The 140204-nt window shown below is 44.7% G+C and overlaps 1 protein-coding gene and 3 non-coding genes across 4 annotated transcripts; 3 read left to right on the plus strand and 1 right to left on the minus strand.

Moving 5' to 3' along the window:
• The first annotated feature begins 13254 nt into the window (after nt 1-13254).
• LOC126424694 (luciferin sulfotransferase-like) lies at nt 13255-93170 on the plus strand. Its single transcript, XM_050087420.1, has 3 exons — nt 13255-13456; nt 70889-70983; nt 92859-93170. The coding sequence occupies exons 1-3, from the start codon at nt 13255-13257 to the stop codon at nt 93168-93170; spliced, it is 609 nt and encodes a 202-aa protein (XP_049943377.1).
• Trnas-cga (transfer RNA serine (anticodon CGA)) lies at nt 28667-28741 on the plus strand. The gene has a single exon. It is a non-coding gene; the product is annotated as a tRNA-Ser (tRNA).
• Nucleotides 29268-29342, plus strand: Trnas-uga (transfer RNA serine (anticodon UGA)). The gene has a single exon. It is a non-coding gene; the product is annotated as a tRNA-Ser (tRNA).
• Nucleotides 93171-105112: 11942 nt separating the features above from the next.
• On the minus strand, nt 105113-105187 carry Trnat-ugu (transfer RNA threonine (anticodon UGU)). Its single transcript has one exon. It is a non-coding gene; the product is annotated as a tRNA-Thr (tRNA).
• Nucleotides 105188-140204: the final 35017 nt, after the last annotated feature.

Raw genomic sequence — 140204 nt, forward strand, 5'->3', positions numbered from 1 at the left:
GCTCGCCCGGCTAGCCACGCGGTCTAACATGCTGCTTCCCGAGCGGGAAGGCGTGCCGGGCCCTGGGACGAATCCGCCCGGCGGATTAGTGTCGAGGTCCGGTGTGCAGGCCAGCCTGTGGATGGTTTTTAAGGCGGTTTTCGATCTACCTCGGCGAATGCTGGGTGGCTCCCCTTATTCCGCCTCAGTTACACTGTGTCGGCGACTGCTGTGCAAACACTGTTTCCACATGAGCGTACACTACAATTACTCTACCTTGCAAACATTTGGGGTTACACTAATCTGGTATGAGACATTCCCGGGGAGGGATTTACTGGGAGCTGAACCACACAGTAACCCTGCGTCCGGTGTGTGGCGTCGGAGGGGTGGGTGGACTGTTGTGGCCTTTTGTGGGGCAATGAACCACTGAGGGCTACGGCGGGACGAAGCCTCTCTGGCGTTTCTAAGTCCCCAGTTTAATACAATATAACATAACACAAAGGGCGTTCAAAAAGTTTTGCACAGTCATCTCTAATTTTTCTATTTTTTGCAGGAGGAGAATGAAGTTTTTTGTGAACATACTTGGAACATTTAGCTATAGATTGAGCCTACTCAATGTAGCCTCCAGCAGCTGTGACGCATCTGGCCCAACGTCCTTTCCACATTGTAAATGCACTTCGGTAAAATTCTGGGGACTGACTTTTACATCATCGCTCGACACAGGAAATAAGGTCTTTCTCACTATGAAATGTTTTAACGCGCGGGTGGGCCTTCAGACGACCAAAGACGTAAAAATCAGACGGAGCCAAATCCGGACTGTAGGGAGGATGAGGAAAAATTTTCCAACCCATTTACCTGATTTTCTCCTGCGTCATAAGGGCTGTTTGGGGATTGCCATTGTCATGGTGTAGTCTGATGTACTGACCCTGAAGCTGTGGTCTGTGGGTCTTGATGGCACGTCGCAGCTTGTCCAATAACAAACAGTAACAGTCCCGGTTAATTGTGCAGCCAGATTCCAAAAAGTCAATGAAAATGACACCACACTGATCCCAGAAGAAGGAGGCCATCACCATTCGGCCTGCTGTTCGTGAAAGTCTTGGTTTCTTCTTCCGAGGGGAACTCGGGTGACGTCACTCCGTGGATTGTGCGTTGCTCTCAGCTTCGGACAAAAAGAATCATGTTTCATCCTGGGTAATGACGCCGTCAAAACACTGTTTCCACTCTTCAGTAAATGTCTTCACGATATCCTCGCACACATTCTTCCTCATCGTTTTCATTTCTCTTGAAAATAAACTAGGCACCCAACGTGCACAGATTTTTCTGTAAGTTAGTGACTGTACCAGTGATACCACACTACCCAATGACAAACGAGTCATTTCAGCAAGCTGTCGTGTCGTCACACATCTGTCATTCTGGATGATTGAATCAATGGTGTCATTAGTCACATCACTCACTGCTGCCGATGGTCTACCACGTCGTGGTTTGTCCAGTAGAGGGAAATCACCTTCTTTAAACCTCTGCAACCAGCAACCACCGCTGGATACTGCTGCGATCCACTGTGTCCTCCCCATAAACAGGGAGTAGCTTCCTGTGAATCGATGTGGCAGAGACATCACCGGTCTTGAAAGAGGAACTCCTTCACCGACCGTTGTAGCAACCTGACATCTACCACACGGTCCATTATGGCTCAGGTGTAAATAAAAGGTGGTGGTGATTAGTGTTTAACGTCCCGTCGACAACGAGGTCATTAGGGACGGAGCGCAAGCTCGGGTGAGGGAAGGATGGGGAAGGAAATCGGCCGTGCCCTTTCAAAGGAACCATCCCGGCATTTGCCTGAAGCGATTTAGGGAAATCACGGAAAAGCCTAAATCACGATGGCCGGAGACGGGATTGAACCGTCGTCCTCCCGAATGCGAGTCCAGTGTGCTAACCACTGCGCCACCTCGCTCGGTTGTAAATAAAAGAAAATACTTTTACATACCAACTTATAGCTAAATGTTCCAAGTCTGTTCATGAAAATTTCATTCTCATCCTGCAAAAAATAAAAAAATTAGAAACGACTATGCAAAACTTTTTGAACGCCCTTTGTACAACGAGCAAAGTAGCAACAGGGTAGCGGAACGTCGTGCAACCGGCGTGTGACTTTTTTGTGCCCCGTGTTTCCTGTTTCTACGCTACAGCCAAATAGACTATAAATTGACTATATTTTAGAAAATTTGAAGTGAATTTTACTCCCGAGTCGTCACACTGTGAGGAATTTGGGACGCGCGCTTTGTGCCTCTCTGATTGCGCTGTGTCCATGTCCACGTGAAAGCGTGGATACTGGAGGAAACTACTTGGACTCTGCAGCTGGCAGCAGCCGCTAGTCCTTGTAGCGACAGCGGATCACCAAAAATAGTAAGCACGGTTGCCGGCCTCTGTGCCCGAGCGGTTCTAGGCGCTTCAGTCCACAACCGCGCGACTGCTACGGTCGCAGGTTCGAATCCTGCCTTGGGCATGGATGTGTGTGTGATGTCCTTAGATTAGTTAGGTTTAAGTAATTCTAAGTGCTAGAGGACTGATAACCTCAGATGTTAAGTCTCATAGTGCTCAGAGCAATTTGAACCATTTTTTATTAATCACGGTAACTTCAGAAGGAATAAAGAATGGCAGCACACCGAGCAGCAGAAAAACTCATGCTATAAAACGAAGCACGTCTGGTGAAATGGCAGCATCGGTAACATCTTCAGTTGCGTCGACTGCGGAAATTGTCGCCGTAGTCGGCGATATTCTCACGGAACTTCAAAATGAACTGAGGCATAAAAGAACCTTAACAGTAATACCAGCAACAGTGAAATTTGTGTACTCGTCATCACTCAAGCAAAATTAGATGGGCAGAACGAGGAGTTTAGAAAAGAAACTGAGCGTTTACGTAAGGAATTAGGTAACACCAATGCACCAGATGCGCTGGAACGAATTTACTGTCTGGAAACACAATACAGAAAATCAAAGATTAAGAAGAGAAAGTAAGTCAACTCCACTGTACTTTGCGGCAGTTCCAGCCGCAGGCTCAGATTCAAAACCGAAGAGCAATGTAGAATAACGCATACAGCAAGCCAAATCAAAACAGTCGAGCATTCTCTTCTTCAAATCGAAAAACAGTCAAGACGTCAAGACCATACGTGAAACAATCACTAAAACAATTAGTCCCAGACAAGAAAAAATAAAAATAAAAGCAACGAGATACGCAGCAAACATAGTCATCTTAGAAACGGAAACAAGCAGATAAAAGGAAAATCATAGAAAAGACAGCCCAACGAAAAGATATTAGATATGAAGAGCCGAGGAAATTCCGACCAGTCGTTGCGGTGTATCAGGTCACAACTACTCTAACTGATCAGGATTCCTGGAGGAACTACACTGAAGCGCCGAAGAAAGTGGCACAACCATGCGTATTCAAATACAGAGATACGTAAACAGGCAGAATACGGCGCTGCGGTCGGCAACGCCTACATAAGACAACAAGTGTCTGGCGCAGTTGTTAGATCGGTTACTGCTGCTACAATGACAGGCTTTCAAGATTTAAGTGAGTTTGAACGTTGTGTTATAGTCGGCGCACGAGTGATGGGACACAGCATCTCCGAGGGAGCGATGAAGCGGGCATCTTCCCGTACGACTATTTCACGAGTGTACCGTGAATATCAGGAATCTGGTAAAACATCAACTCTCCGACATTGCTGAGGCCGGAAAAATATCCTGCAAGAACGAGATGAGTACAGAGAATCGTTCAGCGTGACAGAAATGCAACTCTCGCGCAAATTGCTGTAGATTTCAGTGCTCGGCCGTCAACAAGTGTCAGCGTGGGAACCATTCAACGAATCATCATTGACATGGGCTTTCGGAGGCGAAGACCCACTCGTGTACCCTTGATGACTACACGACACGAAGCTGTGCGCCTCGCCTGGGCCCGTCTAACCGACATGACTGGAAACATGTTGCCTAGTCAGACGAGTCTCGTTGCAAATTGTATCCAGCGGATGGACGTGTACGGGTATGGAGACAACCTCATGAATCCTTGGATCATGCATGTCAGCAAGGGACTGTTCAAGCTGGTGGAGGCTCTGTAATGGTGTGGGGCTTGTGCAATTGGAGTGATATGGAATCTCTGATATGTCTAGATACGACTCTAACAGGTCCTAGGTATGTAAGCAACCTGTCTGATCACCTGCATCCGCTCATGACCATTGTGCATTCCGACGGACTACACATTCAGTTCACAATTCCAGCTGGACAATGAGACACCCCACACTTCCAGAATTGCTACAGAGTGGCTACAGAAACACTGGCTGACCACCCGACTCCGCAGACATTATTGAGCATGAAACTTACTGGCAGATTAAAACTGTGTGCCGGACCGAGACCCGAGTTCGAGTCTCGATCCGACACACAGTTTTAATCTGCCAGGAAGTTTCAAATCAGCGCACACTCCGCTGTAGAGTCAAAATTTCATTCTAGAAACATCCCCCTGGCTGTGGCTAAGCCATGTCTTGGCAGTGTCCTTTCTTTCAGGAGTGTTAAAGTGCGCGTCATTTACGACGGCGGCCGATTTTAGGTTCGTTCTGCGCATCTGACGTCACAAAACACAGTCAGCCAATGAACAGAGAACGACGTTGCCCGAGCACGACCGCAGTGCAGAGCATGGACGAGTGTTTTCAGTTTTAGAAACGTTCAGTGATAAATAACGTAATTGAACAAAAGCAATGTCTTGATAGCAGACTTTCTTTTATAGAAAGTTTGGAAAAAGCGTTCTTTATACCAATTACTTCATATTCTATTAATTAATTAAACCAAACAAACAATAAGCCTCCTAATTCAGGCGATAGCAAGGAAAGGTGTTTGTATCATTCTCACTAACCGCTTTTTCGCAATAAAGAACAGCGGTAATTGTTTATTTCCTATTGTACTTCGACGAAACGTGAGTCATTCATAATCATACCAACAGTGTTTGTCGGTATTTTGCGTGCTATTTTAAAGTCCTCCGGGAGATATATTGAACGACGAGCTGCGTTAGCGTAATGGTTAAAGCGAAGCGAAAGGTTCTGAGTTCAAACCTTAGCCGGCACGGTAGCTCAGCGTGTTCAGTCAGAGAGCTGGTTGGCCTCTGTAATAAAAAAAACTGAGTGGAAGGATCAGCATGCGAACTTGGCCGGATGTCATGTGACGATCAACAATGAACAAAATGAAAAAAAAAACCCTTGATCGGTGCTTAATATTTTCTTTATTTAAAAACAAAATCGAAGTGTCTTACTTCATGAATTTTATTCGTTTGAATGTAATTTTTTGAAATTTCTGGTGGCAACCAAAATCGACCATACGGAAAGTATACGCTATGGGCTTTTACCTCTGCAAACTCTTCAAAGTTTCGTGCAAAGGTTTAGTACATCTAATGCTGCACAATAACTGCGTTGAATATCGAAACAAAATTAAGTCATTTATGGGGGAAGGTACCAGTGAAGAAGATGTGTAAAAATCAAACTTTTGGGCCAAATAGTTTTTGTGAAATCGAATGATAAAGTGTGTCAAAGCAGTCAAAACACCAAGTGTCTGCACAGGCGAGCAGTGCAGTGATGGCAAAATCGCGCACAGCAAGGAATGCGGGGAGCACGTCTCTATAGCAGCGAAAGGGTTAATGCGGCAGTGGTGGCTTTACTTCATAAACTGCGCGTTCCCCCCCTAAACGTAAGTTTGCAAACTATACTATGGCGCTGCTTCTCTTGGCGCATGCAGTTGGCAACGCAGCAGTCTCCCGCGTCTGGGTGGGCATGCGCGAACCGCCAAGATAAAAGAACTGAACTATAGTTCTGCAAGCTTCGCAGGAGAGCTTCTGTAAAGTTTGGAAGGTAGGAGACGAGGTACTGGCGGGATTAAAGCTATGAGGACTGGCAGAAGTAAAGCTGTGAGTACCGGGCGTGAGTCGTGCTTGGGTAGCTCAGTTGGTAGAGCACTTGCCTGCGAAAGGCAAAGGTTCCGAGTTCCAGTCTCGGTCTGGCACACAGTTTTAATCTGCCACGAAGTTTCATATCAGCGCTGTAGAGTGAAAATTTCATTATGCTATTGAGCATGTCTGAGATGGCCTGCAACATGCTGTTCAGATCCACCCCCTTGTACTCTTACAGATTTATGGACAGCCGTGCAGGATTCATGGTGTGAGTTCCCTCCAGCACTACTTCAGACATTATTCGAGTTCGTACCACGTCGTGTTTCGACACTTCTGCGTGCTCGCAGGGGCCCTACACGATATAGGGCAGGTGCACCAGTTTCTTTGGCTCTTCAGTGTATATGAGATTAACTTTAGTGAACACATGTCTAAGGAAGATTTCCACGAGAAAGTCAAAATAAAGTTCAGAAAAGGCCCAAAAGTTAACCAAAAAGTTAATAACCTGCCGGAAATCACTCCAAGGGTCGTTTTCTGCTGGTGCAAAGGAAAAGAGTTTATACTCAGTTCGATTCCTCATATATTCAAAATTTTGTGGCTGCCCAGAAATGCTGAAATTGCATAAATAAAGTACAAAATCACTGTGTACTGTCTTGCGGAATCAGGATAAATGTAGCACCGTGAACGTATTTCGACCATTCATGCAACAATCTCTTTTATCACAACCACCTGTTTACACGAAACGGCGTAGGAGAGTCGTAAAGTTCGCATACACGTGCCATTGTTTGCCAGAGTTATCAGGAATTCCATTCAAGCGAGGAGAAGGCAAGGCCAGTGCTGTGTGAGGCTGGCTCGATTACACTTCAAGTGCTGGTGCGGTACAACAGACATCTACAACAAATACAGCAGCACCGTAAGTAGAAACGCAGATTTCTTGCAGAATCACGAAGCTCTCTGTCTGTGTAGCCCGCCCTAGTCCGTGCAATTCATTTACATTAATATGAGCTACTTACAGAGAATTAGTTCCTTCTCTAGCAGTTCCACATCTACGAGGTGTGTTCAAAAAGTAAGGTGACTTCATATTTTTATGAAAAAATATTTATTTATTCATCAATATCCGTGTTGTCCCCTTCAAAGTAATCCCCCTCAGATACAATACACTTGTTCCACGCTTCTTCCAATGCTCGAAGCACTTCTCATAAGCACTTTTCGATATGTCCCTGAGTACTTCTAGCGATGCAGTTTTTACACTACTGGCCATTAAAATTGCTACACCACGAATATGACGTGCTACAGACGCGAAATTTAACTGACAGGAAGAAGATCCTGTGATATGCAAATGGTTAGCTTTTCAGAGCATTCACACAAGATTGGCGCCGGTGGCGTCACCTACAAGGTGCTGCATGAGAAAAGTTTCCAACCGATTTCTCATACACAGCCATGCAGGATTCGTGGTGTGAGATCCCTCCAGCAGTACTTCAGCACAGTTGACCGGCGTTGCCTGGTGAAACGTTGTTGTGATGCCTCGTGTAAGGAGGAGAAATGCGTACCATCACGTTCGATAAAGGTCGGACTGTAGCCTATCGCGATGCGGTTTATCGTATCGCGACATTGCTGCTCGCGTTGGTCGACATCCAATGACTGTTCGCAGACTACGGAATCGGTGGATTCAGAAGGGTAATGCGGAACGCCGTGCTGGATCCCAACGGCCTCGTATCACTAGCAGTCGAGATGACAGGCATCTTATCCGCATGGCTGTAACGGATCGTGCAGCCACGTCTCGATCCCTGAGTCAACAGGTGAGGACGTTTGCAAGACAACAACCATCTGCACGAACAGTTCGACGACGTTTACAGCAGCATTGCAGGTCCTGTATGGGCCTTTCTGGATACAGAAAATGTTCGACTGCTGCCCTGGCCAGAACATTCTCCAGATCTCTCACCAATTGAAAACGTCTGGTCAATGGTGGCCGAGCAACTGTCTCCTCACAATACGCCAGTCACTACTCTTGATGAACTGTGGTACCGTGTTGAAGCTGCATGGGCAGCTGTACCTGTAGACGCCATCCAAGCTCTGTTTGACTCAATGCCCAGGCGTATCAAGGCCGTTATTACGGGCAGAGGTGGTTGTTCTGGGTACCGATTTCTCAGGACCTATACACCCAAATTGCGTGAAAATGTAATCACATTGCAGTTCTAGTATAATATATTTGTCCAATGAATACCCGTTTATCATCTGCATTTCTTCTTGTTGTAGCAATTTTAATGGCCAGTAGTGTATATCCCCTATGTTAAGTCACCTGAGCGAAATCTGCACCAGGCTTCACAATGCTGGTGACCTGTCACTCACTCAGCACCACTTCCTGCAACTGCTAGCCAACACTTCTGTCATACGATCTACCTATCAGCAGAACCTCTTTCTTTCTGTGAGAATTTGCAGCTGACATAGGCTCCCTAGCTGCTGAGGACTGCTGCACATTTCCTACGCCTACAGCTACCAGAGGCTCCTCTTCACAAAAACTTTGACAGTCCATCAAATCTATTGGTTATACGCAAAGTACATTTGTCTGAATATCTCCTCATCCTAGTTACGCAGGTTTAAGAGGCTGGGTATTATAACGTGAAGAGCTGGATGAAACCAGTGTTCAGATGCAAGGGTACAACAAGAATTAGACAGCTGATGGGAATCAGTATCGCGTACATTTCATGTTGTCTCCTGACCTTCATTGCTTACATATTCCACCCTCACAATCATATGCCGCACATCAAGACGCTTCATTCGAACCCAAACTCGATAAGATAAAGTCAATGTTGTATGAATTCATGTAAACTATATGCAAATAACTAATAAATCGCAAGTGCGCACCATCGTTGAAATACTCGAAGCTGGCGTACACACATACATTCCAGACGCGACTGTCACAGGAGCTTATAGTTGGAAAGAGGCAACCGCATGCCAGGAGGCCAGTCCCAATCCATCTATGTCGGTCGTTGGCCGCCCGTGGAGCGGACAGCGTTCGCCCGAGGGAAAGGAGGAACGACCTCGTGTTTGGCTTAAAAGCAGATTGTGCGACATTGTGTGGGAGTGGTCAGCCTACACATTCTTTACACATCGCCCACGGTTTCAGAGATATTCACAGGGAGACAGCAAACGCCAAACGCCGATACTACAGATTTCTGGATTGGTCGCCTTAAACGAAACGTCTTTCTCCCGTTTTAGAAGAGCAATGCTGATTAGCAGACGATATTTCTGACGCCTTGAGCAGGAGGAGTAATGGAAGATTCCGAAAGATGTACCCCTTCACGTCTGGCATGGAGAGGGGCCGACCCGTTGTCACTCTTGGAGCGAGGAACAAGTCTCTCCTCAGTACTTCACTGGGAGAGCACCTCTGTCGAGACTGAATCGAAGTGCAACTCTATATTGAGTCCATGCGATTAAACGTTGTTCACTGTGTTGCATGACACGCTTATTGTGCGGTGTAAACAGACAGAGTTATAGTTAAACGCCTGCAAGCTAATTTTTGAGTGGCATTGCGGTGGACTGGTTATCTGACCGGTGTACCACGCCAATAGTTAGACTAGGGGCGAATAGGAATCCTTGACTTCATCAAGGCGTAGAGAGAGTTTGATTGGCGAAGGTCAATCCAGATAGAACGAGAGTTATCTTATTTGTCAGCAGCGAGCGGCGCAGACAGCAGTCATCGCAGCTTACGGTATTGTGCGCTACAGCTATTGCGAGCCCCATATTTCCTCCACAACGGTACACTTCACTGCATTTCACACGCGACAGCCTCAACCGTACCTAGCAACATTCTAACGGATAATTATTCAAGCTGAGTAGGCGTGCCTCTCAGCCATTCTGCCAAGTCAACAACCATCTTAAACTTTGTATAGAAATTTCATTAGCGAATCCTATCCTTGAGAGGTAACTTCACATTCCGAAAAGAACCAGGATGTAACTTGTTCAATTCATATCTAAAAGTGCCATTGTGATTTCTCAGAATTTTTGCAAAATAAATAATAACTTTCGATAGTTTCATGGTTTTCTTACACTAACTAGCACTACTCCAGTACCCAAGTATCCCACTGGTTACATAAGAAATTTTGTGTCATTTCCTTACAGCAGACAACTCCAGAAGATATTTATTGCTGAAAGTTTTTCAGGCATTTCTCTTTAGAACGTTAGGAGCGTCTGTCTGACTTCTATAGTAGTGGGGGGTGGAAAGTGCATCTTGCAGGAGCCACAGGGTAAAGGGTACATCTGAGATTAATCTGTTGCGCAGAATAACAGAATAGCAGATCAACCCCACACACCACACTGGTTATCTTGCGTGGCAGGGCAAAAGGATGACATCCTGTGACACAAAGAAGGCACGTGTTCATGCAGCAACATGCGGTCGTGCATTGTCTTGCTGAAAAATGGCATCTGGGGCATTGTGCCGAAAGGGTATGGCTGCGGGTCGCAGGACGTCACTCGCGTAGGTCACACTGGTCACAGTGCGCCGGACTCGCACCAACTATGATTTGCGGTTGTACCCACACCATAAGACCTTGAGCTGGCGCTGACGTCTTGTGCTAACGCAGTCACTGTGATTCCGCTCACTCTGTCTGTGGCGAACCAAAATACGGTCATCATTTTCAAACAAACAGAACCTCGATTCGTCCGTAAACACTGTCTGATGCCATTCCTGTCCCCAGTGACGTCCTTCCACATACCATTATCGTCTAGCATTTTTCTGCACATTCGTCAATGGTAGGCGGAGCACGTAAGCCATGCCGTGAGAAACAGCGGCGGATATCACCGTTGATAGTGTATGATGTGTTGCACTAATTTCCTATTGCACCAGAGCCATGGAGGACCCAGATCTGTCCTGCATTGCTATTCGGATTAGGTGTCGATCTTCTCGTGGGGGGTGGGGGTTGGTGTGGTGGTCGAGGTGGTGTGCTGTGACCCATCGCATCGTGTCCGATGGCCTTCCGTGATCCATTCTGCACACGCCCGTTGCACTGCCAAAACTCTTCGTCCCACACGAGCAGCAATTTCCTGGATGGATCCATCACAGGCCAATAATGCGCCCTCTTTTATACTCACTGATTTTACGGTACAGTTCGCGCATACAACTGCGAGGCACCCTGCACGTCTTCTCAAATCACGCGGATTCATTACCGTCCGTTTATAACGACAACGATAGCCGCAGGCACATTTTACTGGTAGGTGATGTTATGCAGCGATGTCGATGTTGACCTTGATACCGCGGCCCGACATGATTCAAATGCTAATTATTTCTGCAGAACATACTAATGTACATGTCCTGTGAATATGAACGTCCTGTCTCTAGTCGTTCTAGGTGTTGTTTTCTGACAAGTGTACATTAGTATGTGTAAACATATGTACAGTGGAAACCAATTACCCTAGCGAGAGGTATGTAGACGCAAACTTTGTAAGACTTCCTTTCTGTACAAACTGTGAATATCAACGTCCTGTCTCTAGTCGTTCTAGGTGTTGTTTTCTGACAAGTGTACATTGGTATGTGTAAACATATGTACAGTGGAAACCAATTACCCTAGCGAGAGGTATGTAGACGCAAACTTTGTAAGACTTCCTTTCTGTACAAACTTGACAGAAGACAATGCTGACTTACACAGGAGTTGCTGTAGGTTGTTGATCATCTTAGGCTGCTCGCGCTTTTGAACTTTCGAACTCTGCCTTGCTTGGCGTTTTAAGGGCGCTATATACGAGGTGCATTCAAGTTCTAAGGCCTCCGATTTTTTTTCTAATTAACTACTCACCCGAAATCGATGAAACTGGCGTTACTTCTCGACGTAATCGCCCTGCAGACGTACACATTTTTCACAACGCTGACGCCATGATTCCATGGCAGCGGCGAAGGCTTCTTTAGGAGTCTGTTTTGACCACTGGAAAATCGCTGAGGCAATAGCAGAACGGCTGGTGAATGTGCGGCCACGGAGAGTGTCTTTCATTGTTGCAAAAAGCCAAAAGTCACTAGGAGCCAGGTCAGGTGAGTAGGGAGCATGAGGAATCACTTCAAAGTTGTTATCACGAAGAAACTGATGCGTAACGTTAGCTCGATGTGCGGGTGCGTTGTCTTGGTGAAACAGCACACGGGCAGCCCTTCCCGGACGTTTTTGTTGCCGTGCAGCAAGGAATTTGTTCTTCAAAACATTTTCGTAGGATGCACCTGTTACCGTAGTGCCCTTTGGAACGCAATGGGTAAGGATTACGCCCTCGCTGTCCCAGAACATGGACACCATCATTTTTTCAGCACTGGCGGTTACCCGAAATTTATTTGGTGGCGGTGAATCTGTGTGCTTTCACTGAGGTGACTGGCGCTTTGTTTCTGGATTGAAAAATGGCATCTACATCTCATCCATTGTCATTACCGACGAAAAGAAAGTCCCATTCATGCTGTCGTTGCGCGTCAACATTGCTTGGCAACATGCCACACGGGGAGCCATGTGGTCGTCCGTCAGCATTCGTGGCACCCACCTGGATGACACTTTTCGCATTTTCAGGTCGTCATGCAGGATTGTGTGCACAGAACCTACAGAAATACCAAATCTGGAGGCGATCTGTTCAACAGTCATTCGACGATCCCCCAAAACAATTCTCTCCACTTTCTCGATCATGTCATCAGACCGGCTTGTGCGAGCCCGAAGTTGTTTCGGTTTGTTGTCACACGATGTTCTGCCTTCATTAAACTGTCGCACCCACGAACGCATTTTCGACACATCCATAACTCCGTCACCACATGTCTCCTTCAACTGTCGATGAATTTCAATTGGTTTCACACCACGCAAATTCAGAAAACGAATGATTGCACGCTGTGCAAGTAAGGAAAACGTCGCCATTTTAAGTATTTAAAACAGTTATCATTCTCGCCGCTGGCGGTAAAATTCCATCTTCCGTACAGTGCTGCCATCTCTGGGACGTATTGACAATGAATGCGGCCTCATTTTAAAACAATGCGCATGTTTCTATCTCTTTCCAGTCCGGAGAAAAAATATCGGAGGCCTTAGAACTTGAATGCACCTCGTATTGCGTTTCGACTGTTTTCTTACAGATTGGACATGACTGCATAGGTTTTTACCACCAATTCGCAGTCAGTGAGCGTGAAATGAGCGGTTTCTCAATACGCAAGATCCCTCAATGGGCTGACGAAAGCGGCTTGCTCTATATGTCTCAAGTTAGAGAACGTCTATTAATAACATGAGGAGTTTTCTTTAAAATTGCATCTTGCAGGAGCCACAGGGTAAAGGGTACATCTCAGATTAATCCGTTGCGCAGAATGACAGAATCTCAGATCAACCCCGCGCTCTCAATGTTACAGGTGAGGGTATAAAATGTCCCTGAGGGCGGAGAAGCTGCGTTCGCCGCTGGCGGTGAAGTTCGTCTCGTGTGTACGCGGGCCGCTGAGGGACGATCACGTTCGCGTCCGTCCCCCGGGCTGCGTGATGCCGGCCAGGTACATGCGAGACGCCCGGAGGATCCTCGACCTGGAGGTCCGGCCGGAAGACGTTTGGATCGTCACGCTGCCCAAGTGCGGTGAGTGCCGACAGCACTGCTCTCTTCAGCCCTGCTGTACTTTGTCGGTGACATGAAGAGAGGAAAGGTGAGTCCTCACTCTCTCTCTACCCAACTACTTCACAAGGAGCAACTGCAGGCTGTTTCACAGTGCCACACCAGCCCACCCACAGACCACTTTGTACACTGTACACTCAGATACGGTGACCACCTGTCAAATGCCTGAATAACCTGTAATATCTCTTTATATTCGATGAATTATTCTGATACAATTCTACCCTTGAATGACATTTACTAATTTTCTATCCTCATACTCGCACAATCCATGCGCAAAGTAGTTTCATACAATAGCTATACCATGAGCGCATAATTGTTCTTTGTAGTACTCTCTCTGGTGGTTCTTAGAAAAAAAAAAGCTTCCGAGATTATCTTCGTGCCGATTAGCCTGAGCATTGTTTGAAGAATTGTAATCAGAATATTGAGATTTATGACAAAAGATAACTGAAACGAAATTTTACGATTAAAAGGGAAATATACAGGGTGTTACAAAAAGGTACGGCCAAACTTTCAGGAAACATTCCTCACACACAAAGAAAGAAAATATGTTATGTGGACATGTGTCCGGAAACGCTTACTTTCCATGTTAGAGCTCATTTTATTACTTTTCTTCAAATCACATTAATCATGGAATGGAAACACACAGCAACAGAATGTACCAGCGTGACTTCAAACACTTTGTTACAGGAAATGTTCAAAACGTTCTCCGTTAGCGAGGATACATGCATCCACCCTCCGTCCCATGGAATCCCTGATGCGCTGATGCAGTCCTGGAGAATGGCGTATTGTATCACAGCCGTCCACAGTACGAACACGAAGAGTCTCTACATTTGGTACCGGGGTTGCGTAGACAAGAGCTTTCAAATGCCCCCATAAATGAAAGTCAAGTGGGTTGAGGTCAGGAGAGCGTGGTGGCCATGCAATTGGTCCGCCTCTACCAATCCATCGGTCACCGAATCTGTTGTTGAGAAGCGTACGAACACTTCGACTGAAATGTGCAGGAACCACATGTGGTGTCGTACTTGTAAAGACACATGTTCTAGCAGCACAGGTAGAGTATCCCATATGAAATCATGAGAACGTGCTCCATTGAGCGTAGGTGGAAGAACATGGGGCCCAATCAAGACATCACCAACAATGCCTGCCCAAACGTTCACAGAAAATCTGTGTTGATGACGTGATTGCACAATTGCGTGCGGATTCTCGTCAGCCCACACATGTTGATTGTGAAAATTTACAATTTGATCACGTTGGAATGAATCCTCATCCGTAAAGAGAACATTTGCACTGAAATGAAGATTGACACATTGTTGGATGAACCATTCGCAGAAGTATACCCGTGGAGGCCAATCAGCTGCTGATAGTCACTGCACACGCTGTACATGGTACGGAAACAACTGGTTCTCCCGTAGCACTCTCCATACAGTGACGTGGTCAGCGTTACTTTGTACAGCAGCAACTTCTCTGACGCTGACATTAGGGTTATCGTCAACTGCACGAAGAATTGCCTCGTCCATTGCAGGTGTCCTCGTCGTTCTAGGTCTTCCCTAGTCGTGAGTCATAGGCTGGAATGTTCCGTGCTCCCTAAGACGCCGATCAATTGCTTCGAACGTCTTCCTGTCGGGACACCTTCGTTCTGGAGATCTGTCTCGATACAAACGTACCGCGTCACGGCTATTGCCCCGTGCTAATCCATACATCAAATGGGCATCTGCAAACTCCGCATTTGTAAACATTGCACTGACTGCAAAACCACGTTCGTGATGAACACTAACCTGTTGATCCTACGTACTGATGTGCTTGATGCTAGTACTGTAGCGCAATGAGTCGCATGTCAACACAAGCACCGAAGTCAACATTACCTTCCTTCAATTGGGCCAACTGGCGGTGAATCGAGGAAGTACAGTACATACTGACGAAACTAAAATGAGCTCTAGCATGGAAATTAACCGTTTCCGGACACATGTCCACATAACATATTTTCTTTATTTGTGTGTGAGGAATGTTTCCTGAAAGTTTGGCCGTACCTTTTTGTAACACCTTGTATATATATTGCTCCTTCATACAAAAGGTGTGTATTTGACATTTGAGAATTAATGATATTCATCGATATATTGCGTAGTTGTTAATCAGAAGGGAATTTCCGAAAGACTGGATACGAACCTGCATTTAATAATCCAAGAGCTCCATAACTTCTTCGGAAGGTTAAACGTCATCAAAGCCAAATATCCGCTTGATCTGAGGTTTCCCGACTGATTATACAACACTCCCAAAAATACGAGGCATTTTATTTGCACAGATTAGCAGACTGCCGCAAAGCACGAGCCTGCAGAGAAGAGGAATCATTGCCTGATTTCATTCTAACAAGTAAAATTTCTGAATCATTTTGAGTGACTAAGTTATGATTGTGTCTCCTATTATGAATGATTGATTGCTCGAACGAATTGAGAACTACATAACTACATAATTACATAGATAAGAGGAAAGATTACAAGCCACGTTTCGCAGTGTGGGCCTCTGTGAGATGTGCAAGAAGAGAGTCAGTGAAGTTCTAGAAGGTACCGGGGGGAGTGTGGAGTCATACTGACTCTAGTACTGTGGCCAGCTGTGCCCGGTCTCTTAGTCGAGTACCCACCGCGCTGTAATATATTGATTATTGCTTGCTACTGTAATCTTGAAGCTGTGGGAAAGGAGGACAGGCGTCCTAAGGCGCGGAAACAGAGACGATGCTGAGGGCAGACGAAACTAGGAGAGATATTGTTACATGAAGTAAACAGTAAAGGGAGAGCCTTGCGAAAATGCAGACGCCCTTAGACGCGGCCCCGGCCTCTAAAGCGTGTGTCATTTATGACGGCGGTCGAGTTAAGGTTCGTTCTGCGCATCTGACGTCACTAAACACAGTCAGCCAATGAACAGAGAACGACGTTGCCAGAGCATGACTGCAGCGCAGAGCACGGACGAGTGTTTTCAGTTTTAGAAACGTTCAGTCATAAATAAAGTAATAGAACAAAAGCAATGTCTTGATAGCAGAATTTCTTTTATAGAAAGTTTGGAAAAAGCATTGCCAGCCGCGTTGGTCTCGCGGTTAAGGCGCTCAATCCGGAACCGCGCGACTGCTACGGTCGCAGGTTCGAATCCTGCCTCGGGCATGGATGTGTGTGATGTCCTTAAGTTAGTTAGGTTTAAGTAGTTCTAAGTTCTAGGGGACTGATGACCACAGATGTTAAGCCCCATAGTGCTCAGAGCCATTTGAACCATTTTTTTGAAAAAGCATTCTTTATACCAATTACTTCATATTCTATTAATTAATTAAACCAAACAAACAATAAGCCTCCTAATTCAGGCGATAGCAAGGAAAGGTGTTTGTATCATTCTCACTAACCGCTTTTTCGCAATAAAGAACAGCGGTAATTGTTTATTTCCTATTGTACTTCGACGAAACGTGAGTCATTCATAATCATACCAACAGTGTTTGTCGGTGTTTTGCGTGCTATTTTAAAGTCCTCTGGGAGATATATTGAACGACGAGCTGCGTTAGCGTAATGGTTAAAGCGAAGCGAAAGGTTCTGAGTACAAACCGTAGCCGGCATGGTAGCTCAGCGTGTTCAGTCAGAGAGCTGGTTGGCCTCTGTAATAAAAAAAACTGAGTGGAAGGATCAGCATGCGAACTTGGCCGGATGTCATGTGACGATCAACAATGAACAAAATGAAAAAAAAACCCTTGATCGGTGCTTAATATTTTCTTTATTTAAAAACAAAATCGAAGTGTCTTACTTCATGAATTTTATTCGTTTGAATGTAATTTTTTGAAATTTCTGGTGGCAACCAAAATCGACCATACGGAAAGTATACGCTATGGGCTTTTACCTATGCAAACTCTTCAAAATTTCGTGCAAAGGTTTACTACATCTAATGCTGCACAATAACTGCGTTGAATATCGAAACAAAATTAAGTCATTTATGGGGGAAGGTATCAGTGAAGAAGATGTGTAAAAATCAAACTTTTGGGCCAAATAGTTTTTGTGAAATCGAATGATAAAGTGTGTCAAAGCAGTCAAAACACCAAGTGTCTGCACAGGCGAGCAGTGCAGTGATGGCAAAATCGCGCACAGCAAGGAATGCGGGGAGCACGTCTCTATAGCAGCGAAAGGGTTAATGCGGCAGTGGTGGCTTTACTTCATAAACTGCGCGTTCCCCCCCTAAACTTAAGTTTGCAAACTATACTATGGCGCTGCTTCTCTTGGCGCGTACAACTGGCAACGCAGCAATCTCCCGCGTCTGGGCGGGCATACGCGAACCGCCAAGATAAAAGAATTGAACTATAGTTACTCTTCAAGGAATTAACATGTAACTTCATATGTCTTCTAGACGCTGCGGTAGGTTGCCACTGTAGAACTTTGTAACCGACAGGCACGTATGAGCGTATAAAGCCAGCTTAATACCAGCCCTGAGAACAGCAACGTCAGTAGGCTCACAAGGGTTAGAAAGAGAGCGAAAATGCCAAAAACTGTTGACCTAGCAGTCCCTACTACGGGGAACCCGAGGGGCGGGGCTAAATGAGGTATAACAATAATGTTGCAAGCTTTATTTGGCAGAGCAGTTACGTTTAGCTTTCAGCTGAACAATGTCGATACCAAATAAGGACTTAGTTAGTGCAACCGCATTAACATCCCCACCTTAGGAGCAGTAGAGGGGACCTAACTAAACGGCGATTGGCAGGCGCCTTCAAGAGACCTGCGGGATTGTCTGGGTGGCTTTAAGTGGGAGAAACAGTGCCCCTAGATTCCGCATTTTGGCAGAGTTCTCAGTCAGACGATCTGGGAGTCGAATCCGCGTCTGTCGACTCCAGCCTCGGTCCAGCTCTGCGTAGATCTGCTCACTCACTTGCAGTGCCTGAGTGAACATGGTCACATTCAAATGGCTCTGAGCACTACGGGACTTAACATTTGTAGTCATCAGTCCCATAGAACTTAGAACTACTTAAACCTAACTAACCTGAGGACATCACACACATCCATGCCCGAGGCAGGACTCAGGGGAGTAAGGTAACTCATCCTACTGTTCTTACAAGGGAACCTCCCCATCAAACCCCCCTCAGATTTAGTTATAAGTTGGCACAGTGGATAGGCCTTGAAAAACTGAACACAGATCAATCGAGAAAACAGGAAGAAGTTGTGTGGAACTATGAAAAAAATAAGCAAAATATAGAAACTGAGTAGTCCATGCGTATCATAGGCAACATCAAGGATAGTACGAGCTCAGGAGCGCCATGGTCCCGTGGTTAGCGTGAGCAGCTGCGGAGTGAGAGGTCCTTGGTTCTAGTCTTCGTTGTTGTTGTTGTTGTGGTCTTCAGTCCTGAGATTGGTTTGATGCAGCTCTCAATGCTACTCTATCCTGTGCAAGCTTCTTCATCTCCCAGTACCTACTGCAACCTACATCCTTCTGAATCTGCTTAGTGTATTCATCTCTTGGTCTCCCTCTACGATTTTTACCCTCCACGCTGCCCTCCAATGGTAAATTTGTAATCCCCTGATGCCTCTAGTCTTCCTTCGAGTGAAAAGATTAATTTTTTATTTTTAGACAATTATTATCTGTCCGTTCGTCCGTAGGATGCGAGGTAAACTGCGCCGTAGTATCGGGCAAGGTAGAAGAATCTTTTTACCCATTCGCCAAGTGTACAAGTTAGGTGGGTCGACAACATATTCCTGTCATGTGACGCACATGGCGTAGCCAGTGTCGAATAGAATGTATCAGACGTGTTTTCTTGTTGAGGAATCGGTTGACCTATGACCTTGCGATGAAATGTTTTCGATTCCCATTGGAGATGCACGTCCTTTCGTCTTCTAATCGCACGGTTTTGGGGTGTGGTCGCAAAACATAGACACTAAACTTATTACAGTGAAGAGAGACGTCAATGAACAAACGGGCAGGTAATAACTTTGCGAAAATAAAGAAAAAAAAACTTTTCACTCGAGGGAAGACTTGAACCGAGGACCTCTCGTCCCACAGCTGCACGTGCTAACCACGGGACCACGGCGCTCCTAAGTCTGTGCTCTCCTTGATGTTGCCTATGTTGTACATGGAGTACTCAGTTTCTATATTTTGCTTATTTTTTTCATAGTTCCAGACAATTTCTTCCTGTTTTCTCGATTGATCTGTGTTCAGTTTTTCAAAGCCTATCCACTATGCCAACTTATAACTAAATCTGAGGGGGGTGCGATGAGGAGGTTCCCTTGTTAGTACCGCTTGTGCACACTGCAAGCTATGTGGCACGTTGCATTGTCCTGCTGGTAGACGACATCTTGCCGAGGAAAAGCCAACTGCATGTACATCTACATCTACATGGATACTCTGCAAATCACATTTAAGTGCCTGGCAGAGGGTTCATCGAACCACCTTCACAATTCTCTATTCTTCCAATCTCGTATAGCGGGCGGAAAGAATGAACACGTATACCTTTCCGTACGAGCTCTGATTTCTCTTATTTTATCGTGGTGGTCGTTCCTTCCTATGTAGGTCGGTGTCAACAAAATATTTTCGGACTCGGAGGAGAAAGTTGGTGATTGGAATTTCGTGAGAAGATTCCGTCGCAACGAAAAACGCCTTTCTTTTAACTATGTCCAGCCCAAATCCTGTATCATTTCTGTGACACTCTCTCCCATATTTAGCGATAATACAAAACGTGCAGCGTTTCTTTCAACTTTTTCGATGTACTCCGTTAGTCATGTCTGGTAAGGAACCCACACCGCGCAGCAGTACTCTAAAAGAGGACGGACAAGCGTAGTGTAGGCAGTCTCCTTAATAGATAGATCTGTTACATCTACTAAGTGTCCTGCCAATAAAACGCAGTCTTTGGTTAGCATTCCCCACAACATTTTCTATGTGTTCCTTCCAATTTACGTTGTTCGTAATTGTAATATCTAGGTATTTAGTTGAATTTACTGCTTTTGGATTAGACTTATATATCGTGTAACAAGAAGGGATTGGTTGGTAGGACATGTTCTGAGGCATCAAGGGATCACCAATTTAGTATTGGAGGGCAGCGTGGAGGGTAAAAATCATAGGGGGAGACCAAGAGATGAATACACTAAGCAGATTCAGAAGGATGTAGGTTGCAGTAGGTACTGGGAGATGAAGAAGCTTGCACAGGATAGAGTAGCATGGAGAGCTGCATCAAACCAGTCTCAGGACTGAAGACCACAACAACAACAACAACAAATTCCTTTTAGCAGTCATGTGGATGACCTCACACTTTTCGTTATTTAGGGTCAACTGCCACTTTTCGCACCATTCACATATGTTTTCTAAATCGTTTTGCAATTTGTTTCGATCTTCTGATGACTTTATTAGTCGATAAACAACAGTGTCATCTGCAAATAACCTAAGACGGCTGTTCAGATTGTCTCCCAAATCGATTATGTACGTAAGGGACAGCAAAGGACCTAAGACACTACCTTGAGGAACGCCGGAAATCACTTCTGTTTTACTCGATGACTTTGTGTCAATTACTACGATCTGTGACCACTCTGACAGGAAATCACAATGGTTCTAATGGCTCTGACCACTATGGGACTTAACATCTGAGTTCATCAGTCACCTAGACTTAAAACTACTTAAACCTAACTAAGGCCATCACACAAATCTATGCCCGAGGTAGGATTCGAACCTGCGACCGTAGCAGCACCGCGGTTCCGGACTGAAGCGCCTTGAACCGCTCGACCACAGTGGACGGAGAAATCACAAATCCAGTCACATAACTGAGACGATGTTTCATAAGCACGCAATTTCACTACGAGCCGCTTGTGTGGTACAGTGTCAACAGCCTTCCGGAAATCTACAAACACGGAATCGATCTGAAATTCCTTGTCAATAGCACTCAACACTTCATGTGAATAAAGAACTAGTTATGTTTCACAAGAACGATGTTTTCTAAACCCATGTTGACTGTGTGTCAATAGACAGTTTTCTTCGAGGTATTTCATAATGTTCGAACACAATATATGTTCCAAAATCCTGCTCCATATCGACGTTAACGATATGGGCCTGTAATTTAGTGGATTACTCCTACTACCTTTCTTGTATATTGGTGTGACCTGTGCAACTTTCCAGTCTTTGGGTACGGATCTTTCGTCGAGCGAATGGTTGTATATGATTGTTAAGTATGGAGCTAAGGCATCAGCATACTCCGAAAGGAACCAAACTGGTATACAGTCTGGACCAGAAGAATTCCTTTTATTAAGTGATTTAAGTTGCTTCACTACTCCGAGGATGTTTACTTTTACGTTACTCATCTTGGCAGCTGTTCTCGATTCGAATTCAGGAATATTTACTTCGTCTACTTTTGTGAAGGCGATTCGGAAGGCTGTGTTTAGTAATTCTGCTTTGGCAGCACTGTCTTCGACAGTATCCCCATTGCTATCGCGGAGAGAAGGCACTGATTGTTTCTAGCCACTGACATAGTTCACATACGACCAGAATCTCTGTGGATTTTCTACCATGTAGGGGTGGACATGGTATCCAAGGATTGATGTATACTAATGTTGCCGGCCGGGGTCGCCGAGCGGTTCTAGGCGCTACAGTCTGGAAACGCGACCGCTACGGTCGCAGGTTCGAATCCTGCCTCGGGCATGGACGTTTGTGATGTCCTTAGATTAGTTAGGGGTATGATGACCTTAGAAATTACGTCTATAGTGCTCAGGGCCATTTGAACCACACTAGTGTTCATCCATTGTGCCTTTCACAATGACGAGATCACCCAGCTAATGCTACTAGAAAGTCCTCCGCACTATACCGCTCCCTCCTGCGGCGTGGACCATACCCCTTATTGTTGCAGGGTGATTGCTTTCAGACGTATCTCCCCGCACACGCCAAGGGTCATTTGTCTGATGTAGCATGAACTCGATTCATCTGAAAAGGTCACCTGTTGTCATGCAGTGGTCGTACAGTTGCGATACGTCATGCAGATTCCAGCCCCTCTCGCCGATGGACAGCAGTCAGCATGGGTGAAACTTCCTGGCAGATTAAAACTGTGTGCCCGATCGAGACTCGAACTCGGGACCTTTGCCTTTCGCGGGCAAGTGCTCTACCATCTGAGCTACCCAAGCACGACTCACGCCCGGTACTCACAGCTTTACTTCTGCCAGTATCTCGTCTCCTACCATCCAAACTTTACAGAAGCTCTCCTGCGAACCTTGCAGAACTAGTACTGCTGAAGGAAAGGATATTGCGGAGACATGGCTTAGCCACAGCCTGGGGGAGGTTTCCAGAATGAGATTTTCACTCTGCAGCGGAGTGTGCGCTGATATGAAACTTCCTGGCAGATTAAAACAGTGTGTGTGGTGTCACCGCCAGACACCACAATTGCTAGGTGGTAGCTTTAAATCGGCCGCGGTCCATTAGTACATGTCGGACCCACGTGTCGCCACTGTGTGATCGCAGACCGAGCGCCACCACAAGGCAGGTCTCGAGATACGGACTAGCACTCGCCCCAGTTGTACGGACGACGTAGCTAGCGATGCACACTGAGGAAGCCTCGCTCCTTTGCCGAGCAGATAGTTAGAATAGCCTTCAGCTAAGTCCATGGCTACGACCTAGCAAGGCGCCATTAGTAACATTGCATGTATCTACAGAGTCTCACTTGTATCGCCACAATCTCCAGATGTACCAAAAGGATGGATTAAAGTTAAGTATTCCAGAAGCTACGTACTTTTCTTTATAGCATTCATTACGCCATCCTGCTTTAACTTAGCGCGTGCCTTTCGGCTTCCTCTCATTGTGTCTAGGCTGTCTTGTCTAGACACAACAGTGTGCCCGAACGAGACTCGAACTTGGGACTTTTGTCATTCGCGGGCAAGTGCTCTACCATCTGAACTACCGAAGCACGACTCACGCCCGGTACTCACAGCTTTACTTCTGCCAGTATCTCGTCTCCTACCTTCCAACTTTACAGAAGCTCTCCTGCGAACCTTGGAGAACTAGCACGACTCACGCCTCGTCACCACAGCTTTAATTCCGCCACTGCCTCGTCTCCTATCTTCCAAACTTTACAGAAGCTCTACTGCGAACCTTGCAGAACTGGCACTCCTGCTAAAAGATCATTACCGTTGGTCTGAAAGAGTTAGTTCTGCAAGATTCGCAGGAGAGCTTCTGTAAAGTTTGGAGGGTAGGAGACGAGATACTGGCAGAAGTAAAGCAGTGAGGACCGGGCGTGAGTCGTGCTTCGGTAGCTCAGATGGTAGAGCACTTGCCCGCGAAAGGCAAAGGTCCCGAGTTCGAGTCTCGGTCGGGCACACAGTTTTAATCTGCCAGGAAGTTTCATATCAGCGCACACTCCGCTGCAGAGTGAAAATTTCATTCTACAAACATCCCCGAGGCTGTGGCTAAGCCACGTCTCCTCAATATCCTTTCTTTCAGGAGTACTAGTTCTGCAAGGTTCGCAGGAGAGCTTCTGTAAAGTTTGGAGGGTAGGAGACGAGGTACTGGCAGAAGTAAAGCTGTCAGGACGAGGCGTGAGTCGTGCTTGGGTAGCTCAGTTGGTAGAGCACTTGCCTGCGAAAGGCAAAGGTCCCGAGTTCGAGTCTCGGTCGGGCACACAGTTTTAATCTGCCAGGAAGTTTCATATCAGCGCACACTGCGCTGCAGAGTGAAAATCTCATTCAGGAAACATCCCCCAGGCTGTGGCTAAGCCATGTCTCCGCTATATCCTTTCTTTCAGGAGTGCTAGTTCTGCAAGTTTCGCAGGAGAGCTTCTGTAAAGTTTGGAAGGTAGCAGACGAGATACTGGCAGAAGTAAAGCTGTGAGTACCGGGCGTGAGTCGTGCTTCGGTAGCTCAGATGGTAGAGCACTTGCCCGCGAAAGGCAAAGGACCCGAGTTCGAGTCTCGGTCGGGCAGACAGTTTTAATCTGCCAGGAAGTTTCATATCAGCGCACACTCCGCTGCAGAGTGAAAATCTCATTCAGTCAGCATGGGTTTCAAACATTCGCTGAATGGTCGTTGAGGAGACACTGCTGGTGTTCCCTTGGTTCATCTGGGCGGTCAGTTGCCCAAGACTTACTTGACCTTTCGTCCGTACACGTCTCTGCAGGTGTTGTTCGTCCGTGTCATCAACAGCTGTGGTGTGCGTACTGTAAGACCTTCGGTAGACACACCATCAGATTACTTAACTTGTCGCTCTAACGAAGTAGGCGAGTGTCAGCAATATGTCTCGTGGTCTTATCGTGGCGTGTTTATCTTCTGCCGTTAGGTCAGACGGTAGAAATGCCACTTGCACGCTTAGAGTAGCAGATTGACGGTGACCAATTTTAAACAGAACTTGATTAATTTTGACACACATTTATTAAAATAATAACAAGCATAAACATCACGTAACTTGATTCTGGATGCTATTTACAATTGACAATCTGTAGTTCCTTTGGTCTTGGTATGTTAATCTTAATTTCACATATCTCTGATACTTGACAAAGTGTTTGTACATTTATCTTCATGGCTATGGACAGGAATATGATAACCTTCTTAGGTGCAGACTGAAACTTGACCACAGACTAATGTAGACTGGTACAGACTGGTGCAGACAAATGCAGACTGACTAATCAGAGGTCTGTACACTCGTTATAACATCTCACGCGTTCAGGTATCACTGCGCGAGTGTGATCTGCGAGGAGAAAAGGTTCTACGTCAGCAGCAATCTCATAGGCTGCGTTACATATTAATATGCGGATCGGCGGAAGCAGAATTTGGTCCGTCTCTAAGGCAGCGCCATCTCGTAGTGCGGAGACGGACGAGCGCTGCGTCTGTGCTGTTGTGCTTAGTGGGGCGCGCTCTGGTGGGAAAGTTGTGTACATGATGACTACGCAGAACTATGGACACAACAATGGCCCATGGTGCATCGCAGTTGCCTCGACGCCAACTTTGGATGGCATCACTTTGCCATGAACGATATAGTCTAACCATGGTGGCATGCAAACAGTTTACAGACTTATTCATTTCGGAAATGCTTCCGCCATTGACCCAAAACCAATGATAATGGCGTTTTGGACGTCAGGTAAATTGCTCAGTTTCTGCATTACGTCAGCGACTGCAGTGTTATAGTGTCAGCAGGCGAGACGAGTTGGTTAACGTGGACGTGGTGCTCTACGAGTTGTGTGACGTCACCTCCTGCCATTTCTAGTGGAGAAGCTATTTCGTCACTTGAAACACAAAGTAAATTCTGCGATATTTCGGCAACGTGCCACATAAAATCGAACCAGTAGGAAGCAAGAACGCTCCCTCTGTCACAAGCGGAAAGCAAGACGCCATACTGTATTTGTCATGTTCTGATGAAGCACATATTCCTTGAGTTTTATGTTATAAGAGTACGTTACACGCTAGGAATGTACGCTGTTTCTAAGCACCAGCTCTTTGAATGTCTAGAGGACGAACCGTTATTGCCGGCCGCTGGTGGCCGAGTGGTTCTGGCACTTCAGTCTGGAACCGCGCGACCGCTACGGTCGCAGGTTCGAATCCTGCCTCGGGCATGGATGTGTGTGTTGTCCTTAGGTTAGTTAGGTTTAAGTAGTTCTAAGTTCTAGGGGACTTATGACCTCAGCAGTTGAGTCCCATAGTGCTCAGAGCCATTTGAACGAACCGTTATTGGTACGATTTATTGTGATAAAATAACGGGAAACATCGTATTGGTGGTTAAAGAATTTAGGTATTTAGATATTTAGATATTTTCACGTTATATCTGTCGTGTAATGAGAGCGTGAGCGTGAAATGAGCGGTTTCTCAATGCGTATGATCCCTTAATGGGCTGACGAAAGCGGCTTGCACTGTACGTCTGTAAGTTACAGAACGTCCGTTAATTACGTTAGGGGTTTTCTTTACAATTTGAACCCCCTCGTCCCCCCTTGGTAAAATTTTGTAAGATGTGCTCAAATTGACACCCCCCCCCCCCCCCCACACTCGCTTGCACTACGTGAGTCGAGTAAAAATACGTAAAAAAGACATTTTTTAGATTTGTTTTCAACATTAATTGAAACACCTTAATAAAATCAAGTTTAATTTATAAAGTGTATTAAACAGCGTTTTAACACTGTACTTTAAACACGCTAACTCTAAGTAATATTAGGATGGACGAACAGAGGAAATGGTATTTGAGCAAATCCTGAAAAATTTACCTTTTATTGGTATATTAAATGCATTGAATATGATTGAACGTCTACTTACTTTGCAGATGAAAGAAAACATTATTTGTACCTAGCTTTGAAGCGGATGATTATGTAGCGTTTCTCTCTCTTGTTTAACATGATCAGTACAAGAATTCTTGTTGTTAAACTTCAGCTTAGCTTTCTTCCACAAACGTTTAGCTCGGATGTGTGTTTCAACTTATCGACATTCCGCTTAACATACACATTGTAAGAGTTTTGATGTAAATTCATACTGAATACATTAACATCAGCTCTATATGCTTTGCAGAACACTCAGACTGCCTTAGTGACACTCATTGATTTCGACCAACGTGGCAGAGAACTCCCCAAATCAAATTCAACACTTTTGCGGCACTTGCTTCAAATCTGCCAAGGTTCAGTTCAGAGAAGTCATAAACACCGCTGGGCACTTTAGTATTTTCTATGCTCCGGATTAATTACATAAACAAAACATTATCCGTTATAATAATGTATATTCCTGAAATTAAAATATCTTGACGTGAGATATTCATTGCTCCCTCCTTCTTTAAATGAGATTTGATAATTGTGAGATTTTGCCGGACCACTCCTGCTCACACTACTCCCCCCCCCCCCCCCCCCCGCTTATTCCCTTGTTAAAAAATGGTTCAAATGGCTCTGAGCACTATGGGACTTAACTTCTGAGGTCATCAGTCCCCTAGAACTTAGAACTACTTAAACCTAACTAACCTAAGGACATCACACATATCCATGCCCGACGCAGGATTCGAACCTGCGACCATAGCGGTCGCGCGGTTCCAGACTGAAGCGCCTAGAACCGCTCGGCCACAACGGCCAGCCTATTCCCTTGTTTTGGCGTCTTCGGAGTATCATGTTTTCACATGCCTCAAGGCAAATATGAATGAAATTAAAATTTCGACGTACCAGTAGGCGCAGAAGGAGGTTCTGCAACGGGTGAAGAAGGTGGTGTGCGAGTTCTTCGAGGAGGGCATAAACAAGCTTGTGTCACGTCTCACCACATGCACTGGATGGTGATCATGTGGAAAAAATAGCCAACACGTGTATCAAAAGTAGTCTGGAATTCTGTTCCGATACACTTTTTCTAAAAAAAAAAATATATAAAAATCAATTTGGATGAACAGAGTATAGCTTTCTATACGAAAAACGACTGACATCTACTTAATATTATTACTGAGACGCGGAAGGGTTATTCTTTTTTTCGTTTACACAGCAGATCGTACCAATAGAAAATTGATAGGCACAAAAGAGGAGGAGCAATAAATTACATATCCCATACGCCTTTTCTGTTTGGTTCCTCTACTGTTGCATCTCGTACGTCCTCAGTCGGCAGAAATCAGCAAATATCAGAAACCTATGACCACATAGCGTACGTGGGGCGCCCAAAAAAAAAAAAAACGGAATTATCTTTTAAAAGCTATATATTTTCAAATTGTTTGCAAAACAACAATGTCCCCTTCAAAATCCTCTTCATTACAACTGATACGTTTGTCCCACTGTTCGCAACATTTTTTTTGTAGTCGCCTTTAGAAATTTCTGACGCTGTCTGAGGGAGAGGAAGGGGAGACTGTGAGCGGATTGTTATATTGTCAGGTGACTTGTAAACAATGGCGCCCGAGCGCCTTCTCCTCCTATAACAATGCGGCATCCCTTGAGCCGTCCAATGCAGCTGCGTGTGCAGCAGCCGAGCTCTGCGCCAATACTGATTACGCACTGCTATTTATAGCTTACAAGTAGCCTTATCGGCGCCTTTGTGCAACCGGAAGTGCACAAAATATCCGGCAGCGGTTGAGCACAGCCAGCACCGCTGCTGTTACCACAGCCAGATTCTGAACTGCCGCCATATTTCAAATGGCTCAGAGTTGCGCAGCAAATCATGCGCTGCGACTCACGCAGATGCCCAGAAATACCTCACACAGACACCCATAGCTTTTTTTTGGGGGTGTTCTGAACTTTACATTTTCGAAGAATGATACTTCCTGACAGATTCGTGCTTGGGTAGCTCAGTTGGTAGAGCACTTGCCCACGAAAGGCAAAGGTCCCGAGTTCGAGTCTCGGCCCGGCACACAGTTTTAGTCTGTCAGGAAGTTTCATATCAGCACACATTGCGCTGCAGAGTATCTCATTCTGGAAACATCCCCCAGGCTGTGGCTAAGCCATATCTCCGCAATATCCTTTCTTTCAGGAGTGCTAGTTCTGCAAGGTTCGCAGGAGAACTTCTGTAAAGTTTGGAAGGTAGGAGACGAGGTACTTTCAGAAGTGAAGTGAGGACGGGGCATGAGTCGTGCTTGGGTAGCTCAGTTGGTAGAACACTTGCCCGCGATAGGCAAAGGTCCCGAGTTCGAGTCTCGGCCCGGCACACAGTTTTAATCTGTCAGGAAGTTTCATATCAGCGCACATTGCGCTGCAGAGTATCACATTCTGGAAACATCCCCCAGGCTGTGGCTAAGCCATGGCTCCGCAATATCTTTTCTTCCAGGAGTGCTAGTTCTGCAAGGTATGCAGAAGAGCTTCTGTGAAGTTTGGAAGGTAGGAGACGAGGTACTGGCAGAAGTAAAGCTGTGAGGACCGGTGAGGACCGGGTGTGAGTCGTGCTTGGGTAGCTCAGTTGGTAGAGCACTTGCCCGTGAAAGGCAAAGGTCCCGAGTTCGAGTCTCGGTCCGGCACACAGTTTTAATCTGCTAGGAAGTTTCATATCAGCGCACACTCCGCTGCAGAGTGAAAATCTCATTTTACGGAGAATGATGCTGCGTAACATGGTTGTGGGTGGATAACAGCTACTATAGTACGTTGTGGTGCATTTAAAGATAAGCTTGGCCCTGAATCTTTCAGCACATGTGACGTCATTGCTTACCGCTTTTCTGGTCAACCCAAGGATTTTAATAGCCCTCTTCTTTTTACCTACTTGATTCTCTGCTGCCTTCACTCTTTCGTCTCTCAAAGCTGCCCATTCTTCTTGTATTATATTCTTTCCCCTGTTCTTGTCAATTGTAAAAATTTGGGAATTTGTGGTAAGTTCCTATGGGACCAAACTACTGAGGTCATCGGTCCCTAGGCTTACACACCACTTAATCCAACTTAAACTAAATAACTCTAAGGACAACACACGCACCCATGCCCGAGGGAGGACTCGAACATCCGACAGGGGAAGGCGCGCGAACCGTGGCAACGCGCCCTAGATGATGTGGCTATCCGGCGCTCCATGGACATTGGAACATCTTATTTTAGTTCAAATATGCCTCTAGTTGTAACGTCTCATAATGCAGGTAAGGCGAATGAGACTGAGTCGACAATGTATGGTTTAAAGGTGCTGATGTGTGTAAAAGTCTAAAAATAGTTGCTGATTTCGCAATCCCATTTAAATGCAAAGCAGTCGCACTATGTACGACTTGGTTTTATATTTCACATTTCTCAAGCACATACATCACAAACAACTGCAATTTTCCGTATTAGTTATTCATTTTTGGTCCACTAAAGACACAGAATTTTTATCTGGTCAACTTATCGGTATAAGGACAGATGCAGACAAATTCACAGATTTTCGCAGTAAGGTTGCTGCGTAATCGTGACTTACTTACTTTCATAGTAGAAAAAAAATGTCTTTGACACACAGCTATGGGTCGAAATATAGCAGCACTTTTGCAACCTCAATATGGAGACGTAGAAACTACTTGAACAAAGCAATGTAGACGTCCTGGACAGCTCATGGGCAGGGACGCTTTCAACTGAAACTGCTAACGGTCTCGAAAACTTTTACAAAGTAGATGTAACACTGGCAGTCTCCTCAAAACATTTAGCAAACTGTCCGTGCAATACTTTCGTGGCCAAAATTAATTGTCAAAACTTCCTGTTTTCTGTAACGCCAGTGACCTTTGAGAACTGGACTGTGTTCTTCAGAGCCCACTTCTACAACACAGTTTTCTTTTTAAATGCGTCCCCGTCGAATTAAAGCGAAGTTGTTTCTCACCGTACAATGTCTTCCCGTGAGCAGTGTGTGGTGAAGTCCACTTAAAATACGTGATCTGCAATTCATTCTAGATGTTCTAATTTTCGTTGCTGCACTCATTTCTGCTCCATAAATTCAACAAGCCGGCCGCTGTGGCCGAGCGGTTCTAGGCGATTCAGTCCGGAACCGCGGTGCTGCTTCGGTCGCAGGTTCGAATCCTGCCTCGGGCATGGATGTGTCTGATGTCCGTAGGTTAGTTAGGTTTAAGTAGTTGTAAGTCTAGGGGACTGACAACCTCCGATGTAAAGTCTCTACATCTACATCTACATCCATACTCCGCAAGCCACCTGACGGTGTGTGGCGGAGGGTACCCTGAGTACCTCTATGGGTTCTCCCTTCTATTCCAGTCTCGTATTGTTCGTGGAAAGAAGGATTGTCGGTATGCTTCTGTGTCGGCTCTAATCTCTCTGATTTTATTCTCATGGTCTCTTCGCGAGATACACGTAGGAGGGAGCAATATACTGCTTGACTCTTCGGTGAAGGTATGTTCTCGAAACTTTAACGAAAGCCCATACCGAGCTACTGAGCGTCTCTCCTGCAGAGTCTTCCACTGGAGTTTATCTATCATCTCCGTAACGCTTCCGCGATTACAAAATGATCCTGTAACGAAGCCATTTGAGCCATTTGAAATCCAACAACAGAGAGTTTTAAATCGAAAAATCGTTCCAGGCATGTCCCTTGACATAAGCAGCGTACTTGTCCGTAATACACAGGGTGATTTTGTCCACCGTGTACAAACTATAGGGATCGATCGATGAGAGGATACGGAACTAGAAAGGTCTGATGGACTTATGTCCGGAAATGCATGGTTTCCATGCTGGAGTTCATTTATTCAATCATACGTTGTTACAGAGACAGCGGTCTAATACGCGCTTACCGCGCAGCCACGGTAACAGTATGTGTTGAAAATACGAGGGCCGTTCAGAAAGTAACCTCCGGTTGATTTAAAAAAATACACCAAGTTAAATAAAAATATTTTAATATATACATCTTACAACTACATCTTTGCACTATTTTTCTACATAGTCTCCATAGCGATTGAGGCACTTATCGTATCTCTTCACAAGCTTTGAAATTCCTTCTGCATAAAAATCACCCGCTTGTGCCTGGAGCCAGCCTGTGACCGCATCTTTGAGCTCTTCGTCGTCATCAAACCGCTGTGACCCGAGCCATTTCTTCAAATGCATGAAGAAGTGATAATCACTTGGCGCCAGGTCTGGGCCGTTGTTCTGCGAGCAGAGTGAGGACGGGCGTTATCGTGCAAAAAAACGATACCGGAAGTCAGCATACCACGGCGTTTGTTCTGTATAGCCCGTCGTAACTTTTTTATTGTTTCACAGTACACGTCTTGATTAATGGTCGTACCACGTTCCATGAATTCAACCAACAACAACACCCCTTTGGCATCCCAAAACACCGTTGCCATCAGTTTTCTGGCAGAAAAATCTTGCGAGGCTTTTCTTAGTTTGGTAGGCGAATTTGGATGTGCCCACATCTTTGATTGTTCTTTTGTCTCAGGGTTCACGTACTTAATCCAGGTTTCGTCACCGGTCACGATTCTGTTTGACAATGGTTCTCCTTCGTCCTCATAACGTGACAGAAAGTCTAATGCAGAGGCCATTCTTTGAGTTTTGTGGTGGTCGGTAAGAATTTTGGGCACCCATCGTGCACAGAACTTACGGTAACCCAATCTTGCTGTCACTATCTCGTACAAGAGAGTCTTAGAAATCTGTGGAAAACCAGTAGACAACTCCGACATTGAGAAACGTCGATTTTCACGAACTTTTGCATCAACTGTCTGAACGAGTTCGTCAGTCACCAATGATCGTCTACCACTCCTCTCTTCATCATGAACGTTTTCTCGTCCACTTTTAAATAAACGTACCCATTCACGGACAACTCCTTCACTCATAACTCTTGGTCCGTACATGGCACAAAGCTCACAATGAATAGCTGCTGCAGAATATCCTTTGGCTGTAAAAAACCTTATGACAGCACGCACTTCACATTTGGTGGGGTTTTCTATTGCAGCACACATTTCAAACTGCCACAAAAACTAAACTAGCGCAAGTACGACGTTCACTCGACCACGGCTTGATGCCGACTGACCTGTTGAGTGCGTGAACGCACAGATGGCGTCGCTACTCCCCCCACGACCCGCACTGTGACCAATCGGAGGTTACTTTCTGAACCGCCCTCGTAGTTTCCATGTGTCTCAACACATGCGTGTAACGCCGCAGAATGTTGTGTCTCACACGTCCACATCGGCCAGGCTGCGTCCGAGCAGTGTCCAAGGCAGAGTGAATTTGCTGCTCCAGTGTCTCCACTATTGGAATGGGCTCTGCATACACGATACTTTTGAGATGGCCCCATACCCAGAAGTCGCACGGGTTCAGATCCGGTGAACGAGCAGGCCATGCAATCGGACCCCCTCGTCCGATCCATCGGCCAAAGAAGACACGACTGAGATGCGACCGGACGTTAACGGCGAAGTGGGCTGGAGCACCATCATGTAGCAGCCACGTAATCCTTCGAATCATCGATGGAACTTCTTCCAGCAGGAGAGGCAAAATCACTCGCCAGAAACACCGATAGTTCCGGCCTGTTATGCGACGTGGAAGGAAGACTGGCCGCAAAGTTCGGTCGCCGGTCGGAGTGGCCGAGCGGTTCTAGGCGCTACAGTGTGGAGCCGCGCGACCGCTACGGTCGCAGGTTCGAATCCTGCCTCGGGCATGGATGTATGTGATGTCCTTAGGTTCAAGTAGTTCTAAGTTCTAGGGGACTGATGACCTCAGAAGTTAAGTCCCATAGTGCTCAGAGCCATTTAAAATTCGGTCGCCAATTATCCCAGCCCGCGCATTCCGGCTGCATCGATGCTGATGAATCACTGTCAGCATACCATGGAGGTTCTGCATGCTATCCCACAGATGACTGTTATGAAAGTTGAAGATACTATTCCGCATAAAGGTTGCCTCGTGAATAGGACGCATGATTCAAATCCCGGAATCGTGATTGTCTAGTGAGGAACCCAGTCACAAAACTGCTCCAGACGTGGAAAGTGTGTCGCTAGTAAGCCCTCCACTCGCAGTCAGTGATAAGAGTATTAACAATTGTTGTGGAGAATGTTCCACACTGTCGTCCGGCTTACCCCATACTGGCTAGCCAAATGCCTGGTACTGATACAGCTGTCGCCTTCCACAGTGTTAATCACATTTTCCTCCAAGTCTGGTGTCCGAACATTTCGGGTACGTCCTTCATGATTTCCTGCTTCCTGAAACCACCCCGTCTCAGACAAACGGCGAAACACTGTTGCAGTCAGAATGAGATTTTCACTCTGCAGCGGAGTGTGCGCTGATATGAAACTTCCTGGCAGATTAAAACTGTGTGCCGGACCGAGACTCGAACTCGGGACCTTTGCCTTTCGTGGGCAAGTGCTCTACCATCTGAGCTATCCAAGCACGACTCACGCCCCGTCCTCACAGTTTTAATTCCGCCAGTACCTCGCGAAAGGCAAAGGTCACGAGTTCGAGTCTCGATCTGGCACATAGTTTTCATCTGCCATGAAGTTTCATACCAGCGCTCACTGCGCTGCAGAGTGAAAATCTGATTCTGGAAACATCCCCCAGGCTGTGGCTAAGCCATGTCTCCGCAATATCCTTTCTTTCAGGAGTGCTAGTTCTGCAAGGTTCGCAGGAGAGCTTCTGTAAAGTTTGGAAGGTAGGAGACGAGATACTGGCAGAAGTAAAGCTGTGAGGATGGGGCGTGAGTCGTGCTTCGGTAGCTCAGTGGTAGAGCACCTGCCCGCGAAAGGCAAAGGTCCCGAGTTCGAGTCTCGGTCCGGCACACAGTTTTAATCTGCCAGGAAGTTTCATATCAGCGCACACTCCACTGCAGAGTGGAAATCTCATTCTGGAAACATCCCCCAGGCTGTGGCTAAGCCATGTCTCCGCAATATCCTTTCTTTCAGGAGTACTAGTTCTGCAAGGTTCGCAGGAGAGCTTCTGTAAAGTTTGGAAGGTAGGAGACGAGGTACTTTCAGAAGTGAAGCTGTGAGGACCGGGCGTGAGTCGTGCTTGGGTAGTTCAGATGGTAGAGCACTTGCCCGTGAAAGGCAAAGGTCCCGAGTCCGAGTCTCGGCCCGGCACACAGTTTTAATCTGCCAGGAAGTTTCACTGTTGCAGTTATTAAATGCTGTCGTTGTCGGCGGGTATATGTCTCCTGATACAGCCTCGCTGCCCGCCGCCCATTGCCATTTCCCCTTCCGTTAGTAAACACCATGTCGGCAAGCTCTTGATTCGAATACAGAACCATTGCCTACAACGCAGTATGACACCCCCTACAAGGTTAGTCAGCACGAGAAGTGAATCGGACGGAACATTACCAATTACTGTGGCAGGAGAGAGCGCTAGGGCATGACGTATGAGGAACAGTACCACCCTCTAGGAGGAAAGCATGCATACTGTGACCGTGGCTGCGCGGTACGGCGCGTATTAGACAGTAGTCTCTGTAACAATGTATGGTTGAATAAACGGTCTCTATCATGGAAACCATACACTTTGCACATAAGTTCATTAGACTTTTTTGTTCCTTATCCTCTCATCGATTAATCCGTAGAGTTTGTACACAGTAGAAAAAAATCCCCTTGTATAGAGTGTACGAGGGCAGTTCAATAAGTAATGCAACACATTTTTTTCTCGGCCAATTTTGGTTGAAAAAACCGGAAATTTCTTGTGGAATATTTTCAAACATTCCCGCCTCGTCTCGTATAGTTTCATTGACTTCCGACAGGTGGCAGCGCTGCACGGAGCTGTTAAAATGGCGTCTGTAACGGATGTGCGTTGCAAACAACGGGCAGTGATCGAGTTTCTTTTGGCGGAAAACCAGGGCACCTCAGATATTCATAGGCGCTTGCAGAGTGTCTACGGTGATCTGGCAGTGGACAAAAGGACGGTGAGTCGTTGGGCAAAGCGTGTGTCATCGTCGCCGCAAGGTCAAGCAAGACTGTCTGATCTCCCGCGTGCGGGCCGGCCGTGCACAGCTGTGACTCCTGCAATGGAGGAGCGTGCGAACACACTCGTTCGAGATGATCGACGGATCACCATCAAACAACTCAGTGCTCAACTTGACATCTCTGTTGGTAGTGCTGTCACGATTCTTCACCAGTTGGGATATTCAAAGGTTTGTTCCCGCTGGGTCCCTCGTTGTCTAACCGAACACCATAAAGAGCAAAGGAGAACCATTTGTGCGGAATTGCTTGCTCGTCATGTGGCTGACGGTGACAATTTCTTGTCAAAGATTGTTACAGGCGATGAAACATGGGTTCATCACTTCGAACCTGAAACAAAACGGCAATCAATGGAGTGGCGCCACACCCACTCCCCTACCAAGAAAAAGTTTAAAGCCATACCCTCAGCCGGTAAAGTCATGGTTACAGTCTTCTGGCACACTGAAGGGGTTATTCTGTTCGATGTCCTTCCCCATGGTCAAACGATCAACTCTGAAGTGTATTGTGCTACTCTTCAGAAATTGAAGAAACGACTTCTGCGTGTTCGTAGGCACAAAAATCTGAACGAACTTCTCCTTCTTCATGACAACACAAGACCTCACACAAGTCTTCGCACCCGAGGGGAGCTCACAAAACTTCAGTGGACTGTTCTTCCTCATGCACCCTACAGCCCCGATCTCGCACTGTCGGATTTCCATAGGTTTGGCCCAATGAAGGACGCAATCCGTGGTAGGCACTACGCGGATGATGAAGAAGTTATTGATTCAGTACGAAGTTGGCTCCGACATCGACCAGTGGAATGGTACCGTGCAGGCATACAGGCCCTCATTTCAAGGTGGCGTAAGGCCGTAGCATTGAATGGAGATTACATTGAAAAATAGTGTTGTGTAGCTAAAAGATTGGGGAATAACCTGGTGTATTTCAATGCTGAATAAAACAACCCCTGTTTCAGAAAAAAAATGTGTTGCATTACTTATTGAACTGCCCTCGTACATATTCTTCGTTCAATTCCGTCGAAAATTGTTGCAACTGACAGTGGAATGATGCGCTTGGCTTCAGATATTGTAACCTCCCCACCGTAAATTATGTATAGCAAAGTTAAATAAAAATGGGAGCCACAAAGCAATATCGTCCCCTCAGAAATATTTAAATAAAAATAATAAATGGGAGCCAAGTGTAACCTCCCCACAATGAAATCTACTGGCAATGGCAATTAAATGTAAGAATCGCAATCTGACCCACGTGTAAGCTCCCTACAAAAATGCAAGACATAAAAATATTCCAAAATTCAGATCCCCACAAAAATGAAAGATAATTCAATGATAATGAAATTTCAGTGACAATGAAAACTCAATTAGACCGAAAAGTCGATCTTTGGCCGTGTGCAAAAAAAATCAGAATTAATTTCTTACCTCACTAAAACTGCATCTGCTCTTATTTTTCGCCATAGCTTGGAGGAAATGCATCGCACATATTCTTTGAATTTAACTGAAACTTTTGTTTAAGGGAAAACAAGGGAAATATTTTTTTAATTAAATAGCTCTTTTGTTAAAAATGCTATGAAAACAAAATTATTATTGGGGCACTTCTTGAAAATTAATTCCAATAAATATACATTACATTATCTGATGTGCGCAATGCAGCTTCATTACCTTGTTTAACAATATACCTCATTCAGCATCTTGACCAGAGACCCACGTCGACGCCCGCGGACAGCGTCCCACTCGCGACTCTTCACACAACTGTACAAGACTACTACTGCCGACAGACTGCTCGCAGCTGCTCTCTCGCAACTGAATCATCTCGCACGCGCTGCTACTCTCTGGTCAGAGATTGTCATGGCTCGCCATCGCTGCATACGTGTTTCAATATTTTACTACTCGTGCCACCAATTTTTCACGGGCTTCATGCCTGCAAATTTAACACAAAGTGCTTCTTTATGCACAGAAAAATGAATCCCGCCTATTGACCGCTGTAATTATTTTATCTTTTATGTGAAACTTAATCTTTAAATTCTTTCTGCAGGGTATTGCAATGATTCGTAGGAAATTTGGGCTGCACGTCACTTACGCGACTGCGTAATACGTATCGAGGTTTCTCATCCCTCTCTTCTATCATTCACATTTATTTTTAAAGACTTGTAGACTACCTCTTTTTCTGCAAACAGCCACTGGAGCTGTGGAAGTCTTTTATTTCACGAACAAAAGGCGAACGGTAACAAGCGCTGACACCACGATTCTGCAGAACGGAAGATACACTACTGGCCATTAAATCTGTTACACTAAGAAGAAATGAAGGTGATAAACGGGTATTCATTGGACAAATATATTATTCTAGAACTGACATGTGATTACATTTTCACGCTATCTGGGTGCATAGATCCTGAGAAATCAGTACCCAAAACAACCACCTCTGGCCGTAATAACGGCCTTGATACTCCTGGGCATTGAGTCAAACAGAGCATGGATGGCGTGTACAGGTACAGCTGCCTATGCAGCTTCAACACGATGCCACAGTTCATTAAGAGTAGTGACTGGCCTATTGTGACGAGCCAGTTGCTCGGCCACCATTGACCAGACGTTTTCAGTTGGTGAGAGAGCTTGAGGTTATGCTGACCAGGGCACAGAAAATGTTCAAGGCCCATACAGGACCTGCAACATGCGATCGTGCATTATCCTGCTGAAATGTAGGGTTTCGCAGGGATCAAATGAAGGGTAAAGCCACAGGTCGTAACACATCTGAAATGTAACGTCCACTGTTCAAAGTGCCGTCAATGAGAACAAGAGGTGACCGAGACGTGTAACCAATGGCACCCCGTATCATCACGCCGAGTGATACGCCAGTATGGCGATGACGAATACACGCTTCCAATGTGCGTTCACCGAGATGTCGCCAAACACGGATGTGACCATTATGATGCTGTAAACGGATTCATCCGAATAAATGACGTTTCGCCATTCGTGCACCCAGGTTCGTCGTTGGGTACACCACCGCAGTCGCTCCTGTCTGTGATGCAGCGTCAAGGGTAACCTCAGCCATGGTCTTCGAGCTGATAGTCCCATGCTGCTCCAAACGTCGTCGAACTGTTCGTGCAGATGGTTGTTGTCTTGCAAACGTCCCCATCTGTTGACTCTGGGATCGAGACGTGGGTGCACGATCCGTTACAGCCATGTAGATAAGATGCCTGTCATCTCGACAGCTAGTGATACGAGGCCGTTGGGATCCAGCACGGCGTTCCGTATTACCCTCCTGAACCCACCGATTCCATATTCTGCTAACAGTCATTGGATCTCCACCAACGCGAGCAGCAATGTCGCGATACTATAAACCGTAATCGCGATAGGCTACAATCCGACCTTTATCAAAGTCGGAAACGTGATGGTACGCATTTCTCCTTCTTACACGAGGCATCACAACAACGTTTCACCAGCCAACGCCGGTCAACTGCTGTTTGTGCATGAGAAATCGGTTGGGAACTTTCCTCATGTCAGCACGTTCTAGGTGTCGCCACCGGCGCCAATCTTGTGTGAATGCTCTGAAAAGCTAGTCATTTGCATATCACAGCATCTTCTTCCTGTCGGTTAAATTTCGCGTCTGTAGCACGTCATCTTCGTGGTGTAGCAATCTTAAAGGCGAGTAGTGTAAATACATTGTTGGCTCTGTAATAAAATCTTTCCTTTGCTAACCACATGCCTATTAGTAGTTAAAGTCTACAGTATTTAGAATCTTTTCATTTAGCAGGCTGCATGCTTGCTATACTTGCTGTAGTTCGTGTCATGAAGATTTTCTGTGAGGTAAGTGACTTATGAAATGTATGGGTTATTGTTAGGATTTCTTCTAATCCAGGGTCATTCTTTTGTGTTAATTAATAGTCAGATTGCGTTATCCTTGTATATTGTGGGTAACAAATGAATGAGTTTGAGTTGTATTTGTCAGGAATAAATCTGTAGGTCTGTGTTGAAATGATAAAGCCAAGCAAAGTGTCAGTACGTTCAGTTTTACTCGGCAGTTTTAGATGGGTCAGTTGCATTAAGCAGTTTCACTCAGCAGTTTCAGAACTAAATAAAGAAGTTTCAGCTTCTCAGTTATTCCAGTCCAAGGAAAAATAAATTAAGAAGTTTCAAAATAACTTCCCGGCCAATTTACCATCCAGATTAACAGTTATCATAATTATACACGAATACGTTAAGGCACTTATATTAATTGATCTTGATACAACTCTCTTGGTACCTCTAATTTCCAGGGTTCCTTTCCTATGCATTCCCTCTTCAAATTACGATCAGTTGGAGATGGAAACAAATTCCTTACTGGGAGACGATGGCGTAAGTCTGATTATCTCATCTACAAATTTTTGATCCAATTCCACTGTTTGCTGTGCATCGTCAAGTTGACACTTTGTTTGGAATTTAGTTAGCTTACGTCTCCCAGTTCCGTAGCACTGTTTGGAATTATGCAACCATCCACTGTTTCGCTTGAATTCATAGTAATCTACGTCGCCTTCAATTTCATGTGCATTACATATTAGGCCACTATCATGCACATCCCGTACATTATATCGAACATCCTTGAAACGTGTGAACACCAGTTTTTGCAACAAGTATGCCTTCTGCTATTTTGAATATCTGTAGTTTTTCGAATGCACTACACGGTCATATTGCTGCGGAGTTACTCGAAAGTTGATAACTCTTTTCTTCTTACTATGCTGCGTGTGATATTCCACGTACGGAATTATGTTCAGTACCCGCTCCTTGGACAACGATTGTCCTTTATTATGTTTGTGGCTTTTCCCTCTACAAGAATGATGACGTACGTGGCTCGACATTTGTTTTAATATCAGTTTCACTTGTTAAGCACGTATCGTCATCAGTGTACGACCAAGCGAGGTGGCAGCACACTGGACTCGCATTCGGGAGGAGGACGGTTCAAACCCGCGTCCGGTCACCCTGATTTAGTTTTACGTGATTTCCCAAAATCGCTCCAGACAAATGCCGGGATGGTTCCTTTGAAATGGCACGCCCGACTTCCTTCCCCATTCTTCTTTAATCCGATGACCTCACTGTTTGACCCCCTCCCCCAAATCAACCAACCAACCATCATGAGCTCCTAGTGTACATTGTCTGCACAATCGAGCGTATACGACACCACACATTCGCTCGTCTTGCAGAAACGCTAATATTTCATCTGCCGTCTCTTTCTCACTCTGCGAAATTGCTTCGGTTCGCCGGCCGTTGTGGCCGAGCGGTTCTAGGCCCTTCAGTCTGAAGCCGCGCGACCGCTACAGTCTCAGGCTCGACTCTTGCCTCGGGCATGGACGTGTGTGTGATGTCCTTAGTTAACTTTAAGTAGTTCTAAGTTCTAGGGGACTGATGGCCTCAGATGTTAAGTCCCATAGTGATCAGAGCCATTTGAACCATTTTTGAGCTTCGGTTCCTTTCCGACGAAATGTCAACTTCGGCAACAGTTCCAGATATAATGCGATGTCTGATTTGTTTATCGTTGCCATTGCTCTGCTTTGTATCAAAAACCCTAGCAGTGTTGTGAGTTACTCGTCGACTAAGCAGTTCAACTACGCTCCGTAGCTTCATGGTGTGTTCAGCATTGGATGCCTCCAGTCCTGCCCCCTGTTGCCATTAGCAGCCAACATTGTGGTTTATTTTTATTTATTTATTTATCGTTCCGTGGGACCAAATTAAGGAGAAGTCTCCATGGTCATGGAACGAGTCAATACATGAAATTATAACACGATAGTAGAAACAGATAAAATAAAATATAAGTAACATATTCAGGCGACAGTCGTAAGTTTAAATAAAGAAAATCAACAATGTAACACTGGAATTTGCTTAATTTTTCAGCTCTTCCAGGAGCTCCTCGACAGAATAGGAGTGAGCCATGAGGAAACTCTTCAGTTTAGACTTAAAAGCGTTTGGGCTACTGCTAAGATTTTTGAGTTCTTGTGGTAGCTTATTGAAAATGGATGCAGCAGAATACTGCACTCCTTTCTGCACAACAGTGAAGGAAGTGCATTCCACATGCAGATTTGATTTCTGCCTAGTATTAACTGAGTGAAAGCTGCTAACTCTTGGGAATAAGCTAATATTGCTAACAACAAACGACATTAGAGAAAATATATACTGTGAGGGCAATGTCAGAATTCCCAGACTATTGAATAGGGGTGGACAAGAGGTTCTCGAACTTACACCACACATAGCTCGAACAGCCCGTTTTTGAGCCAAAAATACTCTTTTTGAATCAGAAGAATTACCGCAAAAAATAATACCATATGACATAAATGGCTCTGAGCACTACGGGACTTAACTTCTGAGGTCATCAGTCCCCTAGAACTACTTAAACCTAACTAACCTAAGGACATCACAAACATCCATGCCCGAGGCAGGATTCGAACCTGCGACCGTAGCGGTCGCTCGGTTCCAGACTGTAGCGCCTAGAACCGCTCGGCCACCCAGGCCGGCACCATATGACATAAACGTATGAAAATATGAGAAGTAGACTACTTTCCGTGTTGAACTGTCACTTATTTCAGATACTGTTCTAATGGTAAATAAAGCAGCATTTAGTTTCTGAACAAGATCCTGAACATGGGCTTTCCACAACAGCTTACTATCTATCCGAACGCCTAGGAACTTGAACTGTTCCGTCTCCCTTATAATATGCCCATTCTGTCTGATCAAAATATCGGTTCCATAGTAGACGATATCTGGGGGCATTTTGCAACGTCGCACTCAAGGCATTCTTTGTCAGTCATTCTGTGCGTGTCCGCCCCCGGTAGCTGAGTGGGCAGCGCGACAGAATGTCAACCCTAAGGGTTGTAGGTTCCCGGCGGCTGGGTCGGAGATTTCCCCCGCTCAGGGACTGAGTGTTGTGTTCTCCTAATCATCATCATTTCATCCCCATCGGGTAGATGACATAACTAATGAGGAGGTATTGAATAGGATTGGAGAGAAGAGAAATTTGTGGCACAACTTGACTAGAAGAAGGGATCGGTTCGTAGGGCATATTCTGAGGCATTAATGGATCACCAAATTAGTATTGGAAGGCAGCGTGGAGGGTAAAAATCGTAGAGGGACACCAAGAGATTACTGCACTAAGCAGATTCAGAATGATGTAGGTTGCAGTAGGTACTGGGAGATGGAGAAGCTTGCACAGGATAGAGTAGCATGGAGAGCTGCATCAAACCTGTCTCTGGACTGAAGACCACAACAACAACAACTACTCGCAAGTCGCTGAAGTGGCGTCAAATCGAAAGACTTGCACCCGGTGAACGGTGTACCTGACGGGAGGCCCTAGCCACACATTCTGTGCGGCAGGTACAGCGGTCCTCCGCGCAAGGCCACTTCCCCAGCACAAGCGCTGTTCGTTCTTTACCAACTTCGCCTTTTTTGAGTTTCTACAAAAACAAAGAAATCATTAATTGATAAGAAGTGTTTTATTCAAACTGCCCAGTATATTAAATCTATGTGGTCTACCGGAACTCAAACCAGGGACAATTGCTTTTCCAGCTGAGAGGACGAGTCGTGAGTTGTGATTGTATAGCTGTGTCTGTAGAGTGCTGGCCCACAGACGGTAATGATATCACGTTTGTTTCCTGGCCCCAGTACACAGATTACGTCTATCGCCTTTCTGACAACAAGTATCTTTAGATTATAAGTGTCAGCAGAAAAGTGATTGTTGTTGTTGTTGTGGTCTTCAGTCCTGAGACTGGTTTGATGCAGCTCTCCATGCTACTCTATCCCGCGCAAGCTTCTTCATCTCCCAGTACGTTCTGTAGCCTACGTGCTTCTGAATCTGCTTAGTGTATTCATCTCTTGCTCTCCCTCTAGGATTTTTACCCTCCACGCTGCCCTCCAATGCTAAATTTGTGATCCCTTGATGCCTGAAAACATGTCCTACCAACCGATCCCTTCTTCTAGTCAAGTTGTGCCACAAACTTCTCTTCTCCCCAATCCTATTCAATACCTCCTCATTAGTTACGTGATCTACCCACCTTATTTTCAGCATTCTTCTGTAGCACCACATTTCGAAAGCTTCTATTCTCTTCTTGTCTAAACTGGTTATAGTCCATGTTTCACATCCATACATGGCTACACTCCATACAAATACTTTCAGAAACGACTTCCTGACACTTAAATCTATACTCGATGTTAACAAATTTCTTTTCCTCATAAACGATTTCCTTGCCATTGCCAGTCTACATTTTATATCCTCTCTACTTCGACCATCATCAGTTATTTTGCTCCCTAAATAGCAAAACTCCTTTACTACTTTAAGTGTCTCATTTCCTAATCTAATCCCCTCAGCATCACCAGATTTAATTTGACTACATTCCATTATCCTCGTTTTGCTTTTGTTGATGTTCATCTTATATCCTCCTTTCATGACACTGTCCATTCCGTTCAACTGCTCTTCCAAGTCTTTTGCTGTCTCTGACAGAATTACAATGTCATCGGCGAACCTCAAAGTTTTTACTTCTTCTCCATGAATTTTAATACCTACTCCGAATTTTTCTTTTGTTTCCTTTACTGCCTGCTCAATATACAGATTGAATAACATCGGGGAGAGGCTACAACCCTCTCTCACTCCTTTCCCAACCATTGCTTCCCTGTCATGCCCCTCGACTCTTATAACTGCCATCTGGTTTCTGTACAAATTGTAAATAGCCTTTCGCTCCCTATATTTTACCCCTGCCACCTTCAGAATTTGAAAGAGAGTATTCCAGTTAACGTTGTCAAAAGCTTTCTCTAAGTCTACAAATGCTAGAAACGTAGGTTTGCCTTTTCTTAATCTTTCTTCTAAGATAAGGCGTAAGGTTAGTATTGCCTCATGTGTTGCAACATTTCTACGGAATCCAAACTGATCTTCCCAGAGGTCCGCTTCTACCAGTTTTTCCATTCGTCTGTAAAGAATTCGTGTTAGTATTTTGCAGCTGTGACTTATTAAACTGATTGTTCGGTAATTTTCACATCTGTCACCACCTGCTTTCTTTGGGATTGGAATTATTATATTCTTCTTGAAGTGTGAGGGTATTTTGCCTGTTTCATACATCTTGCTCACCAGATGGTAGAGTTTTGTCAGGACTGGCTCTCCCAAGGCCATCAGTAGTTCTAATGGAATGTTGTCTACTCCCGGGGCCTTGTTTCGACTCAGGTCTTTCAGTGCTCTGTCAAACTCTTCACGCAGTATCTTATCTCCCATTTCATTTTCATTTACATCCTCTTCCATTTCCATAATATTGTCCTCAAGTACATCGCTCTTGTATAAACCCTCTATATACTCCTTTCACCTTTCTGCTTTCCCTTCTTTGCTTAGAACTGGGTTGCCATCTGAGCTCTTGATATTCATACAAGTGGTTCTCTTCTCTCCAAAGGTCTTTTTAATTTTCCTGTAGGCAGTATCTATCTTACCCCTAGTGAGAAAAGCCTCTACATCCTTACATTTGTCCTATAGCCATGCCTGCTTAGCCATTTTGCACTTCCTGTCTATCTCATTTTTGAGACGTTTGTATTCCTTTTTGCCTGCTTCATTTACTGCATTTTTATATTTTCTCCTTTCATCAATTAAATTCAATATTTCTTCTGTTACCCAAGGATTTCTATTAGCCCTCGTCTTTTTACCTACTTGATCCTCTGCTGCCTTCACTACTTCATCCCTCAGAGCTACCCATTCTTCTTCTACTGTATTTCTTTCCCCCATTCCTGTCAATTGTTCCCTTATACTCTCCCTGAAACTCTGTACAAGCTCTGGTTCTTTCAGTTTATCCAGGTCCCATCTCCTTAAATTCCCACCTTTTTGCAGTTTCTTCAGTTTCAATCTGCAGTTCATAACCAATAGATTGTGGTCAGAATCCACATCTGCACCTGGAAATGTCTTACAATTGAAAACCTGGTTCCTAAATCTCTGTCTTACCATTATATAATCTATCTGATACCTTTTAGTATCTCCAGGAATCTTCCAGGTCTACAACCTTCTTTTATCATTCTTGAACCAAGTGTTAGCTATGATTAAGTTATGCTCTGTGCAAAATTCTACAAGGCGGCTTCCTCTTTCATTTCTTCCCCCCAATCCATATTCACCTACTATGTTTCCTTCTCTCCCTTTTCCTACTGACGAATTCCAGTCACCTAGACTATTAATTTTTCGTCTCCCTTCACTACCTGAATAATTTCTTTTATCTCGTCATACATTTCATCAATTTCTTCATCATCTGCAGAGCTAGTTGGCATATAAACTTGTACTACTGTAGTAGGCATGGGCTTTGTGTCCATCTTGGCCACAATAATGCGTTCACTATGCTGTTTGTAGTAGCTAACCCGCACTCCTATTTGTTTATTCGTTATTAAACCTACTCCTGCATTACCCCTATTTGATTTTGTATTTATAACCCTTAATCACCTGACCAAAAGTCTTGTTCCTCCTGCCACCGATCTTCACTAATTCCCACTATATCTAACTTTAACCTATCCATTTCCCTTTTTAAATTTTCTAACCTACCTGCCCGATTAAGGGATCTGACATTCCACGCTCCGATCCGTAGAATGCCAGTTTTCATTCTCCTGATAACGACGTTCTCTTGATTAGTCCCCGCCCGGAGACCCGAATGGGGGACTATTTTACCTCCGGAATATTTTACCCAAGAGGACGCCATCATCATTTAATCATACAGTAAAGCTGCATGTCCTCGGGAAAAATTACGGCTGTAGTTTCCCCTTGCTTTCAGCCGTTCGCAGTACCAGCACAGCAAGGCCGTTTTGGTTAATGTTACAAGGCCAGATCAGTCAATCATCCAGACTGTTGCCCCTGCAACTACTGAAAAGGCTGCTGCCCCTCTTCAGGAACCACATGTTTGTCTGGCCTCTCAACAGATACCCCTCCGTTGTGGTTGCACCTACGGTACGGCCATCTGTATCGCTGAGGCACGCAAGCCTCCCCACCAACGGCAAGGTCCATGGTTCATGGGGGGGGGGGGGGGGGGGGGGGGAAGTGATTGTGGTAAATAAATAAAAGTGACTGAAGCAGAAGATTCGTGATATTTTTGTGCTCAGAGAGAAAAATCTAGTTCTAGCACCATCATACTATTGCGCTTTATCAACGTTTGACTGCGTTTGGCCGGCCGCTGTGGCTGAGCGGTTCTAGGCGCTTCAAAAATGGTTCAAATGGCTCTGACAACTATGGGACTTAACATCTTAGGTTATCAGTCCCCTAGAACTTAGAACTACTTAAACCTAACTAACCTAAGGACATCACACACATCCATGCCCTGGGCAGGATTCGAACCTGCGACCGTAGCAGTCACGTGGTTCCGGACTGAGCGCCTAGAATCGCGAGACCACCGCGGCCGACTAGGCGCTTCAGTCCGGAACCGCGCTGCTGCTACGATCGCAAGTTCAAACCCTGCCTCGGGCATGGATGTGTATGATATCTATAGGTTAGTTAGGTTTAGGTAGTTCTAAGTCTAGGGGACTGATGACTTCAGACGTAAGTCCCATTGCGCTCAGAGCCATTTGAACCATTTGCATTGCGTTTTTTTGCTGCGAAATAGATCTGTTTATCCATATTGTATTTTTTTGCGACAGGAACTACGTGGAGTCAGGAAATGGTCTGGTTACTCATGAATGACTGCTACTTGGAGAAGGCGAAGCAGATACCGCTTAGTGAAAGATTTCCGTTCCTAGAGTAAGTATAACACGTGCAGGGTGTTTGAGGTAAGGTGGTTTTGTCTGTAACTTACAAAGTAGTGAGTGGAGGAAATGTTTATTTAGATAGATTTGTGTAAGTAACGTTACACTTGCAGAGCTGTGAACATGGCTTATTGAGTTATTTTCCTCAAGTTACAGCGACGAGTTATATTTTTTGAAATAGACCTTATATTTACTATCGCATAGATGATGTACGATGGATATTCAGTAAGTAATGCAATACATTTTTGTTCCCGACCAGTTTCGATTGAAAAACTTTGGCGAGACATCGTGGGATATTCCCGCTTCAGCCCCTGTAGTTTCATAAAGTTTAGACAGATTGGGGGGGGGGGGGGCGCTATATGGATCCTTCAATATGGCGTCTGTGACGGAGGTGCGTTCCAAGCAGAGCTTTTTTTAAAGATTCTTTTGGCGCACAACCAGAGCACAACGTCTACAGATAACTGGCAATGAGCAAAAGCACGGTGAGTCGTTGGGCGAGGCGTCTGTATCATCGCGACAAGGTAGCGCAGACCTGCGTCTACATCTACATCTACGTCATTACTCTGCTATTTACAATATAGTGTCTGGCAGAGGGTTCAATGAACCACCTTCGAGCTGTCTCTCTACCGTTCCACGCCCGAACGGCGCGCGGGAAAAAGGAACGCTTAAAGTTTTCTGTGCGAGCCCTGATCACTCTTATTTTATCGTGATGATCATTTCTCCCTATGTAGGTGGGTGCCAACAGAATGTTTTCGCAATCGCATAAGAAAACTGGTGATTGAAATTTCATGAGAAGATCCCGTCGCAACGAAAACCGCCTTTGTTTTAATGATTGCCACTCCACGTATCATGTCTGTGACACTGTCTCCCCTATTTCGCGATAATACAAAACGAGCTGCCCTTCTTTGTACTTTTTCGATGTCATCCGTCAGTCCCACCCGATGCGGATACCACACCGCACAGCAGTACTCTAGAATAGGGCGGACAAGCGTGGTGTAAGCAGTCTCTTTAGTAGACCTGCTGCACCTTCTACGTGTTCTGCCAATGAATCGCAGTCTTTGCTTTGCTCGACCCATAATATTATCTATGTGATCGTTCTAATTCAGGTTATTTGTAATTGTAATCCCTAAGTATTTAGTTGAATTTACAGCCCTCAGATTTGTGTGACTTATCGCGTAATCGAAATTTAGCGGATTTCTGTTAGTACTCATGTGAATAACTTCAACCTTTTGCTTATTCAGGGTCAATTGCCACTTTTCGCACCATACATACATCTTCTCTAAATCATTTTGCAATTGGTTTTGGTCATCTGATGACTTTACAAGATGGTAAATGACAGCGTCGTCTGCAGACAATCTAAGACGGCTGCTGAGATTGTCTCCTATGTCGTTAATATATACCAGTAACGATAGAGGGCCTATAATACTTCCTTGGGGAACGCCGGATATTACTTCTGTTTTACTGAATGACTTTCCGTCTATTACTACGAACTGTGACCTTTATGACAGGAAATCACGAATCCAGTCTTACAACTGAGGTGATACTCCGTAGGCACGCAGTTTGGTTAGAAGACGCTTGTGAGGAACGGTGTCGAAGCCTTCTGGAAATCTAAAAATATGGAATCATTTTGACATCCCCTGTCCAATATCCCGCATGCCGGCCGGCCAGCAGCATACGGTCTTCTGTCACCCCTGGAATGTTGGAACGTGCGGACACTCTCTTTCGCGGTGATCAGTGTATCACAGTTAAACACAATGATACCCATCTCTGTTGGCAGTGCTGACAACCTCGACCACCGGTTCGGGTACTTAGTGGTATTTGACCGCTGGGTTTCTTACCGCCTAACGAAAGATCATAAAGACCAACGAAGAACTATCTGTCCAAAACTGCTTGCGCATTACGAGGCTGATCGTGACAATTTTTTGTCGAACACAACAGGCGATGAAACATTGGTTCATAACTTCAAACCGGAAACAAAACGGCAATCCGTGGAGTGGCGCCATAGCACCACTCCTCCTGAGGACAAGTTTTTAAGTAGGCTGTTTCGGTTCTTATGTTGGTAACGCCACGTAGTTCTCTGTATGAAAATCGCTGACTGCAATGCGTGCAGTCTGTGGCTGGTTGGACATATTATTGGAATATTCGCTTGTGTAGTGTTGGGCAGTTGGATGTGAACAGCGCGTAGCGTTGGGCAGTTGGAGGTGAACCGCCAGCAGTGGTGGATGTGGGGAGAGAGATGCGAGAGTTTTGAGAGCGGACGATCTGGACGTGTGTCCGTCAGAAAAAGGAAAAGTGTAAGACTGGATGTCATGAACTGATGTATATATTATGTCTTTTGAACACTATTATGGTAAATACATTGTTTGTTCTTTATCAAAATCTTTAATTTGCTAACTATGCCTATCAGTAGTTAGTGCTTTCAGCAGTTAGAACCTTTTATTTAGCTGTCAGTATTGGCGCTCGCTGTATTGCAGTAGTTCGAGTAACGAAGTTTTTTTGTGAGGTAAGTGATTCACGAAAGGTATAGGTTACTGTTAGTCATGGCCATTCTTTTACAGGGATTATTGAAAGTCAGACTGCGTTGCGCTAAAAATATTGTGTGTCAGTTTAGTGATGATCAGAATAAGTGAAGAGAGGACTGTCTGAGTACGTTCAGTTTTGCTCAGCTGTTTGAAAATCAAATACAGTAATATTTTTTCCAGCACTGTCATTCATAATTTTTCAAAGGGGACGTTTCAAGTTCAAAGCTACACCCTCAGTTGGTGACGGTCTTGTGGGACTCTGAAGGGATTATTCTGTTCTCCCTTATGGTGCTACGATCATATGTCAGGTATATTGTGCTACCCCCAGGAAACTGAAGGAACGACCTCAGCCTATTCATCGTCACAAAAATACCTCTCCTTCTCCATGACAAGACAAGCCCCACTCAGGTCTGCACTCCCGAGGGAAGCCCACAGTACTTCATTGGACTGTTCCGCCTCATCGATCCTAGAGCCTGAATCTCGCACCTTCCGATTTCCATCTCTTTCACCCAATGAAGGATGCACTCCGCACGCCGGCCGGTGTGGCCGAGCGGTTCTAGGCGCTATAGTCTGGAACTGCACGACCGCTACGTCGCAGGTTCGAATCCTGCCTCGGGCATGGATGTGTGTGATGTCCTTAGGTTAGTTAGGTTGAAGTACTTCTAAGTCTTGGGGACTGATGACCTCAGATGTTAAGTCCCATAGTGGTCAGAGCCATTTGATGCATTCCGCGGGCAGCAGTACGCGGACCATGGGGAGGTTATTGATAGAAGACGTTGACCCCGGCGTCGACCACTAGAGTGGTACCGTGTGGGCACACAGGCGCAAATGTGTTGCATTACTTATTCGATGCCCCTCGTAAATAAATAATGTATTCACATAGCATTTTGCGCATTACACAGTAAAACATCCTATTTGAAACACAGTGCCTATTTAAGCTTACCTGCCTTCTTGCCTATATTACGTATTGGTACATCAGTCCTCTATGTTTTCTGTTGCAGAATAACGTCTGTTATGCCTAACTTAAGCGTAAAACTGCCCCACTCGATAGACCACGTTCAAAATATGAAGTCACCGAGACTGATCAAGAGTCACTTACCATTGGAACTGTTGCCGAGGCAGATCAGAACTGTCAAGCCCAGGGTAAGCAACTCCCTCTTCTCATTCAACATTTTTTTATAATTTTTTCCTGTCTCTCGACTGGCCTAATTCGTACTACCAACTCTAATCTCGCTAGTACAGTGGTTCCTAACAGGTGTTACGCGGACCCGTAGGGGTCCGCGAGCTATGCCAGAGGGGTCCGCAAGATGCTATTAGAATAAAAAATATATTGAATATGTTACGTATGATAACAGCTTTTTCGTTTTGGCCGCTCCCTGCATGAGCAGAGCTTTAGCGAACGCTAACTCCTGCGTGTAGCGTCTTCTTAGCGCCAGCTGACACTAGCACACTCTAGCGCAAAACTAGAATTAGATAGAAGCAAATAGTTCTGCTGTATGTCGTTAGACTGCGCGCGCTGCCTCTTTGCAGCTGACAACTGACAGTCACTTTACACAGAAATTCGCATTTCAGACGACAATCGGCCATTGTTAATTTTTTGCCGGTGCTTTCACAGACCGTGTTGTTCACAGTTTCAGTATTCTGTATTAAACAGTAGTGTTTGTAAAGCGTTGTTTTTCGTGGAAGCTACAGTTCGCGTAGTTAAAAATGGACCGTTGCTTAAAAAGTGGTTCGTTAAAACGAGAAAGGCCTACAGATGGAGAGGAAGATAATGCATTTGATGTTCAAACAAGTAAGTCAATGACCCTCGAACAAAAGTTGTCAGAGCCCATTGAACCTAAATCGTCGGCGTCCCTTGAACATAACCCTTCCAAGATCAGTGTTAAGCTTACTGGAAAAATTAGAAAATATAACTCTGATTATTTGGAAATCGGTTTTACGTTCACTGGGCCTGAGCAACAGCCTCAACCTCAGTGAGTAATTTGCTATGAAAGCCTTTCGAATGAATGTATGAAACCAGCGAAACTCCGGCGCCATCTTGAAACAAAGCACCCAGAGCACAAAACTAACTCATTAGATTTTTTCCAAAATAAATTAGGTGAGTTGAAAACATCTCGTAAAACAATTACCAAACACTGTGGTGCAAATGTAAATGAAAATGTAACTCTTGCGTCTTACAAGGTGGCTCAGCTTGTTGCTAAATGTGGGAATAACGACACAGTTGTTGTGGAACTTATCCTGCCATCAGCAGTGATACTTTGCAAGAGAACGTTAGGTGATGCAGCTGCTAAGGTAATAGGAACTGTCCCGCTCTCAAATAATACTGTTCAAATACGAATTACTGATATGTCAGTTAACATCGAAGAAACATTGCTGGCTAGACTTTGCATGAGTAACATGTACGCTCTACAATTGGATGAAAGCACAGACATATCAAAAAACGCTATAATGTTGGTTTTCCCACGATTATTATCTGATTTTCTTTTTTGATGCGAACTACTGCATACAACAGCAGACGATATTTTTACTGCATTAAATAATTATCTCAATGAACACGATGTCACCTGGAAAAATGTGCAGGCTTGCCGACGGATGGAACAAAGTCAATGGCTGGCAAAAAAACGTATCAAAGCAGTTATTCGTCGTTCCATTGTCGCTTTGTTCTCCTACGTAAAGTATTCGTAGTCTTCATGTCTGACGACTGTAATACGGTACTTATGAAAGTACCGTGATGCACAGTGGTTTTCGCTAAGTCATCGATGATTTCATGTTAGAGTGTCCTGTGATCCACACAAATTTTATCTTCTTTCCGATATATTCGTTTTCGTTGGTAGCTTTCACGGTGTCCATTACCAGTGGTTTAGATTTCTCGAGAATGGCAGGTGTCTACAAGTTTTGGAGCAAGCTTCTGCAGTTCGTTAAAAACAAAATGCTTCTTGCTGTGAGGGTCTGCGAATAATTTAAAGCTGCGAATATAGTTATAGCTTCTGCCCAAAAGCGAGAAGTTTCACTAGGAAGCTCGGGCACAGGAAAGCGCAGACCGCTCTACCATTATCTGACGTTTTGGAGCCGTCTGTATAAGCCTGGAGCTATTCCGGTGAATTATCTGCAATACAGGTTTTTACTAATTGTTCTGCGCCATTATTTGTTGTTACTGGGAAGCAGAAGACACCAGGTACGGAAGTAATTTCGTTATACTGGTATTCTGAATTAGGACAAGTTGGCGATCTCGGCTGAATAGCACCATAAGTCTCCCTTTGTATTGTTGTGAGATCTGCCACGTCTGTGACCAGTCTTAAAGAACTTGTTTCTTTACACAAACAACAAAAATCTTCATGTAGAAGGCAAGTGTAGTAAGGTTGGCCATTAGCCTCATTTTGTTTCGCCAGCTGGTCCGCCAGTTCGTTACAGGAGATAATAGAGTGTCCTTTGGCTTTCGCTCTGGTAGAGTAACTTAATTATATCGAGCACGTAGCGGTTACTGTTGGAGTCCCATTGCTGCTTTTCTAGATTTTCCAGTGCATTACTCGATTCTGTGACAATAAGGGTGTCTTCGAACTGATTTCCTACACATCCAACGACCTCCTTAATTTCAAGAGCTGCGGCAGTGATGCAGTGAAGATGCTAGCTTCAGGAACAACACTTGTTTAACCGTTCAGATTATGCTCCGCGAGAGAAAGCGGAAACAGGGCAGACAGTGGGAGAGAAGCGTTTACACAGGCTCAGCCAAACGAAATGTACTCCACCCTTAATGGACAAATTCGGCCACATCTCGGCCACACTTCGGCGACTACATGCTCCATCAGCGATGTTGCCGAGACATACTGCAGTATCACCGTGTGTTGCATAATTGTTGATGGCAACACCACTGTGGCCACACATTCCCGTAAAATATTGCCCATGAAAATTGAGATTTGTGGTTAGCTTATAAGGGACCAAACTGCTGAGGTTTTCGGTCCCTAGAATTTCACACAACTTAATCTAACTTAAAGAAATTTACGCTAAGGACAACACACACACACCCATGTTAATTTTTATTTTATCAGCAAGAATTTTTCTTTTGTTAGAGCATGATTCTTTCTCTCAGGGATATTGTATTTTCTTATCACTTTTACTTACGTACATAAGTAAATATGAAACGGGTTCAAGAAGGGCCGCTGTTATTCATGTACCAACTTTAGATTTTGAACGTGATGACTAGAATATAGTTGCCGTTAACTGAATTGAATGTAATTTTATTAATTTCTATTTATTGATTGCAAAGCAAGGCTCGAGAGAATTTCGATTATTGCGGCCAAGATAAAACTTACTGAACTTATGGGATCTGTATAATCTAAAAATGAACTTTAACGTAAATTAATTATCTGTTGCAGTTTAGAAAGGTTCTTACAACGAAATCTCTCGCATTTACATTTACTGTTAACACTTTGAAAAATAAATTAATACACTCCTGGAAATTGAAATAAGAACACCGTGAATTCATTGTCCCAGGAAGGGGAAACTTTATTGACACATTCCTGGGGTCAGATACATCACATGATCACACTGACAGAACCACAGGCACATAGACACAGGCAACAGAGCATGCACAATGTCGGCACTAGTACAGTGTATATCCACCTTTCGCAGCAATGCAGGCTGCTATTCTCCCATGGAGACGATCGTAGAGATGCTGGATGTAGTCCTGTGGAACGGCTTGCCATGCCATTTCCGCCTGGCGCCTCAGTTGGACCAGCGTTCGTGCTGGACGTGCAGACCGCGTGAGACGACGCTTCATCCAGTCCCAAACATGCTCAATGGGGGACAGATCCGGAGATCTTGCTGGCCAGGGTAGTTGACTTACACCTTCTAGAGCACGTTGGGTGGCACGGGATACATGCGGACGTGCATTGTCCTGTTGGAACAGCAAGTTCCCTTGCCGGTCTAGGAATGGTAGAACGATGGGTTCGATGACGGTTTGGATGTACCGTGCACTATTCAGTGTCCCCTCGACGATCACCAGTGGTGTACGGCCAGTGTAGGAGATCGCTTCCCACACCATGATGCCGGGTGTTGGCCCTGTGTGCCTCGGTCGTATGCAGTCCTGATTGTGGCGCTCACCTGCACGGCGCCAAACACGCATACGACCATCATTGGCACCAAGGCAGAAGCGACACTCATCGCTGAAGACGACACGTCTCCATTCGTCCCTCCATTCACGCCTGTCGCGACACCACTGGAGGCGGGCTGCACGATGTTGGGGCGTGAGCGGAAGACGGCCTAACGGTGTGCGGGACCGTAGCCCAGCTTCATGGAGACGGTTGCGAATGGTCCTCGCCGATACCCCAGGAGCAACAGTGTCCCTAATTTGCTGGGAAGTGGCGGTGCGGTCCCCTACAGCACTGCGTAGGATCCTACGGTCTTGGCGTGCATCCGCGCGTCGCTGCGGTCCGGTCCCAGGTCGACGGGCACGTGCACCTTCCGCCGACCACTGGCGACAACATCGATGTACTGTGGAGACCTCACGCCCCACGTGTTGAGCAATTCGGCGGTACGTCCAACCGGCCTCCCGCATGCCAACTATATGCCCTCGCTCAAAGTCCGTCAACTGCACATACGGTTCACGTCCACGCTGTCGCGGCATGCTACCAGTGTTAAAGACTGCGATGGAGCTCCGTATGCCACGGCAAACTGGCTGACACTGACGGCGGCGGTGCACAAATGCTGCGCAGCTAGCGCCATTCGACGGCCAACACCGCGGTTCCTGGTGTGTCCGCTGTGCCGTGCGTGTGATCATTGCTTGTACAGCCCTCTCGCAGTGTCCGGAGCAAGTATGGTGGGTCTGACACACCGGTGTCAATGTGTTCTTTTTTCCATTTCCAGAAGTGTACTTCGGCGCGTAATGGCCGACCAGAAGCTGCATCGGAAGATGAGCTTTCCGCAGCGCAAATTACTGAAAAAAAATGCTTATTAAAATTAATTAGCCGCTGCAACCATTTGAGGTGACAACTATTACAAAGAAATTCATTTTGTGGAAACAATAATTAGTTTATTTTAACATAATACCGAATAACTTACATAAAATATGTGTAGCCGCTCAATGGCTGCCTTCCGTATCGTGAAGCAAAACAGCGTGAGTACCATAAAGTACGTCCTTCCTCCTCGGGCGAACAATCGCGTCTGTTTTACGATCCTTTTTTATTTTCATAGACATGTTTTAAATAAAGATGCTACTTTTAAATTATCGCTGCATATCAGTTGTTTCAAGAACATTAACTGTATCTTTTATAGTAATTATGTTCATAAAATATTTAAGCTTTTTACAAATAATTTTTAGTTCACCCTTAACACTTCACAGTATTGTTCACTTTTTACAACCGATAAAAATTTCAATATTTATGTGACGTACCGTCACACTTACAAGGAGATGGCACGACCGTGGGGTCGGGGATTTGTCCGAAATTTTGTGTGGTGAAAGACGACCCTTAACACGTCACGTGGTTAATATATTAGGACGCACTTCCCAGAAAATCCGCGGGAAAAATCGATCCAAAGTTTCTTAGGTGCCTTATGAGTATAAAATCTTAGTCCATTGCCGAGTCGCCGCCTGGCCTACATGTTTAGAGCTCAAATTCTTACGGCGGAGGTCTCGGTTTCGATTCCTCCTCCGGCACTTTCTTTTTTCCTTCTGTTTCATTTTCTTTGGTTATTCCACCAATTATTCAGAAAGTTTCACAAACGTACATTATATTTAACAAATTAGTTACATTATTGAATAAAAAGTATTTTCTTTTTGTCCAACAACAGAATTCATGGCTGTGGGTTTTCCATTTTTCATTGTAAAGTATATGAGGAAAGACATTGGGTTTTTGATCAAAATAACAAAGTCGATTGGGAAACATTCAATTTTTATACATATAATAATTATAAACAAGAACTGCAGTGGTAATTATCGTAAAAACAAACAAAGCAATAATTTTTGCGACATCTTACGCAACATATAAAAGCGGATTTTTTACAATCACAGGACGTTTGCAATAAATCTGTACAAAAACTTGCCCCATTAACATTTACGAAAATGTTTTGAGTTTCTGATAATTTTGAGGCAAACCAGGCATATTGACTCATGTCTCGGAATATTGGTGACGATAATTGGTGGTGAATTATAGAATGAATTTTTATACAGTCTTCCCGGGAATTACTTTCACGGTTCTCCTGTAACAATGCGCTGCAATTTTGCAAGCAACAGAAGAAAAAAAAGTGCCAGAAGAGGAATCGAACTCGAGACCTCTGGCGTAAGGGTCCGAGCGCTATCCATGTTGGCCAGACGGCTGTTCGTCATTATACTAACATTTCATACTCATAAGGCACCTAAGAAACTTTGGATCGATTTTTCTCGGGATTTTCCGAGTAGTGAGGCGTTAGGGGTCCTCTTTCACCACACAAAATTGCGGACAAATCCCCGATCACAAGGTCGTGCCGTCTCCTTGTTAGACCACGCGGCTGCCCCACGTGGCATATTGCTCATGTAAACGCATTTTGAAGTTATGCACCAGCGAGTGCCTACCGGCAACCACATGAGCCGCGCCGGCCCCAGTGGCCGAGCGGTTCTAGGCGCTTCAGTCTGGAGCCGCGCGACCGCTACGGCCGCAGGTTCGAATCCTGGCTCGGGCATGGATGTGTGTGATGTCCTTAGCTTAGTTAGGTTTAAGTAGTTCTATTTTGATTCATATAGTACATTTTGTAGTCTTGAGAAATAGCATGGCCAATGGGCATGCCGCAGTGGTAACACCGGTTCACGTCATATCACCGATGTTCAGAGCTGTACGTCTTGGCTCACGCTGGGATGGGTTACCGTCTGGGTCTGCCGAGTGCTGTGGGCAAGAAGGATATATTCAGCCCTTGTGAGGCCAATTCAGGAGCCACTTGACTGAGAAGTAGCGGCGCCGGTCACGAAAATTGACAATGGTCGAAAGAGCAGTGGGCTGACCACATGCCACTCTGTATCCGCATCTGAAGGGCTGAGGATGACATGGCGGCCGGTCGGTGCCATTGGACCTTGAAGGCCTGTTTGGACGGTGTTTGTTTTTTCGTGAAATAAGCTGATTCCTTTTCGAACACCCTGCGTTAACCCTTTGACCGCTACAGACGCCCTCTCTCCATTCTGTGCTGAGAGCAGCGTTGTTGTCATGGCACTGCCAGCCTGTGCAGAGCGATGGCTTTCCGGTCGCTACGAAATGGTCGTCCCCCTAAACTTAGGAAAACTATTCAGTGAAAAAGTATGATTTTTGCACAGCTTACAGTGTGATATCTCTGCTCGATAACGGACTGAATTTCTCTTCGCCGGCCGGAGTGGCCGAGCGGTTCTAGGCGCTACAGTCTGGAACCGCCTGACCGCTACGGTTGCAGGTTCGAATCTTGCCTTGGGCATGGATGTGTGTGATATCCTTAGGTTAGTTAGGTTTAATTAGTTCTAAGCTATAGGGGACCGATGACCACAGCAGTTAAGTCCCATAGTGCTCAGAGCCATTTGAACCATTTTGATTTTCTCTTCGTTATTCATCATAGTTACTGTGCTGCATCAAATTAAATGAAGCATTGCAAGAGATTATAAAGGGTGTGCCGGGGTAAAAATGCAGTACATAAACTTTATGTATGGTTGATTTTAGCCCATATATTGCTATGTATGAAATGTATGTGGGGGAGTTGGAAAATAAGTTTCCCCGGTCGATTGTGGTCAGATCTTGTGTGTGAAAGGGAAAAAAAGAGAATGAGACATTAAAGATAAGACATATCTTTATTTTTCTACATAATTTCCAAGTACTTTGAGACATTTGTCATACCGCTTTATAAGCTTCAAAAACCTTCCAGGAAGAAATCAGGGCGTTGCATACTGAAGAAGCGTTGAACGGCTTGTTTGACGTCAGCATTGCTGCCAAAGCGCCTTCCGCCGAGAGTCTTCTTCAAAGCAGGAAACAGATGGAAGTCACTCTGTGCGAGATCGGGACTGTAAGGCGGATGGTGTAGGCGCTCCCAACCAAGAATTGCAATATGGTTTTGCGTTGCCGTAGCCGTGTGTGGTCTCGCATTGTCATCCAAGAGCAGAACGCCAGATCTGAGAAGGCCAGGCCACTTTTTCCGAATCACCTCTTTGAATTTCGACAGAGTGGCACAGTACCACGCAGCATTGGTGGTTGCATCCTCCAGAAAGTCCAGCTGCAAAACTCCTTTGGCGTCCCAGAAAACGGTGAGTAACACTTTACCTGCAGACGGAGTGCTTTTGAACTTCTTTCGGACAGGTGATGCTTCCACTCCACGGATGCGGCCTTGGATTCGGGCGTGTGATGGTGGACCCACGTTTCATCCCCCGTCACAATCCGAAACAGAAGGTCATTGCCAGTTTCATGGTAACGCACGAGCTGTTGCAGGCTGAACGCCATGCGTTGTTGCATGTGTGTCGGGGTCAGTTGGCGGGGCACTCATTGTGCCGACACTTTCCTGTACCGAAGAATGTCGTGGATGATCTTGTGAGCTCGATCATGTCCGATTCCGAGTTCTGCCGCTACTCCATCGACGGTGATACGCCGGTTCGCTTGAATCGTGTCATCCACCTGCCTGACATTTGCACCTGTAGTGGCCGTGCGCGTCCTTCCAGGTCTCGGTATGTCCTGCAAGTGCTGACGTCTATCACTGAATTTCTGGCACAATCTCCGCACCATTTGCCTCGACATCACCCGTGACCCATACACCTCAACAAGGCGGTTATGAATTTCTGTGCCTGATACTCCACGTGCCCATTCATGGCGGAAAACAGCTCTCACTTCCGCCTTTGACCACGACTCCAACACGCACCTTCTCTCCATATCTCCGGGAAAAGACTGAGCGGCTGGCCTCCGCTTTGCGCAGGCACTGCGACAGGGCCACCTGCTTGATCGCGGTCGACCTCTACCCAATGGTTATCCGTGTCTTGCACGTGCCCGTTCACCTGCCGTGTCGCCTTTCGCCCATATCACACAACTCTGCCCACAGTCGACAGGGGAAACTTTATTTCCTACTCCCCCTTGTAGATGAGATACCGAAATTTTATTTAAAATTGAGAGCAGAACCATATCTCATTTCGTTTTTGAGCTGTTGGTTTTAATACCCGGTGGACGGCCTCGAACGATGCGCTCATTTCCGTCCCTGTGCATCAGGAATCTTGTGTTCATAACAATCGTATTTCATAAACGGTTCAAAATATCGAAAGGACATTTTTTTGCAGGTTATACCAGGCAAAGAGGAGTGTCTGCTTTATGATAAATACTCGAACTTTTTTCTTCACCGAGATATACACTTCTGGAAATGGAAAAAAGAACACATTGACACCGGTGTGTCAGACCCACCATACTTGCTCCGGACACTGCGAGAGGGCTGTACAAGCAATGATCACACGCACGGCACAGCGGACACACCAGGAACCGCGGTGTTGGCCGTCGAATGGCGCTAGCTGCGCAGCATTTGTGCACCGCCGCCGTCAGTGTCAGCCAGTTTGCCGTGGCATACGGAGCTCCATCGCAGTCTTTAACACTGGTAGCATGCCGCGACAGCGTGGACGTGAACCGTATGTGCAGTTGACGGACTTTGAGCGAGGGCGTATAGTGGGCATGCGGGAGGCCGGGTGGACGTACCGCCGAATTGCTCAACACGTGGGGCGTGAGGTCTCCACAGTACATCGATGTTGTCGCCAGTGGTCGGCGGAAGGTGCACGTGCCCGTCGACCTGGGACCGGACCGCAGTGACGCACGGATGCACGCCAAGACCGTAGGATCCTACGCAGTGCTGTAGGCGACCCCACCGCCACTTCCCAGCAAATTAGGGACACTGTTGCTCCTGGGGTATCGGCGAGGACCATTCGCAACCGTCTCCATGAAGCTGGGCTACGGTCCCGCACACCGTTAGGCCGTCTTCCGCTCACGCCCCAACATCGTGCAGCCCGCCTCCAGTGGTGTCGCGACAGGCGTGAATGGAGGGACGAATGGAGACGTGTCGTCATCAGCGATGAGAGTCGCTTCTGCCTTGGTGCCAATGATGGTCGTATGCGCGTTTGGCGCCGTGCAGGTGAGCGCCACAATCAGGACTGCATACGACCGAGGCACACAGGGCCAACACCCGGCATCATGGTGTGGGGAGCGATCTCCTACACTGGCCGTACACCACTGGTGATCGTCGAGGGGACACTGAATAGTGCATGGTACATCCAAACCGTCATCGAACCCATCGTTCTACCATTCCTAGACCGGCAAGGGAACTTGCTGTTCCAACAGGACAATGCACGTCCGCATGTATCCCGTGCCACCCAACGTGCTCTAGAAGGTGTAAGTCAACTACCCTGGCCAGCAAGATCTCCGGATCTGTCCCCCATTGAGCATGTTTGGGACTGGTTGAAGCGTCGTCTCACGCGGTCTACACGTCCAGCACGAACGCTGGTCCAACTGAGGCGCCAGGTGGAAATGGCATGGCAAGCCGTTCCACAGGACTACATCCAGCATCTCTACGATCGTGTCCATGGGAGAATAGCAGCGTGCATTGCTGCGAAAGGTGGATATACACTGTACTAGTGCCGACATTGTGCATGCTCTGTTGCCTGTGTCTATGTGCCTGTGGTTCTGTCAGTGTGATCATGTGATGTATCTGACCCCAGGAATGTGTCAATAAAGTTTCCCCTTCCTGGGACAATGAATTCACGGTGTTCTTATTTCAATTTCCAGGAGTGTAGAAATAACTCGTCCGCAGCAGTGAGAGGGTCGGTGGAAAGAGACATGTAAACACGTCAACAGCGCTTAAGAAAAACCTGGAGGCCGGAGTTAAAGATACATTCAGCTCTTGGGGAGTGGCGGACAACGACGAGTTAACTCGTCCATAAAACGGCCAAAAGGCTAAATAGTGTGTAATAACACCACGAGCAAACTGCGCTGAAGCACCAAAGAAACGGGTATAGGAATGCGTATTCAAATACAGATATATGTAAGCAGGTAGAATACGGAGCTGCGTCCGCAACGCTTACATACGACAACAAGTGTCTGGCGCAGTTGTTAGATCGATTACTGCTGCTCAAATGGTTCAAATGGCGCTGAGCACTATGGGACTTAACATCTGAGGTCATCAGTCCCCTAGACTTAGAGCTACGTAAACATAACTAGCCTAAGGACATCACACACATCCATGCCTGAGGCATGCTCTGAGCACTATGGGACTCAACATCTGAGGTCATCAGTCCCCTAGAACTTAGAACTAATTAAACCTAACTAACCTAAGGACATCACACACATCCATGACCGAGGCAGGATTCGAACTTGCGACCGTAGCGGTCACGCCGGCCGAAGTGGCCGTGCGGTTAAAGGCGCTGCAGTGTGGAGCCGCAAGACCGCTACGGTCGCAGGTTCGAATCCTGCCTCGGGCATGGATGTTTGTGATGTCCTTAGGTTAGTTAGGTTTAACTAGTTCTAAGTTCTAGGGGACTAATGACCTCAGCAGTTGAGTCCCATAGTGCTCAGAGCCATTTGAACCATTTTTGTAGCGGTCGCGCGGTTCCAGACTGAAGCGCCTAGAACCCGAGGCAGGATTCGAACCTGCGACCGCAGCAGCCGCGTGGTTCCGGTCTGAAGAGCCTAGAACCGCTCGGCCACCGTGGCCGGCCACAGTTTTAATCTGCCAGGAAGTTTCGTTTCGGCACACACCCCTCTGCAGAGTGAAAACCTCATTCTGGATAATTTCTATAAATTTGGGTGCCCATACGGTAAATAGTTTCTCACTCAAGTAGCGAAAATTTAATTATAACCACCCTGTATTCTAGAGTGGGTCGCGCGAGTGACTTGTAAGCAATCTTCTTCTTTGTCTAACTGCATTTCCTAAGTGTCCTATCAGCAAAGGGGTGTCTGCCACCTGCTTTATGCGCAACCGAATCTATATGATCTTTCCATTTTTATGAGTTGACCTGTTCCGACTGTGGCTCATTGATATTATAGTTATAGGAAAATACGTGTTTCCGTTTTGTGGAGCCCAAAAGTTTACGTTTTTGAGCATTTAAAGCAATTATCCAATCTCTGCTCCACTTTCAAGTCATATCGAGATCTGACAGTGTATTTGTGCAACCTGTTTCGGACTTTACTTACTTGTAGATAGCTGTGTCGTCTCCGAAAAATTTGAGGCTACTGTATTGTCTGCAAGATGATTAATATAGAACATGAACAGCAAGGGTCCCAGCGCACTTTCCTGGGGCACACCTGAAGTCACTTCCACATATGACGATGACTCTTCATCCAAGATAACTTGCCGAGTCCTCCCCACCAGAAAATGCTGTATCCAGGCAAAACTTTCACTTGATACCCCATACGGTCGTACTTTTAATAATGAGCTCACACTTAATACTCAGTCAAAATATTTTCTGAAATCAGGAAATACTGTATCTATCCTACTTTCACGATCCAAGGCTTTCGGTATTTCACGTGCGAGAAGTGCGAGTTTGGTTTCACATAACCGATATTTTCGAAATATAGGGTGGTTGGCGAGAGAGTTGTCATTCTATTTGAGACACCTCTTTACTTTTGAGTTCAGAATGTATTATAAGATTCTGCCTCAAACTGATGTCTAGGATGTTGGTGAATCGTTTTGTGCATCACTTCTGGTACCGTTCTTATAGACTATTGTGACCTGTGCTTTCTTCTGAACACTGGACGCTGTTTCTTCCTACAGCTATCTACGTTTCACAGTAATTAGGAGAGGGGCTAACTCATTCGCATACGCAGTATATAATCAGGTATGGAGCTTTGTGCAGTTTTGGCAATTTCAGCTGTTTCTCAACACCATTGACACAAATATCCATATGGCTCATCTTTGCAGTGATGCAACCTAACCAGAGACTTCAAAACGGAGCAGCCTAACCAGAGACTTCAAAACGGAGCTGAGCATTTCTGTTTTTGTTTTTCTACCGTTAGTTTCAGTCTCTGACACACGCATGAGTGCCTGTGCACTAACTTTGGTGCCGGTAACAGTATTTACATATGACCAGAATTTCTCTGAGTTTTGTTAGAGATCCTTCAATAATATGCTGCTACAGTAGTCCTTGATAGCTTAAGGGGAGGTTTACTATCTTTGGCCCGAAAAAAGTGTGTTCTTTGAGATTTTTTTTATCGCGATGTATTACAGATATCAATGTAAAATTTGGTCAAAATGTTTATTGATATTTCCTCTACGAACTGGAATTTTTTCGACCAGAAATGTCGAAGAGCAAAGGCCGAAGTGTCGTCGGAACGAAACTTAATTTCGATGTAGATCTCCACGCTCGGTATGTCACAGGCCAGTCGCCTCGTCTGAAATCAAAACTGAGTTGTCGTTAGTGAAGTATATAAGATTCTTTAGGAGTTGTATCTCGCTTAAGTTATTTGGACCATAGCAAACAAAATGGAGGCCATCTGAAAAAAATAGGGTTTTTTTCATTGCTTTTCCGACTTCGTTGGCCAAGAAAAAGTATTCATAGTTCGTGGATCGGAATACATCTACATCTACATGGATACTCTGCAAATCACATTTAAGTGCCTGGCAGAGGGTCATCGAACCACCTTCACAAGTCTCTATTATTCCAATCTCGTATAGCTCGCGGGAAGAATTAACACCTACATCTTTACGTACGAGCTCTAATTTCCCCTATTTTATTTTGGTGATCGTTCCTCCCTATGTAAGTCGGCGTTAACAAAATATTTCGCATTCGGAAGAGAAAGTTGGTGATTGGAATTGCGTGAGAAGATTCCGTTACAACGAAAAACGCCTTTCTTTTAATGATGTCCATCCCAAATCCTGTATCATTTCTGTGACACTTTCTCCCATATTTCGCGCTAATACAAAACGTGGTAAAGTGGTACAACTCCTTGAAAATTTATTTAGCTTCGTCGGAAACAAAGAATCATGCCAATCGGTTCAGTAGATTTGAACTTCAAACGCGTTCTTCTGGAAATGACTTTTTTTTATCGCGCGGTATGGTAATATTGCATTTATCTGTAGTCAAAACTTCAAACGCGTTTAAAAAAAAGTCATTTCGAGAAAAACGCGTTTGAAGTTTTGACTACAGATAAATGCAATATTATGCAACGTACGTTCAATTTCCTACTCCGGGTCCATAAACTAGTACTTCCTCTTTGTCATAGAGGGCGTTCTGATCGATCTGGGCCATCCTGCGCTGCTCCAGAGCCGCTCGTACGGCCGGTGACAAGCGGTTTTCGGCCGCTTGAATCCGGCGGTCGTCCGAATGCTTGGCGGACTGCGTCGAATACAGTCCCAGGGTGACTTCCATCGTTGTCATGGTCTTCAGAATTGCTGAATACCCTTCGTTGAAGCTGCTCACTGCCAGGAAAGTCGCAATCTCCACAGTCTTCGCACCCCATGCTTGGGGGCTAACTTCCAAACACACGCTTTCAAACTCTCATTTGAATTTTGTGTTTCCTCCCAAACACCGGTACAACAAATCGTCCTCCGAAAGAAAAAACTGGTGTGCGAAAAAGGCCGATTTCAGGCCGGTGCAGTTTTTTTTGTTCAACCGCGAATAGCAAACATTTCCGTTCCGTGTTCGGAAAAACCGTTTCAGGGGTGGATTCTAAACAGTTTTATGGATCAAAAAATGCAATTTAAAAAATATATATTTTTTAAACCAAAAGATAGCAAACTTCCCCGGATCCAAAAATGCAATTTTAAAAAATATATATTTTTTAATCCAAAAGATAGCAAACTTCCCCTTAATGCACTGCCCATGGCAGGAAAATGCTTGTCTTTCAGCATCTTCCTATCCCTAGCCCAACCCTTTGTTTTACATCTATTATGCCGTAGTCTCACTTCCAATGACCCACCACGTTTTACACACTGTGTCCGCTGCATGTTTCAGATAATGTACATGATGAGGAACCTGAAGGATATGATAGTGTCCTATTATCACCACTACCAGCTGTGGGGTGAGTGCCACCTCACCCTGGACGAGTTTGCTGAGTGCTTCATGGAAGACATACGTAAGTGACAAACTTTCAATTATAAACTGACAACCTGTAGGATCGTTTCGGTTCGTTATTGAAGAATCCCGTTGTGGACGATGCACCAAAGCGCCCAGGTAGCCGGGAACAATCGAAATTTTATTACTGCAGGGAAAGTATACAAAGCAGCTGAAACAGCTTCTGAGTGAAAAGATAGTCCTGATTTAATGCAGGTTCTCCGAAACAAGATAACAGTTCTTGAATCTACATGGGAGGAACAAAAAATGGTTCAAATGGCTCTGAGCACTATGTGACTTAACTTCTGAGGTCATCAGTCGCCTAGAACTTAGAACTAATTAAACCTAACTAACCCAAGGACATCACACACATCCATGCCCGAGGCAGGATTCGAACCTGCGACCGTAGCGGTCGCTCGGTTCCAGACTGTAGCGCCTAGAACCGCACGGCCACTCCGGCCGGCCTGGGAGGAACACTGTCAGCCATTATCGAGAGTAATGGTTCTCGAATCTACAGGCAAGTGCAGTGTCGGTCATTATCAAGGAGCCGGCCGCGGTGGTCTCGCGGTTCTAGGCGCTCAGTGCGGAACTGCGCGACTGCTACGGTCGCAGGTTCGAATCCTGCCTCGGGCATGGATGTGTGTGATGTCCTTAGGTTAGTCAGGTTTAATTAGTTCTAGGTTCTACGGGACTGATGACCTAAGATGTTAAGTCCCATAGTGCTCAGAACCATTTGAACCATTTGAACCATTATCAAGGATAAGCGTTCGTGAATCTACAAGGAAGTAATACTGTCTGTAACTTTTAAAAATAACGGTTCCTGAATCTACAAGCAAGGTACATTGTTGGCCACTGCCGAGAACAGTTCTTGAGTCATGAAGGAAAATACAATGTCAGTGTTTACGTAGAACAACAGTTCTTAAATGTACAAGCAAGGTACATTGTTGGTTGCTATCTAGAATAACGGTTCTTGATCTGCAGGCAAGATACACTGCCAGTAACTATCGAGAAGAATAGTTCTTGAATCCAAAAGCAGTCACTTTCGAAAATAATGGTCCTAGAATCTACAAGCAAGGTACACTGCTTTTCAACCTCTTGATGCATATTATCACTAACAGAATTCTTGTCGGTGAACTACAGCTTAGCTTCCTTTCACAAACGATTAACTTGTTGCTCGCACGTGTCTTTCGACTTGTCCACATGCTGTTTAACATGCACATTGTGAAAGTTTTGATACAAATTCATGTTGCACGCAGTAACATCGGCTTTATACGCGTCGCAGAGCATCATGGCTGCCTCGCTGATTAACACACAATGATTCAGACCGGCGTGGCAGGGAACTCACCGAATGAAATCTGACACTTGTTTCAAATTGGGGAATCCTCGGCATGCACAAGTGTAAAGCATTCAGTTCTAGAGATGGGGCAAGTGATTGTTTCAGAGTATCGGTTATGGCGATAACGGCTATTTTTTTTTGTAGTAGTTACTTTTAACAGTGAGTTATAATTGTCTTACTTTTTTTTTTTTTTAAAAAAAAAAAAAAGAAAACCGAATGCCCCAAATCTGGATACAGTCAACTCCCTTCACCCGCAGAACGCGAGCTACTAGATTTTCCTCAGATTGCATACCCTCTAACTCCTACTTACAATAATAGAATAATTTTCCTCCGATGTATTGATGTATTTCTTATGGCTGGGACGTTCGCTGCTTAATCTCTAGGCAGTACGGTCTCTTAAGGCAGCCAATTAGCAATACCTCGTAGCGCGTCGACCCTGCTGTGTGAAATCACAGCCCATTTCGGAACTTTTTTGTTACTTAATATTTTTCAATTTTTTGTGTTATTGTGATGCTGTAACTAAATATGCGAACGTACGTTGAGATATTTAACTGTTTTTATTTGGTTTGGTAGCCACGCAAGTTGATTCTGGCTAACAGCTACTGCATACAGGTTAACGGCAACTGCAAGAGTGGTGGGGAGTGATCACATTAAGGACAATAACAATCCAGTTATTTGTGAGCTCAGTAAAAACCCCTGACGGCCGGCGGTTATTTCCGCGAAGGAATGAAAATACTTGTTTCACTCCAGTCTCTGAGAATATACAAAAAATAAGTTTTAAACTAAAACATATTAGGGAGTTTTATCTTAAACTAAGCTATCACAGCAAAAAACTCCCAAAAGCCGCGCGGGATTAGCCGAGCGGTTTAGGGCGCTGCAGTCTTGGACTGTGCGGCTGGTCCCGGCGGAGGTTTGAGTCCTCTCTTGGGCATGGGTGTGTGTGTTTGTCCTTAGGATAATTTAGTTTAAGTAGTGTGTAAGCTTAGGGACTGATGACCTTAGCAGTTAAGTCCCATAAGATTTCACACACATTTGAACATTTGAACTCCCAAAACGTTACAACAAAGACGATTTTAGCTGAAAGACGTAAAATGAAAGGATAAATAACATAGAAAATAAATATGCTGGAATAGCATATAATTTGGTCTGGAAAAACATCAGTAGTGATGTTCTTTCGTCTAACGTGAGAACAGCGTGGTACAAGGTAGTCAATAACATCATCGGCACTAATGAGCGCGCCGGCCGGAGTGGCCGTGCGGTTCTAGGCGCTACAGTCTGGAACCGAGCGACCGCTACGGTCGCAGGTTCGAATCCTGCCTCGGGCATGGATGTGTGTGATGTCCTTAGGTTAGTTAGGTTTAATTAGTTCTACGTTCTAGGCGACTGGTGACCTCAGCAGTTAAGTCGCATAGTGCTCAGAGCCAGCCACTAATGAGCTGGGTCGGAGATTTTCTCCGCTCAGGGACTGGGTGTTGTGTTGTCCTAATCATCATTATTTCATCCCCATCGACGCGCAAGTCGCCGAAGTGGCGTCAAATCGACAGACTTGCACCAGGCGAACGGTCTACCCGACGGGAGGCCCCCGTCACACGACATTTCCATTTCCAACAGAATGGGTATAGGTTAGGAACACGCGGATTTCTCGTGGAGAGTGTATGGGTTGGGTCACGTTCCCGCCACACATGAAAGATAAATCAGTAGCACAGCAGATACAAGTATATGACGGCAAACATCTGGTGTCTGTTCTAAAGGAAGATCTTGAACTCCCTATGGATGCGTTTAGAAGCCTGGAACTGACAAAAATAACAGGGCAGTGAACGTTTTTGCGATGTCGATGTTCGGGACTGATCTTCTGTCCACGTAATTTACCCTGGAGGGAACACACAACAAGGATTTACGGAATGATTAATATGGGTGTGGTAAATGATGACGATGAACCTCAGGCTGCAGAAGAAGAAAATGTGCATGCTGAACTGCCACCAGTTGAAGGTGACAGTGGAGGTGCCAAATGTGAGCTAGACGGAATATTATTCCTCATTCTAGGAATGCTGTAGTTTATGACTGCAATTATCTGTCACCTTATTCATGTCATTTCATTGTAAGCTAAAAAGAAACCGGAGTCCAGGATACAGTTATCAGCTTCCGTGTTAAACGTAGTGGTATCCCGTAACTGCCAGAGAAAAATAACTGTGAGCTAAAAGTAACTGCCACAAAAAAATCACTTATAGGCATACTCGTCTACTGATGGTTATTTTCACAGTCCCACGAATTACTTATGGCCACTCTACACAATTAGACAGCATGAATCGAATGTACACACTTCGATAAACAAATGACGCCCAGTCTGGCAGTTATTTCCATGAGCTGTAGAGTACATCATAGATGGTCGGACCCCCTGCTTTGTTCATTTGTCGGTGGTCAGATCTCAGATAACGCCAAGGCATAGTGCGCACGAGGATAAACAGGTGGCGCTACACACTATTGGCAGTCATCAAAACAGCTGCTAGGCACAGATGAGCCGTTTTTACAGTAACTGCTAGTTCTCAGTAACTGGTTATTTGTATGATTAAAGTTATATTTTGCCACCGCTCTTCAGTTCATTTCAGGCCATAAAGATTGCTGTCACTTTAATATTGTTTATGCTCTGGATTAATTTTATAAAACGAAACTTGATCCATTATAACAATGTATAGTCTCTTAATTAAAGGCTGAGTTGAGGTTTTTATTGACCGCCCCCCTTTGAATGAGATTCGCTGAGATTTTGCCGCACTCGTCCCGCACCCCATTTTGAGCTGATGTAAGTAAGGGACGTCCCCTTAATTACTGCTAAAATTAGCCCAAGTTTTTTTCTTGTAATCTCTTAAAAATCGTAGTTAGTAACCCTGTGTTTATGTTGTTGTTGTCGTTGTTGTGGTCTTCAGTCCTGAGACTGGTTTGATGCAGCTCTCCATGCTACTCTATCCTGTGCAAGCTTCTTCATCTCCCAGTACGTACTGTAGCCTACATCCTTCTGAATCTGCTTAGTGTATTCATCTCTTGGTCTCTCTCTACGATTTTTACCCTCTACGCTGCCCTTCAATACTAAATTGGTGATCCCTTGATGCATCAGAACATGTGCTACCAACCGATCCCTTCTTCTAGTCAAGTTGTGCCACAAACTCCTCTTTGCCTCAATTCTATTCAATACCTCCTCATTAGTGATCTACCCATCTAATCTTCAGCATTCTACTGTAGCACCACAGTTTGAAAGCTTCTATTTTCTTCTTGTCAAAACTATTTATCGTTCAAATTTCACTTCCATACAGAAAAGACTGCCTGACACTTAAATCTATACTCGATGTTAACAAATTTCTCTTCTTCATAAAGGCTTTCCTTGCCATAGCCCGTCTACATTTTATAGCCTCTCTACTTCTACCATCATCAGTTGTTTTGCTCCCCTAATAGCAAATCTCATCTACTACTTCGTCTCATTTCCTAATCTAATTCCCCCAGCATCACCTGATTTAATTGGACTACATTCTATTATCCCCGTTTTCCTTTTGTTGACGTGCATCTTATATCCTCCTTTCAAGACACTGTCCATTCCGTTCAACTGCTCTTCCAAGTCCTTTGCTGTCTCTGACAGAATTACAATGTCATTTATGTATGTTATTTTATTTCCAGCCATGTACCTTCCGTACTGGGAACACGTGATTCCTTTCTGGAACATGCGCCAGGAGCCCCACGTCCTGTTCTTCAGCTACGAGGAAATGAAAGAGGTACGTATACGTTCGTCAAGACAATTGCGGGTACGCTTTAAAGTTTCGTCTGTGCTTGATACCAAGTCTGCCTAAAAAGTAACATATCAAAGAAAACAAAGGATTCAAACAGGATACTTTCTATTTTTTATTGCATGCTAAGCTATTGCGAATAGGGAAAATCTGTCATCGGTTGCATTTTACTTTCTTAACGAAGCATATTCATTGGTAATGCAGTAAACATTTTAGGAGAAAAAGCAATGATGTGGGATCTAGAAGCTATTGAAAAGAAACCAATGAGTTACAACGATTCATCTGCTCCACACATACGCTATGTGATCAAAATTATCCGGACACCTGGCTGAAAATGACTTACAAGTTCGTGGTGCCCTCCATCGGTAATGTTGGAATTCAATGCGGTGTTGGCCCACCCTTAGCCTTGATGACAGCTTCCACTCTCGCAGGCATACGTTCAATCAGGTGCTGGAAGGTTTCTTGGGGAATGGCAGCCCATTACTCACTGAGTGCTGCACTGAGAAGAGGTATCGATGTCGGTCGGTGAGGGCTGGCATGAAGTCGGCGATCCAAAACATCCCAAAGGTTTTCTATAGGATTCAGATCAGGACTCTGTGCAGGCCAGTCCATTACAGGGATGTTGCTGTCGCGCAATCACTCCGGCACAGGCCGTGCATTATGAACAGGTGCTCGTGTTGAAAGATGCAATCGCCCTACCCGAATTGGTTTTCAACAGTGGGAAGCAAGAAGGTGCTTAAACAATCAACGAAGGCCTTTCCTGTGATAGTGCAACGCAAAACAACAAGGGTCGCAAGCACCCTCCATGAACAACACTACTACACCTTAACACCACCGCCTCCGAATTGTACTGTTGGCACTACACACGAAGGCAGATGATGTTCACCGGGCATGTGCCATACCCACACTCTGCCATCGGATCGCCACATTGTGTACCGTAATTGGTGACTCCACACAACGTTTTCTCACTATTCAATCGTCCAATGTTTACGCTCCTTACACCGAGCGAGGGGTAGTTTGGCATTTACCGTCGTGATGTGTGGCTTGTGAACTGCCGCTCGACCATGAAGTCCAAGTTTTCTCACTTCTCAGTTTGGAATTCCTGTGTTATGGACTGGATAGATGTCTGCCTATTACACATTACGACCCTCTTCAATTGTCGGCGGTCTCTGTCAGTCAATAGACGAGGTTGCCGGTACGCTTTTGTGCTGTACGTGCCCCTTCACGTTTCCACTTCACTATCACATCGGAAACTGTGGACCTAGGGATGTTTAGGAGTGTGGAAATCTCGCGTACAGACGCATGACACAAGTGACACCCAATCACCTGAGTACGATCGAAGTCCGTCAAATCCGCGGAGCGCCCCATTCTGCTCTCTCACGATGCCTAATGACTGCTGAGCTAATTCTGGATTGTTCCGATGTCTTCCCTTAATCCGACCAGGTAGGTATCCCATACACTCTATCGGTAGTCGAGAATGGTTCGCACTATTGTTGTGTAAGTGTTCTCCTTATATACTACTGGCTATTAAAATTGCTACACCACGAAGTTGACGTGCTATAGACGCGAAATTTAACGGACAGGAAGAAGATGCTGTGATATGCAAATGATTAGCGTTTCAGAGCATTCACACAAGGTTGGCGCCGGTGGCGACACCTACAACGTGCTGACATGAGGAAAGTTTCCAACCGATTTCTCATACACAAACAGAAGTTGACCGACGTTGCCTGGTGAAACGTTGTTGTGATGCCTTATGTACGGAGGAGAAACGCGTACCATCACGTTTCCGACTTTGATAAAGATCGGATTGTAGCCTATCGCGATTGCGGTTTATCATATCGTGACATTTCTGTTCGCGTTGGTCGAGATCCAATGACTGTTAGTATAATATGGAATCAGTGGGTTCAGGAGGGTAATACGGAACGCCGTGCAGTCGAGATGACAGGCATCTTATCCACATGGCTGTAATGGATCGTGCAGCCACGTCTCGATCCCTGAGTCAACAGATGGGGACGTTTGCAAGACAACACCCATCTGCACGAACAGTTCGACGTTTGCAGCAGCATGGACTATCAGCTCGGAGACCATGGCTGCGGTTACCCTTGACGCTGCATCATAGACAGGAGCGCCTGCGATGGTGTACTCGACGACGAACCTGCGTGCACGAATGGCAAAACGTCATTTTTTCGGATGAATCCTGGTTCTGTTTACAGCATCACGATGGTCGCATCCGTGTTTGGCGACATCGCGGTGAACGCACATTGGAAGCGTGTATTCGTCATCGCCATACTGGCGTATCACCCGGCGTGATGGTATGGGGTGCCATTGGTTACACGTCTCGGTAACCTCATGTTCGCATTGACGGCACTTTGAACAGTGGACGTTACATTTCAGAAGTGTTACGACCCGTGGCTCTACCCTTCATTCGATTCCTGCGAAACCCTACATTTCAGCAGGATAATGCACGACCGCACGTAGCAGGCCTTTCTGGATACAGAAAATGTTCGACTGCTGCCCTAGCCAGTACATTCCCCAGATCTCTCACCAATTGAAAACGTCTGCTCAATGATGTCCGAGTAACTGGCTCGTCACAATACGCCAGTCACAACTCTTGATCAACTGTTGTATTGTGTTGAAGCTGCTGTACACGCCATCCAAGCTCTGTTTGACTCAATGCCCAGGCGTATCAGGGCCGTTATTACAGCCAGAAGTGGTTGTTCTGGGTACTGATTTCTCAGGATCTATGCACCCAAATTGCGTGAAAATGTAAACACATGTCAGTTCTAGTATAATATATTTGTCCAATGAATACCTGTTTATCATAAGCATGTCTTCTTGGTGTAGCAATTTTAATGGTCAGTAGTGTACTTCAACCTAACTAACCTAAGGACATGACACACATCCTACCCGAGGCAGGATTCGAACCTGAGACGTTAGCAGCAGCGCGGTGTTCTCAGGAGTTCGGTGCGAAACGTACTACTTGCCATCAGCAATTAGTACGTTCTTCATGCTTATCTTACTGCCATCAATATAAACAGCGGCACCAGTTACTGTGAACATCATACTTCGCGTTCTTTGCATGGTCATTCTGCAATGAAAGGTACAGGTATTGGACAAAAGTATGGGAAGGCAACGAGAAATGCAGATATTGGCCGAGCCTGCAGGTTGTGGTGTTGTATTCGATCACAAACGGCAACTGTGCCATGTTCTCAGTACATTGACAGAACAGTGTTCTGTGTGGCTGTCAGTGCATTATATCGGATGTAAGTGAATTCGAACGTGGACACATTGTTCGTGCTCGTATGATGGGTAGCAGAAGTGTTTGGTGTTTCAACAGGCACGGCATCGAAGATTCATACTGCTTACAATGAAAGTGGTAAAGACTCTGCACGGGCGAAAGTGTTGAAACGTCCCCTTTAAACAGTTTATACAAGACTGTGCTTAAACTGACACACAATATTTTGTTAGCGCAACGCAGTCTGACTTTCAAAATTCCCTACAAAAGAATGGCCCTGACTAACATTAAACTATACCTTTCACAAATCACTTACCTCATAAAAATCTTCGCTGCTCAAGCTACTGCAATACAGCGAGCGCCACTACTGCCAGCTAAATAAAAGATTCAAACTATGGAAGGCACTAACTACTGATAGGGATAGTTAGCAAATGAAAGATATTAATAGAGAACAAACAATGTATTTACCTTGATATCATCATATATAAATATAGCAGTTCATGACAAATTTCAAAACTCCGCCATCTCTCTCCCCACATCCACCACTGCTGGCGGCTCACCTCCAACTGCCCACCGCTACGCGCTGTTCACATCCAGCTGCCGCTGCCCAACACTACAATGGCAGACAACAATGCAAACTAGCCACAGACTGCACATAGCACAGCCAGTGATTTTTCATATAGAGCGCTACGTGGCGTTACCAATAAGAAAACATAAACAGCCTACTTACAGTGTTTGTTGAGTTATCATGACAGACGGTCATTGAAGAGGACTGCGACGAAAAATTAAGAGGACAACAGCCGCAAAACTAACTGCATAACTGAATGTCGCACTCGCGAATCCTGTCAGCACCAAAGGAACACGGAGAGACCTCCATAACCAAGTAATTGCAGGGCGAGATGCAATTTCAGAACCAATCATCAGTGATTCAAATGCCCATAAGAGGCAAACGTGGTCCAGAAGACATAAAACCTGTACTACGGAGCAATGGAAGAAAGTTATTTGGTCGGATGAGTCTTGTTTCACAGTATTTCCAACTTCTGGCAACGTTTACGTCCCAGGAGTGAAACATGACGGGAATTCGGTGAGAATATGAACTGCCATATCGTGAAGTTCCACGTGCCCCACGGTTATCCGTTCATCATAAGAATAAACCTGATGTAAACATTGCACTATGCATTCTTCCGCGTTTGCTGGAATCTCGTTGGATTTCCGTTCCACGTGGGACTGCAGCCAAGCTGCCTCGAGTACTGTCAATTACGATAATACGGGTACGTTTTGTGCTGTGCGTTATGAGCACATCGACTTGGCGACAATACGGGACAACAGCTTTACCGGCGCATTTAACTTGAACAGCCGGTCAGCTTGTACAGCTAGCCTGCAGTGGCGTGGCCAGCTGCTGTTCACACTTAAAAAGAGACGAGCAGAGGAGCAATACAGCTTCGAATGCCATTTAATTTTTAAGCATAATGAAATGATACACTGCAAATCTCTCACAATACGCTCCTTAGCTAGACGAAAACCGCAACACGTCATCGGTTTTAGCTAACGTACTATTGTAATTACAAACAAGAATGATGACCATTCCTGATATAACCACAGGGTAATTTTTCTGCATAATCTGTGTGTAACGTAAGAGAGTACTGAACGATTTCACCGTATAGTTAAATATTGAAGCCACCGAAGGTATTACTTACAGTCAGCCATCTGGTAATCTCTTAGCTCCTTCCATATCCGAATCCGAGAAATATATTTCAGTTCTAGAAGTGTCACCTGCTACGTGGATAAGGAGCCTATCAACAACAGAATACACGAAGCCAACCAGGCGCAGCATTTTCCCTTCTTTTATGACGAACCATTCTATATCCCACCAGCCTCCAGCGGTGGCGTGTGAAAAAGCTGCGAGCGTTAGTTCCAGTACGTATAGCAACTTAACAGTCTTCTTACTTCTCGGGCCATATCCAGCAGCTTGGCTCCAGATCAGTTCTTTTGGGTTCATATAGTAATGGTACGGTAGCAAATGTAAAAATGCAGCATTTGTATGATGTGCTCGATGCAGTGAAAATGATTGTTTTTAATGTTTCTCCGATACTTATCTACCTCTGTGGTATAACGAGGATTAGGTTTTTCATTTTTGCCTTAAAAATTAAATTCTTATGTTTTCTTTGTGTAAACAATTTTTTTGAACAGTCTTTCATAAAACATCGATAATTAAGAATTTATATTTGAAATGGAAAGAGGAATTTTCCGTCCAATATATAATTAGAAACAAGAAGACGTGCATTGTTCATAAAAAATGATGATGAGTTTTATAATTACGAGGTGCAGGTATTTCAGATTGAACGAGGAAAAAAAATGATGCTGGCAACATTCGAAGCAACGCACGAATAACAGCATTGGATTCACATTCCACTTTGCTACCGACTGCACTAAATGTTCAAAAAAATGGTTCAAAGGGCTCCAAGCACTATGGGACTTAACGTCTGGGGTCATCAGTCCCCTAAAACGTAGAACTACTTAAACCTACCCAACCTAAGGACATCACACACATCCATGCCCGAGGCAGGAATCGAATCTGCGACAGTAGCAGTCGCGCGGTTCTCGACTGAAGAGCCTAGAACCGCTCGGTCACCGATGCCGGCACTACATGTTCGATGCGTGTTTCTTCATCAGCTGAAGTATATACAACGCTGGGAAAACAAAGCCGATTATCTCTGTAAATTTCTGAAAAACACCAAGAACAGCCCATTTCTCGGCACTTTTTAACCGTGTTCCACGCGAGTGTTTCACTACGGAACAAAAAGCAGGCTCCGCCATTTTGATACTGCGCATTAACAGCACGACAATCAGAGTACAACACTGTAGAAGCTGTGACTGTGCACGATTTTTGAAATGAAAACTGCATAGCTAAAGCGTGATTAAGAAAAACGTTGATGGCTGTTAATACATTAGATTATCTTAAAGTTCCATTTAATGTAACTTAGTAATAAGATATGTAATACATAAGTAGGACCTACTTGCAATAGCGTAACATCAGTGTACGTGTGCTATGGCTTCTGACCAATCATCGCGTTTGTGTTTGTTTACATCAGGTTTATTCTTGTGATGAACGGGTTATAAGCAAGGTCGCATTAAAGCTAAGTTTTATGTAGGCTGGTCAGGTCCATACAATGGTTCGATGTTTGTTCACCAATGGTGATGCTGTGTTCTAAGAAAACAGGTCACAAACACCCCACTGTCCGTGACCGGTTTTGTGAGCTCAGAGTGAGTTGACACTGCCTATTGGCTTCTGTCTCGCGTTCTTCTGCGACGTTCATCTGATGATTTTACTGCAGCACGAGTGTTATTCACTGGTATTCTCAAAGCTTCACTCTGCATTGCTGGCGAGGGTTTCTCAGCGGTCATTTCCGGTGCGGTTCTCCTCTTGCCACCTGGGACGGTCGTTCGCTACAGCACGGGAAGCCAGGATCCGTTTACCTTAAGGCTTCCTTCTTTCTTGTTGAAGCTATTCCCGTGTTTTTGTATTTCCATATCCTCTCTGAACAAGCGGGTGTGATAGTGCTTCTCTACATCCAGAACTTCCGTGTCGGCGAATTTTATTATGTGGTCGGTCTCATTCAGTGCGTGCTCTGCCACGGCCGATTTCTCCACCTGCCACAACCTGCAACGTCGCTTACGTTTTTTGATCCTGGTGTTGATCGTCCAGTCATTCCGACATAAACTTTTCCCTATGTGCGTGGTATACGGTACATTCCCGACATTGCAAGTGGGTCCCTTTTCTGATTTGCCGATCTAAGACACTCTTTGATCTCCTTTGTCGGTTTGAAACTCTTCTTTACGCCGTGTTTGCGCAATATACGGCCGATTCTGTCCGTCAGTCTGGGAATGTGAAACCTGGTTGGTAGGCACTCAGAGAGCGCACAGGGTAAGGTTACGATTGAAGATGGGGCTTAAACAGTTACTGTGAGTTTCACAATCAAACAACTTTATTTTTCTTCACAATCAAACACATAACTTTATTTTTCTAAGAACCACTTATTTACACATTGCTTCAAAATATCACAATTAGACAATACGGCTGAAGGCCTAGTTAAAGTAAACTGGAGATGCTTTCTCGGCTGAAGGCCCAAAACCACACGAAAAACAAGAACGGCTGCAGGCCTGGCTTATAAATCAAAAGCAATTAAAACTAGAGCATAAAATTTTAAAAAATGCAATTGAAAGCAATTATCAGATGAAGACCTACACTACACGTTTGAAGAATAACTATAATTAAAAAACATTAACAAACAATTTTTTCTAACCAAGAAATTTCTTTTTAAACTTACAACAGCACAGCCTAATTAATGAAATATTAACTTATTGCACGGCTGAAGGCCACAAACAAATTTGAAACAACGGCTGAAGGCCTGAACACCAAGTCAGACAAGCAATTTAAAATAAACCCCTTCCTTCTTATAAAAAATTCTCCTTTAAAGAATACACAGGGCTGAAGGTCTTATTAAAAGGGGTTCACGTATATCCTCGTCTGAAGGCCACACATAAAAGATCGAACAACTAACGGCCTAGGGCCTGGATTACAAACTATTTCAGATAGAACAAATTTTAAGGAAAAAATATTTTTTAAACAAAAAATTTTTTTTAAATTAAAATGAATTTAACATGGCTGAAGGCTTTTACGTAAAATTTAAAAAGAACTGAATTAATACACGGCCGAAGGCCTCACACAACACTTCAAACTAAAACGAAAATCACAATCTAAAACAAACAGAATAAGTGGTGTTCAGAAGTGTTCCAAGGGTCGGCCTGAGAAGATAGCTCAAACGTAAGGTGAGGTGAACAGGCAGCCAAGAGTTGAAGTTAAATAATGGGATGGCAACCCAAACTACGGACGGCCCAAGGACTGACCAATGATGTAACCAATTCCCTTTCATCCGACTAATGGCACAACGATGCAAAATATTGGCCGAGGACAAGGATACGAATAGCACTACATCTTCATAAATTGGCGTCTAAAAACAGCCAAGGAAACAATAACCACTCTAAGCAAAATATGAACCAAACAAATTAAAAGACTGTCGAACTACACGCCGTGCCGGACAGCATCAGCCCGACGAGGAAAAGGCACACTACCAGAAAACTACGCTAACGACCAGGGCAGGTAACTGGGGCATTAAAGGCGCTTCACTAACAAGTAACAGGCAGTTTAATAATTAATCACAATATAGGAAGACGGCTGCAAGATTTCACCAACTCCAACACATCATACGTCGCTGCTAGCCCAAACGGCCCAGGGAGCAACAACCCGCAAATGAACGAAGAGATGTCGCAGTAGTTGGGGTTTCATAACAGGTTAACTGATCGCTCGACTTCAGCGTCCAGTTTCGGTGGGCAACGAACTTCGTCGCTCTCGCAGCTGGCGCCTCACGATCCTCCAGCGGTCCCGGCCTGGCTTTGCGCCGCAGAGACTTCCTCGCTGCTCCGTCCCAACTGACTGACCACCACACATACCACCACCACCACGCAAAAATGCTAGCGGTCACACCAAAGATAGTACGACAGTACTAGTCTCGATAATCGCTGCTGCTGCCACTCAAGGAGGCAAGCCAACAACTTCGTTACGCCAGTAAGTAAGGAAGAAACAAGACGCCACTTGATGTGACAAAATGCCAAAGAACAAACGGCATGAACGCGAGCCGCGCACGGCTCAGAATGTATGGCAGAAAGGATGTACCCGACATTTGTCTTTCTGATTTGTCGCTTCGCTGAGTGTTTGGCTCTGTTGCATTTGTAACGTAACTTGTGGAGTACCCATCATCACACACACACAGAACACCTGCATACCCACACAAAGAATGACAAAACACCAAAATATTCCCTGGACTAAACAATTAACACGACTCAAACAAGACTCAAAACGTAAACGTAAGCTTTACCAACGAGCAATTTCAGATGGAGAAAGACAATTACGACTACACGACTACCGGCTTGCCAAGGACAAATATAAACTTGAGCTGAATAAAACCAGGAAAGACCATTGGAACAGCCATGTAGCAGCACAAACACAACTAAACATTTGGGGGGAACCATACAAAATCGTGACAGAGAAAATTAAGAGCCCACTGGTTCTGGGAACACTGCGACAGGAGGATGGTGAGATGACTAAGGGCTGGAGACGCACAGCGGAGTTCCTGCTGAGCAAACTCCTGCCCGACGACATCGCAGACACAGACACACCACAACAGGCAACACTGAGACGCGAAGTAGACACAGTATACACCACACCAACCGTCACCTGTCCATTTGCGCAGGAAGAAGTGGCGACAGCGATCTCAGAACTCAAAAACAAAAAGGCGCCTGGACCGGATGGTATCCACTCTGAGGTACTGAAACAAATTGCACCGCAGATCACCCCGTTTCTCACAACGTTGTTAAACGATGCATTAAGGCTGGGCCGTGCGCCTGCAGTGTGGAAGACCTCGAAGGCGGTTATCATCAAAAAGGCTCCAGACAAAGACCCATCAGACCCCAAGTCATACAGACCAATTTGCCTTATCAATACACTCGGTAAAGTACAAGAAAAACTACTCTGCAAAAGACTACAAGCACACCGAACACTACGGGGACTGACACCACACCAATACGGCTTCAGGGAAGGGAAATCTATAGATGACGCAATTAACAGAGCACTCCAAATAGTACACGACACACCGTCCAAATACACACTCAGGTGCCTTCGACAACCTCTGGTGGCCGGCCTTGTTCAAGAGGCTCAGACACCTGCAGGTACCGGAGTCTCTGTATACTAGTTTCATGGACTACTGCAGAGACAGAACGGTCGTTTGGCAAATGGACAACCAGAAAGTGATTAAACGAATTACAAGAGGCTGTCCACAAGGGTCGATCTGCGGCCCCATCTTCTGGGACATAGTTATAGAACCGCTCCTACAGTTACTAGAGGAGCACATCCTGACAGATGGAGTTGTCGCTTATGCTGATGATCTACTCGTCGTAGTTTCACCAAACAACCGTGCCCAGCTAGAAGAAAGAGCCAATGGAACACTTAGGACAATAACCCAATGGTGCACAGATAATAAATTTAAGATAGCAGGAAACAAAACAACTTATACATTGCTAAAGGGTATCCTGCGCAGGAACCCAATAGTTAAAATCGGGGACACAAACATAAAAAGACTACATAAAAAGACTAGCAGTCACAAGCTATCTAGGAGTACACATTGATGAACGATTGAACTTCCACGAACACATGCGAATATGCACAAACAAAGCGGAAAAGATACTACACAAACTGGCTAGGCTAAATTCGGAACAATTCAGACTACCCCTGTCAGTGACACGAACATACCATTGCACTCTCTTCGAGTCAGTACTATGCTTTGCTGCCAGTACGTGGGCCCACAGGTTAAATCTCTCAACCAACAGAACCATTGTACGTCGAGGCCAAAGAAGTGTTCTACTTCGACTAACAGGGGCATTCAACACAACATCAAATGACGCACTATGTGTCGTCATGGGAATCTTCTCCATAGATATCACCATCAGGTACCGCGCAACAATGTACTGGCTTAGGATGGTGAGAACAGACCAGGTTCGGCAGATCACTGGTGTACCGTTTGAGACAACACGCCAACTCAGAGCATGGCGAGTGGATACCTGGCAGAGCGAGCGGGCCAACAGCGATAAGGGCCGCCGTGTATACAACTTCTTCCCTGACATCCGGGAAAGACTAAAACTAAAACATCCCAGCCGCGGTATGGTACATTTCATCACAGGACATGTCCCTTATCCCACTCGCATTCGGGAGGACGACGGTTCAATCCCGCGTCCGGCCATCCTGATTTAGGTTTTCTGTGATTTCCCTAAATCGCTCCGGACAAATGCCGGGATGGTTCCCCTCAAAGGGCACGGCCGACTTCCTTCCCCGTCCTTCCCTAATCCGATGAGACCGATGACCTCGCTGTCTGGTCTCCTTCCCCGAAACAACCAACCAACCTTATCCCACGCGCCTGTACCGCGTGAGTCTGCAGCAGACTAATAGATGCACATGCGGGGAAGAAGGTTCCCCTGAACATACTGTCTTCTTCTGCGGACAACGCACGAACATAAGACACACAGTACACATAAATCGCCTGAACACACAGAACGAACTATATGCCATAATACGCGACCAGGAAAGGTGGACTGAACTCAACAAACTAACGGACGAAATCTCGAAGATCCAACAAATAGAATACTTGCGCAACAGACCCTACCGAAGGCAAGTCGGTCCAAACAGACGTCACGATGCCCAGGGGACACAGATATGATTAGCACCACGAATGATGAAGAAGAAACAGATACAGACCAGGGCACCAACACAGATATTGAAGCGTCCAGCGCGGATGATCCATAGTGTCATCCAAGTCAAATTCAAAGAACAGAGTGGAACAACCGACAAGAGGTGCACAAGTCACACACAATCCTAAAAACAGATTGCACCTTATATGTAAATAGTTAACAGCATCTCCATGTCTAATAAGAGCTTAAAGCTGGGTACCTCTTCAAGGGACCTACGCCTTCCGTTAAGAGGCAGCGCACAGTCTGGGTGGAAGGATCTTAATTGTGGTCCCTCTCTTTTGAGCCGAACCCGACGGATACCTATGGTAGATCGGGGAAAACCACCGTTCAGGCTGTGTTGCTGGCGGAGCCGGAAGGTGCTAACTGCCACACCACGTATCATTGTAAGTCTCATTGGCTCAGCGTGAACTGTTTGTACAACCAACCTACACAGCCTATACCTCAACCTCCACTACACTAATAACTTCTGATCTGAGCCGGCCAGAGTGGCCGAGCGGTTCTGGGCGCTCCAGTCTGGAACCGCGCGACCGCTACGGTCGCAGGTTCGAATCCTGCCTCGGGCATGGATGTGTGTGATGTCTTTAGGTTAGTTAGGTTTAAGTAGTTCTAAGTTCTAGGGGACTTACGACCACAGCAGTTGAGTCCCATAGTGCTCAGAGCCATTTGAACCATTTTTTTCTGATCTGAAGCTTAAAGTTAGGCACCTCTTCAAGGGATCTACGCCCCCTGGTAGGAGGCGGCGCACGTCCTGGATGGAAGGATCTTAATTGTGGTTCCTCTCTTTTGAGCCCACCCCCTACGGATACCTAAGGTAGATCGGGGAAAACCACCGTTCAGGTCGTGTTGTCGGCGGGACCGGGAGGTGCTTGCCCCTGATGTACTCCACTAGGAGCCTTGTAGGCTCAACACAAACCGTTAGCGTCATTACCTTATTACTTTTACCACAAGTACCCTTTAATTAGCAACTTTGTGCCAAGCACAAAATCAGTTACCTCTCTATTGTACGAGGCCTGTTCAGAAAGTAAGCTCCGATTGATTGCCAAATTGAAACCACAGTGAACATCAGAAATGTTTTATTTGTAACAATTAGCTACACCTTTCAGCTACTTTTCTACGTAGTCGCCGTTCTGACTTAGTCTTTTGTCATAGCGTTGTACCAACTTTTCAATAGCCTCATCATAGAAGGCAGCCGCCAGTGCTTTCCGCCAATTCTCCACGCTGGCCTACACCTCGTTGTCTGTGCCAAAATGTTGTCTTCAAAGACAGCGGTTCATGTAACCAGAGATGAAACTCAGGGGGAGACAATTGCGGACTGTATTGTGGGTAATCTAACATTTCCATTTGAAAACGATGCGGGAGCATCTTCATTGCCCCTGCAGAATGCGGCTGAGAATTGTCGTGAAGACGAAACAGCACGACAGTTATGTAATGTTAGCTGCATAGCTTCAGGCGAAATTTCTCACCAGGCCCTCGTACTTGGCGGCAGACACTATTTTCTAGACATCTTTACGCACTCACTGCGAGCTCAGAAATGAGAAGAGCGACGTGATGCTAACTGGGGTTATACTAGAGACACTACCCAACACATCTGTGCAAAGCTTTATCGGATTTTCATAGTCGTTTCCATTTCGCGACCGATCGGAGCTTACTTTCTGAACGCCCCTCGTATATCGTAAATGGTTTAGCAGGGAGGACATGGAGGTCTTAGTCCTAGTCTCTAGCTTTAACGTACCCTAATCTCTTCTACTTAAGTTAGTTTTTAGGATGGTAGATGTTAAAGGCATGGTGAGCGACGGCCAGCGTCTTGAGGGTCATTCCAAGACCCGGGCCGCCGCCCACAACCAGGTGACGGGCAATATTATACCTATCCCTTCTCTATTCAGTTCTCTTCCTTCTTTCTTTCTAAATATTTAATTTCGTTTTGTTTATTAATATCTTACTTGATTTTGTATTAGTTATAAGTTTTTCTAATGCTGCACACAAAAAAAGATATAAAATGGATGTAAACAAACAGGGCCCGCCTCCACGTGGCTGGACACGGGCAACGGTGTGAGTGGGGACGGGAGCCGGGGTGGTGTTACTTTCAGTCACTCTCGACCCCGGACCCAGTCACAGCGGCTAAGTGGCAACATGCGACCCACCATAAGAAATTAGACGGTGGGTCATAAAATATAAGCAGCTAGTGAAAAAAAAAGTACCCATTGCTCCTCAGAACACTTTCCAGGTGTTGCATGTCGCGTCTGAGCTGCTGCGGCTCACATATTCGTCCTGCTCGCGTTACGAGCGTGTTAATCATGCCTTTTTTCTGGCTCGGGTGGTGGTTTGATAATTTGTGCAGGTCTCGGTCCGTGTGTGTCGGTTTTCGATACACGCTGTGTCCCAGGTTTTCGCCACCCCTTGTGACCAACACATCTGAAAATGTCAGTTTCTTGTCCTTTTCTACTTCTACCATTCCTAGATGTGCTGTAGCACAATTTGAAACACACTAGACTGAAATTTCAGCGTAACTAAGCAAGTTAGCAGCAAGTATCGCCAGCATATGACCAAGTCATAAGTGCAAAGATGAGCCTGAAATTCTTGTCGCACGGGGTAGCCGTGCGGTCCGAGGCGACTTCTCACAGTTCGCGTGGCTCTCCCCGTCTCCCCTATTAAGAAAGGCTGTCCTTATTAGGACAGCAGCAGTATGTGTACCATGCAGAAGACGAGGCCGTAAGTGTGGTGGACCTAAAGATTGTCCAACCCACCGAATGTTCTTAGATAGACTTATGCAATGAACAGACTACAGCGATGTTTAAAGTGGTACAAGTCAATGCAATGCGCAGCCAGATGGTTTCACATGAGCTAAGGAAAGTAGCGGAACAAGAAGGAATAGATGTTCTATTGATGCAAGAACCGAACTCCTGTGCGGGTCGAGTCCCTGGTTTTCCCGCAACAGCACAGGTGGTTTCCTCGGGTGGGAACCCGATGAGTGCAATTATAGTATTGAACAAAACTATTAAAACTACGATATTAAATCAATTCTGTACTGAGCATATTATAGCTGTACAACTTAATTTGCTGTCTTACAGTATGTACGTTGTAAACGTCTACTGCCAATTCAGACATGACATCAAGATTTATCTTGATCAGTTGAATTGGATACTAAGAGCTTTAGCTGGGCAGGCTATAATTGTAGCTCTAGATGCCAATGCTAAGTCCCCACTCTGGCACAGTGATGTACAGGACGGTAGGGGTGCGCAGCTTGTTGATTTGATAATGGAAATGCACATGCATGTGCTAAACTTGCCTGGGTACCCCGCAACCTACTCAGGGAGGGCGGGAGCGTCGTCAAATATTGATGTCACACTTGCAAGCGAGAGGGCAGCACCCCACGTCCGTAACTGGCAAGTAAGAGAACACTTGACTGTCAGTGATCACAACTGCATAACATCTGAAATAGCGACAACCGTCGCGTATGTGCCAGGCGAGTCAGTGGAACGGTTTAATTATGCTCGGACAGACTGGGACGGACTCGTGCAGATGTTCAGTCCTCCAGAGTTTGGAGAGGACATAGGAAACATTGATGAAGCTGTGGAGGAGCCATCACACTGTCTGTACCTCGAATAGCGAGATACATCTGCAGGGAGACCACCCCGTGGACCCCTGAATTGACTGTGCTTAAACGGTCGGTCAGAAGGGCGCGAAGTAACTACCAAAGAAGCTTTGCCCATGACGAACGGCAACACCACTTGGGTATTGAAACGTCCCCTTTTTGAGGAATTATACAAGACTGTGCTTTAACTGACACACAATATTTTTTAGCGCAACGCAATCTGACTTTCAATAATCCCTACAAAAGAATGGCCCTGTCTAATATTAACCTATACGTTTCACAAATCACTTACCTCACAAAAATCTTCGTTGCTCGAACTACTGCAATACAGCGAGCGCCACTACTGCCAGCTAAATAAAAGATTCAAACTAAGGAAGGCACTAACTACTGATAGGCATAGTTAGCAAATGAAAGATTTTAATAGAGAACAAACACTATATTTACCTTAATAGTCATATTATATATAGCAGTTCATGACAGTCTTACAAATTTCAAAAGTCCGCCATCTCTCTCCCCACATCCATCACTGCCGGCGGCTCACCTCCAACTGCGCAACGCTACGCGCTGTTAACATCCAGCTGCCGCTGCCCAACACTACAATCGCAGACAACAATGCAAACTAGCCACAGACTGCACACAGCACAGCCAGTGATTTTCATACAGAGCGCTAGGTAACGTTGCCAATAAGAAAACATAAACAGCCTACTTACATAGCCCCCATGCTCCCCACAAAAAATTTTACAAATTGTTTTGGGCAGTGGCCAATAATGATTTGATAAAATTTTTCATAATTACAATAACAAAGATATCAAATGCACACACTTATTGATACACTGTTGGTCAAAAGCTAAAATTTTCTCACAGTCCATAAAGACAGTCCTGATCGTTCATCACAGTAAAATAGCAGTGTTTGTCTCAAAGTCTGAGCAGTAAAAGAAAATGCACACGGAAGTAGTGGATTTCCATGCAGTCTTGAAGAAGTAATGTTGTCCTTCCAATGGAAAGACAGTGCTGACTCTTGACATGCAGACAAGTAATCGGCCACAACAGAGCAAACCCACAGCAGAGTCAATCGAAGTTTTGAAGAGTATTGGTAGGTCATCACAGAGCAGACCCACTGTAGTCCTGGTAGAGATTACGGTATTGGTGGGCCACCAGAGGCGCAGACCCACTGCAGTCCTTGTAGAAATAATGGTGCTGGTGAGTCAGCAAAGACGCAAACCCACTGTAGTCCTTGTAGAGACGGCCAGCAACCATCTGTTGCAAATGTGCAGGTGCACAATCACCATCGAAGAGTCTTGCGGACAATATAGTAAGTCCATAAACCACCACTTGTCCACTCACAAAGTTTCTGGAATTGTCCTTAGAACCAGCAATGCTGTTATCCAGTCCCTTGCTGAATCATTAACACACGTGCAAACACTATCAGTCCCTACTTCTCACATATTGTCCATATACTATGACCAACAGAAACGTGTGCAGTGAAATGTAACTTAATTTGAAGAACTGGTGTCTATACAATTATAAATTTACAACATGAAAATACAATTACAAAGGTACAAAATACATCATTAAAGAACATAATAGTACAGATAACATTTGTAGTAATATGGGCTTTACAAAAGAATCGAAATAACATTATACATCAGTGTTGCAGGAATTTTGACATAAGTACATACATAAAAGATCAGAATAATTATTGAAACATCGACTTCACACATGAGCATTAAAACAGAACAGAACTAATAATGTCTAACATCTTTACAAAGTACATAACATATTATTAATGCAAATTATATTTGAGGATAACAGTATTCCTCATCATAGTTCATGTAGCTGAGTATTAGAAACATTCTACAACATAAGTCTTATCAGATAAACATGTTAAGACAGGAAGAACACACTTTCTTTACTTCTTGGAGATCTCCCTTCGTTCTTCATTATTCCAAAAAGGTCCTATCTATACCTGCTTTCTGTACTTTTTTCGTATAACTTCTCAATGCGTTTCTTCCAATTCATCGCAACTCATTCTCTTATATAGTCCGGCGGCTCACCTCCAACTGCGCAACGCTACGCGCTGTTAACATCCAGCTGCCGCTGCCCAACACTACAATGGCAGACAACAATGCAAACTAGCCACAGACTGCACACAGCACAGCCAGTGATTTTCATACAGAGCGCTACGTAACGTTGCCAATAAGAAAACATAAACAGCCTACTTACAGTATTTATCGTCGTCTGAAGCAGAGGTATAAGGATCAGCTGGACAGTGTAAGGCGCCTCTCCTGGGAAAGATTTGTGAACGATCAGTTGGGCACAGACCCTTGGGGAGTTCCTTACAAAATCGTTCGAGAACAAATTAGATCGCCCATGATGTTGTCTACACTACGTGCTGGGGATGGTGGCATGACCAAGAATTGGGAAGAAAGAGCAAGACTGCTGTTGGACACACTACTGCCAGATGACATCGAAGACCAGGATTCGCACGAGCAGAGGGAAGTACGTCAGGCGCTCTCGAATCCGTATCTTAACGATACAAACGTGTGCCCTTTCTCTGCGGAGGAGGTGGAAGCAACCATCTACACCTTTGCAAGGAAGAAGGCACCTGGTCCTGATGTGATCCCTGTGGAGATCCTACAGGAACTCGCACACTTGGTCGCCCCGGCATTAAGTCATATTTACAACATCTGTTTACAGACGGGCTATTATCCACAAAGGTGGAAAATTGCAGAAGTTGTAATCATCAGGAAAGGCCCAGACAAAGATCCAACGATGCCGAAATCCTATCGGCCTATCTGTCTGCTGGATGTAATGGGCAAGGCATTTGAGAAGTTGCTGGCTGACCGACTCCTGAGTCACCGAACTCTGCACGGAATGAGTGATAGGCAGTTCGGATTCCGAAAGGATCGCTCCACTCAGGATGCGATCAATGAGGTTTGCCGAATTGTTCACTCAGCTACATCGAGGTATGTTTTGGGCATAATGATAGACATCTCAGGGGCCTTCGATAACCTGTGGTGGCCGGCACTCTTCTCTCGCCTAAGAGAGATTGGGTGCCCGCAGCTGCTATATGTCTGTCTGGAGGCCTACTGTGATGGAAGAATCGCTAAAATAACGGCTCCTGGAGCCGTCGTAACTAAGAGCGTATCCCGTGGTTGTCCCCAGGGATCGGTGTGTGGTCCCATTTTCTGGGACATCAGCATGGAACTATTGTTGAACGTCCTGCAGCGAGAGACTGCAGTTCTGGGCGTCGTTGCTTATACGGATGACCTCGTAATTCTAGTGGAAGGTGACATTCGCATTGTAATTTTAGATCGATCACGACTGGCTATCGGTCTGTTAACAGATTGGTGTGAGAAGACTAAAATGTCTATTGCACCACAAAAATCGCTATATATGCTCTTAAAAGGCAAGTTAAATAGGGACCCAACAGTCAGAATTAATGGCCAGGCAGTGTCGCGACAGAGGTATGCCCGTTATGTAGGGGTATATCTAGATGAGAATTGGAGTTTCATTCCGCATATTGAGCAAGTAACGACAAAGTCCTTAGCTCTGTTCAATAAGATAATATCAATTGGACAAAGATGATTTCATCTGCCGTCAAAGGCAATAAATATCTATCACAACAGTATATTGGCACCAATAGTAGGGCACGCATCCAGTGTGTGGGCCCACAGGCTAGCTCTGGTGCGGCCTGCCGCTGCTGTCAAGCGAATACAGAGGAACGTTCTGTTGAGATGCATTGGAGCATTCAACACAAGTCCAACAGATGCACTGTTGGTAATTATGGGTCTATGTCCACTAGACCTGATAATAAGGCAGCACGCAGCCTTCTACTGGCTGCGCAAACAGACCACCGACATGGTGCAAAATATAATGGGCACTCCTCTGGTAAGCGTCAAAGCCATCCGTGGAAAAGTGCTTGACATTTGGCAGGACGAATGGGATAGGTCCAGTACAGGCCGTAGAGTCCACGGGTTTCTACCCACAGTGAGGGGAAGACTAAAGAACAAGATAATGAAGCCCTCACAGGGCCTAGTTCACTTCCTCACAGGACACGGTCCCTATCCCACGTACCTGCATAAAATAGGAAAAAGGCCAACACCGTAGTGTGACTGTGGTGCCCACGAAGGATCGCCAGAACACACAGTGTTTGAGTGCCCGATATACGAACAGGCTGTCTCAGTGGAGAGACAGCTTCTACAAACAAGAAATATTAACGAAATATTGACAGAAAGCGAATTGTTCAGAAATTTCGCAAAATTGGTAAAGAAAATCTCAAGGGAGGCCCAGCGAGCCTACCTTGGGAGAGAGTAAATGCGCTTCAGATCTAATGCGCAATTGTATATATGTAAATACTAAGTAGTTTCGTCTTCGATTCATAGTAGCTAGTAGTTGTAGTTAGATCAGCATGGTGGTGGAGGAATAAAAGAGTAGTATAAATGGAGTGGTTTCTCTAGTAGTAGCGGCCCGCCTCCACGTGGCTAGGGACGGGCAACTCTGGCAGGATTCCAGAGAGGCTAAGAAGCCGCTCACTCACATACAGCAAAGCTGCTGAATAAATAGAGAGTACGCATGCACTAATAAACCACTTCCGTAGTGCTAATAGAAGACATAGTTAGTATCAATACACCCACTCAAAAGTATTAGAAAGTGGGATATGGAAGTTTCATAAATTTGGGGAAAAAAAATTGGTAGCCGTGCGGTCTGAGGCGACTTCTCACAGTTCGCGTGGCTCTCCCCGTCCTAGGTTCGAATCCTCCCTCGGTCATGGGTGTATGTGTTGACTTTAGCGTAAGATAGTTTAAGTTAAGTAAAGTAGTGTGTAAGCCTAGGGAACGATGACCTAATCAGTTTGGTCCAATAGTCCTTACCACAGATTTCCAATTTCCTGAATTCTTAAAGTTATGAAACAAAAATACACTGCTGGTTGGTTGATTTGGGAGAGGGGACCAAAAGCGAGGTCATCCATCCCATCGGACTAGCGAAGGTTGGGGAAGGAAGTTGGCCGTGCCCTTTCAAAGGGACCATCCCGGCATTTACTTGAAGCGGTTTAAGGAAGTCACAGAAAACCTAAATGAGGACGGCCGGACGTGGGTTTCAACCGTAGTCCTCCGGAATGCGAGTTCAGTGTGCTGACCACTGCTCCATCTCGCTCGGTAATACAGTGTTCCAGCAACGGAATGAAATTTTACACCCAACGAGACATTTAGAAAACACCCTGTAATCGAAATAAGAAAGTGAGCTGATGGTCCAAACTGCATATGAACTCTCTTGTTTTGCCATCTAACTCACCAAACTAATGATAGTTAAAACATCATTTAAAGTTTTTATGACTAAGTTGACTGCGAAAGGAACGTTATTAGAGTTGTGCGCGAGGAAACAATACGTTCTAATACCTTCATTTTACCATAATGTGGGGAGCTGCATCGAACTACGACCACATAGTTCGCCAACCAGCCAAAGTCTGCTCAATATCGCGGAACTAGATGGGCAACAGCTCTCTGTTCAAATTCAGTGGTTAGGTTTTCCTTGGTAATGACCAACCTGACACTACCTTGCCTTAACTTTGGCGCAAGCTTCCCTTTGCTGAATTCGCTCAGAGTGTTAAGTTACGACAAACTCTACCGTCACTATCTCTCGTCAGTGCTGATCTCGGTATCTGTACTCCGAACTCACCTTCATGCATTCCAACAAACCAGGACCGATACGGAGGGAAGGAAAAAGGGAGGGCAACATGAAAATCAAAACACAAAAGAGTCCATCTTTTCAGCTACCAGGCATAGTACATCAACGAAAAGGAGAATAGTTATTGATATCCCAGCTAACAATATCAAATCGAATGAAACAACAGAGGCGCTATAGGCTCACAGATTTGTCTCAGATTATACGAGCAGAAGCAGGTAGATACGCCTTTCAAGTTCCCAGAATATTTCGCCTGAATAGGCCATAGGAAAAGGTAAATCGCTCTTTTAAAGATTTATACGTAGAGTACGACCGACTTTCCAGCAGCAATTTATGGGCTGGTTCGATAGCACAGTGATGCAGTGCGCCGACTGGCAAATCATCGGCACGGCTTCGATTCCTGCTGCTACCATGCTTTTTTTTTATTTTCGTTATTTCTCGTAGGCCAACGGCCTTGCCGCAATGGTAACACCAATTAACGTCAGATCACCGAAGTTAAGCGCTGTCGTGCTGGGTTAGCACTTGGATGGGTTACCATCCGGTCTGTCGAGCGCTAATGGCATGCGGGGTGCACTCAGCCCTTGTGAGGCAAACTGAGGGGCTACTTGATTGAGAATTATTAGCTCCGGTCTCGTAAACTGACATACGGCCGGGAGAGCGGTGTGCTGACCACATGCCCCTCCATATCCGCATCCAGTGACGCCTGTGGGCTGAGGATGACACGGCGGCCGGTCGGTAGCCGTTGGGCCTTCCAAGGCCTGTTCAGACGGAGTTTTATTTCTTGCAATGTTAAACGACTGATTATGAAATTTATGTAATAAACTAGTTCAGTTCATATACACAAAATTAATATGTTTCATTTAGTTACGATTATTACTCTTGACAGGCCATAGGATTGCAGCACATTGGTAAAATTTTGGAGGAACCATCACTGCAAACAGCTACAGTCTTGGAATAAGAAACGAGTAACTGAGCTGTGTGTCTGACCCACAGGACTTGGCATTGGTGGTACGGAGAACGGCTGCCTTTTTGGGGAAGCCGATCACAGAAGAGATGGTGGCCCAGTTGGTCGACCATCTGAGCTTCGACAGGATGCGAGACAACCCTGCCGTCAACAACAGCTCCGCCGTGGAGCACATCCGCAAGGAGCACCAGCTGGAGCCAGCTGCCTCCACAGGAAGGTCCTTCATGAGGCGCGGCGTCGTGGGCGAGGGTGGGCAGCGGCTCTCCGAGGGCGTTCAGCGACGCCTGGAGCACTGGACCGAGCAGCGCCTCCAGGGCCGTGGCTACACGGGGCCCCGCTGACTGCTGGGCTGGCACCCACTTCTCTCCAGGAGCGTCTGGAGCGCTGGGCACTCCGCCATTTAAGCGGTACAACGTAGATGGGCATACACACTGCTGGCTATTAAACACACTTTTGTAGAAAATCTCTAAAGAAAGGATAGTGTTGAGCGAATTTACTGGTGTATAAAGTCATGTCAGAAACTGTAGGGATTTACAAGGGTTGTCCAGAAAGTAAGTTCCGATCGGTCGTGAAATGGAAACCACAGGGAAAATCCGGTAAAGCTTTGCACAGATGTGTTGGGCAGTGTATCTACTCATACTCATACTCATACTCATAAATTAAGGATAATTGCAGAATGTAGTGCCACACACCGTGGCACTACACGAAACTGGCGCTAATAGCATAGGCACACAGGGAACATACACGACACAGATTTGTAAGTCCACGGTATTGGTGATAAGTTGAGAAAACCGTCACGAAACACATGTGCTACAAAACGCCACTGTTTCCGGTGCATTTACCCCGACATAAATGTGGAATATGATCACCATGCACACAATGGGTTGGCATACTCTGGATCAGGTGGTCGAGCAGCTGCTGGGGTACAGCTTCCCACTCTTGCGCCAGTGCCTGTCTGAGTTCCTGCAGTGTCGTAGGGGTTTGAAGACGTGCAGCGATACGTCGACCGAGAGCATCGCAGATGTGCTCGATGGGGTTTAGGTCTGGAGAACAGGTAGGCCACTCCATTCGCCTGATATCTTCTGTTTCAAGGTACTCCTCCACGATGGCAGCTCGGTGGGACAATGCGTTGTCATCCATCACGAGGAAAGTGGGACCCACTTCACCCCTGAAAAGACGGACATTCTGGTGCAAAACGACGTCCCGATACACCTGACCTGTTACAGTACCTCTGTCAAAGATATGCAGGGGCACCAATCGTAATCCCGCTCCACACCATCAAACCATGAACATCATACAGGTCCCTTTCAAGGAGATTAAGGGGTTGGTATCTGGTTCCTGATTCACGCCAGATGAAAACCCGGCGAGAATCACTGTTCAGACTATACCTGGACTCGTCCGTGAACATAACCTGGGACCACTGTTCCAATGAGCATGTACTGTGTTCTCGACACTAGGTTTTACGGGATCTTCTGTGAGTTCAGTGGAATGCAACTTGCAGGGCTCCGGGCGAATAAACCATGTCTGTTCAGTCGATTGTAGACTGTGTGTCTGGAGACAACTGTTCCAGTGGCAGCGGTAAAGTCCCAAGCAAGGCTACCTGCAGTACTCCGTGGCCCTCTGCAGGCACCGATGGTGAGATATCGGTCTCCTTGTGGTGTTGTAGTCTGTGGGCGTCCCGTACTGTAGCGCCTGGACACATTTCCTGTCTGCTGGAATCGTTGCCGTGACCTTGAGATCACACTTTGTGGCACACGGAGGGCGCGTGCTACGACCTGCTGTGTTTGACCAGTCTCCAGTCGCCCTAGTATTCTACCCCTCATAACGTTATCAGTATGTGTTCTTTGAGCCATTTCAACACACAGTCACCATTAGCACATCTGAAAACGACTGCACACTTACTCCCTGCACCATACTCTGACTTGCAACAACACACCTCTGCGTATGTGGACTGCTGCTAGCGCCACCGTGCGACGACCGCAGGTCAAATGCGCCGCATGATCATACGTCGAGGTGATTTAAACACGCAAACCGCCCACCAGTGCGTTGTTTCACCATGTATTAGCATTATCCTTAATTTATGAGCATGAGTGTAGTATGCCCGTCGATCGTGTCGCGTCGGACTTTACAGTTTTGAGTGAACAGTGAGCACGTAAAGATGTGTAGGGAATAGCGTCTCCCGCCGAGAGGGCCTGGTTAGAAATTTCGCCTGTGGCATGCAGCCCACATAACACAACTGTCGAGCGGTCCCTTCCTCATGCCAGTTCTCGGCTGCACACTGCAGGGGCGGTGGTGGTGGTGGTTAGTGTTTAACGTCCCGTCGACAACGAGGTCATTAGAGACGGAGCGCAAGCTCGGGTTAGGGAAGGATTGGGAAGGAAATCGGCCGTGCCCTTTCAAAGGAACCATCTCGGCATTCGCCTGAAACGATTTAGGGAAATCACGGAAAACCTAAATCAGGATGGCCGGAGACGGGATTGAACCGTCGTCCTCCCGAATGCGAGTCCAGTGTGCTAACCACTGCGCCACCTCGCTCGGTACTGCAGGGGCAATGAAGACGCTCCTGCAGCGTTTCCGATGAGAAGTGTTTGGTCACCCACAACACAGTCCGTAATTGGCTCCCCCTGAGTCTCATCTCTGCTCACAAGAACCGCTGGCTATGAAGACAAAATTTTTCCACAGACAACGAGCTGCAGACCAGTGCAGATAACTGACCGAAAGCACAGGCGGCTGCTTTCTATGATGAGGATATTGGAAAGTTGATACAACACTGCGATAAAACTCGAAGTTTGAGCGGCGACTATGTAGATAAGTACGTGGAAGGTGTACCTAACTGTCGCAAATAAACCTTTCTGGTTTTCACTGTGGTTTCCATTTAGCGACCGATCGAAACTTCCTTTCTGGACAACCCTCGAATTTTTGTCACCAAAATGTGGCAAAAAGTTCATATGAGCATGGGTTCGAAAATACTTCGTCAAGTAGGTAAGAAACGATTGATTACTGAGGGCACAAAACTGAGACATTTACCAAATACATTTACATCTTAGAATAAAATTCAATAGTTAGTGCCGTGCGGTCTGAGGCACACCTTGCCATGGTTCGCGCGGCTCCCCCATCGGAGGTTCGAGTCCTCCCTTCGGCATGGGTGTGTGTGTTGTCCTTGGCGTCAGTTATTTTGTTATAATAATTAGTGCGTAAGCCTAGGGACCGATTACGTCAGCAGTTTGGTCCCATAAAACTTACCACAAATTTCCAATCGTTAGTCCAAAAGATCAGACACTACACATTCTGATAACTGACGAACCTAGATGGGCAATGGGTCCACCTTCTTCAGTGTGGATGCACAAGTATGTCCCATCTCCTGCGTGAATCTCACAGTAGCGAGCATGGAGGAAATGGACAATGACTGAGGATAGCTGGCGCTCGGTGGGAGTTTGGGTGTGCCATGATGCGCGCCGAGATACTCCGCTCAGTTACGACAACGTTCTGTCCCAGATGGCTCAGTGGTCGCCGGCACGATAGCTCAGCATGCTTGGTCACAGGGTTAGCTGACCTCTGTAATAAAAAAACTATCACGAAAATTCTGAGAAGCCGCCAGCACCAGCCATAGGGAGCCCAAAAATTCTGAAGACGGCTTGTGGGTAAACCGAAACCGGTCACTAAAGAAATGTTATTGCGATCTCCACTGTTCATTTTTAAATATAGTATAAGTTCGCTGCTCTCCGTGGACTATGTTGCCAAAATATATGAATCAGAATAGTGACGTAGTTTTGGGTTAGATAGTTATATTAGTCATTTCCCCCATGAACCATGGACCTTGCCGTTGGTGGGGAGGCTTGCGTGCCTCAGCGATACAGATGGCCGTACCGTAGGGGCAAACACAACGGAGGGGTATCTGTTGAGAGGTCAGACAAACGTGTGGTTCCTGAAGAAGGGCAGCAGCCTTTTCAGTAGTAGCTGGGGCAGCAGTCTGGATGATTGACTGATCTGGCCTTGTAACATTAACCAAAACGGCCTTGCTGTGCTGGTACTGCGAACGGCTGAAAGCAAGGGGAAACTACAGCCGTAATTTTTCCCGAAGGCATGCAGCTTTACTGTATGATTAAATGATGATGGCGTCCTCTTGGGTAAAATATTCCGGAGGTAAAATAGTCCCCCATTCGGATCTCCGGGCGGGGACTACTCGGGAGGACGTCGTCATCAGGAGAAACAAAACGCGTTCTACGGATCGGAGCATGCAATGTCAGATCCCTTAATCGCTTAGAAAATTTAAAAAGAGAAATGGATAGGTTAATGTTAGATATAGTGGGAATTAGTAAAGTTCGGTGGCATGAAGAACAAGACTATTGGTCAGGTGAATACAGGGTTACAAATAAAATATCAGGTAGGGGTAATGCAGGAGTAGGCTCAATAATGAATAAATAAATAGGAGCGAGGGTAAGCTATTACGCACAGCTTAGTGAGCGCATTATTGTAGCCAAGACAGACACGAAGGCCACACCTACTACAGTAGTTCAAGTTTATATGCCAACCAGCTCCGCAGATGACGAAGAGATTGAAAAATATATGACGAGATAAAAGAAATTATTCAGATAGTGAAGGGAGACGAAATTTTAATAGCCATGGAGGATTGGAATACGAAAATAGGAAAAGGAAGAGAAGGAAAAGTAGTAGGTGAATATAGAGTGGGAGTAAGGAAAAAGAGGAAGCAGCCTGGTAGAATCTTGCACAGAGCATAACTTAATCATAGCTAACACTTGGTTTAAGAATCAAACGTGGAAGAGGCCTGGAGACACAGGAAGGTTTCAGATAGATTATATAATTGCAAGACAGAGATTTCGGAACCAGGTTTTAAACTGTAAGACATTTCCAGGAGCAGATGTGGACTCTCACCACAATCTATTGGTTATGAACTGTAGATTAAAACTGAAGAAACTGGAAAAAGGTGGGAATTTAAGGAGATGGGACCTGGATAAACTGAAAGAACCAGAGGTTGTACAGAGTTTCAGAGAGAGCATAAGGGAAGATTGATAAGAATAGGGGAAATAAATGCAATAGAAGAAGAATAGGTAGCTTTGAGAGATGAAATAGTGAAGACAGCAGAGGATCAAGTAGGTAAAAAGACGAGGGCTAGTAGAAATCCTTGGGTAACAGAAGAGATATTGAATTTAACTGTTGAAAGGAGAAAATATAAAAATGCAGTAAATGAAGCAGACAGAAAAGAATACAAACGTCTCAAAAATGACATTGACAGGAAGTGCGAAATGGCTAAACAGGGATGGCTAGAGGACAAATGTAAGGATTTAGAGGCATATACCACTAGGGGTAAGATAGATACTGCTTTCAGGAAAGTTAGAGAGACCTTTGGAGAAAAGAGAACCACTTGTATGAATATTACTTTTAGGCACAGAACGGCTGGCAGAAAAGTGGAGGGAGGATATAGAGGGTCTGTACAAGGGCGATGTACTTGAGGGCAATATTATGGATATGGAAGAGGACGTAAATGAAGATGAAATGGGAGCTATGGTACTGCATGAAGAATTTGACAGAACACTGAAACACCTAAACCGAAACTGGCCCCTGGCAGTAGACAACAATCCACTAGAACTATTTATGGCCTTGGGAAAGCCAGCCCTGACAAAGCTCTACCATCCGGTGCAAGATGAATGAGACAGACGAACTACCCTCCGACTTGAAGAAGAATATAATAATTCAAATCCCAAACAAAACAGGTATTTTCAGGTGTGAGAATTATATCAGTTCAATAAGCCACGGTTGCAAATTGCTAACACGAATTCTTTACAGACGAATGGAAAAACTGGGAGAAGCCGACCTCAGGGAAGATCAGTTTGGATTCCGTAGAAATGTTGGAACACGTGAGGCAATATTGACCCTACAACTTATCTTAGAAGATAAATTAAGGAAAGGCAAGCCTACGTTTGTAGCATTTGTAAACTTAGAGAAAGCTTTTGACAATGTTGACTGGAATATTTTGTTTCAAATTCTGAAGGTGGCAGGGGTCAAATACAGGGAGCGAAAGGCTATTTACAAATTGTACAGAAACCAGATGGAGTTATAAGAGTCGACGGGCAGGAAAGGCAAGCAGTGGTTGGGAAGGGAGTGAGACAGAATAGAAGCTTATCCCCAATGTTATTCAATCTGTGTATTGTGCAAGCAGTAAAGGAAACAAAAGAAAAATTTGTAGTAGGAATTAAAATCCAAGGAGAAGAAATAAAAACTTTGAGGATTGCCGATGACATTTTAATTTTCTCTGAGACAGAAAGGACCTGGAAGAGCAGCTGAACGGAATGGACAGTGTCTTGAAAGGAGGATATAAGATGAACGTCAACAAAAGCAAAACGAGGATAATGGAATGTAGTCGAATTAAATGAGGTGATGCTGAGGGAATTAGATTAGGAAATGAGACAAAGTAGTAGATGAGTTTTGCTATTAGGGGAGCAAAACAACTGATGATGGTCGAAGTAGAGAGGCTATAAAATGTAGACTGGCTATGGCAAAGAAAGCGTTTATGAAGAAGAGAAATTTTTTGACATCGAGTATAGATTTAAGAGTCAGGCAGTCTTTTCTGGAAGTATTTGTATGGAGTGTAGCCATGTATGGAAGTGAAATCTGAACGATAAATAGTTTTGACAAGAAGAAAATAGAAGTTTCGAAATGTGCTGCTACACAAGAATGCTGAAGATTACATTGGTGGATCGGGTAACTAATGAGGAGGTACTGAATAGAATTGGGGAGAATAGGAATTTGTGGCACAACTTGACTAGAAGAAGGGTTCGGTTGGTAGAACACGTTCTGAGGCATCAATGGATCACGAATTTAGTATTTGAGGGCAGCGTGGAGGGTAAAAATCGCAGAAGGAGACCAAGAGATGAATACACTAAGCAGATTCAGAAGGATGTAGGTTGCAGGAGGTAATTGGAGATGAAGAAGCTTGCACAGACCTGCATCATACCAGTCTCTGGACTGAAGACTACAACAATAACATTGGTCATTTTCGATAATTTTTAAGTGTAACCTCCTCAACGGTAGCAAACCACACTGAAGAGCCAGAGAAAGTGGTACACCTACCTATTATTGTGTAAGGTCCCTGCGAGCGCGCAGAAGTGCTGTAACACGACATGGCATCGACTCGACTAATGTCTAAAGTAGTACTGGAGGGAATTAAGTCAAAACTGAAAAATTCAAAATGGCGGACCCAGTATGGTGAAAGAAATCTGTAAAGAATTAATGAAGTGGACAAAAATGTTTTCGGCGAACGTTTACAATTTTAATGGTGAACTTTATTACAACACCGTCTTGATTACTGTCTATTTTACAGAAAATATATTTTAATAACAAAAACTGCCAGATGTGTAAGTCTTCTTAATCTTCTTCCTCTTTTGCTTCTTGTTCTTAATCTTCATTTCCTTTTATCCTTCTTCCTCAACGAGATTTGTATCCTCTTCATAATACTCAGCATCTGATTCTTGTAATCCTCTGCAGCAGGTACCGGCATGCGACAGCTTCCGTCGACGAAGTTTTCACTTTCCTCGGAGATTTATTACCGCAAAGAAGAAGTGTGTGATAGTAAAATATAATTTAACAAAATTAAATTTATCAAGGAAAAGCTTGTGGATACGAAACAATAAATTTGTTTTGCAAAGAGTACTTTACATATTTTTAATCTATTTAAAACATATTTATACAGTTAGTAATTATAATTTTATTTTGCAATAGCTTATTAGCAATGTTATAAAAATAAAAGTTGTGTTATTATGTTTGCATATGTGTTATATTCGTGTTTTAGTAAAATTTTTAATTCTATTTTCTCAGATTCAATAACTGTATTTTGCAACTCTCGCCTTAAAAATGGCTCAAAGTCGAAGTTGTCGCTAGTATCTGGATATTAAGCCTGATTCACGACAATAATAGTACATACTTAAGGGCGGAATGAAATGGCGTGAAACGGAATGTCGTGGAATCTAAAACTTATCTCTTTCTTTCACTCACATTTTTTTGCTTGCATTCCGGTAAGAAGGTAATTATCAAAAACCGGTTGTTAATTAATGATTAATAATGAAAGAAGTATTCGTAAGTAAGCAAATACTTTCTGGAATAGCTCCCATTTAAAAGAATTTCGGTCTGATTTCGTTGAGCAAAAATATTTTATGTAAACGAAATTCAACCATCAAAGGTAACAGCTGGTCGCTTCTAAAACCGGGATTCAATAGTTCCAATATTACTCTAGCCAATCTACCAAACGAAACTTATTAACTCCGAACTTTTTTAAAATTATGGCCACTTTTTTCGGGATTCTCACCCAATTTGCGTCATAATGTGGGGCTTGTAGCGGGTGAGGGAACTCTTGGCAGAACAACGGTACGTCAGGGATGTCCTCTGTCCTAATGTAACTTTACCAGGGGGAAGGTAAAGGCCAGTACAAGGGCTGCAGTGTGGAACAGGAGCCCACGGCTAACAAAACAAACGACAGTAACATAAAAAAAATTTAAGAGAAAATTTATTTAACAAATGGCAAGCTTAATTTGAGGTAGCATGAATTTATGATAATGAAATCTTAAGAATTTTTTTTAGACCCCAGCTGCAACAGTCTCAGATATATTTAAAATACTGATCTCTTGAAAAAAGAGAAATTTTCTTAAAAACACTATTATAAAAAACTTTAACAAACACCAAGAAAATGGTATTTTAAGTAACATGTTTTCTTTACATACAGTATGTGATGTAAAGTATCTGGACACCCCCGAAAACATGTTGTTGTTGTGGTCTTCAGTCCTGAAACTGGTTTGATGCAGCTCTCCATGCTAAATTGGTGATCCCTTGATGCCTCAGAACATGTCCTACCAACCGATCCCTTCTTCTGGTCAAGTTGTGCCACAAACTTCTCTTCTCCCCAATCCTATTCAATACTTCCTCATTAGTTATGTAATCTACCCATCTAATCTTCAGCATTCTTCTGTAGCACCACATTTCGAAAGCTTCTATTCTCTTTTTGTCCAAACTATTTATCGTCCATGTTTCACTTCCATACATGGCTACACTCCATACAGATACTTTCAGAAACGACCTCCTGACACTTAAATCTATACTCGATGTTAACAAATTTCTCTTCTTCAGAAACGCTTTCCTTGCCATTGCCAGTCTACATTTTATATCCTCTCTACTTCTACCATCATCAGTTAGTTTGCTCCCCAAATAGCAAAACTCCTTTACTACTTTAAGTGTCTCATTTCGTAATCTAATTCCCTCAGCATCGCCCGACTTAATTCGACTACATTCCATTACATATTAGGTGCAATGTGCTGCCACCTACTGCCAGGTACTCCATATCAGCGACCTCAATGGTCATTAGACATAGTGAGAGAGCAGAATGGGGCGCTCCGCGGAACTCACGGACTTCGAACGTGGTCAGGTGATTGGATGTGACTTGTGTCATACGCCTGTCTGTACGCGAGATTTCCACATTCCTAAATATCCCTAGATCCACTGTTTCCGGTGTGATAGTAAAGTGAAAACGTGAAAGAACATGTACAGCGCAAAAGCATACAGGCCGTCCTCGTCTGCTGACTGACAGAGACCGCCGACAGTTGAAGAGGGTCGTAATGTGTAATAGGCAGACATATATCCAGACCATCACAAAGGAATTGCAAACTGCATCAGGATCCACTGCAAGCACTATGACAGTTAGGTAGGAGGTGAATAAAGTTGGATTTCGTGGTCGAGCGGCTGCTCATAAGCCACACATCATGCCGGTAAATGCCAAAAGACGCTTCGCATGGTGTATGGAGCGCAAACATTGGGCGATTGAACAGTGGAAAAACATTGTGTGGAGCGACGAATCACGGTACACAATGCAGTGATATAATGGCAGAGTGTGGGTACGGCGAATGCCCGGTGAACATCACCTGCCAGCGTGTGTAGTGCCAACAGTAAAATTCGGAGACGGTGGTGTTGTGATGTGATCGTGTGGGGCTTGCACCCCTTCTTGTTTTGCGTGGCACTATCAGAGCACAGGCCTACACTGATGTTTTAAGCACCTTCTTGCTTCCCACTGTTGAAGAGCAATTCGGGTATGGCGGTTGCATCTTTCAACAAGATCGAGCACTTATTCGCAATACACGGGCTGTGGTGGTGTGGTTACACGACTGTAATGGACTGGCCTGCACAGAGTCCTGACCTGAATGATATAGAACACCTCTGGGGTGTTTTGGAACGCCGACTTCATTGCCAGGCCTCACCGACTGACATCGATACCTCTCCCCAGTGCAGCACTCAGTGCAGAATGGGCTGCCAATCTCCAAGAAATCTTCCAACACCTGATTGAACGTATGCCTGCGAGAGTGGAAGCTGTCTTCAAGACTAAGGGTCGGTCAACGCCGTATTGAATTCCAGCATTACCAATGGAGGGCGCCACGAACTTGTAAGTTATTTTCAGCCAGGTGTCCGTGTACTTTTGATCACATAATGTATTTAGCCATTATTTAGGCAACTACTAGCAAGTTCCCGAATTCGTGCGAAAACTTGAGGGTTACAAATACCGTCCTTAAGAAAATGACTGATTAAATTTATAACATCAAGAATGCCAACACAAATAAGGCCATTAGTCACTCCATTTCAGAGACAATCACTTCTCAAGACACATAACTGGCTAAAATCGTAAAACCCACATTCAGTAACTGGATAGTAATAATTGACAGAGAATAGAAAGTGATTAAATGAATTTTGTGCACTCGCAGAGAATGTAAGAAAATACAGCTGGGCACGCTCTTACGCAGCTCAGTTTCCAAGTGGCAAGCAAATTAAGCGAGGCACTTTAACAAACCTTTAAACATAATAACTTTAACATAGCTTCAAAAATGGTTCAAATGGCTCTGAGCACTATGGGACTTAACATCTACGGTCATCATTCCCCTAGAACTTAGAACTACTTAAACCTAACTAACCTAAGGACAGCACACAACACCCAGCCATCACGAGGCAGAGAAAATCCCTGACCCCGCCGGGAATCGAACCCGGGAACCCGGGCGTGGGAAGCGAGAACGCTACCGCACGACCACGAGATGAGGGCTTAACATAGCTGTTATGTACATAACTTAGTCCATAAGAAACCAAGTCCTAGGCGCCAACCCGTTCTCCTTTGTCACAGCAATATTGCAAATACAGTTAGTGCATTGTGCAGTTTCCTTCCTCCATCAACTGATAGCCTCAGAGCACTTGGACCGCCATAAACAACTTGAATTGCTTGCCCAACAACGTGGAGGGAAACGCGGCCAATTACAGGACCCGAGGTGTAGTACACTAAAACCAACAGTTGTCCACACCGAAAGCTTATATTGCTTAAAGGGGCGCTTGGCATATGAGCATTGACACAAGGTTAAACTCCGTTATCTGATCTGAATGAAACATGAATGTACCAGTTTAAAATCAATTCAAATGTTTCTGAATTCCTAAGGGACCAAACTGCTGAGGTCATCGTTCCCTGACTTAAACTAACGTATGCTAAGAACAACAGAGATACCCACGCCTGACGGAGGACTCGAACCTCTGGCGGGGGGAGAGGGGGGGGGGCGCAATCCGTGACATGGCGCCTCAAACCGTGCAGCCGCTCCGCGCTGTACCAAGTTACTTCCAATCTCCATCAATAAGGTTCAATGTGTGTAATGGGTAATCACAGCAAATACCACACGACAAGGGAGCGTTTGAAGTTGTGAATACTAACCGACTAGATAATGCAATTCGGCTGACCAAACTGTACCACAAAGTCACATGCAAACGTATGCTTGAGCATACTTAACTTGTTAGACAGTTCCAAGCATTAAGCTCGATTCGTCAGATCCATCTCGCCACATTATAAACAGTCGTTACACTCAGGTTTGTCCTATCGCAGCAAGGTCTACCGTTTTCAGTCGCAGGAACTGGTCCCATCGGGCAGCCTACACAATGGTGTCAATAGAGACGAGACCACTTCACAGCTCCACGGGCCACTTCAGCGAAGGACAGTCGCAGCCGACCAGGGCAGCAGCCGCCAGTTGACTCCGGGTCGGTCTCTACACCCCGTGTGGGCCCGACACAGCACTCCTTTCAATTCCCTCTCGCAACCGCCGTCCGATGGCGGCTTCTCGTTCGCGCCACACCCCGGACCTCTCGAAATTTATTTTCATTCTGTTATTATTCTATTATTATTATTATTGAAATGATAATTAAATGGACACTCTAGCTGCAAACAGGCGTTGGTGTACTTCATTGGGGATATGTTGAAAATGTGTGCCCCGACCGGGACTCGAACCCGGGATCTCCTGCTTACATGGCAGACGCTCTATCCATCCGAGCCACCGCGGGCACAGAGGATAGTGCGTCTGCAGGGACTTATCTCTTGCACGCTCCCCGTGAGATCCACATTCCCAACATGTCCACACCACTACGTTCGTAGTGCGCCTAATAGATGTTTGCCCATCATACTCATTACTCGTAGCAGATTAATCTACCAAGTCCCGTACGAGTTCGGGCATAGCGTGTGCGTTCGCACAAGAAGGTCAATGGCCGGGAAGCCATATTTTAACTATATATGACGGTAGTATCTGTTCCCGAAGGAACAGTTACCGTGGATGACCATGCTGCTTTGCTAGAAATGAAGAGATACTAGAAATGAACAGATACTACCGTCATATATAGTTAAAATATGGCTTCCCGGCCATTGACCTTCTTGTGCGAACGCACACGCTATGCCCGAACTCGTACGGGACTTGGTGGATTAATCTGCCACGAGTAATGAATGTGTATGATGGGCAAACATCTATTAGGCGCACTACGAATGTAGTGGTGTGGACATGTTGGGAATGTGGGTCTGACGGGGAGCGTGCAAAGCATAAGTCCCTGCAGACGCACTATCCTCTATGCCCGCGGTGGCTCGGATGGATAGAGCGTCTGCCATGTAAGCAGGAGATCCCGGTTTCGAGTCCCAGTCGGGGCACACATTTTCAACATGTCCCCAATGAAGTACATCAACGCCTGTGTCCATTTAATTAGCTAGGGTGTCCATTTAATTATCATTTCATTTCTAGCAAAGCTGCATGGTCATCCACGGTAACTGTTGTTTCGGGAACAGATACTACCGTCATATCTATATTATTATTATTATATTATTATTATTAATAGTCTCGGGTGACTGGAATGCGAGAGTAGGAAAAGGGAGAGAAGCAAACATAGTAGGTGAATATGGATTGGGGGTAAGAAATGAAAGAGGAAGCCGTCTGGTAGAATTTTGCACAGAGCGTGACGTAATCATAGCTATCACTTCGTTCAAGAATCATAAAAGAAGGTTGTATACATGGAAGAATCCTGGAGATACTGACAGGTTTCAGATAGATTATATAATGGTAAGACAGAGATTTAGGAACCAGGTTTTAAATTGTAAGACATTTCCAGGGGCAGATGTGGACTCTGGCCACAATCTATTCGTTATGACCTAGAGATTAAAACTGAAGAAACTGCAAAAATGTGGGAATTTAAGGAGATGGATCCTGGAAAAACCCCGAAGAACCAGAGGTTGTACAGAGTTTCAGGGAGAGCATAAGGAAACAATCGACAGGAATGGGGGAAAGAAATACAGTAGAAGAAGAATGGGTACCTTTGAGGGATGAAGTAGTGAAGGCAGCACAGGATCAAGTAGGTAAAAAGACGAGGGATAATAGAAATCCTTGAGTAACGCAAGAAATATTGAATTTAATTGATGAAGGGAGAAAATATAAAAATGCAGTAAATGAAGCAGGCAAAAAGGAATACAAACGTCTCAAAAATGAGATCGACAGGAAGTGCAAAATGGCTAAGCAGGAATGGCTAGAGCACAAAGGTAAGGATGTAGAGTCTTATCTCACTAGGGGCAAGATAGATACTGCCTACAGGAAAATTAAAGAGACCTTTGGAGAAAAGAGAACCACTTGTATGAATATCAAGAGGTCAGATGGAAAAACCAGTTCTAAGCAAAGAAGGGAAAGCAGAAAGGTGGAAGGAGTATATAGAGCGTCTATACAAGAGCGATGTACTTGAGCACAATATTATGGAAATGGAAGAGGATGTAGATGAAGATGAAATGAGAGATACGATACTGCGTGAAGAGTTTGATAGAGCACTGAAAGACCTGAGTCGAAACAAGGCCCCAGGAGTATACAACATTAAATTAAAACTACTGACAGCCTTGGGAGAGCCAGTCCTGACAACTCTACCATTTGCTGGGCAAGATGTATGAGACAGGCGAAATACCCTCAGACTTCAAGAAGAATATAATAATTCCAATCCCAAAGAAAACAGGTGTTTACATGTGAAAACTACGGAACTATCAGTTCAATGAGTCACAGCTGCAAAATACTAACGCGAATTCTTTACAGACGAATGGAAAAAGTAGTAGAAGCCGACCTCGGGGAACATCAGTTTGGATTCCGTAGAAATGTTGGAAGACGTGAGGCAAAACTGACCTTACGACCTATTTTAGAAGAAAGATTAAGGAAAGGTAAACCTACGTTTCTAGGATTTGTAGTCTTAGAGAAAGCTTTTGACAATGTTGGCAGGAATACTTTCTTTCAAATTCTGAAGGTGGCAGGGGTAAGATACAAGGAGCGAAAGGCTATTTACAATTTGTATAGAAACCAAATGGCAGTTATAAAGAGTTGAGGGACATGAAAGGGAAGCAGTGGTTGGGAAGGGAGAGAGACAGGTTTGTAGCCTCTCCCCGATGTTATTCAATCTGTATATTGAGCAAGCAGTAAAGGAAACAATAGAAAAATTCGGAGTAGGTATTAAAATCCATGGAGAAGAAATAACAACATTGAGGTTCGCCGATAACATTGTAATTCTGTCAGAGACAGCAAAGGACTTGGAAGAACAGTTGAACGGAATGGACAGTGTCTTGAAAGGAGGATATAAGATGAACATCAACAAAAGCAAAAAGAGTCGAATTAAGTCGGATGATGCTGATGGAATTAGATTAGGAAATAGGACACTTAAAGTAGTAAAGGAGATTTGCCATTTGGGGAGCAAAATGACTGATGGTGGTCGAAGTAGAGAGGATATAAAATGTAGACTGGCAATGGCAAGGAAAGCGTTTTAGAAGAAGAGAAATAAGTTAACATCGAGTATAGAATTAAGTGCCAGGAAGTCGTTTCCGAAAGTACACTACTGGCCATTAAAAATGTTACACCACGAAGATGACGTGCTACAGACGCGAAATTTAACCGACAGGGAGAAGATGCTCTGATATGCAAATGATTAGCTTTTCAGAACATTCACACAAGGTTGGCGCCTGGTGAAACGTTGTTGTGATGCCTCGTGTAAGGAGGAGAAATGCTTACCGTCACGTTTCCGACTTTGACAATGGTCGGATTGTAGCCTATCGCGATTGTTGTTTTTCGTAACGCGACATTGCTGTTAGTCTTGGTCGAGATGCAATGACTGTTAGCAGAATATGGAATCGGTGGGTTCAGGAGGGTAATACGGAACGCCGTGCTGGATTCCAACGGCCTCGTATCACTAGAAGTCGCGATGACAGGCATCTTATCCGCATGGCTGTAACGGATCGTGTAGCCACGTCTCGATCCCTGACTCAACAGACGGGGATGTTTGCAACACAACATCCATCTGCACGAACAGTTCTATGAAGTTTGCAGCAGCATGGACTATCAGCTCGGAGACCATGGCTGCGGTTACCCTTGACGCTGCTTCACAGACAGTAGCGCCTGCGATTATGTACTGGGTGCACGAGTGGCAATAGTCATTTTTTTTTCAGATAAATTCGGGGTCTGTTTACAGCATCATGATGGTCACATCCGTGTTTGGCGACATCGCGGTGAACACACATTGGAAGCGTGTATTCGTCATCGCCATACTGGCGTATCACCCGGCATGATGGTATGGGGTGCCATTGGTTACACGTCTCGGTCACCTCTTGTTCGCATTAACAGCACTTTGAACAGTGTACGTTACATTTCAGGTGTGTTACGACCCGTGGTTCTACCCTTCATTCGATACCTGCGAAACTCTACATTTCGGCAGGATAATGCACGACCGCATGTTGCACGTCCTGTACGGGCCTTTCTGGATACAGAAAATGTTCGACTGCTGCCCTGGCCAGCAAATTCTTCAGATCTCTGACCAACTGAAAACGTCTGGTCAATGGTGGCCGAGCAACTTGCTCGTCACAATACGCCAGTCACTACTCTTGATGAACTGTGGTATCGCGTTGAAGCTGCATGGGCAGCTGTACCTGTCCACGCCATCCAAGCTCTGTTTGACTCAATGTCCAGGCGTATCAAGGCCGTTATTACGGCCATAGGTGATTGTTCCGGGTACTGATTTCTCAGGATATATGCACCCAAATTGCGTGAAAATGCAATCACATGTCAGTTCTAGTATAATATATTTGTCCAATGAATACCCGTTTATCATCTGCATTTCTTCTTGATGTAGCAATTTTAATGGCTAGTAGTGTATTCGTATGGAGTGTAGCCATGTATGGAAGTGAAACATGGACGATAAATAGTTTGGACAAGAAGAGAATTGAAGCTTTCGAAATGTGGTGCTACAGAAGAATGCTGAAGATTAGATGGGTAGACCACATAATTAATGAGGACGTATTGCATAGAATTCGGGAGAAGAGGAGTTTGTAGCACAACTTGACAAGAAGAAAAGGGACCGGTTGGTAGGACATGTTCTGAGGCATCAAGGGATCACAAATTTAGCATTGGGGGGCAGCGAGGGAGTAGCACGGAGAACTGCATCAAACCAGTCTCAGGACTAAAGACCACCACAACAACAACAACAACACGTCTAGTTCCTTAGGACCAAATTGACGGACAAATCTCCAAGATCATGGAACGTGTCAGTACACTAAATAACAACATGCAGGTAATAACAGCTTAAATAAAATCTTTATGAGCCCAAAAAAGAGAAGCTGTAAATTTATGTAAAGACAATCAACGATATAATACAGGAATCAGCTTAATTTTTCAAGAAACTCCTCGATAGAATAGAATGAGTGAGCCATGAGGAAACTCTTCAGTTACGATTTGAAAGCGCGTGGATTACTGCTAAGATTTTAGAATTCTTGTGGTAGCTTGTCGAAAGTGGATGCAGCAGTACACTGCACACCTTTCTGCACGAGAGCTAAGGAAGTGCGATCCAAATGCAGATTGGATTTCTTCCTAGTATTAACTGACTGAAGGCTTCTAATTCTTGGTTACAGGCTGATACTGATATCAAGAAACGACAGTAAAGAATATATATATATATATATATATATATATATATATATATATATATATATAACGACAGTAAAGAATGTATATATATATATTGAGAGGCGACAGGATGTTCGCGAACTTACTCTACTTATTGCCCAGACCGCCGGTTTCTGTACCAAAAATATCCTTTGAGAGTGTGAAGAATTACCCCAAAATATACTACCAAATATACTACCAAACCACATAAGCGAATAAAAACAAGCGAAGTAGACTACTTTTCGTGTCGAACGAGTACTTACTTCAGATACCGTTCGAATAGTAAAAATGGCAGCATTAAGTCTTTGAACAAGATCCTGAATGTGGGGTTTTCACGACAGTTTACTATCTACCTGAAAACCCAGAATTTTAACTGTTCAGTGTCACTAATCATATGGCCATTCTGTGAAGTTAGAACGTCGGGTTTTGTTGAATTGTGTGTTAGAAACTGTAAAAACTGAGCTAAAAAAAAAGAAAAAAAAAAGGTTCAAATGGCTCTGTGCACTATGGGACTTAACATCTGAGGTCATCAGTCCGCTAGAACTTAGAACTACTTAAACCTAACTAACCTAAGGACATCACACACATCCATGCCCGAGGGAGGATATGAACCCGCGACCGTAGTGGTCGCCTAGAACCGCTCGGCCACTCTGGCAGGCAACTGAGTCTCACTGTGACTTAGCACTAGTTTATTTTCTACAAGCTATAGACTCATGTCATGAACTGCTCTGTTTGAAAGAGAACCAATGTTGTACCCGACACTCTTTACAACTAAGCTAGTGTCATAAGCAAACAGAAAGATTTTAGAATTACCTTTAATACTAGAGGACATATCATTTATATAAATAAGGAACAGCAGTGGCCCCAACACTAATCCCTGGGGCAGATCCCACATGACAACGATTCTCAACTCTGTGAATAATGATCTTTTGCTGTCTGTTGTTAAAGTAAGAGGTGAATCAATTGTGAGCTACTTCCTGTATTCCATAATGGTCCAACTTCTGGAGTAATGTTTTGAGATCAATGCAATCAAATGCCTTAGTTAAATAAAAAAGATGCCTACTCTTCGAAACCTTTTGTTTAATCCATCCAGTACCTCACAGACAAAAGAGAATATAGCATTTTCAGTTGTTAAACTACATCTAAAGCCAAACAGTACATTTGATAGCAATTTTTTATATAAAATGATTAATTATCGTTACATACATAGCGTTTTCAATAACTTCAGCAAACATTGATGGCATAGAAATAGGTCTAAATTGTCTACGTTATCCCTTTCTCCCTTTTTATAAAGCGGCTTTAATAATGAGTACTTAAATCGTTCAGGAAACTGACCATTCTTAAAGGAAGATTTCGAAATATTGCTGAGTACAGGGCTAACATGCGTAGCACAGTACTTTAATATTCTGCTTAGTACTCCATCATACCCATGAGACTCCTTAGTCTTCAGTGATTTAATTATTGACCCAAACTCCCCCATGTCAGTATCACGGAGGAGTATTTCAGACATCAATCTCGGAAAGACATTTTCCGAGAGCGTTGTATGATTCCCTGTAGAAACTAAGTTTTTGTTTAATTAATTCTAGCGAAGATCTTCTTGCTGACTCAAAGCGACCTCTCTCACTGAGCGCCATGGCTCAACGTGTCTCTATGAATAATCGCTAAATGTTGAGGTATTCCTGTAGACAGCAAGATCCACAGATATGTCTCCGATAGAACATGCGTGTGATCTATTCGGACGTCAGTTGTGTCCTGGTGCAAGTATCCAGGATACAAAACACAGCTGTAGGTCATCTTGCCTAACGAGCGGGTACAGCGGCTTTATGACACCCTTTCCAACCGAATCAGTGCACGCATCCAGGCCAGAGGTGGTGCAACGTGGCTTCCTGCTGCCAAGTTCTTTTTAAATTGGACTCGATTTTGTTATCACGAAATAGCATCACATAGCCTCTCAACCACTTATTCCTCCGCTTCTGGGAGTTTTACTCTTTCTGCATTTTCGTTTGAACACTCTGTATATGATGGTATGAGACGCGTTAATGAGGGACTGATCTGCGCTGGAAAAAAGTAGTTCTAATTTTGGCCATGAGGTACAAATATGACACTCTTACAGCATTTCGTTGACATTTCTAGTGCTCATATTGAACAAATTGTGAAAGAGGTGATTAATAATAAAATCAACATTATGGCTCTGTCATTTGTTTGTTTGTTGGCAGTGTATTTATAACATGTCGGCATCATCTTTGTTTCATGGTCCAGAGTTAGTTGTCTGTTAGCTGTCAGTGCCCTAGGAACATTATATCTGGCAAAATCACAACATGAAAACAGAAACATTGAGTTGTTTTACTCCACAAAAAATGGTAAGCATTAAAGCACGATGTTAATGGCAATAGCTTATGCATGATGTGATTGAGGGTGGGGAGGGATGAGGTGAAGGAAAGCGGCTCTCATATTAGTTTTGTGGTAGGTGGAGAGGGTGTAGAAAACAAACTACAATTTCATACAACATTATTATCAAACATATTGATGCTACCACTTGAACGTTGATATGTATACGTGTAATGTACTGGGTGGCTAAAATTACAATGCATGTAGTCATGGAGATCCAGTGTGGACTGTAATTGTGGTTGTTGTTGTTGTGGTCTTCAGTCCTGAGACTGGTTTGATGCAGCTCTCCATGCTACTCTATCCTGTGCAAGCTTTTTCATCTCCCAGTACCTACTGCAACCTACATCCTTCTGAATCTGCTTAGTGTATTCATCTCTTGGTCTCCCTCTACGATTTTTACCCTCCACGCTGCCCTCCAATACTAAATTGGTGATCCCTTGATGCCTCAGAACATGTCCTACCAACCGATCCCTTCTTCTGGACAAGTTGTGCCACAAACTTCTCTTCTCCCCAATCCTATTCAATACTTCCTCATTAGTTTGTAATTGTGGTATGGCAGCGAAACTTGGTAGATGTGCTAACGCATTAATGCGGAACCGATTTACGCTGGAAAAAAATTAGTTCTATTTTTGGCCACGAGGTACAAATCTGCCACTCTTACAGCATTTCGTTGACATCTCTAGTGCTCATATTGAACAAATTGTGAAAGAGGTGGTTAATAATTCGAGAGTAATCCCAAAAGTAAGGTCTCTTATTTTTTTATAGGTAGAGAACTCTGTGTGGCAGTTGGTCACAACTGTTATGAAGAGAGCTTCACGCGCTGTGTGTAAACATTCGCACGCCGATCTGAGGCGCTCAGTCTTGGCTTGGCAGCCGTTGAGAATGGAGCTCCCGTTGGATGTTACCGCCAAGTGCGAATTACGCGCAGTTATTCGGTTTTTGAACGCAAAGGGCACTGCGCCGATTGAAATCCATCGCCAATTGATGGAAGTGTACGGTGAATCGTGCATGGATGTCAAAAATGTTCGTAAGTGGTGTAGAGAGTTTGCAGCTGGTCGGACGGAAATTCGCGACGAACAAAGGAGCGGGAGACCGTCAATATCTGAGGAGACAGTGTTGAAGGTTGAGCAGAGCATGCGTGAAGATCGGCGCATCACCCTGGATGATCTCTGCACGTTGGTTCCTGAGGTTTCCCGAAGCACCGCTCACAGAATTTTAACGGAAACAATGAACTATCGGAAGGTGTGCGCAAGATGGGTGCCAAGCATGCCGACTGAGGACCACATGCGGCAACGAGTTGATGCTTCCCGGGCATTTCTTCACCGCCTTGCAGCCGAACAGGACAACTTTCTGGACTCAACTGTCATGGGTGACGAGACCTGGGCATACCACTTTACACCTGAGACCGAGCAACAATCACGCCAGTGGCGTCATCCTTCTTCGCCAAAGCCGCGGAAATTCAAACAAACACAGTCTGCCGGTAAAGTCATGACAACCGTTTTCTGGGATCGGAAAGGGATATTGTTGGTCGACTTTATGCCCACTGGGACCACAATGAACGCTGACAGGTACTGCGAGACTCTAAAAAAAACGCAAACGGGCAATTCAGAACATGAGAAGAGGAATGTTGAACAAGGGCATACACATTCTCCATGACAACGCTCGCCCACACATCGCTCGGCAAACCGTTGCTCTCCTGCAACAGTTTCAGTGGAACATAATGACCTACCCGCCCTATAGTCCTGTCTTGGCGCCCAGTGACTATCACCTGTTCCCTAGGTTAAAAGAACATTTGGCCGGAAAGCGATTCAGCTCCGACGACGAGGTGAAAGAAGAGGTTCATTCTGAACAGCATGGCGACGAACTGGTACGACATGGGCCGAGCGATGAGTGGGCGAGTGTTGTCATGGAGAATGTGTACGCCCTAGCTCAACATTCCTCTTCTCCGGTTCTGAATTGCCCGTTTGAGTTTTTTGAGAGTGTCACAGTATCTGTCAGCGTTAATTGTGGTCCCAGTGGGCGTAAAGTCGACCAAAAATACCCCTTTCCGATCCTGCCACAGCGTCTACAAAAATGCATTGACAGAAATGGTGATTACGTCGAAAAATAGCTAAATGTTCAAGCTGTAAACTAATGTAAACCATTGTCTATGTACTTATAAAAAAATAGGAGACCCTACTTTTGGGATTACCCTCGTTAAAACAACATTATGGCTTTGTCACTTGTTTGATCTTTTCTGTTCACTTCCCATTCCTAATGCTTTACATCCCATTCCTTATCCATTACGTATGGAAACATTTCTGTATATCTCTCTTGCATTCACGGCGCCAAATTCGCACCTGGTGGTCAAAATTGGAACTTCTGGCTGCTTGACTCTTTTTGTCAGGCAGTGTACTTCATGCCGATAGACAGCACAAATCTATATCGACCTATGAGGAAGATGAACAACGACAGAAGAGCCCTGTCGGCAACGGGGTGCGTTACTACAGTAACCAGTTGGTAGTTGTTGCACAGTATGGCAGAATTTTCCGAGTGGCTTGTGCACGCTGTTTCTTATTCTCAACTCTTTGAGTCTCGACCTAATAAGGACCAAATCATCTTTGTAGCATCGCCGACGAGAAACTCTGCGAACAGTAAAGCAAAAAGTGAAAGATGTCTGTCACCGACCGCACCACCGAAGTGTTCGTCTGAAGATACCGCTATACACTTTCTCTATTCAAGTTTCAAAAACTTTTTCATTCCGCCTCCAGAACATCGAAGACTGGGTTCATTAGCAAATTCTGCACTACAAAAGTACAATTAACCGTGCCCTGCTACACATAAAGTTGTCACGGCTGTTATACAAGAAAATTTCCTAGCAGCCCGTATAATGGCATATGCAATAGAACCAACACAGAAAATTTGGGACAGAAATGCAGTAGATAAACAAAGAAGACAGAAGACAAAATTATTTGCAGCAAGGATAAACTTCTACTCTTGTGCGAGCAGGCTGAAGCCAATGATCGTCGTGGCTTGTCACACCAGTGCAAACTACAAACATGTAAGCAAGCTTCAAAGCGTTATTAAAATACTGTGCTCGACAGTGTACGTTATACACCAGCTCAATGGTGTGGGAAACAGAAGGTAAACAAGACGCGACAGTACATTATTTCCAGGAAGAACAGCTGCTCCGATAACGGAGTACGTAAATTCAACTGTTTGACCTTGGGCATCAGAAGGAAGTAACCCATAATGATGTAGCGACTCCATCGCGCCAGCACAGGCCACACGCCGTCTGGTCTACGCCGTCTAAGGCCTTCGGCCTCTACCGCCAACAACATCAGTAGCTGCTGGTTGCGTGGTATGTACACCAAATGACATTGAAATAAAATGAAATACCTCTGGCTGCATCAATAATGGTAACACCATTTACAACCAGTCGGATGTACACTCCATCTGGCAACGACTCTGGCAGGTCGTATGCCGTATGCCTCGTCTCCAGCCTGATCCAGCTTCATCCAGAACCACCTCAGACCTGCACACTCTTTGTCCTTCACCAACTCGGGACTATTTTATCCCAGCCAACATCCAAGTGTACCGTCGCAGTCTCTACCAATTTGACATCATTTATTCTGGCGACAATCGTCTGAATAACAACCAGATTTCTACTATAGTATTATTGGCATCGTGCAATTAATCACACATTACCACTTAAAATGTGTAGTTGTTTGTTAGAATCAATAAATTGTGTGTATGTACTAAGAATAGTTGTTACTTCAACCATTTATTGTGCAATGTTGCCCTCGAGCTACATCAAAATCGGGGTCAATTCTAGTGTTCGATTCCACTCGTCGGCTTTGCACAATGACGTCATACATGAGGGAGAGATGCTACATAGAGGCAGTCTTTGAAAGCAACTGATCATATCCATAAGCAAACGAATGTAGCATACGATAAAATTACAAAAACAAAATGGTTAAAATGGCTCTGAACACTACGGGACTTAACATCTGAGGTCATCAGTCCCCTAGAACTTAGAACTACTTAAACCTAACTAACCTAAGGACATCATACATATCCATGCCCGAGGCAGGATTCGAATCTGCGACCGTAGCAGCAGCGCTGTTCCAGACTGAAGCGCCTAGAACCGCTCGACCACAACGGCCGACCATACATAAGCAGTTCAGTGATTAATTACTTAGCCACAAATTATACCGATAAGAACTAAAGGTAACGAAAATAAATAAGAACAGAAAAAGAAAAGCACACAAGTCTGAAATAAATTATTGTAGTAATTAATGCGAGTAAGAATATCACAGAGAATCTTTTAAATACAGTACAATATAGCGCATGGTGAAGTCATATATTATGAATCAGCGACAACTCCTAATACTAATTGTTAAATCTAACTGTACGAGAGCCGGTCGGGGTGGCCGACCTGTTCTAGGCGCTACAGTCTGGAATCGCGCGATGGCTACGGTCGCAGGTTCGAATCCTGCCTCGGGCATGGATATGTGTGACGTCCTTATGTTAGTTATGTTTAAGAAGTTGTAAGTTCTGGAGCACTGATGACCTCAGCAGTTGTCCCATAGTGGGTTGGGTTGGGTTGTTTTGGGGAAGGAGACCAGACAGCGAGGTCATCGGTCTCATTGGATCACGGAAGGATGGGGAAGGAAGTCGGCCGTGCCCTTTCAAAGGAACCATCCCGGCATTTGCCTGGAGCGATTTAGGGAAAGCACGGAAAACTTAAATCAGGATGGCCAGACGCGAGATTGAACCGTCGTGCTCCCGAATGCGAGTCCAGTGTCTAACCACTGCGCCACCTCGCTCGGTAAATCCCATAGTGCTCAGAGCCATTTGAACCATTTAACGGTACGAGTACACAAGCACGAAAGTTGACAAAAAGTTGGATCTAACGAATACTGGAATCGGTAACTGGAACTGTCCTATATAGGTTAATTCTAGTTACCGACTCCAAAAATTCCACGATTTGTTATTTAGGTCGTTTCAGCAACAGGTATGCGCATTAAAGCGTTACAGGATTTCTACATATGGTATTACTATCTTCATTACAATGAAAAAGAGGAAAATTTGGAAGTTGTACCTACAATATTTATTAGTTTTCCGTAGCAGCTCTGAGTTCAATAAGAAATCCTACAACAAGAACATAGCCCACAGATTTACTACAAAAATATGTCCAAAATTATGAACCACCGAAAAGTTGTAATAGGTAACTAGAATTGACTTCCTACATAGGTAAATTCTAGTTATCGATCCTAGCCATTCGATCATTCATTAATTAGATCGTTTTTTCAGCGCGTGTGTGTACTAAAATGTAGCCTAATATGATTTCTGCATGTGTAATTGCTCTCTGAACTACTGCAAGAAACTTACCAACCTTGGAATCGGTAACTAGAATTGACCTATACAGAAAATCTGTTCTAGTTACCGATTCCAGTTTTTGTTATACACCGCAGTTCTTTTAGAGAGCAATTAAAAATGTAAAAATGGTATTACATTTCAGTGCATACAACTGCAAAAATAATTTACAAATGAATCATGGAGCAGATGGAGTCTGCAACTGGAATTTACCTACATAGGTTAATTCTAGTTATCGATTCCAATATTCTTTATTTTTTGTAGATATTGGTTTGTCATGTACTGGCTTTTCTTTTAGAATCTAGTGTGTCGGTTTCTCCACATTTTATGCGAATATTTCGTATTTCTTGTCATTCATTTAATTTTCACGCTTTTCTGACAGATTTTAGTTTCTCCCCGCCAAAGACCCCGACTTTCCTTCTCCCGTTGGATTCAGTAATTAATAGAAAATTAGCGCTATTTTATAACAGTATGACTTCACCTTGGGCTATACTGTAATGCAATTTAAAGGTTCGCTGTGGCTTTATAGTCGCATAAATTACGAGAATACTTCTTACCAACCATGAAAATTTGTTTTTAATTGTTGTTTTTAATTATTTTCGTTATCTTCAGTTCGTTTCGATATAAGTCTGCACTAAGTAAATAACTGCGTGAATGTGATTGTAATTTTATCGTATCGTATTCTTTTGCTTACGAGTAAGATCCGTTGCTTTCATAGATTGCCTATATGTAGTGCCTTTGTTTTAGGTATGACGTCATTACTCAACGTCGACGAGTGGAACCGGACACTAAAATTTGGCAGCTCCATCTCCGCTACGCCTCGTTTCCAGCCTGCTCCAGCTTTGTCCAGAACCACCTCAGGCCTGCACACTATTTGTCCCGAACCAATTCGGGACTATTTCATCCCAGCCAACATCCAAGAGTACCGTCGCAGTCTCTACCAATTTGACATCTACACTACTGGCCATTAAAATTGCTACACCACGAAGATGATGTGCTACAGACGCGAAATTTAACCGACAGGAAGAAGATACTGTGATATGCAAACGATTAGCTTTTCAGAGCATTCACATAAGATTGGCATCGGTGGCGCCACGTACAATGTGCTGACATGAGGAAAGTTTCCAACCGATTTCTCATACACAACAGCAGTTGACCGGCATTGCCTGGTGAAACGTTGTCGTGATGCCTCGTGTAAGGAGGAGAAATGCGTACCATCACGATTCCGACTTTGATAAAGGTCGGATTGTAACCTATCGCGATTACGATTTATCGTATCGCGACGTTGCTGCTCGCGTTGGTCGAGATCCAATGTCTGTTAGCAGAATATGGAGTCGGTAGGTTCAGGAGGGTAATACGGAACGCCGTGCTGGATCCCAACGGCCTCGTATCACCAGCAGTCGTGATGACAGGCATCTTATCCGCACGGCTGTAACGTATCGTGCAGCCACGTCTCGATCCCTGAGTCAACAGATCGGGACATTTGCAAGACAACAACCATCTGCACGAACAGCTCGGAGACCGTGGCTGCGGTTACCCTTGACGCTGCATCACAGACAGGAGCGCCTGCGATGGTGTACTCAACGACGAACCTGGGTGCACGAATGGCAAAATGTCATTTTTTCGGATGAATCCAGGTTCTGTTTACAGCATCATGATGGTCGCATCCGTGTGTGGTGACATCGCGGTGAACGCAGATTGGACGCGTGTATTCGTCATCGCCATACTGGCGTATCACCCGGCGTGATGGTATGGGGTGCCATTAGTTACACGTCTCGGTCACCTCTTGTTGTCATTGACGGCACTTTGAACAGTGGACGTTACATTTCAGATGTGTTACGACCCGTGGCTCTACCTTTCATTCGATCCCTGCGAAACCCTACATTTGAGCAGGATAGTGCACGACCGCATGTTGCAGGTCCTGTACGGGCCTTTCTGGATACAGAAAATGTTCGACTGCTTCCCTGGCCACCACATTCTCCAGATGTCTCACCACTTGAAAACGTCTGGTCAACGGTGGCCGAGCAACTGGCTCGTCACAATACGCCAGTCACTACTCTTGATGGACTGTGGTATGGTGTTGAAGCTGTATGGGCAGCTGTACCTGTACACGCCATCCAAGCTCTGTTTGACTCAATGCTCAGGCGTATCAAGGCCGTTATTACAGCCATAGGTGGTTGTTCTGGGTACTGATTTCTCAGGATCTATGCACCCAAATTGCGTGAAAATGTAATCACATGTCAGTTCTTGTATAATATATTTGTTCAATGAATACGCGTTTATCATCTGCATTTCTTCTTGGTGTAGCAATTTTAATGGACAGTAGTGTATTATTCTGGGGACATTCGTCTGAATAACAACCAGATTTCGATTGCAGTATTATTGGCATCGTGCAATCAATCACAAATTACCACTTTAATGTGTAGTTGTCTTTTAGAATCAATAAATTGTGTGTGTGTACTAAAAACAGTTGTTACTTTAACCATTTATTTGGCAATGTTGCTCTCGAGCTACATCAAAATCATACTCTCCTTTCCTCAACATGTTTAAAATTTCGACTTCGGACGGGCAATGACACTTACAAGCAACGTTTGAGGTCTCAATACAGCGATATTCTGTTCTCTCTGCTGAAATGTTTCCGAATAGTGTGGAAATTTAGCAGATACCGTACAGAGTTATTTGAGACTTAGTTACCGATGCAGCAGTTTCTTCCTGTTCCGTGGCGCTGTTCTTTTATTATGCAACTAAAAGTGATTTTAAATGGAAAAAGGAAGTCTTTCAGGTGAGTTATTACACAAATATGTTAGTGAATTTTACTTGCGACATTGCAGATGGAATGATCTTTCCTGGGAAGAGGAAGCTTGGCTTTCACTACTCGATGGACAAGAAGACCAGAATAAGAACGGAACAGCCGCAACTGAACGAGTGCGTAATGTACGATACGACAGTTTTGGTCACTGGCCAGAGTATGGCATTAAAGGGTAGGTGTAAGCTTTGCCCTCTGTGATATTCATCTGTGAAGTGCGCCTTTTACCTAAAAGGAATTGTTTTAAGACATTTCACATAAGATGCTGCAAAATGCAACCATTTTTTCAGCCACAGGAGAAACAATGTACTATTTGTATAGTAGCACCCGTATACCTTTTGCGGTTCATGATACTTAAGACGCCGGACGGTGTGGCCGTGCGGTTCTAGGCGCTTCAGTTTGGAACCGCGTGACCGCTACGGTCGCAGGTTCGAATCCTGCCTTGGGCTTGGAAGATGTTAAGTCCCATAGTGCTCAGAGCCATTTGAACCATTTGATACTTAAGGCGCAGTGTATTCTGACAAAAAAAATCGCATGTATTATTTTTCATTTGACCGTATACGTCTAATTTGAGTAACTTAATACTTTTTCTGCATAATATTTTTGTATGTGCCAAACAAAGAGTTAATGGACAAAATTTAAGAGGTGAATGTACGTCAAATACAAGAAAATTTGACGTTTTCTGTTTTCTATTCTGTAGCGTACTTTAGACCCTTCTGAAGATTTTGGTATATCGTAAATAAAAACAGACAGTTTTCAAATAATATTTTTAATTCCGACAAACAGTTGACAATTTTCGCTGCCTCGTATAAACGCCAAAGTTGAAAAGTCATCTTGGAAGCCACATTATCTAGAAGACTGTGAATTGCCTTGCTTTGATGCCTGTGTTACGACTCAGAAGTTGGCATAACGAATAAACAAATCAGCCCACTGTTTCTGCCATTAATCTGTTAGAAAATATTGTGTTACCCAACGATTTCTGTAGTTTACTTACATGCATTATTCTTTTATACGTGAATACAATGACTAAGCGTAAAAAAGCGCAAATTTGCGGATACCAGACATATGAGATCTGAATTTGCGCCTGAAGAAATACACATGTGCAAACAGTGAACGAAATAAAACATTCTCGGGTTTCAAGCCGCGTCAAGTGGCTTACTGCTCCCGAGCTTTCGGCAGAGACCTCCTCTGCCATTGTCTAGCGAATGAGTGTCGTGTGGTTGTCATTACCGTGCTTATATAGCCGTGCCATCGCTCGTGACGTCACTGGTTCTCGGTCCCGCACCATATATGGTAATGTTTTGGCCGGCGACTGCCGGGCCAGCTTCAACTCCCTCAACACCGGATCCCACACTGTACTCAGCTGCAGTCCACCGTCTGTATTGAAGGTGTTGTCAGAAATTCTAATCCCTATGGCCTCGTTTATCACGCTATCCCAGAAGCCTTTAGTCAGTTTAATAATACATTCCTGGAAATTGAAATAAGAACACCGTGAATTCATTGTCCCACGAAGGGGAAACTTTATTGACACATTCCTGGGGTCAGATACATCACATGATCACACTGACAGAACCACAGGCACATAGACACAGGCAACAGAGCATGCATAATGTCGGCACTAGTACAGTGTATATCCACCTTTCGCAGCAATGCAGGCTGCTATTCTCCCATGGAGACGATCGTAGAGATGCTGGATGTAGTCCTGTGGAACGGCTTGCCATGCCATTTCCACCTGGCGCCTCAGTTGGACCAGCGTTCGTGCTGGACGTGCAGACCGCGTGAGACGACGCTTCATCCAGTCCCAAACATGCTCAATGGGGGACAGATCCGGAGATCTTGCTGGCCAGGGTAGTTGACTTACACCTTCTAGAGCACGTTGGGTGGCACGGGATACATGCGGACGTGCATTGTCCTGTTGGAACAGCAAGTTCCCTTGCCGGTCTAGGAATGGTAGAACGATGGGTTCGATGACGGTTTGGATGTACCGTGCACTATTCAGTGTCCCCTCGACGATCACCAGTGGTGTACGGCCAGTGTAGGAGATCGCTCCCCACACCATGATGCCGGGTGTTGGCCCTGTGTGCCTCGGTCGTATGCAGTCCTGATTGTGGCGCTCACCTGCACGGCGCCAAACACGCATACGACCATCATTGGCACCAAGGCAGAAGCGACTCTCATCGCTGAAGACGACATGTCTCCATTCGTCCCTCCATTCACGCCTGTCGCGACACCACTGGAGGCGGGCTGCACGATATTGGGGCGTGAGCGGAAGACGGCCTAACGGTGTGCGGGACCGTAGCCCAGCTTCATGGAGACGGTTGCGAATGGTCCTCGCCGATACCCCAGGAGCAACAGTGTCCCTAATTTGCTGGGAAGTGGCGGTGCGGTCCCCTACGGCACTGCGTAGGATCCTACGGTCTTGGCGTGCATCCGTGCGTCGCTGCGGTCCGGTCCCAGGTCGACGGGCACGTGCACCTTCCGCCGACCACTGGCGACAACATCGATGTACTGTGGAGACCTCACGCCCCACGTGTTGAGCAATTCGGCGGTACGTCCACCCGTCCTCCCGCATGCCCACTATACGCCCTCGCTCAAAGTCCGTCAACTGCACATACGGTTCACGTCCACGCTGTCGCGGCATGCTACCAGTGTTAAAGACTGCGATGGAGCTCCGTATGCCACGGCAAACTGGCTGACACTGACGGCGGCGGTGCACAAATGCTGCGCAGCTAGCGCCATTCGACGGCCAACACCGCGGTTCCTGGTGTGTCCGCTGTGCCGTGCGTGTGATCATTGCTTGTACAGCCCTCTCGCAGTGTCCGGAGCAAGTATGGTGGGTCTGACACCGGTGTCAATGTGTTCTTTTTTCCATTTCCAGGAGTGTAGACGTCTCATCGAATGCAAATCGGTGTCCGTTTTCCAGAGCATGTTCTGCTACAGCTGACTTTTCGGGATAGCGCAGATGGTAACACCTTTCGTGTTCTATGCGACGCTGTTCAATAGTGCGAACAGTTTGGCCGACATAGGACTGCCCACATCCACACGGTATCTTGTAAATTCCTGGCGTTTGAGGCCTACATCGTCTTTCACAGATTTCATTAGTTGACGGATCTTTGCCGGAGACCTGAAGATTGTGTCTATTTTATGCCTCTTCAGGAGCCGACTAATCTTCCCTGTTGTCATGCCACAACGGTAAGAATGTATCCTGCTTGGAGTCTTCTTCAGAGATCTTCTTCCTCTGAGGCTTGGATGACACTGCTTGCGAGATCTGTTGGTTGTTGTAACTGTTATCCTTAAGAACTCTGTGTAAGTGGCTCGATTCTCTTGGCAAGTTTTCAGCGTCTGAGACGGTTTCAGCTTGATGTACTTAGGTCCTCAGACCTGACTGTTTCTGTGCTGGGTGATGGAAGCTGGTGGTGTGTAGATACCGTGGGCAGTAAACCACTTGACGCGGCTTGAAACCCGAGAATGTTTTATTAATGGATAGCGCCGCGAAAGCATGCATTCGTACAAATTCACCTGGTCAAGACTGATGGAACACATCTGGACCTCTACCGGCCGCCACTTCCTCCCGTAAAACATCGAAAAGTAATGTACGGGAATTACGTGACCTGTGTGTAGACATCTGATGCTGTATGACATCGAAAGCCTCCTAATGATTTGTCGAACCCCGCCATGCTAGTAGCTGCTGCACAGAATCCCAAAGGTTGTGCAATACGTAATTATGCAAGTGGTCATGGTGTTTTTTTTTATATAGACTTACACAAAGCTCTCGAAAATGATGACTGGAACACTATCTCTGAAATTCTGAAGGTAACAGGGATAAAATAAAGGGAGAGAAAGGTTACATACAACTTGTACTGAAATCAGACGTCAGGTATAAGATGGACATGAAAGGGAAACAGTGATTGAGAAGGGAGTAAGGTGCAGTTGTATCCTATCCCAAAAGTTATTGAGTCCCACATTAGGCAAACATTAAAGAAAGTCAAAGAAAAATTTGAGGTAGAAATTAAAGTTCAGGAAGAAAAAAATGAAAGCTTTGCGATTTTGCCGATGACACTGTAATTCTGTCAGGGACAGCAAAGGACTTGGAAGAAGGACGGTTGAACGGAAAGGACAGTGTCCTGAAAGGAGGACCTGAGATGAACATCAACAAAACCAAAACGAGGGTAACTGGACGTAGTCGAATTATGTCAGGCGATGCTGAGGGCAACGAGACACTTAAAGTAGTAAATGAATTTTGCTGTTTGGGCAGCAAAATAACTGATGATGGTTGAAGTAGAGAGGATATAAAATGAAGTCTGCCAATGATAAGGGAAGCAGTTCGGAGAAAGAGAAATTTGTTAACACCGAATATAAATTTAGGTGTTAGTAAGTCTTCTCCGAAAGTACCGGGTGATAAAAAAGTCAGTATAAATTTGAAAACTGAATAAATCACGGTATAATGTAGATAGAGAGGTACGAATTGACACACATGCTTGGAATGACATGGGGTTTTATTAGAACAAAAAAAAAAAAAATACAAAAGTTCAAAAAATGTCCGACAGATGGCGCTTCATCCGATCATAATAGCAATAATTGGCATAACAAAGTAAGACAAAGCAAAGATGATGTTCTTTACAGGAAATGCTCAATATGTCCACCATCATTCGTCAACAATAGCTGTAGTCGAGGAATAATGTTGTGAACAGCACTGTAAAGCATGTCCGGAGTTATGGTGAGGCATTGGCGTCGGATGTTGTCTTTCAGCATCCCTAGAGATGTCGGTCGATCACGATACACTTGCGACTTCAGGTAACCCCAAAGCCAATCATCACACGGACTGAGGTCTGGGGACCTGGGAGGCCAAGCATGACGAAAGTGGCGGCCGAGCACACGATCATCACCAAACGACCCGCGCAAGAGATCTTTCACGCGTCATCCTGCATAAACATCGTACGTTCCAGCATGTGTTCATAAGCCAGGCTGGGGATGATGCGATTATGTAACATATCGGCGTACCTCTCACACGTCATGATAGCAGTCCATCGCCATCTGTCGGACATTTTGTGAACTTAGTTTTTTTTTTTTTTTTTGCTTCTAATAAAACCCCATGTCATTCCAAGCATGTGTGTCAATTTTTACCTCTCTATCTACATTATTCCATGGTTTATTAAGTTTTCAAATTTATACTGATTTTTTGATCACCCGGTATTTGTATCGAGTGTAACCATCTATGCAAGTGGAACAAGGACGATAAACAGCGTAGACAAGAAGACAACAGAAATCTGGCGCCACAGACGAATGTTGAAGACTAGATGGGTAGATCTTGTAACTGATGAGGAGGTAATGAATAGAACTGGGGAGGAGAGAAATTAGTGGCACAACCTGTCTAGAAGAAGGGAGAATCCAAGGGATCACAGATTTAGTATTTGAGGAAAGTATATGTGCGTGTGTGAATACATTAAACAAATTCGGAAGGCTGTGCGTTGATGTAGTTATTCGGAGATTAAGAGGCTTGCAGAGCATAGAGTAGCATGGAGAGCTACAACAAACCAGTCTTCGGACTGAAGACCACAACAACAGCAATAGCAACAACAACAACAACAACATCGACGTAATGTTTTCGCTCATATGGCCGAGGTATTATAGCCCCAACGGTACTCGGATCCCTCTGAAGCAGAGCGCAGGTTGCTGCCGCTCCGCTACGTAAAGTATGTAAGCGGCGCGCGGAATGTTTTCGTCTCAGAGCGCATCGGGTTGTGTGCGCTAGTGAACGCGACCCTCTTATCTCGCGCTTTGTAGACGTAACACTGTTGAAGAGAACTAGGGCACGTACGTCAGATTAGGTTCTTAAATAGCGACACTTGTTTGCTGAAAGAAGCGGTATGTAGGAAAATCTCCAGTTCAGTTTATTATTCTAGAACTCGAGTAAACCTAAAATCGAAAAGATTTTTCTCGGTCACACGTTTTTGTTGTGGCCTTCAGTCCGAAGACTGGTTTGATGGAGCTCTCGAAGCTGCTCTATTCTGTAGCCTTCATCACCGAATAACTACCGCAGCCTACATCCTTCTGAACCTGCTTACTGTATTCATTCGTTTGCGATGTATACAATTGTTATACCCCCGCCCTCCCCTCCTTCCGCACTTCTCTCCACGGACAGACTGTCGATTCTTGATGATTCAGAAAATGTCCTCTCAACCGATCGGTTCTTTTACTCAAATTGCGCCATAAACTTCAGTTTTCCTCCAGTTCGCTTCTGCAAGTCCTAATTAGTTATTCGATCTGTCCATCTAATCTTTAAATTTCTTCTTCAGCACCTCATTTCAAAAGACTCTTTTCTCCTTGTTTTGATCATCTATTGCACACATTTCAAATCGGTAAAAGGCTGCACTCCAGAAAAATACAATCTGAGAAAAATATCACCGACGTTCCACGAAGGAATTATCCGAATGGGACGGAAACGCCAGATGTGATAGACATGTACAGACAAGCAAATGATTATAATTTCAGAAAAATTGGGTGATTTGTTCAAGAGAAGGAGCTTCACGAATCGAGCGAGTCAGTATCACGTTAATCCACCTCTGGCACCTGTGGAAACGGCTATTTAGCTTGGCATTGATTGACAGAGTTTTTGGATCTCCTGCCAAACTCTGCCCAACTGGCGGGTTCGATCGACAAAATTCCGAGCTGCTTGGAGGGCCCTGCCATTAATACTCCAAACTTTCTGAAATGGAGAGAGATCCGGTGACCTTACTGACCAAGGTAGCGTTTGGCAAGCACGAAGGAAAGCAGTCGAAACTCTCGCCGTGTGCGGGCGGCCGATATCTTGCTGAAATATAACTCAAGATAGTTTGCCATGAAGGGCAACAAACGGGACTTAGAATATCGTCGACGTACCGCTGTGCTATAAGGATGCCATGGACAACAAACAAAGGGGTCCTACAATGGCCGGCCGCTGTGGCCGATCGGTTTTAGGCGCTTCAGTCCGGAACCGCGCTGCTGCTACGATCGCAGGTTCGAATCCTGGCTGGGCCATGGATGTGTGTGATGTCCTTACGTTAATTAGGTTTAAGTAGTTCTAAGTTCTAGGAGACTGATGACCTCAGATGTTAAGTCCCACAGTGCTCAGAGCCATGAAAAGTAATGGCACCCCAGACAGTAACTCTTGGTTGTTGGGCAGTACGGCTGGTACAGTCAGGTTGGTAGCCCACCACTGTCCAGAACGACTCCAGACACGTCTTCGTTGCTTATTGGAACTCATATCGAAGTTGGACTCACCACTGAAGATAAATTCCACTCAGTGAGATTTCAGACGGAAGAGGCGTCTGGAATTGCCCTAGGCAGCAGTGGGATTTCATCACAATTGTCGCCCGCCATATGGTCTGACAACCAGGAATTATGGTCTGGCATACCATTTCTTTTCATAGCAGGACCCCTTTGGTTGTCTTCCTTGGTACCCTTACAGCACAACGGTACGTCGACGATATTCTACGCCCAGTTTTGTTGCCCACAACCAATGACAGCTTCTCCTGCTTGTCTTTTTGCTTGCCAGACCATGCCTTGGTCAGTAAGGTGACCGGATCTCTCCCCAACTGGGCACGTTCGGAGCATAATGGGCAGCGCCCTCCAATCATCTCGGGATTTCGACGAGCTACTGCGCCAACTGGACGGATCAGGAGGGTATCTATCAATCAATGCTAAGCCATATAATTGCTTGATAAGTGGGAGAAGTGTATCAACGCGTTGTTGACTTGCTCAATTTGTGAAGTTCTTTCTCCTGAATAAATCATTCAATTTTTTTTTAAATTGTAATGACTTGTTTGTACATGTACATCACATCTACCGGTGCATTTTTTTCTGTGTTAGTAAATTCCTCTTTGTGAGAAACGATTTTCTTCTTATAGCCAGTTTGTGTATCTTCTCAGTTATTTTACTCCCCAAAGACCAAACGTATGTATTATTTGTGTCTCACTCCGTTGTCTAATTCTCTAACCATCTCCTGATGTAATTCGGCTTCATTCCATTAGCTTTAATTCACTTTACTGATATTCACCTTACATTTTCTTTTCGACACCTTTCCTTTCTCTTCAGCTACTCTTGTACATCCTTTGTCGTCTGTGACAAAATCGTAACGTCTTTGGCAAACCTTAAAGTTTTTATTTCTCCTCACAGAACTTAATTCCCTCTCCAGTTTTCTCCGTGTTTTCTTTTAATGCTTACTCAACGTACTGACCGAACAGCACCTGTGTTCCGCTACAGTTCTGTCTCACGCCCTTCCCTACACGTGCTTCACTTTCTTGTCCTTCGACTTTTGTAACTACAGTCTGCTTCCTATGCAATTTGTAAATAACGTTTCGATTCCTGTGTTTTACCCGTGTTATCTTCAGAATTTAAAATTGTCTATTCTGATCGACTTTGTCAAAAGCTTTCTGTAAATATACAAATATTATAAACTACCTCTTTTCCTTATTAATTGCATTTCGAAAGGAATGCAGACAGTTGAATAGGAAAGTACCGACAGTACATACCGGATATTTTTTTCTTCTGTTTCTGAAACTAAATATGTGGAAGGGAAGTTCGCTGATGAAGGCATAAGTGGAGAGCTGGAAGAGGTGGTATGAATGCCCGAAAAAAAGCCTTCAGTTAGTAGAATACCTGCCCTCAGAATTCAAGACCCACTCCAACCAGAAATTGATAATATTTAGCTAAACAAATTGTAAATTGAAGGATTAATGTTCACATAGTTTACAATATGAATCGACCTGCCAGGGTAGCCGAGAGTGCCAATGCGCTGCTTCCTGGACTCGGGTAGGCGCGCCGGCCCGGAGCAAATCCGCCCGGCAGATTAACGACGAGGGCCAGTGTGCCAGCCAGCCTGGATATGGTTTTCAGGTGGTTTTCCACATCCTGCTAGGTGAATACAGGGCTGGTCCCCATGTTCTGCTTAAGTTACACAGCTTGCAGACATCTGAACACATTCACACTATTTCATGGATTACACTAGATGCAGACAGTTGGGGTACACTATTTCTGTCTCGAGGGATATGGGGTGGCGGCATCCGGCCACCCCCTGAAATTAACATGCCAAAAGCGATTCACCATGGCCGACTCTGTGTAACTGTGGGACAAGTGATAGATAGTTTACAATATGAATCATCATAATATTCCACGAAGGCAATGTCGGTCACATTAGCATCTGATGTAAGAACACAGCTCGGTGATAAACTCACAGAAACAGCGAAAATTAAAAAAAAACTGTTTTATATGAAGATAATAAACGGTCAAGCCACATTAACGTGACCACCCCCTATGTTTGACATCAACGTGCAATAAGCACTCACAGACAGCAGTGAGCACCACTAGCAGTGGAGGGATATAAAACGTGTTGGGGGGGGGGGAGGAGCAGTGGGGGTGGAGGGGGGGAATGGGAAGAACTGTGCAGTCATTGTCGTGATGGGGAAACGGAGCATGACTATTGGATTTCAGGGCAAGAGTGGAAGCGTTTTCCAAAGCTTGTAAACTGTTAGCGTGCCACCGTGGTTAAGGCACACCTTGCATGGCAAAATGGAGCAGTGCCGAAGCAACTGTGGTGCACCGTAAGGCATAGATGACAGGGTTGAAAGACGGCCGCAGTGCAGTGTATGGGTGAATAGACGTGCAACTGTTGAGCAACTGATCGCCCAGATGAACAAATGGTGCCTCCTCAGCGACAGTTCAAGTGATCGTTGCTGTGTGTGGGAATGGCAGCTGCATCTGTTTCACATCCCCATGATGACTGCTGTTTGTTGGCGATGGTTGGAATTAGCACTCAAGTACTGCATCTGGACTTCTAATTAGTGACAACACATGGCCTTTTCAGTTGAATCAAGTTTTGTGCTCCATAAGGCAAATGACTATTGGCATGTACGCCTCTGTACCAATCGCAGAAAGAATCCAAGCCTAAGGAGCCAACGTTATGGTCTGGGGAATGTTTTCCTCGCGTTCATTGGGTGACCTTGGCATTCTGGAAGGCACACCAGATCAACACAATTATGTATCAATCTGTGAGGGTCTTGTTCCCCGTGCATGCAATTGATTTTTTTCTCGGCACGATGGCATCTATCAGCATGACAATGCAACTAGTCACAGCTCGCAGTGTACATGTGTGGTTCGATGAGCACCAGGATGAGCTCTCTCGGCCACCAAACCCGCCGGATTAAAACCCAGTAGAGAATCCGTGAGGCCACTTCTATCTCACTGATCGTGCCATAGATCAGCAACCGTGAAATATAGCGTAGTTGTTCGTGGCACTGGAGCCGGCTTGGCTTCACATCACTGTCACTACCTTCCAGGACGTCACTGACTCTCTCCATTCACGTCGGCGCTGCCAGATGTGGTTATTCAGGCTTCTGACAGGTGGCCACGTTAATGTGATCAGACCATGTATTGGCTATTAACATTGCTACACCAAAAAGAAATGCAGATGATAAACGAGTATTCATTCGACAAATATACTATACTAGAATTGACATGTGATTACATTTTCACGCAATTTGGGTGCATAGATCCTGAGAAATCAGTACCCAGAACAACCACCTCTGGCCGAAATAACGGCCTTGATACGCCTGAGCATTGAGTCAAACAGAGCTTGGATGGCGTGTACAGGTACAGCTGCCCATGCAGCTTCAACACGATACCACAGTTCATCAAGAGTAGTAACTGGCGTATTGTGACGAGTCAGTTGCACGGCCACCATTGACCAGACGTTTTCAGCTGGTGAAAGATCTGGAGAATGTGCTGGCCAGGACAGTAGTCGAACATTTTCTGTATCCAGAAAGGCCCATACAGGTCCTGCAACATGTGGTCGTGCATTATCCTACTGAAATGTAGGGTTTCGAAGGGATCGAATGAAGGGTAGAGCCACGGGTCGTAACACATCTGAAATGTAACGTCCACTTTTCAAAGTGCCGTCAATGCGAACAAGAGTTCACCGAGACGTGTAACCAATTGCACCCCATACCATCACGCCGAGTGGTACGCCTGTATGGCGATGACGAATTAAAGCTTCCAATGTGCGTTCACCACGATGTCGCCAAACACGGATGCGACCATCATGATGCTGTAAACAGAACCTAGATTCATCCGAAAAAATGACATTTTGCCATTCGTGCCCCCAGGTTCGTCGTTGAGTACACCATCGCAGGCGCTCCTGTCTGTGATGCAGCGTCAAGGATAACCGCAGCCATGGTCTCCGAGCTGATAGTCCATGCTGCTGCAAACGTCGTCGAACTGTTCGTGCAGATGTCTTGCAAACGTCCCCATCTGTTGATTCAGGGATCGAGACGTGGCTGCACGATCCGTTGCAGCCTTGCGGATAAGATGCCTGTCATCTCAACTGCTAGTGATACGAGGCCGTTGGGATCCAGCACGGCGTACCGTATTACCCTCCTGAACCCGTCGATTGCATATCCTCCTAACAGTCATTGGATCTCGACCAACGCGAGCAGCAATGTCGCGACACGATAAACAGCAATCGCGGTAGGCTACAATCCGACCTTTATCAAAGTCGGAAACGTGTCGGTACTCATTTCTTCTCCTTACACGAGGCATCACAACAACGTTTCACCAGGCAACGCCGGTCAACTGCTGTTTGTGTATGAGAAATCGGTTGGAAACGTTCGTCATGTCAGCACGTTGTAGGTGTCGCCACCGGCGCCAACCTTGTGTGAATGAAAAGCTAATCATTTGCACATCACAGCATCTTCTTCCTGTCGGTTAAATTTCACGTCTGTAGTACGTCATCTTCGTGGTGTAGCAATGTTAATGGCCAGTAGTGTAGTTCGTTATCGAGTCAACGCCCTTTTTAATGGTATCAGCAGAAAGAGAACTGATTCGCATTTTGATGGTCGTTCCTCAGTCAGAACAGAGATAAGAAAAATGATATAAGTTCAGACAACTTGCACCTCGATAGCCCTATCATCACTCACTGAAGAGAAGCTCTGTGGTACTAGTTGCGTGTGCAGTCGAAACCTGAAGCTCGAAACTGACTGCAGGAAATTTAAGATGGCGATGATATAGACTTTGCAAAGGTGTGGGCGGATTTACGCACAAGGACGTGTTCTCCATACGTAAACCTGTCCTGTAGTGGACAGTGTCAAAGTAGACTCATTGGTACATATTAAATAGGTAGTTTAGCATTAGCTCTAGTTGTTCATCAACATTTGATTCATAATAGAACTAGAAGTAGTAGCAACACCATGAATGCTGTGTTTCATTGAGATCCCATCACAACTTTTCCTGAAACCATGCTCTCAAGACATAGTTTTAACACAGTAACTATCCTTGTGGAAACAGTCTTTCCTGCTACAGGTAACAGTCACTGTCATGCCCTTCTGTCACTATGATAAAGCTTATGGTTTGTCCTGTTATTGTGATTAGTAGATCAAGTCATTGAAAATTTGACTTTGTTGACATTTGTAAGGAACAACTCGAAAACTAGTCTGTATGCTGCAGTTATACTACAGATCGACGCCAAGGTGCCCGAAGATGACCAGGTGAAAAGTCTTGGGGAGCAACAATTCTCAGGACACACATCTCTACAACTTCAGGAAACGTTAAGAATGAACTCCCAAATTGCGATTGTGGTTCCACATTCGCTGTAGAATATTTCAGGACAAATGAAAATTTATACAGCTTACTTGTGAGCGGTCACCTTGACCGCTTCGGCTATCCGATCACACCTCCAGGAGTGCCCCAAATCATCATTTGTACTACTGTCTTAACGCCCTTGTTCTCGCACTATATTACCGGGATTCCTGCACATAGTGAGACAATGTTTTCTGTCGTCATTACCTAGTTATGGCATGAAGTACTGTAATGCAGATTTGGATCATTCATGGAGGCATACTCATATAACCAGTGGTTGGATCCCCTAGCGAAGTCGAGAGCTTAAAGTTACAGACGGTGACTGAGGAACGAATGGGAAGGAAAATGTCAGAGTAAAACGACGGAGATACACTGGAGTGAAGAAAAGACGTCCTGAGAAGACGTAGTTTACAGTTTCGCCGGCTGCGGGGAAACATTGCGATCAGATACCAGGAAAAGCTCAAACAGTGAAAAGCAACAAACTAACAAATACTGGAACAGATGACGAGTCAGATAGTTTCGTGCAGAAAGGTGGCAGTAATGAGGTGAAGCCACACCAGATAATTATTTTAGATTACAATATGTTATTCATGAAACAGAATGGTTAAGGCGACCAATCGCAACAAGCAGGAAACCCGGGTTCGAGACCCGGACCAGCACATATTTTCGTTTGTTCTGAAATATTCTTCAGCTGATACGGAACCATGACCGCAGTTTGTAAGTTTATTATTATTTGAATACGACTGTTGATCGTCAGCCTATGACGTAACAGCTTAAATGTGACCAAAAAATTTATTAAAATTTTTCGATTAAACTGTGACTATAAAATCGATACATAAAAGTAGCGATGTCTTCAATGTTAAATATATCCACGCTTTCTAACGATGTTAAATGTGTTTGACAATTTGTTAAAAGTAAATGGAGTAACAGATATGTATGTTACAGTCAAAATCCGTTTTTAGCTAGAACGCATTCTTACTAGTTCAAACAAGTTTATACTGAGCCACTTCGTCAAAACGCGTTTTACCTAATTAAAACTAGTTTTAACTGGCTTTCGCTTTTGACAAGCAGTAAATTGTAGTTGTAACTAAGGCTATCAGTATCAACTAGTTTCAACTAGTCAGAACACGTTCTAACTAAACTAGACATAACTAGTTTTCACTAAATTTATTTAGGAGCAAATATTAAGAGGAACTACGTATTGATTGAAATAAAAACAGTATTTTTGTGTTGTCCAATGTAATATTTATTGAGAATATTGATCATACATCTAAGTCATTAATATTAACTACAGCAATGCAAAAATAACCATACACCGAAGAAACATTTTAAGGAATATTTCAGAGCCATATTAACAGTATTAGTTACGAAAGTGAAACAAAATAATCATACAGTAAAAGTATATTAATTACTCAAACATTTGACAAAAGTTGCTACAGTCTTAATAAAAGAGAAACGCACCAAAAAACTTTAACAATTAAGTTTTGATTATTTGTTTTTGCAAGGCAAACTGTCGTGACATTTGAGTTACAAAGGTTTCCTTTTTTCCTGCAAAACTACCTTTTTGAAATACATGCCTTCTTACACACACAGTGAACAAATTCTTTTCCTGATCCTGAGGCTGCCATCTTGGCAGCAGTTCTTAATGATACCTTTGTCTCTGGCACGTCTTCTAGCTGCAAGAATTTCTCTTTGGACACGTCGAATTCGGATCTGGAAAAGAACTTTTGATAAGCTTGTTTGAAAGGCGATTAGGTACTTAATACATATTGTGAAATATATTACCATGTAAGTATTAAAACTTAAAATATTAATTAATTACTTGAATAGTTGGCAACATTTTCAGAGCATTAAATCAATGAAGTAATAAATATGTCTGACATTTGCCCTTAATTATTGAAATCAGTTCAACAATATATACCTGCAATACAATTTGTCGAGTATCCCATATTTCGTTCCAATCTTGTGCAAGCCCTGTTCATCTTTCTGAAGCCCAACTCCAATAATATTGGGGAGATCTGCTTTTGCTCTGTCGATAACAGGAATCGGTATAATTATATTGTCACTGATTTCTACAGTGGTGAGTACTAAATATGAAGCCATCTTCATTCTTTTGGCCTGTTTCGTCAGGTTCTCATAAGCGTTTTCTCTAACGGTTCGTATTTGAAAGCGTTCTTACTATTTGGAACTAGTTAATACTGATAGCCTTAGTTACAACTACAATTTACTACTGGTCAAAAGCGAAAGTCAGTTAAAACTAGTTTTAACTAGTCAAAACGCGTTTTGAAGAAGTGGCTCGGTAAAAACTAGTTTTAACTAGTAAGAATGCTTTCTAACTAAAAACGGGTTTTGACTATAAAACTTTTGACAAAGCAAGTAAGAAAGTCAGGAACCTACTTGTGGTGTTCAGCTAAAACTATTCATAATCGAGTGTATATAAAACTATTTGGTTACATTGCTAGTTCTCTCAATGCTGCAGATTTTGAGATTACTTTCACTTAATTTTCAGTGATTCAATTTTCATTAACATGTAACTAAAAATTTTGAAGATGGTAGCCACCGAGCGACATAAGAAGCTCAAAGCTTGCATCCACCTTGATTCCAAGTAGAAAGTTCAAAATTAAGTGTAATAAAGTTAATCTATTTCAGAAACGACTAAATAATTTCTGAAACAATACAGTTAAATTGCTCCTTCAGATCTGGCGATTATAAATCTTCACAAAATTAGCATCTTTTCAAGATAGTTTGTAGTATGGTAAGATTATACCAGTCTACAATCCGTTCGCTATTGTGGTGAAGATAAAATTACATTGTAGGCAGTGTAGTGTATTCAGTGGAATATACAGGGTGACGCAGAATAACGGGAATGTTTGAAATGAGTAGTGGCAGCCGTGGGCAGATGGCAGCACTGCGCGTTCGTTACAGTTAGCGAGTAAACAGTCCGCCATTTCAGTAATCATGGATCAGTGGAACGGACAACAGCTTGCATTAGCCATAAAAATGTTTTATGAAAACAATGATAGTTTGGTAGCGGCGCAGAGGGAGTTTCGACGTTTTTATAATTTAGGACGTCATGAAGCAGTTCCGTCGAAACACTCGATAAAATGTTGGATTAATAACTTTGAAGAGACTGGATCTGCCCTCGAGAAGAAACCAACAGGACGACCAAGAAGTCTGCGTACTCCAGCGAACATTGATGTTGTACGAGAGTCGGTCTTACGGAGCCCATGACGTTCAATTCGTAAGCGAGCAGCAGAGGTTGGACTGTCCCGGGTGAGTATTCGCATTATTCTTCATCTCGATTTAAAATTTCATCCGTACAAACAACACATGGTGCAACAATTGAAGATCAACGATTACCAGTTACGATTAGGATTCTGTCAACAAATGATAACGAAAATAAACAATGACGATGAATTTCTAAACAAGTTGTGGATGTCAGATGAGGCACGTTTTCGTCTCACAGGTTATGTGAATAAACAAAACTACCATTACTGGGCAAACACAAATTCTAATGACTTTCATGAGCGCCGTTTACACGCTAGTGAAGTGACAATATGGTGTGGTGTTTCATCACATGGGATTATCGGACCGTATTTTTTCGCAAATGAACAGGGAAATACAATAAATGTCACTGCCGATCGTTACGTGGAGATGTTACGAACTTTCATTACACCTACACTGAACAACTTCCCAAACGTTCAAGAAGCCTGGTTTCAACAGGACAGAGCGACATCACACACAGCACGGCAATCAATGACACACGTGCGAGAATTGTTTGGCAACCGTGTGATCTCACGATTCGGGAACATTCCCTGGCCCCCTAGATTGCCACATTTATCCGTTTTTTTCATTTTTTTCTTGTGGGGCTATCTCGAGAGCAAAGTCTGCACGACTCGACCAGGAACCCTTAATGGGTTAAAACAGAGAATTCGGAATGCAATTCACAGTATCCCAGTTGAGGTGTTCTAGCTGTCAATGAGGAATCTCAACAGTAGATTTCACGAATGCATTCGTACAGAAGGACGTCATCTAAAGGACGATAAAGGATGATAAATGCCATCGATGTTTCGTAAATGGCAAAGTTGTGAGGTTTCAATTACTATGAACGCAACTTCTTTCCTTCATCACATCTAGTTTTATTGGATTGTGGAAATGTTACCGTTTTTCTGTGTCACCCTGTACCTTATTGTGAGCCGAAATTATTTCCAAATCGAGTGGAGAGAGATTCAAGTGAAAACTGGTTGCCAAAAATTAACAATATGTCATTATGTTATACATGGTCAAATTAGTAATTAAATACTGTTAAAATCAGTAAAAATAGCAACAGTTATAAAGTGCAGATTAAATGCTCTTCTCAGTGAACACGAGAAATTAGTTTTATGGGAAAAGAGAAAGAGTATCCAGTGAGGCCGTTTTTTGCGACGAAACACGAGACAACAAAACATTAAAAGGTTCGATTGTTCCTATCAGTTACACGTGGAATCGGCAGGTTCGGTTATAAACACGGTGTTCCACATTGCACTACAGTACTTCTGGTATGAGGAGCTTGTGAATATGGCATCTGGACTCAGTTGTTAATTGTTGAAGGTAGACTGAATAATCTTCATTACGTTATACGAATGGTTAAGCCAGTTGTCGTACCCTTCATGATGAAGGTGTCGGTGTTTTCCAATAAGATAATAAATGGTCCCTCACTGCTGTTCGCACCACAAGTGGCTTGAGCAATGCACAGGTTCTTCATTGGCCTGCCAGGTGACTTGATACGTTACCCATCTGTTACGTCAGGGATGTGATGGTGTGACATCTACTTTTGTAACAACCTCCAGCTAGCCATTTTCTTGAACTGACCCAACAAACTTTTCAGGCGTGGCAAGAAGTTTTACGGTGCGACATTCATAAGCTGTTTGTTCCCATGCTACAGCGAATACAAGCGTATCATCGTGTCTATGTGAGTCACACCTCATAACGATATTGAAGATGGACATCAGTTTCCAATAGAACGAAAGCTTAATCATTTAATACCCATTGTGATGAATGTCTCCACAAAGACTGATAAGTATCAGTTATCTTATGGTAGTTTATCGAGAGTTAATTTAGCCTCTGACTACCATTGATATTTTAAGGCATTTTTATGATCCAGCCACATTAATGTGACCACCTGCGTAAATAACCACCTTTTACAGCAAAGTAAAAGAGTCGGTGACGTTCTGGAAGCTACAGACAGGGATGTGGATCAATCCAGACTCCAGTGCTGTGGCGAACTGCTCTAGGTTTCAAGGGTGAGGATATATGGCGCAAACAGTCCGATCGAGGTGGTCCCACAGATTGTCGATTGGGTTTAAATCCAGGGAGTTTCGTGGCCACAGGAGTAAGTTAAACTCACCCTGGTGCACTTCGAACCACTCACATACAATGCAAACTGTGGAACAGACTGCATTGTCTTGGTGGTAGATGCCATCGTGCCGAGGATAAACGAACTGCGTGTTTGGGTAGTACGATCCCAAAAAATACATGATTGCTTGTTTTGATCCATTTTGCCTTCCAGAATGATGAGATCACCCCGGGAATGCCACGAAAATATTCATCAGACCATAACACTCCCTTCTCGGGCCTGGACCCTTCCGACCATTGTTGTAGGGCCGTACACGTCAACGGGCATCCGGCGATGTAGCATAAAGCGTCATTCATCTGAAAAGATAATCTGTCGTCACTTAGTGGACGTCCAGTTGCATTATTTCTGTGCAAATTCCAGTGTTGATGAACAGCAGTCAGCATGGGTGCATGAACCACGCATCAGATGCGGTGATCCATACGCACCAACATTTGCTGAACGCTTGTTGAGGAGACACCGTTGGATACCTATTCGCCTGTACACATCTCTGCAGCCACTGATCATCTATGGTGCGTGGTTAACCACTGTTGCCTCGGCACCACTATTGGGTAGCACCATTTTACCATGCATGGTATACTTTAATCACAGTGTCATGTGAACAGTTTACAAACTTAGCCAATTCAGATATTCTTGCACCCTTGGCCTGAAAACCAATGGTTATGCCCATTTGGTCATCAGACAAATCGCTCCATTTCTGCATTACGACAACGACTGCACCGTTTTTCCGCGTCTCCCAGAAATTTTTGTATAGCCTCCACCGTCAGTGCTGCCACCTGTCGTCTGGGAGTGGTCACTGCACGTTGACATCGAACATAGATGGTGATCATATTGATGTGGCTTGACCATGTATAACAGTCATTTTATTAATTCCAGTCTTCACTCTGCCACGAAAAAAATGTTTTTGCAATAGTGTGATGTTTATTGCCCAAGCTCAAACACAACAACTGATCCCTTCCTGTGATAGTGTGCAAACAATGTAGATGCATGATTTCTGCCTGAATTTGATCATGAACCACGTAAATTTACATTAGTCCTCCTAATACGTCCTCTCGTTCATCTAGTTCAAATATTCCATTGCTTTCCTTTGCATCACATGACATATTCTCTCAGTAAAGCTACTACCAATTTCACTTCGGTCTAATTGTCTACAGCAAACCCACTGGGATGAAATAAGGTATAAAATGCAGGGAGCGAAAGGTTATATGCAACTTTACAGAAACCAGGCTGCAGTTATAACAGCCGAATAACATAAAACGGAAGGGCGTGAGACAGAATTTTAGCCTATCCCCCACGTTATTAAATTTGTGCGTTGAGCATGCTGTAAAGGAATCCAAGGACAAATTTTGAAATGGGATTAAGTGTCAGAGAGAAGCAGTAAAAACTCTTGAGGTTTGCTAATGACACGGTAATTGTGTTAGAGACTCCCAACGGACTCGGCAAATCAGTTGATCAGAATTGATAGTCCTCAAAACAGCTTATAAAATGAATATCAACAAAAGGAAAGTATAGTAAAGGAATGTAGGCGAATCAGATCAGG

The sequence above is a fragment of the Schistocerca serialis genome, chromosome 10, assembly GCF_023864345.2.
Source record: "Schistocerca serialis cubense isolate TAMUIC-IGC-003099 chromosome 10, iqSchSeri2.2, whole genome shotgun sequence".
Classification (NCBI taxonomy): Eukaryota; Metazoa; Arthropoda; class Insecta; order Orthoptera; family Acrididae; genus Schistocerca; species Schistocerca serialis.

Coding starts and splice junctions, on each gene's coding strand:
- LOC126424694 (XM_050087420.1), top strand. CDS start 13,255: ATGTCCCTGAGGGCGGAGAAGCTGCGTTCGCCGCTGGCGGTGAAGTTC. Junction 13,457..70,888: donor CGTCACGCTGCCCAAGTGCG/GTGAGTGCCGAC, acceptor TTTTATTTCCAG/CCATGTACCTTCCGTACTGG. Junction 70,984..92,858: donor GCTACGAGGAAATGAAAGAG/GTACGTATACGT, acceptor TCTGACCCACAG/GACTTGGCATTGGTGGTACG.